General features: G+C 37.3%; 6 protein-coding genes across 10 annotated transcripts; 5 read left to right on the forward strand and 1 right to left on the reverse strand.

The window, feature by feature from the left end:
* Nucleotides 1-1,705: 1,705 nt before the first annotated feature.
* On the forward strand, nucleotides 1,706-22,861 carry slc1a3a (solute carrier family 1 member 3a). The gene is made up of 10 exons (XM_079870421.1): nucleotides 1,706-1,890; nucleotides 3,057-3,314; nucleotides 5,439-5,576; nucleotides 12,840-13,044; nucleotides 13,134-13,176; nucleotides 13,273-13,535; nucleotides 15,188-15,421; nucleotides 17,188-17,382; nucleotides 18,104-18,238; nucleotides 21,912-22,861. The coding sequence occupies exons 2-10, from the start codon at nucleotides 3,134-3,136 to the stop codon at nucleotides 22,120-22,122; spliced, it is 1,605 nt and encodes a 534-aa protein (XP_079726547.1). The 5' UTR covers nucleotides 1,706-1,890; nucleotides 3,057-3,133; the 3' UTR covers nucleotides 22,123-22,861.
* Nucleotides 22,862-25,726: 2,865 nt separating this feature from the next.
* On the forward strand, nucleotides 25,727-73,513 carry nipbla (NIPBL cohesin loading factor a). Of its 2 annotated transcripts, none has more exons than XM_079872449.1 (45): nucleotides 25,727-26,068; nucleotides 27,936-28,085; nucleotides 35,435-35,600; nucleotides 37,290-37,426; nucleotides 38,959-39,070; nucleotides 40,111-40,265; nucleotides 40,375-40,430; nucleotides 40,690-41,068; nucleotides 44,131-44,871; nucleotides 47,593-47,757; nucleotides 48,911-49,078; nucleotides 50,914-50,985; nucleotides 51,080-51,169; nucleotides 51,270-51,370; nucleotides 52,452-52,538; nucleotides 52,656-52,887; nucleotides 53,634-53,785; nucleotides 53,902-53,982; nucleotides 54,399-54,499; nucleotides 54,596-54,722; nucleotides 54,827-54,909; nucleotides 55,010-55,142; nucleotides 55,903-56,046; nucleotides 56,159-56,245; nucleotides 56,706-56,923; nucleotides 57,012-57,114; nucleotides 57,439-57,537; nucleotides 57,640-57,786; nucleotides 59,205-59,339; nucleotides 59,448-59,546; nucleotides 60,211-60,264; nucleotides 60,348-60,456; nucleotides 61,260-61,390; nucleotides 61,576-61,716; nucleotides 62,118-62,366; nucleotides 62,672-62,762; nucleotides 63,252-63,425; nucleotides 64,261-64,451; nucleotides 65,376-65,483; nucleotides 65,733-65,933; nucleotides 66,044-66,190; nucleotides 68,287-68,693; nucleotides 68,800-68,974; nucleotides 70,659-70,838; nucleotides 72,441-73,513. In XM_079872449.1, the coding sequence occupies exons 2-45, from the start codon at nucleotides 28,022-28,024 to the stop codon at nucleotides 72,807-72,809; spliced, it is 7,161 nt and encodes a 2,386-aa protein (XP_079728575.1). In that variant the 5' UTR covers nucleotides 25,727-26,068; nucleotides 27,936-28,021; the 3' UTR covers nucleotides 72,810-73,513. The 2 variants fall into 2 exon arrangements, with proteins under 2 accessions (XP_079728575.1, XP_079728576.1); XM_079872450.1 differs by lacking the exon at nucleotides 25,727-26,068 and adding an exon at nucleotides 26,220-26,751.
* Nucleotides 73,514-80,794: 7,281 nt separating this feature from the next.
* On the reverse strand, nucleotides 80,795-88,843 carry gdnfb (glial cell derived neurotrophic factor b). The gene is made up of 3 exons (XM_079872515.1): nucleotides 88,543-88,843; nucleotides 87,520-87,726; nucleotides 80,795-81,493 (listed from the first exon to the last, which is right to left on the reverse strand). The coding sequence occupies exons 2-3, from the start codon at nucleotides 87,698-87,700 to the stop codon at nucleotides 81,072-81,074; spliced, it is 603 nt and encodes a 200-aa protein (XP_079728641.1). The 5' UTR covers nucleotides 87,701-87,726; nucleotides 88,543-88,843; the 3' UTR covers nucleotides 80,795-81,071.
* Nucleotides 88,844-91,330: 2,487 nt separating this feature from the next.
* egflam (EGF-like, fibronectin type III and laminin G domains) lies at nucleotides 91,331-120,093 on the forward strand. Of its 3 annotated transcripts, XM_079872465.1 has the most exons (25): nucleotides 91,331-91,879; nucleotides 96,483-96,592; nucleotides 97,831-97,917; nucleotides 98,404-98,430; nucleotides 98,522-98,639; nucleotides 98,735-98,870; nucleotides 101,028-101,194; nucleotides 102,457-102,569; nucleotides 104,180-104,246; nucleotides 104,335-104,579; nucleotides 109,016-109,116; nucleotides 109,203-109,303; nucleotides 109,815-109,959; nucleotides 110,323-110,512; nucleotides 111,136-111,261; nucleotides 113,202-113,445; nucleotides 113,569-113,680; nucleotides 114,538-114,654; nucleotides 115,865-116,045; nucleotides 116,910-116,933; nucleotides 117,069-117,147; nucleotides 117,231-117,374; nucleotides 117,485-117,568; nucleotides 117,723-117,826; nucleotides 118,887-120,093. In XM_079872465.1, the coding sequence occupies exons 10-25, from the start codon at nucleotides 104,426-104,428 to the stop codon at nucleotides 119,036-119,038; spliced, it is 2,058 nt and encodes a 685-aa protein (XP_079728591.1). In that variant the 5' UTR covers nucleotides 91,331-91,879; nucleotides 96,483-96,592; nucleotides 97,831-97,917; nucleotides 98,404-98,430; nucleotides 98,522-98,639; nucleotides 98,735-98,870; nucleotides 101,028-101,194; nucleotides 102,457-102,569; nucleotides 104,180-104,246; nucleotides 104,335-104,425; the 3' UTR covers nucleotides 119,039-120,093. The 3 variants fall into 3 exon arrangements, with proteins under 3 accessions (XP_079728591.1, XP_079728589.1, XP_079728590.1); XM_079872463.1 differs by having other exon boundaries at nucleotides 104,180-104,579; XM_079872464.1 differs by lacking the exon at nucleotides 116,910-116,933 and having other exon boundaries at nucleotides 104,180-104,579.
* Nucleotides 120,094-120,801: 708 nt separating this feature from the next.
* On the forward strand, nucleotides 120,802-121,859 carry LOC307159161 (uncharacterized protein; the record flags this gene model as incomplete). Its single annotated transcript, XM_079872373.1, has 2 exons — nucleotides 120,802-121,514; nucleotides 121,768-121,859. The coding sequence occupies 2 exons, from the start codon at nucleotides 120,802-120,804 to the stop codon at nucleotides 121,787-121,789; spliced, it is 735 nt and encodes a 244-aa protein (XP_079728499.1). The 3' UTR covers nucleotides 121,790-121,859.
* A 3,784-nt stretch (nucleotides 121,860-125,643) lies between these two features.
* opn4xb (opsin 4xb) lies at nucleotides 125,644-138,047 on the forward strand. 2 transcript variants are annotated; one of them, XM_079872662.1, is made up of 10 exons: nucleotides 125,644-125,890; nucleotides 126,084-126,224; nucleotides 130,516-130,649; nucleotides 130,947-131,150; nucleotides 132,005-132,176; nucleotides 132,257-132,412; nucleotides 134,859-134,966; nucleotides 135,883-136,045; nucleotides 136,239-136,355; nucleotides 136,484-138,047. In XM_079872662.1, the coding sequence occupies exons 2-10, from the start codon at nucleotides 126,088-126,090 to the stop codon at nucleotides 136,838-136,840; spliced, it is 1,548 nt and encodes a 515-aa protein (XP_079728788.1). In that variant the 5' UTR covers nucleotides 125,644-125,890; nucleotides 126,084-126,087; the 3' UTR covers nucleotides 136,841-138,047. The 2 variants fall into 2 exon arrangements, with proteins under 2 accessions (XP_079728788.1, XP_079728787.1); XM_079872661.1 differs by lacking the exon at nucleotides 125,644-125,890 and having other exon boundaries at nucleotides 125,931-126,224.
* The last annotated feature ends 425 nt before the right edge of the window (nucleotides 138,048-138,472 follow it).

The raw sequence follows: 138,472 nt of genomic DNA on the forward strand, positions 1-138,472 counted from the left end.
TTGTAACTGGGTGTGTTTAGTATGGAAGCTTGTTTCCGCCACAAAATAAAACATTTTAAAAGATAATTGCAACTTTTTATCTCACAATTGCGAGATATAAAGTCAGAATTGCGTGAAATAAAGTCGCAATTGCGTGTTATAAAGTCAAAATTGCGAGATATAAAGTCAGAATTCGGACTTTTTTTCTCGCAATTGCGACTTTATATCACGCAATTCTGACTTTATAACACATAATTGCGAGTTTATATCTCGCAATTCTGACATCTTTTCTCACAATTGTGAGATATAAAATCCAATTCTAAGGGAAAAAAAGACAGACTTTTAAAAAAAATTTTTTTTTTTACCTCAGAATAGTTTATATCACACAATTCTGACTTTATTACATGCAATTGCGACTTTATATCATGCAATTCTGACTTTATATCTCCCAATTGCGACTTTATTTCTCAGAATTGCGACTTTATATCTCGCAATTGCGACTTTATTTCTCAGAATTGCGACTTTATATCTCGCAATTGCTACTTTATATCTCAGAATTGCGACTTTATTTCTCAGAATTGCGACTTTATTTCTCAGAATTGCGACTTTATTTCTCAGAATTGCGACTTTATATCTCGCAATTGCGACTTTATTTCTCAGAATTGCGACTTTATATCTCGCAATTGCGACTTTATTTCTCAGAATTGCGACTTTATATCTCACAATTCTGACTTCATATCTCGCAATTCTGAGAAAAAAAGTCACAATTCTGACTTGATATATCGTAATTGTGAGAAAAAAAGTCAGAATTGTGAGATAAAAAGTCGCAATTATTGTTATTTATTTATTATTTAGTGGCGGAAACAAGCTTCCATAGTTTAGGCATAAAGTCATAATTTAAAAAAATAAAAAAATATAGATAATAAATTCCATATCTCTGTTACTTTGTGGAGAAGAGAAGATGAGTATCCTTTAACTGAACAGATCTGCTCACACTTACATGTTCTGTTAAACTAAAAAGAAAGCATGATTGTTAGAAAATGATTGTTAAAATTGATAATTTATAGACATTTTAAAGAAATTTTTACCTGTTGAGAGTATGTTGACAGTGGCTTTGTTTACAGATTTGAAAAACAAAAAGGTGGGAATAAAGAACCCTAAACTCTAAAGAACCATTTCAGCATATAAAGGGTTCTTCAGGACGATACTAAATAGAACCGTTACAACGTGTAAAGAACCTTTAAAGAACCATCTTATTTTAGAGTGTACCCCTAAGTCACTCCTACATTTTTTTTTGAAGTATGGAGTAAAATGGGATGTGAGTGTGACCAGCATTTTAACATCGACTTCAACGACAGTTTTGACTAGACCCAACATGAACTCCACAAGTTCATACAAAACCTGATGATCATGTTTTTAGATCAGCATATTAAACCTGATCAGCATGATATGAGATAATCCAAAAAGCATCTTGAGCAAGAACATCTCTTTTTGCTTTTGCTTTTTTCGAATAACCTCCTTTAGTGGAGAAACTATCACATTTTGAAATTAGTCCAACAAGTATTTTCCACTTAATTTGACTTCTGAGTCTGAGTGGTCTTTGATGCCAGCTGCATGTGGAAACAAACACACACATGCTTTTCCCTCCATCTCTTCATCTAGTGGCCTTTCCAAAGACCCTCCCACAACTGAGCTGGCAGTTCCTCCTCTTCAACAGGCTCCGCCCCTTCTCATCTTCCCTCCACTCTGTTATTGGTTCTCCCCTGTCCTTCTCACTCACACCCTCCATGCTTGCAGTTCTTTTCTTCCAAACTCTTGCACTTCTCTTTCTAAGTACACACTTCTCTCCAGTCTCTCAGCATAGAGGATCTTCGTCACAGGGAGGGTTGGACTGAATCCCTTTATTTTGATGTGAGTATGCGTTCTGTTATTATTCTGAATGAGGGTGTGGGTTTTCTCAGACCATGTGAGCGTGTGTGAAGTGTGTGAAAGGGGGAGCAGCAGCAGTGTTTGGTCTGGCTGTATTCCTAGCACACGTGGAAAGATTGCTGCAGTTCTCGGTATCAAGGATCAGTTGCTCATTTTGAGTGCAGATGCATGGCTGCGTTTCAGAGACATCATTCAGAATCATTTATTGACTGACAAACTAAACCGACATTGTTGTAGTGTGACAGTGTGCATGCAAATGGTAAAACAAGCTAAAGTCCTAATCCAAAAGTTAAAAACTAACAACAAATTTAGATTAGATTTAGGGTTTTAGTTTTAGACAAGCATCACTAACAAACCACTAACCCTAATTATTATAATTTGGCATGTACCTGTAACTCTTTTTTTCACTGTTGATACCTTAAATCTTGTGGTCCCAGCAAGAAATTTTGCGTTTAAAATACGTCTAATAGCCGTCCAAACAAAGCCCTGCATGACGTCTAGTCTGAAACAAGGCAAAATTTGGGCTGTCAGTGAAAATGTTATAGACGGTTAAACCATAGCCCAAGAATAGACTAGTTATCAATTAGATAACATGTCAAAGAAATGAAATCACTTGTAATCACTGTTGACTTTGCTTACATGATGGAATATCATACAACTTGCCAGTTATTTTAGCAAAAATAACCAAATTCAAGGTTATTTTGTCTAGAAATGGGTTACTCATAGCCGGACTATATCGGGTCTACAGTTAACCTAGACGGTGAAATGACGGCTATTGTTTGCTGGGGTCTGTTTAGGAGAAGAGTGCTATTACGTTTCTTAGAGATCTTTCACGATCTTTTAATTTTGTTTGATCTGTAACAATGTAATGAACCCCTCACAACATCAAAGCATTGCGGCGGCGATTATTGTACGTGCAAGTGCCACTCACGTTTTCTTCGTAAAACAATAGTTACTTACCTCTATTATCATTATTACAGTAGTCAACATTTAAAATGGATCAAAACCTTTCATCAAAGTTATACATGAGTTTTAAACAATACTCGTTCTTGATGAACTTTTTTTTTTTATCCACTTCAAATGTTGACTAATGTATTACGATGATGGATATTGCATTAATGATGTTACCTATATGTTGTCCTCCGCAGTTACTGCCCACGGCGGAGTGTTTCTTGTCAAACGTTCAGCGGTGTCTGGTGTGTCCGGTGTGGCGCCCCCTCCAGGCATGACTCAGAGTAACGGGGAGACGCGTCTGCAGCGCAGCAGAGTCCAGCAGCTGCGGGACGGCATCAATGAGCGCTCGCTGCGGGCCCGCAACTCCGTGCAGAACATCACCACCAATGACGTCAAAGGCTTCTTCATGCGGAATGCCTTCGTCATCCTCACGGTCGTGGCCGTCATCGTTGGTGAGATGATGTTTGGTCTTGTGATCAGTTGTGCCTCCTACTCTGAAAGGGATCTTAAAATACAATATCATAATTGAATAAATAAATAAATAAAAATGCAATTAAAGTCCCCCTGTAGTCAATGATTTTATCCCTTAAAACTAATTTTTCATCACCAGAATTACATATTAAAACGTTCTTTATGTCTTAAAATAGCTTGAAAGTAACTCTACACCCTTGCCTCATTTAGTATACGCGGTTCTATGAATATGCAAATGAGCCCCGCCTCCACTCACTCACACCAGCTCAGAGATCCACTCGTTCACGATCACACGTTGATCTGATTGGTTACAAGGTAGTTTGTGACGTCAGAAACACCAGCGATTTCAAAGCGTGTTTTTGAGACTGTCTTTGGTTCACTGCAGTTTTAAGGAGAAAATAAGCAATGGTGTCGACTTATGAATTTGCACATTGTTTGTCTTAAAGCATATTAAAAACACCACATAGACATATAAACCATTAAAAACTTGATTTTCACCACAGGGGGACTTTAAATCTAAAAGTAAATATTTAATATAATGTGGGGTAACATACAATATCATAATTTAATTAAATAAATAAATAAATGAAAATTCTAAATATTAAGTATGAAAGTAAAAAGAAATTTTTTTTTACAGAAAATATGCCTCTGTAGGTTTTGAAAATTACACTATAGGTGGAATAAACAAATCTGTTAATCAGCCAATCAGGGACTGCTATTAATAATCTCAAAATGGCGTGATATTTGCTGATTAATTAAAAAACATAGCTTAATATTTCAGGGAACATATAATGTAATTCAGGAATATTTATCAAAAGTATTATGTTATTTCATCATATATTCGACATTTTATATGTTATATTTTATATCTTCATCTTATATATTCGATTTTCGTAAACCTATATTTTTTAGTATTCTTACACATTTGATGTCATAACAGAACACTGAACCTCACCCATGTCATGATAGTAAAATAATAATATAAAAGAATACTATTAAAGACGACATAAACAGTTTTTTTCCCTATTGTGACATATCCGAGTGAAATGGCTTCTCAAACAAGAACAAATGTAGGGCAAGACTTGGTAGCCTGGGAAAACCCAGACAACTTCCGGCAAATTCAGATTTGCTCGAGAAGTACTCTGGCAAAGAGCTCATTCAAGCCCATTTCCATGGCCTAGAAATCACGGCACCAATCAGAAACGTTGAGGCGGGCTTTACACAATGACGATCGCTCTGATTGGTTTTAGGTCTATCCAATTGCGCCCAGAGGCATTTGAGCGACGTCCGTTCAACTTTTAAATGCATTATTATATTCAAATTGCAAACACATGAGGACAGTCTCCATGAAAGACCCACTGGCAGATGAACGTGCTACTACATTTCTCTCCGAAACGGTAGGAAATTAAATTAGAGATTTAATAGAGGATTTTAACTGTGACACGATGATTGACAGGGCAGTTTAAGTGACAGGATGCACGCGACAGATCCGTCCGATAAAGACGGCGAAGTAGTATGTCCCAAAGCTTGCCTACTTTTTTGTTACTACTGAGAATGGTCTGGTTTTAACCAGGCTAAAGACTTGGTATTGTCCATGTGGAATTTGATTGGATGGTGTGGTTTGCTATTGGTGGATCTCATGTGAGTGACAGGTTGCCCCGCCCTCATGCCAGTAAACGCATCATCAGAGAAGAGAAGAGATGACGCTGCAAGAGGGAGAGGAAGATATTTTGATTAAAGATTATGAGGCACGTGAATTAAAAAAAAAAAAAAGTGCATTGATACTATTCCATAAAAAATAAGAATTGTCCATTTTGGTTTCATGGTGACTTTAAAGAATTCCAATAAGGAACACTTAAATGGAATTTCTATCATAATTTGGAACCAATATGATCCAACTGGATAAACTGAAAATCTATTTTTGTTGGATCCCATTAGGATTGGTTCCAAATTGGAATATAAAGCAGTGGAATAGTGCAACACACTCTATTTCACAATTTATTTTATTCTCTCTCAGTATATTAAACACTCCAGCTTAAACGTTTATGTAATTTCTTTTTTTTTTTTACAGACCCATTAAAGCTGCATGTTTGTTTCTCTCACAGGAACAATTCTGGGATTTGGATTGCGGCCGTATAAAATGTCATATCGAGAGGTGAAGTACTTCTCCTTTCCCGGAGAGCTGCTGATGAGAATGCTGCAGATGCTGGTGCTCCCCCTGCTGGTGTCCAGTTTAATTACAGGTACGGTTCCACTGCGGCGCCACCAGGCACTGACCAGACACGGGCAACTCTGCCAGCTAAACCCAGAACAACATGAGCCTGAGATAAGCACATTATGCAGGGGAAGGGGACAGGCCGAATGTGATCTGGTCAAGCTCAGAGGGGCGACACATTGATTTGTTATGTCTCACCCTTTGTTATGTCACTCGGGGAGCTGAAGCTATTCAATCTGTTTCTGCAGTTATAAATGTATTTGTAAATCGATTGTATAGTCTGCAAAACTGTATATGCTTATGAAAATAATAGTTTAAGAAGGATTCAGTTTAGTTTTGAAGATCTTCAAAAAGGCTGATCCAACTTCTACACTGCTAAAAATAATGACATTATTTAGTATTTTTGGCTTGTTTTGTTTTGTGTCCATTACAAATATCTAAAAATTCTTAAAGGTTAACCTCGTGAAGGTTAAATCAACATACATTTATAAAGATAAACTCACTTAATTATGAAGATTTAGGCCTGGTTTCACAGACAGGGCTTAGATTAAGCCAGGATTAGGTCTTAGTTCAATTAGGACATCCAAGTAGCTTTTATAAACATGTCTTAAAAAACAACATTACTGCTGTGCATCTTGAGACAAAACAATGGCACTGATATATTTTAAGATATGTCTGTGCAAGTTTCTTTCAGTTAAAACAGCTCAAACATGCATTTTCTGGGACTAAACCGCCTTGTCTTTTAAACCGGGGTTTAGTATCTTAGTCGTTTCGCTTCTTTTGATTTAAGAATGTTTCGAAATTTGCACTGGAAAACAAGGCAAAAGTATAACATTTTTGTTTTGTTTAAAAATAAAGTAGACACCTAAGGAAGGTTTACATTTGTTCTCTGAGGGGTTCGACCAGTTAAGAAACATGGGGGCAGGTGAGAGCGTTTGTAAGGTCAGTGCTTTGATGGTCTATTTCCAAACAGACTTGAAGTCAAGGGTCAAAGTGACCATGCAGAGAAACGAACAAAAGCTTCTTTCAGTCACCTCTCTCACACACACACTATTTCTCTGTGTATAAATAACATTTGCAGCCTTCTAAATAAAGCCGCAAACTCTTTCTAGACAGATTGATGGCTGCTATGCAGCATTTAAGAATGACTATGGGACTAACACAACTAATAAAGAAGACAATACTTTGTTTTATTCATTTTTTAAAGTTAAATAGCTGCTTTAATTCTGTGAGCCATTCACAAGCCATTTCACATACTTAATCTGACCTATTTCAGTGTGAAATGTGGTATTTAAAATAGAAAATATTTGGCAGGACTTGATTTTATCCATAGAAAATTGATTGGATTGAGAAAAGTGGATGTTACATACCAGAATGGAGTCGGATGGCTGGAGCGGACGGGTTAAAAAGGGAAAGATATTCATTATGTCAAAGACCTGAAATGTGTATTAATAGCTTATTTTAATTTCACATTGATATTCTGCAATGGATTTGATAGCATCTGGCTTTAAAGTGCTTCTCAGATGTATGCTGTTTGTTTCTCTCTTGCTTTAACTTGCACAGTCACAAGGCTGAACATCAATGACACAGTAGAGGCCCATTTAGATCAAATGATAAGTACATAACACATACACACACCCATGTGGTGCGTCGAAGCTTGTCGGGTCAGCCAAATCTGTAAAAGCCAAAACAATGACTTTTCAATGGCTGACCAGCCTTACATTTACTAAGAATAACGCCCAAATGTAAATACTCTGTGATTTAAAATGCTGTATAATGTCACTAAAATCAGGCTAGAGAGAAAGAGAGCAGTTTTATTGCTGTATAAAAACCTGAGGGAATGAACTAGAAAAACAAGATCTTTGCATTTTCTGAAGAAGCTTTATTTTACAGTAATGAAAACCTAATCGCATCTAACATAAAAGTTTGTTTATATCATATATGTGTGTACATACACACACAGACACGCATATACAATTGGAATCTAAATTATTCATCCCCATTGCAAAACAGGTTTATTGGCAAAATTTACAGACTTTCAGCTGTTTGCAGTGAACAAATCAAACAAAAGTAATTGAAATAGCTCATGTTTCAATTGGTTCCCCCAATGAGGGTTCAGCTGCACAGTGAGGTGCGTTCTAAACGCATACGGTTTCCATGCCAGAACTCCAAGATGTACACAACCACTGACTCAAAAGTATAAGAAAAGGGCTCAAAATCATATAAATAGGTGACAGAATTTTGGGATTCTGTTCTGTGTAGCGATGAAACAAAACTGGAACCTTTCGGCCCTATGGATCAGCGGTATGTTTCGAGGGAATAGAAGAAGTCATGGAAGATTCTACAGTGGCTATCACAGTCACCTGACTTGAACCCCATCGAAAATCTCTGGTGGGATTTGAAGAAGGCGGTTGCTTCACGCAAACCCAAGAATAATACTGAACTGGAGGCCATTGCTCATGAGGAATGGGCTAAGATTCCTCAGAAACGCCGCCAGAAGCTGGTGTCTGGTTATACATCTTGTTTGCAGCAGCCCAGCTAACAAAAAGTCGTCTATTTGACGTTGAATAGACGTAAATCTTCAACATCTAATTACGACTTTTCAACGTTGAAAACAGGTCTATGTTCAACGTCTTGATGGAATATGTAAAACTCTTTAAATTTATTTGAGATAATAATGAACATGGTTTGTTTGTTTTTCTCCGTTATTTTAGCATGTATAACAGACTTATCCTGTCTTAGATTATCAGTTGAAAACATGTGGTATCTTAGAGGATCAGTTAAAAACACATAGTCAAACAGTCCGGCCGAAACTACTTAGTTGAAATCACGTCATAAACCAGTCCAAGGCGGACCGACTTATTTTCAACCATATTTCAACGTTGAAAGACGGTAATTGTTTACTGGAAAGTCATAACAGCAAATGGGTGTTCTACTAAGTACTAAAGATGCTTGTCATGAAGGGGTTGAATAATTTCCAGACTGCAGAAGTCATTAAAAGTTGCGTTTTCAGTTGAATTTGGGGTTTTGAGTCTGTACATTTTGCCAATAAACCTGATTTACAATGGGGGTTGAATATTTCGATTACAACTGTATATATGTATATAAATATTATAATGTATATACACGTGCATATACAGTATTATAAAAACTAACTAACTAAATGCATATTTTTCTTTATGAAAACTATCATTTCTTTTTCTTTTTTTTTTGCAGTTAAATGTGACCTGTACATATTTTCACAATTCATCCTCTGTGAATGTTAAGTGTGCTGCTACATGTACAGAATGTGGTTGCTAGGTGGTTGCTAGTCCACCCTCGAGTCTGTGATAATTTTGGTCTTAAGTGGTGCGTTCACACCATGTCATAATTACCATAATTATGAGATCTCAACTTGTAAAAAGGGTAACTTGTAAGCTGGGAATTTTCTGAGACTGATGAAATGCATATAAAGAGCGAGGCGTGCTTGATGTTAAAAAGAGTTATAAGCACAATATATCCTGAAAAGGTGCTCGTGCTGACTGGCACACCGCCAAAGTGCGCGCACAGAAAGCTGCCTCTTTTAGAAGGCGATCACGAATTTGGGACATGCTTGATGTTGAAAATTGTTATTAAGCACAATAAGCAGTAATAAAAAGCTCAATGCGGTGCTCTCGCTGACTGACACACACTATAAGGGTGTGTACAGAAAGACTAGTCTCAGCATGCGAATTCATGTCTTATTGCGCTTGAATGGTCGAATACACACGCAATTATGTCAAAATGCCTATCGTGTGGAGTATTCATGTAAACACAGCCGGTTATGTCTCAAGTGAAAGTGAACGGTTGGGTGTAAACTGGATGTGTATCAGTATAATGGATCCATGCGTTTGGTCTTAAAGTGACAGCAGCCTAATAAACCTGCTGCTCTCTGTCATTAATGTGAATCAAACAAAAGAGAAAATAACTTACTGCTCTTGACTGAACTTTTTTAGCTTTAATAAGAATGCATTTATATTTAATTCATGCAGTGAAGACTGCAATGTTTTATTTTTACATTTGATTAAAACATTTCTGTACTAATTCTAACTGCATGCTAAATAAATCTAGCCTGACTACGTCAGACTTTGTACTTCCGCTCAATTTCAGTTCGCTTCTGTACTCAGTCTGAGATAGCGACCGTTTTCCACGTTTTCCTCTGGCCTGAAAACAGCCGGCCAATCAACGAACAGAGGGTGGGCTGAGGGCCGTGACGTAGACGCTTATTGTGCCGTGGATGCGTAGATTTACTTCACATAATCTGCAAAAGTCATTCACAGCCATGTTCACTCCGGTATTTCGCTCGATGGTTTTGTTTTCACATCATACATGTGTTTACAGTGGAAGTTAGATGCGGCTGAGCCTGCGCATAACACACGCCATAACCAAACGTTATGTGATTGGCTTACGGGTAACCAATGATTTTAAACTTCAGACAAGCGCCCCCCCCCCCCCCCCCCGCGAGAAAGAAAACTCTTTTCAATTATGCCATGCCAGACTCTGTCTACGAAGCAAAGCGAAGTAGCAGAGTTTGGTATTACCAGGCTAAAATAAATCTACTGTACCTGAAAAACTTAAAGGAATAGTTCACCCAAAAATTCTGTCAGTAATTACTCACCCTCATGTTGTTCCAACCCCGTAAGACTTTTGTTCATCTTCAGAACAAGATATTTTTGATGAAATCTGAGAGCTGGCTCACTCCTTCATAGGCTGCTAGGTAATAGATATCTGCCATCCCAGAAAAGTTAGTAAAGACATCGTTAAAATAGTCCAAGTGACTACAGTGGCTCAACCTTAAGTTTATCAAGCGACGAGAATACTTTTTGTGCACAAACCCCCCCAAAATAACGACTTTATTCAACTATTAATTTTTTTTCATGTGGGCCTCTTACGTGAGTTCACGAGACGCATGCGCGAGAACTGAGAAGATGACGCAGATGGGTCTCGATGTAGTGTTTAAAATGGTTCTAAACTGTGCATTTCCTGATGTCCGAATCGTGAGAAACCAACGAGAAAACGTAAAAGTGCCTTACCAATGCCACAAAATGAATGGCTTGCCTTTCACACTTTCCCATCAAATGATTGTGAGCGTCATCTTCTCAGTTCTCGCGCATGCGTCGTGGCGCTCTCTGAATGAAATTGCCTAGCAGCCTATGAGGGAGTGAGCCAGCTCTCAGATTTCATCAAAAATATCTTAATTGTGTCTTAGGGGGTTGGAACAACATGAGGGTGAGTAATTACTGACAGAATTTAAATTTTTGGGTGAACTAACCCTTTAAATTTGTCTAATTCAGATTTTTGGTATATTGTATTTGTCCTATTTTGTCTTTTTTTCCCCCCTTATATTTAATAACAGAAATGGGATAAAATAACTCAAATGTGTATATCGTTGTCATGGTATAAAATTTCTCATATCGTGAAATTAGAATTTGGTCATATTGCCCAAACCCTTAACAATTGCTTGGAAATATAAATATTTGATTAAACAGCTACTTGGTGGAACAGACAGATTTAGTTTATCAGCAAAAATCTGCCCGTCCGCAGATGGCCATGAAGAGTGTGCTCTCATTAGATGAGAATTTCTTTGTGAGGGGTCACACACAATTCGTCTTTGAAGACTGTGTGTGTGTGTATGTGAGGTAATTACTTTGCAGTATAGAAGAATAAGACTTTATAAGACTCTTGCAGGGGAAGTCATCATTACCATGGAGACGAGAACTAATGAGAGCAGCAGGAAGAGAACATGACCTGTGCAGAAGGTTCCCAGGCCACTGTGTCTGCGGGTGCTGGGGTGGAAGCTGAGGGGCTTTATGGGCTTTATGGGCTCAGGGGCAGTGAGATCACTAGGAACACACACACATACACACACCATACCACAATAATGGAAGACATACATAGTTCAATACAATGGCTGTTTCAGTCCTATAGAGAGAAATGTTAAATGGCAGTTGTGGTCAGTGACCTTCAGGAAATATACTGTTTTACTGCTATAGAATGTATTGTTGTTGAGCATCAATGTAAAGAATTCTTTCTTTCTTTCTTTCTTTCTTTCTTTCTTTCTTTCTTTCTTTCTTTCTTTCTTTCTTTCTTTCTTTCTTTCTTTCTTTCTTTCTTTCTTTCTTTCCTTCCATCCATCCATCCATCCATCCATCCATCCATCCATGCATCCATCCACCCAGCCATCCTTCCTTCCTATCTATCTATCTTCCTATGTATCCATCCATCCATACATCCATCCATCCTTCCTATCCATCCATCCATCCATCCATCCATCCATCCATCCATCCATCCTTCCTTCCTTCCTTCCTTCCTTCCTTTCTATCTATCTATCTTCCTATCCATCCATCCATCCATCCATCCACCCAGCCATCCTTCCTTCCTATCTATCTATCTTCCTATCCATCCATCCTTCCCATCCATCCATCCATCCATCCATCCATCCATCCATCCATCCATCCATCCTTCCTTCCTATCTTCCATCCATCCATCCATCCATCCATCCATCCATCCATCCATCCATCCATCCATCCATCCATCCATCCATCCATCCATCCATCCATCCATCCATCCATCCATCCATCCATCCATCCATCCATCCATCCATCCATCCATCCATCCATCCTTTCTTTCTTTCTTTCTTGTTCCCCCAGAAACAGTTCCTCCTGAACCAAAACACAAGCTTATGCTGAGTTCACTTCCTGTCGTAACCGTAATTACGAGATGGCAACCCTTGACGTTTCTGACCCGAGCTGTTCCTCGGATTTATGCTTTTCTATGTCAACACTATCAGCGCTGAAATGAATCTGCAGCAATCAGGTGGTTCAATGAAGAGCTCTTTAAGTGGTTTACGTTCATTATTATTGTAATGTTATGAGCTTTGAGTAGTGAGGTAGTTTAACGCCGTCTCTCATGGTGCTTTGCAGACTCTGCTGTGTGCGTTCATATGTTTTGAAGGAGGCGTGGCTTTGGAGACGCTCTGAAGGGAGGGTGGGATCTTATGCTTTCAAAGCTAGCTTGCTATTGCTAGCCACTCCGAAATTGCTTACCCTGCCTTTAAATTAGCTTTGTTAAATTGTCCTTCTTTACAAACCTTTTATTCAACAACTATGGACTCGTGTGGGGTGTAAAGGAAAATCACCCAACAAATATCCAACATACATGTTTCTTCTTAATATTAAGGTCACTACATAATTCCTATTGTTACATCTGTCAGCTGCGGGACCCTTATCATGTGAACTAACTCATATTGCGGTCTGACGTCACCTGTGTGCAGGTATGGCCGCTCTGGACAGCCGAGCGTCAGGGAAGATGGGTGTGAGAGCTGTAGTTTACTACACCACCACCACTATCATCGCTGTATTCATTGGGATCGTCATGGTGCTCATTATCCACCCAGGAAAAGGCTCTAGAGACGAATTCACCAAACACGAGAAAATAGAGCAAGTCAGTCCAGCAGACGCCTTCCTCGATCTAATCAGGTATAGTGAAGATCGTTTTTAATTTAATTTTATAATGTCTGTTTTTTTCTTTCTTTTTAACTGTATATTTTTTCTTTTTTTTTTAACAGAAACATGTTTCCTCCTAATTTAGTGCAAGCTTGTACACAACAGGTACGTGTTTAATGCACGTTTTCAAATCTAGTTCCCCATAAGATGGTGAACAAAACCAAGTAGGCTAACTGTTTCTATTCTCTCTACCTTCCACAGTTTAAAACGCAAAATGCCAAGCGAGTGGTCACACTTACAATTCTGGTGAACGACAGTTTGAATAACGGCTCGCAGGACGTCAAACATGAGGAGGTGATACCAGTGCTGGGAACGGTTAATGGAGTCAATGCACTCGGACTCGTGGTCTTCTCCATGTCCTTTGGCCTCATCATTGGGGGCATGAAGGAGCAGGGAAAACCTCTGCGGGATTTCTTTGACTGTCTGAATGAGGCCATCATGAGACTGGTTGCTATTATCATGTGGTGAGTGATTTAGAGTGGGAATGTTTTCAGCTTTGAGCAAATTAATTGACATATTTATTTACGTATTAAATAAACTGTGGTTTTCCTCATTAAAGAAAACCACTGCCTATGAAACTGTTAAACCATGTCATGACCTGCCAGGAATGTGGGTTTTTTTTCAAGCAGACTTACTGGAACATTAGCAAATGAAACAGAATTTGTTGGAAAAAGTTAAATATTGACACTCATATAATAATGAACTACTTTGCTAAGACACCAAAAGAATTCCATCTTTTCAGTCATTTATCAGTTGCAAAGTGTGTTAAAAATCTAAATAAATTGTGTGTGTTTGTGTCTGTGTGTGTGTGTGTGTGTGTGTGTATATATATATATATATATATATATATATATATATATATATATATATATATATACAGTACCAGTCAAAAGTTTGGAAACATTACTATTTTTAATGTTTTTGAAAGAAGTCTCTTATGCTCATCAAGCCTGCAGTTAAAAAACAAAAACCAAAAAAAACCCCAGTAATATTATGAATATATTATTACAATTTAAAATAATGGTTCTCTTTTTTAATATACTTTCAAATGTAATTTATTTTTGTGATGCAAAGCTCAATTTTCATCAGCAAGTACTCCAGTCTTTGGTGTCTTATGATCCTTCAGAAATCATTCTAATATGCTGATTTATGATCAATGTTGGAAACAGTTGTGCTGCTTAATATTTTTTTTATAACCTGAGATACTTTTTTCAGGATTATTTGATGAATAAAAAGTTCAAAAGAACTGTATTTATTTAGAATAGAAATCTTTTGTAACAATATACACTACCGTTCAAAAGTTTGGGAACAATAACTATTTTTTTTTAAAGAAATTAGTACTTTAATTCAACAAGGATGCGTTAAATTGATAAAAGGTGATGGTAACGATTTATATTGTTAGAAATGTTTTTATTTTGAATAAATGCTGTTTTTATGAATAAATGCTGTTAACGTTTTACTCATCAATGAATCCTGAAAAAAGTATTCCAAAAAAATATATTAAACAGCACAACTGTTTCCATCATTGATAATAACTGAGCATCAAATCAGCATATTAGAATGATTTCTGAAGGATCATAAGACACCAAAGACTGGAGTACTTGCTGATGAAAATTCAGCTTTGCATCACAAAAATAAATTGCATTTTAAAATATATTAAAAAAGCGAAACATTATTTTAAATTGTAATAATATTTCATAATATTACTGTTTTTTTTTTTTTTTTTTGTTTTTTTTAAACTGCAGGCTTGATGAGCATAAGAGACTTCTTTCAAAAACATTAAAAATAGTAATGTTTCCAAACTTTTGACTGGTACTGTATATATATTATGTATACATAGACATGTATGTCAACATTTGAATTTGAGTCTGTTAACATGCTGAGAAAAAAAAGCTCAATAATTTAGCACAGACCAAGTTATAAACCAGGGTGCTTTTGCAGTTCATTTTAGTATGAATTTGTTCCGTATTTGTGCCACATAATTATCACTCCGTTTTGTATGAATATTTCCTGGTTCCCGGTTCATTTCATATCGACATTGTGCTTGAAATATGATATGCGATTCAGTAAGGAAGTCAATAATCTGAACGATTCACTCTCTGTTTTCACACCTCAGGTACGCTCCACTGGGCATATTGTTCCTGATTGCTGGAAAGATAGTTGAGATGGATGATATATCAGAAATGGGAGGCCAGTTGGGAATGTACACGGTGACAGTCATCATCGGCCTATCGATACATGCTTTCATTGTACTGCCCTTGCTCTACTTCCTTGTGACGCGTAAAAATCCATTTGTGTTCATCGCTGGACTTCTGCAAGCCCTTGTCACTGCTCTCGGTACCTCTTCCAGGTGAGCTTTTACACCCATAATAATCAGAATAAACTTTTTTTTGAGCATCTATTCATTAACTTGAACCATAAGAGTTTAAAATTGTTGTTGTACTGTATTGGTGTGTACTGTACTATACTGTACTATATTACTAGGGGTGTAACAATATATCGTGTCACAATATATCGCAATACAAAAGTGCATCGATATGTATTGTGGATAGTGACAATATGTAGCCTATTGTGTGTAGTTCACACAAAATGGAAATTTCTGTGTGAGTAAAAAATGTAAGTTTACTGAGTTTTAGTGTCAGTACTACATTAAGTAAGGAATAATTGACAACTAGTTGACACATTCTCTGACTGTTTTCATAGCAGCATATTTTAAACACCGACACAGACTGAACGCGCTGAACACGCGTTTGGGCATGATCAGTCATCAAATTACATTCATAACCGGCCTTAAAGTGTGTCCTCGGCTCGGCTTTATGCAGTTATTAGAGAGAGATGTTGCAATAATGAGACAGAAAAGCATGTGCGTCAATATTATTATTTATTTATTAATTCAATTCGTTTTAATTAATTCGTTCATTCTTTTTTATATTATTGACAGATGACAGTAGACTAGCCAAATAAATGAAAAAAAAGCCTTTTAACAAGTAAGGCCTATCAATAATTATTTATTTGTTATATTATCTGCAATAAAAATCCGTGCTGCAGGACTGTCCATTTATTTAGCCTATATTCAGTTTAATTTTCTATTGATTATAGATAGGAATATACTTTATTTATTAAAATTAAACTGCATGTTTCCATTGATTGTGAAGCTAGACATTGAAAATTGCAGATCAAGCGCATGCGGCTAAATGCTTTTTCTTGTTATGAATTGTATCCTATTTTTCGTTATTACAGTTAACTACGCGAAGTGATATGGAACTGTAATGCGGTCAAGACCTGCCTGGAACTACTTTAGCTGTGCGTTTCCCTGAAAATAATGCACACCTTAGAACGTTCGTCAACCAATCAGATTCAAGCATTCAACGGCCCTGTAGTATAAACTACTATATAATGTTGAATTGAATGTATAATAATGGAATGGGGGAATATCTGTGGGTCCTGATAATGCCAAATGTCTTGTTACCAGTAAAAAGTGGCCTGCGTTATTTTAAATACATCTTGTCAGTGAAATAGCGCAAGCATATTCGCCTAAAATAATTGTGTATTTTCAGCTTCAGACTCATCAATATTTTTATTATGGTGTCTCTATTTTTTTGTGCATTGGGTTATGAGCACCAAGTCCAAGCCTATTCATTTCCACCCCCAATTTAATACCAAATTTAACATTTTAATAAAGAGTAAATTTTTTGTTAACCTTTTACCATATGTCTTGGAGTATTGCAATAATAATAATCGTATCGTGAGTTCAGTATCGTGATATGTATCGAATCGTGACATGAGGGTATCGTTAAACCCCTATATATTACTGTACTATATTTTTGATTCACTAAAAATATATAAGAGGTGTTTGTTGTTTAGGTGTGCAGTCCTCGAGGACTTGTCATTCTTGTAATTATGTCCTGTACACTGTGTTTTCTTTGCATCACATTCAATACAGACTGCAAACTCACATTCATTAGTAAAATATGATTTATTTTGCCGTAGCGATCCAGCTTGCGTCGAAATTGCGCAACATTTTCCTTTCGTGTTCCATGGAATAGTGTTATTATGGGCTTGGAACATCATGATGAGTAAAAGACAGAATTTCAAATCTGCCGTGTCTCTCCGTAGCTCTGCCACTCTGCCCATCACCTTTAAGTGTCTAGAGGAAAATAACCATGTGGATAAACGTGTAACCCGTTTTGTGCTGCCCGTGGGAGCCACCATAAACATGGACGGCACAGCTCTGTACGAGGCTCTGGCTGCCATCTTCATCGCACAGGTCAATAACATGGAGATGAACTTTGGAGAGATCCTAACCATAAGGTACAGATGGGAAACATATATATATATATAAACTTTTTTTATGACAGTGTACAACATTTATTCAGTTAAGGCAAGATACCACAGGTGAATTAAGTAAATTTTGTAATCACCATACTTCCCCAGTTAATTAATCACATTAAATTGGTAAATTGATTTAATACATGTTTGAAATGTTATGTTTGAATATGCAAATATGCTATTTTTAATATCTAATTTAAACAATTTCCAGAACAGAAATATGAACATTGGAATTGGATGTAGGTTCAAAATTCTTGTTTCATTTTGTTGACATATTAGAGTAAAAGGATATATATAAATCAGAAATACTATCAACAGAAAAATAAAAAAAATCACTGTTTTTAGAAATAAAATGTTATATAAAAAAAAAACTTCTGTAAAAAAAAAAACAAACACCTTCAGAATATAGATAAAACTGGAGTGTGGCGTATGTAAGTGCTCTGAAATAGAGATTTCTTACTAAAAGAGAGCATGAGAGAAAACAGCCTTTAAATATATTTATTTTAATTGAAATCTACAAATGCAAATAGATGAAGTGCAATAAAAAACACTTATAATTTCTTATAATTTCAAAATTGGCCAGTGCATGAAAAGGTTTTTACCTGCATTATCTTGCCTTAAATGTTGTTAATTTCTCACACCATTCAGTATTTTATCGAAGTGAAAATGATATTAGAATGCATGCTTTGTGTAATTTTTACAGCATCACAGCAACAGCAGCCAGTATTGGTGCAGCTGGAATCCCTCAGGCTGGCCTGGTTACCATGGTGATAGTGCTGACCTCTGTGGGACTGCCCACTGATGACATCACTCTAATTATCGCTGTTGACTGGTTCCTGTGAGTACTGCGTTTTATGACGAATGTTTAAAGTATTTTTGTGTGTGAGATCATCCCTCATAAGACTCAATAAATGTATGGCTTACTTCAAGTTTTGCACATTAAACTGGGATAGGAGGGGTGTTTGAACAACTACAGCTTTAACAAACACAGGGTTACCGGCCGCTGGAAGAATTTTCAGATTCATATTCATTTGTATAGCGCTTTTCACAATACACAGGAAATCATGTTGATGTTTATAATCTCCTTGCCTTATAGTTGCATTTAGCATATTAAAGCTGGGCGATAATATAGTTTACATTTTAAGACGATACATGCAATCAAGTAGTTGAGATATGCATTATATAGTATATATATCACCCTGTGTGAGTATACTGTATGTATGCGCATAAAGTTGGACATACTTACTGTATATACAACTTTGGATAAAGAGCTGCATGATAATATAGTTAAATTTTGCAATGAAAATAAAAAAAATCATGCAGTTGAGATTTGCTACAGTTTATAGTGCATATATCACTTTATGTGAGTGTACTGTATGTATGCAAGGCAAGTTTATTTATATAGCACATTTCATACACTATGGCAATTCAAAGTGCTTTACAGAAAGGAATTAAAATAATCCCAAAATAAAAGCAAGGAAAATTTAAAACAGTTATAAAAGAAATTAAAAGAGATATATGGTATAGTTTTAAAATGAATTAAAAGAGTAAAAAGATGATACATAGATAAACTTCTCATCTGGCAAAACAGCGGTTTATCATATTTTTACTCTGAGATTTTCCCATGGTGATTACACTGTGTCTGTGGTGTTCTTTCGGCACGCCTAAGAAATCTATTGGACGTCTCCGATGGACCCGATTTTCCCCTAAAATCGGACAGGAGGAGCTCTAGGACTGACTCACAGGGTTTTTTTATGCGGAAAAAGTTGGATATCCAACTTTATATAGATACAGAGTTGTGCAATAATATTTTGCAATGATATAAACAGTCAAGCAACTGATATTTGCTATATAGTATATATTGCTTTACATTTTTACTTTTTTTTTTACATTTTACTCGAAGTAATAAAAAAAAAAAAAGTCAGCATTCATAATCCAAAATTCACTCATCAAAAGCTGTGGGAAATCTAAACAGGAGAATTTCAGTTTGTGATGTTTTGAAGACATCTAAACGCTATATTATCATCCAGCTCTAATCTGCTAAATGTGATTTTACACCTGTTTACACCTGATATTAAGAAGCGTTTTGGACGATCGGATCACAAGTGGCCGACATTTAACACAGCTGTAAATGGGTCTAAAACGTTCTGAGCTTGTCCACTTTTGACCTCTTCCAGAGGTAGTCGAAAACACATTCGACCAGATTGCTTTCATAGTGTAAACGCTCATGTGGTCGAGTGTGTTCAAACAGACACGTCTACTCTCCGTCTACTGAACTAATGAGTAACATTATGATAAGAGCTCTAGCCAGACGGGATTTAAACTGTCGGCTGAAGACACAAGTTTGGTTTGAAGATGAAAAACATACCAAGCTCAATGTTCTCTCACCATTCCTGATTTCTAACACACACTTACAGCGTTCGGCTGGTCTTGTGGCTGTCAGAGCAAAAATGAAACCTAATGATCTCCATGTGTTTTTCCGTCGTCTCTTGTCGCTTTCATATGTAAATTGCTTGAGTTTATTTCGTCCATTAGATCGAAAGATCTGAAAAAGTCCATACATTTACCCACCCACAGACCCTCCCCCCGAAGAAATCAGGACAGAAGTGTTTGAAAGTGGACAAAAGAGACGGATTAAAACACCAGGGGTCTCATTTATAAAGCGAGCGTACGCACAAAACGGGGCTGGAAACGTACGTACGCCAGTTCCCACGCAAAGGTTGTGATCTATAAAAAACAAACTTGACGGGAGAATGTGCGCACCTTTAAGCAAACTTTGAGCCGTGCGTACGCACATTCTGGAGACAAAGGGAATTGGCGACACCGATGGTGAGCTGGAGTTGTGTCTTTTTGGTCACTTTTAGACAGAAAATCTAAAGAAAATTAAACATATACAGAAAGATAATAGATATATAATTTCACTCACCAAGCCTGTCACTTGAAGCAAATATCCATCCCTTCTTAAATGTCCGCGCCCGCGAGCGCGTTGGGCCGTTTAGTGAAACTGATGCAAATAACAGTTTAAATAAATAAAATAATGATTTAAACTATGTTTTACTTCTGATATAAACATTTAGATTAAATATGCCATTCAAATTAATGGAGTTAAGCACTTAAACATGAAATCATTACTGAGAAGTTACAACATTTTTATATTCAAATTCAGTCAATAGAAATATTTGTTGTGGATGCGGTGTTTTTGAACACTTTTCCTCTGGCATGCTGTGTTTTAATGTTTTAACCACAGAGATATTTGCGTATCATGATAATACCAGATTGTCTGAGAAAATAGTTTCGTGCAAATAATGCCCAAGGCCTATCTGTTTCCATTAAAAATATAAATCAATTAAAAATACAATTCGGCCAGTGGAAAAGGTTGAGAAAAACTTTCTCTGAAATATATTTTACACTATTTGATGTATGTATTCAAAAACAAGGCAAGGATAGGCAACTACTTGATTTTTATTAATGTAATGTGTCTTGTACCGTTAAACGTTATCACGTGGATGAATAATCATATGCAAATGATATGCAGATGAGGATATGCATAGTAAAACTAGGCGTTGTAAGCTCCATATATGGTTATTTCGGGGAGGAGACGCATGTACGCACAATCTTCCGCTGACTGGGATTTATAAAGTGAATTCTGCGCAGGTTCTGGCGTACGAACGGTTTTATAAATCTGAATATTTTTTTGCGTACGCCATTTTTGGCTTTAGGGCGCACGTACACTTTTAGTAAGGTTCCTACGCACAGTTTTATAAATGAGACCCCAGGTGTGAACGGGAATGTCTTCCTCGTCTACTTTGATCTACCAAAACGCATCTTAATACCAGGTGTAAACAGGGCCTAAGGCATGAAGATATTAAGATATAATAAACATTAACATTTTGATTTTCTGTAAAGCTGCTTTGAAACAATGTGCATTGTGAAAAGCGTTATACAAATTGACTTGACATCTGAAGACATGCTTTGATGTACTATTCCTACACACAGACCCAGGCAGGAATTCAGAGCTGGACAGGAAGCAAGATATTCCATCTTTCCAATTCCATAACCCATAATCAAATTGTACATGTCCATGCAACATCTGCTTCAGATGAGTTTTAGGACCCATTGAACAATACGCCCGTAGATCCGATAGCATGTTCTTGAGACCTTTATTCCCACCGCATTCACAGCAGTCACTGAATTCAAGTCCAGTCAGAGACCTTTTCTTCAGATTATGTGCTTGTTAAAGCAGCACACAGAACAGAAGAGGCATTGTGAGGAACGTTCATGCTAGGAAAGATGGGTCAGCAAAAACACCACACAAGATGGAGGAACTGTTTTTCTTAAGCGGAGGCCTCACGAGGCCCAACAAAGGCTCAAGTGACATTAGGCGATCCAGATGTGTAAACCAGAGAATGAATCCCCATTGACAAGAGGAGATGACTTTGATAAGATGTTCTGGTGTATGTGGGTCAAACACAACTTGATTCCACCATGTTTGTTTTCCTCTGCCATTTCAGAGATCGGCTGCGCACCACCACTAATGTTTTGGGCGACTCCATCGGTGCAGGCATAGTGGAGCACCTGTCCCGTCACGAGCTGCGCTCTGCCGATGCCGAGATCGGAAACTCCGTCGTGGAGGAGAACGAGACCAAGAAATCCTATCAGCTCATCTCTCAGGAGAGTGAGTCTGAGAATGCCAAGATCCCTGACAGCGAGACCAAAATGTAACCGCTTGTTTCCTGAGGAGTTTTATCCACGGAAAACCGGAGTTTTTGTACAAACACTAGTAACTTAGTCAGACTCTAGTCTGATATTCATCTCAAGTCTTTTTATATGCTTGTCAGAGACATCCAAATCTGTTGAGGACCATTGCACAAGCAGAGATGGACATGTGTGGTCCACAACGGTCCTCTTTGAACTGTTTTATTGTAGAGTAAACTGATTAGATTGGTAAAAATCTGATTTCATCAGATGTATTTTTACTAGTTTTCTAGATTCAGGTTTGTAAATTCAAGAGAAACTGAATGTAATTATGGAAGCAAGCTTTTGCTTCTACTTGGGCTGGAAAAAATAAAAGCAATGAATTACATCCATTTGGTTTGCAACTGTGCGAGTAATGCTAAAAAAGAAAGTGAAACATTTTTAAACTGGTTATGAAACACACTGAATGTTTTGGCAGCTTAAGTTGGAAAGTGAGGCAGTGAGTCCAGAAGCAACGGTAAAGTACAATGTTTTTATGTTACACGATTTCAGCGATCTTCATCTGTGGAGTCACTCAGACCGTGCACGGATTGTTTTTGGAAAAACTTTACATTCAACTGATGTAATCATCTTATTTCAAGGCTTTTATAGATGACTCTCAGTTTGTACAAAATAAAGAAATCTATGAATAAAGAAAAGAGCATTTTGGCCTTAACTGCTCTCATTGCATGTGTTCTTCCCAGGACGGGCCATTAACAGGTCAATGATTCTTTTGTCTCTTGTATATTTTGTTACACATATTTTGCAATGACAGGAAAGTTGTTCAGAATTACATTTATTACCTGCTGACAACGGCTCATCCTTGACATCTCTCAATCCCTCACTATTCTAGGTAACACTTTATTTTACAGTGTCCTTGTTACATATGTTACATGTAATTACCATAGTAATAACAGTAAATTATGCATAACTACATGTAACTAACCCTCAACTAAACACAAATCCTACCCTAACCCTATAGTAAGTACATGTAGTTAATTAATATTACTCAGTACTTAAATATATAATTACACTGTAACAATGACACCTTTAAATAAAGTGTAACCCTATTCTACTATACTTGTACTTATCAAGTACATGGTGTCACTGTCTTAGAAAGAATGTGTGATATGATCTATGTGCATATCAAGACCTTGTTGACACAATTTGATCATGTCCTTCTTGACCTGCACCAGAAGTTTATTATTATGATTTTTATTTTTTACATGTGGTGAGTATATTTTTACATGCTTTACTGAGAACATATTATCGCTCTTAAAAATAAAGGTTCATTATTGGCATTGATGGTTCCACAAAGAACCTTTAACATTCATGGAACCTTTCCATTCCACAAAATGTTCTTTATAGTGGAAAAAACTTTCTTTAGATTGTTAAAATGAAGATTGTCTTTTCACAGAGAGATTCTCTGGGGAACCAAAAATAGTCTAGTGACACAAAATCTTTTGAGATTGAGCAAACAGTGGCCCCAAAATGTATTTGGACACTTTTGCCTCACTAAACAATGTATGAATGTCACTGCATATATAACAAAATATCAAGACAAAGAAGGTTTATTCATATACACATTTTGTAAAAAAGGTAAGGTAAACATAGTAAGGAAAGAGATAAAAAAAAACCCCAATTGTTTATTATAAAGTGTTTATGTATGCATTTTGCACATGCTTTAATCCTAAGCAAAATCTTTTTTTTCACTTTTTTTTTCTAGTTTATGCATTCCCTGGAAATTTTTTTTTTTTATTTTATTTTATTTGTTCTGCACGGATATCACATGGATACAGTACAAGGAGGGGAACGAAACCCAGTTGGGTTTATACAGAGTTCCACTCCACTTGCATGAATAAACAAAAAAGGCACGCAGACAAATAAGTTGAATAATAAAAAGAGGGGAAAAACATATTTTCAGAAGCATGATTATCCTAATGGAAGTAACTTAAAGTTACAGATGTTGAAGGGTAAAAGTAAAGGAGGAACAAAAGTAAAGAGCAGCATATGAGGGTCAGTAAAACTATAGTATACTGCAGGGAACTATAATAAAAAGCTGTCGTTGTAATATCAAAAGGTCTTTCAACTGTTTTTTAAAGACAAGCAGAGAATACATGGATCTTAGGGACAAACTTAATTCACTCCATAGTTGAGGACCCCTAAAGCTGAGGTCAGCTTTATGACCTGAAGTTCTAGAGAACGGTAAGACAAGATTTATTTAGAAGAAATCGAACCCATGCCATTGGCATTGCTAGAGCTGCAGGAATACCTAAAAAGAAAATGACAGAAAAATAAACAAAAAATAAACAAATTCCAAATGGTTAAAAGGGAAAGACAAAGTAAGCATACAATAATATAAACTGAATTAAATGAATGCAATCAGAAGAACAATGCTTTCTTTGAAAAAATGCACAGGTGAACAGGTTTTCATTCTGGACTTACCGTTGGGATACACATGGCATTTAATGGCTATTGGAAGCCATTATATTATAGCTAAACATATTTCCTATACCTACACAGAATTATTTCACTTCAAACGAGCAATAAATCCAAAGAATGTAGTTAATAAACTACAGGTGTGATCGCTAGCTTTAATCGTTATACTAAGTCGCCATCCAGTGGTGAAAAGTGAAACTACAGAAAGGCTCAAAGGTCAATGATAAACCCCAAAAGTGTACAACACTGAAGACTGCTAACGGTTCAGCCAGTTAATCCATCAGCTGCTGAAATATATATTGTAGTTTATTTTTTATTTGTCAAACATCATTTACAAATTTAGACAGTAGCTGGGCTTTCATAGATAAAGAAACAGTACCTCAATAATAATAATAATAAAATCTCTTAAGCACTCTCACTTTCTATTAGTTTCTTAAAAGAAATACCAATAATATCATAAAAAGAATCATAAAACACTTTCCAGATGGACCAAAATTATGTGAAGTTTGATTTTCATAAACTAGGTAATCTTACAATCTAGGACTTCCTCCTGTATGTGTGTGTGTGTGTGTGTGTGTGTGTGTGTGTGTGTATATATATATATATATATATATATATATATATATATATATATATGTATATATATATGTATGTATATATATATGTATATATATATGTATATATATATATATATATATGTATATGTATATATATATATATATATATATATATATATATATATATATATATGTATGTATATATATATATATATATATATATATATATATATATATATATATATATATATATATATATATATATAAACAAAATAGAAGATAGATTAAGAGAGATAAGAAATAATATTAATATACTTCACATTTATATGTATATTTAATGTGTGTGTGTGTGTATATATTAGTATGATGTATAGTATGCTGTGAATTAATTATAAAGTGTATTGTAAATAACACTATTAATATGCCCTGATTTGGATGTAAAATAATTTTAAAAATAATTAGAAAAAAAAAATCTTCAATTATTTGTGCTCCTTGTTGTCTGTGTTTTAGCGCCTAATTGAAACCGTCAACGGCACATCTGTGTCTGCGGGAAAACAATCACGTTATTAGTATTTCCGGTCATTCCCTCTGACTGACGACAAAGCATCAGTTGTGGGGCTTTTTGTTGCCAAACAAAGACGTAAGAAAATGTGTTTTACGAACATTTACGCGATTAGTTAATAAGGAGCTGAATGAAACTGTGCTCCGTGATGAAATGTTTTTAAAGTGTGATCAGAGACAGCCTGACCTCCCCCACCCCAGATAAAGATAGAGTTGACTTGTTGTTAGCAGGCTCGGCTAAACAAACCCGCTAGCCCGCGCTGATCTTTTTATAGCAGAGAGGGGGAGCCAGAGACTTACAACAGACCGACAACCAAGCTCTCATCCCAACAACAGTCCCCTTATTTTTTTCTTCTTTGAAGTTACCCCAAGCTAAGGTAAATATGAAACCCTCTCAGAATTTCTGCTAAGTCCGTATTCGCGTTCCCTAACCACATTTAGACACATTTCCATTTGGGTTTTTTTCGACGGAACGGCTCTGTCGTTCTCCTCCGGCGCGCCCCCGTGGCGGGAAGCGCGTGACCCGGCGTCGCGCTCGTGCGTAGAGTCCGAGGCTTCTGGGGAGCTCGCGGAGGCCTCGCGACACACAAACACGGGCGAGTGTTTTTGTGTGGAAACTCAAACGGATCATATACAAATACCCCTCGCGCATTGTGATGAACGAAAGCGTTTCGTCGTGCGACGTACAGCGTTAGGAAAGAATGGAGGAAAGCAAAAAGTATTTTTATTGTTCGCGAAGGGAGACAGAAAGATGTGCGTAGCCGAACTAGCTTTCGCGAGTGTTTAGCTTAGCAAAGGCTATCGTTTGTTAAGACTAAATGGCTACACTTTTGACAGAAAATTGTATATAAAATAACTGAATTTGTTATTTAAATGAGTAAGTACACAATCGGCTCGGGTTTATATAAAAAAATCCACCTATCAGAACAGAGCAATGCTAACTAACGTTAGCGAGCATCTGCAAGGAATCTATTAAGTCGCGAGCTAACGCTTTGCTAATAGTCAAAATCATCTCTAATCATCTCTCATTTACCCACGAACGGCTTGAATGCTTGTTATGGTAAATATTAACAATCTCTGGTGTTCATAACTTCGCTATGTTCGTCATGTTTTGAGTCATTACGGCTGAATAAACGTCAGTGAAATGCTTTGAGGATGAATGGTTCCTCTCTCCAACAATCGACTTGTCAACACTGTGTTTTTGGTCATTTTGTGTCTCCCTGTTTGTACAGATGTGATGCTTCACTCCATTGCAATTGCAGCCACATCCTATAATAGCATCTCGCATCAACGATTGAGAGAATAATATATAAATTAGGCACTTAATTGCATTCAGAACTTAAGCAAGCTGAAAGTCGTTTTCCACTTGTTTTCGGTGAGAAATATAAATATGCAATGGCTTTAGACGTTGAAATCGTTTCTGATTGTGCAGTTTTATTTTCTAGCGTCAAGAGGTTTGATTATGAAATGATGCATTATGTGCTTATCGCTGGCGAGTTGTTGTCATGAAACCTGCATGCAAGCGATCGGAATGGATTCATGAATATAAATAAGTGAAGTATTGGCATTTAAAGGGACAGTGCAACAGAAATGCCCTTTTGCATTTGTAGTCTGCCCGTCGGAGATCAGCTCTGGATTGTTTACCTTCCCAATACAGTTTCACATGCAAATGATTCATGAATATTAATGCACTCTAAATAGCCCGGATGCGGAAATGCATTCTTGGGATACTGTCTCTTTTGATAACATGGAAGAGGATTTTATGATTGTTATATGTATTTAAACACACACACACATCTTGTTGTCTTCTGAGCAGTGATGTGGTATATTGTTTTGCTTAAGTGCAAGATGTGTTTTTGTTAAATTATGTGAGATCTGCTTCTTAGCATCTCCTCTTTTGTGCTTACTATGTGCTGTCAATCTCCCAGCTGTCATTGGTCCCCTAGGGAGACAGGGTTGGGCTTGCATATCTAATTGAGGGGTGTGTCCTCGGTCATCCTCTGTCAGTCCAGAGTGGGTGTGTCCGTCCGTCAGGCTGTCTGCACTGTTTGTAGATGTTATCTGTCTCACATAATGTTCCTCTACATGGCCGTTAGTGTACAAAGAAATCAATGCACCTGTTACAGACAGTAAGTCTGAGTGGACTGATTCTGCCAGGAAGCATAGTGTCTGTTTTGAAATGAGTGTATCATTTGTGCTGCTTTATTCAAGTCAGTGAGACTCAAACCCTCTTTCTTTTTGTAGGACTGAGTGAGATGTGAGGGATGGTCAGCGTATAAATATCTCTGTGGAACTCTGTGTGCATAAGACTTCTGTGCCCAGCCGTCAGTATGAATGGGGACATGCCACATGTGCCCATCACAACCCTTGCTGGGATCGCTGGTCTCACTGACTGTAAGTACATGCATCACACTACTCATACTTCACTGGCCAATGGAGCGCAACGGTAACCACCCATATTTACATCGGATTTGGCTCTAGAATTATTTTTCCCATTCATTGATTTGTAAAGATTTTACAAAAATTCTACAATGTGTAGAAGCCATGAGCCAAGTTGCAAGATGAACATCACAACATTGCAATATTTTGCTTTAAAACACAAATAACTGTGGACTTAAATAATTGTATGTGTGAGTGAACAATTCATCCCATGAGGCATTGCAAATGAAGTAATTGGGAAATAAAAATGGTCAAATATAAAACTATTGATTTATTTTTTTTAGACTTACCAGTGAATACACATTTAAGGTTTTTTTTTTTTTTTTGCTATTAGGGCTGCTCATAATTAACTGGTTAGCCGACAAATAATTTTTACTGATTAATACTGTTGGTTAAATGGTTTAAAAACATTTGCTGTGTGGTTAAACAATACGCTACACATATCAAATTAAGCTTTTGAGAAAAAACCCCAGACAACTTGTGTATAAGTCACATTTTATTATTACATTAATGTAATAAAGGCCTAAATAAAACAGAACGTTTACAAACATTATAAACTCTATAAACAAGCTATAGGCTATTTTTTGATTTCCCCTCACTCCACAATAAATCATTTTAGGGTTCGCATTTTGCGACCTTTTTTCCTGCCGGTGCGACGACATTTTGTTAGAGGTCGCACTGGTGCCGCCACCATGTTGCCCAACTGATAAGAGCTGCGTTTGTGTTGCGTATGAGAAACATCAAACGGCAAATAAAACGAAAGTGAAATGAAACCACGCTACTGATTTGACGCAAAATGGTGGTTTCGTTTCACTTTTATTATTCGTTTATTATCTCGGAGCAATACTAGACATGGCAGCTCCAGCTCAGTACAGGTACTCGCTGGCCAAAAGCTGGGAGATGCGGTGTAGCAACGCTAACTGTAACCATGGTATTGTGGCAGAAAAAGTCTAATGTTTTTACATAATGGGGTTCGTACCCCCCAAGGGTTCGTACAACCTTTTAAGAGTGAAATTCAAGAGCTTTCAAGTGCTTCACAATTTTTCCAGCACTTAAAAGCTCTAAATATTATCCAATTTTAATGTTATTTTTAATTTGATAATTGGTAAAAGTAAAAGTTTAAATATGTAGAAAAACTAAAACTTCATGGCAAACAAACACTTTTATTTCAAAAAAGACATGAAATTACCACTATAACAAGTATATGGCGGCAGAGGAGCACTTATTGACTTATATGCTATTTCCGCTAATATATGGAAAAAAGTCTTTCTCTTGAAAAACTTGTCTTTTGTGTAATTCAGTCACAATTTGAAGAAAAGTAAAGAATGCTCCTTTTATAATCACTGAAGCTGTCTGTCAGTTCAGTATGATACTATAAAAGAGCAATGGTACATTTAATCAGAGTAGAATATTTAAATGTTCCCTGTAAAAATGAGGTTTTGGCATGTTGTAAATAACAAGGTAATTTTATCCAGTGTTGGGCTCACGTAGCCTACCTCTCTCATTCGGCACAAATCCAAATGTTTCTATGTTTGCAATGTATTTGGATGCTGAACTATTATTTATGTAAACTAGGCTTTGTACTTTACTTGCGTTCCAATATCCGCATAAAACATCATCCTTCACGTGTGCAGAAATGTGCTTGGTATAACACCACAGTGAGGCGGGGGTCACGCTCAACAGCACAGATTGTACTATGGACTATTTAAGTTGAGAAGTGTAACTCTATATGTTTGGTTTGACTGTTTTTTTATTCTGATAATGAACAGGCTGCAATGTCAAGTTTGCAAGAGCTGATATGTTGTGTGTGCGTGAGGCGTCTGCGCGAATTTTTCGACATAAAAGCAGAAAAACCTGTTTACACTTTCATTTGTGTACACTCACAATAAAAAACAACAACATTGTGCTTTTGTAAAATAAAGAAAACAAACAGGATGCGATTTCTGCCGTCTCGGTTTCCTTGTTTGTGGACACGTCACAAAAGTAAACCGAAATTCACCATATAGGCTAATACTTTTGTTTTGTTAATCTGTTATTTACTTAAGTGAAAATATTATGCGTATTTAGGACTTTATCCTTATAGATGATTTGATTAGTTTTTCTCCGTTTACAGAAGCGCTGCAGGTGCGCGTGTTTTGTTCATGCTTCTATTTGCGCATGTAAAACTAAACCCTTGGAAAATTTTGTTATTTTTATTGGGTCACAGACACTTATCCATTCTAATTTAACTCAAACTTCTTGGTTAATGAGCGCTTAACGCATTTCAGTTGTCGGTTAGGGAAAAAAAAAAACGAAGTGATCATCCCTCATATAACTCCAAATCCAAAAAAGTTAGGACATTTTGAAAAATGCAATAAAATCGAGAATCTGTGATTCTCTTTCAAATGCATTTTACTGACAAAAGTACAATTTTTTTTTTTCACTGAACAACACTGAAGCAAATTTTGATTATGACGGCTGCAACACTACTAAAAAGTTGGGAGAGAGGCATGTTGGGTGACACATGACCTTTCCTTTCAATTAGACTTTTTTTATAGTTATAGTTTTTTACTGGAATTGAGGATACTAACTGTTGCAGTTTTCAGGATTTTTTGCCCAATCTCGCCTGATACAAGACAGCTGCTCAACAGTCTGTGGTTGTTGTTGTTTGATTCTTTTCATTATAGGCCATACATTTTCATTAGGAGACAAATCTGGACTGCATGCAGACCAGTCAAGCACATCCACTCTATGGTACAGTGTCTACAAAACCACTCTGTTGTAGCACATGCTGAATGAGGCCTGGCATTGTCTTGCTTCACAGTAAAGATGTCATCTTGATGCCATTAAATGTCTCTATACAATCCCAATATTTGCCTCCACGTCAGAGGTACCTTCACGCACATGCAAGTCACCCATGCCGTTTTCACTGATGCATCCCCATACCATTACAGATGTTTGCTTTTGTACTATACCTGTCACTGATGAAAGTCTGGATTTTTTACATTATTAAATTTACATTGAGTTCTCAGTCCCAAAGACGAAAGGGATGGTCCTTGGACTCATCTGACTGCAGCACACATTTCCACTGCCTTTTAGAGCATCTGAGATGAGCTCGAGCCCAGAGAACTCAGTGGCATCTCTGCATTGAACAGATGTATAGCTTTCTCCTTGCGTAACAGAGATTCTGCACAGTTAGCTGTGTCACAGACTGTGTTGTGTGACTGTGAACTGGCAGTGGTTTTCCAAAGCACTCCCATGTGGCTGTGTTTAAAGTCCAACTGAAATCAAAATTGACCCTATTTACTTTGTTAGCGCATATTACTAGTCTTGTGGTGAACAATTAATCCGTGCAAGTAAATATAAAAAAAAATCTAAATCAAAATCTGAAAAGTTACTTCCGGTCTGGAATGGCGTCTTTTTCTGATGACGTAGGTTTGACGGCTTGGGTTGAAAACGCTTAACCACTCCCCTCAAACCGTTAGTCTGCTATGAGCAAGAGATTGAGAGGAGGAGCGCTAAGTAAAACCCTGCCCTCTGTTCAATATTCCGTTTCACTTGGAAATACGTCATAACACTGGAGAAAAGTCGTTTGCAACTTCCGGTTCACAGGGACTTTAAAGGGGTGGTATAATGCCCTTTTCACAAGATGTAATATGATGTCCCCAGAGTGTGTGTGTGTGAAGTTTTAGCTCAAAATACCCCACAAATATTTTTATATAGCATGTTAAAGTTGTCACTTTTTGAGGGTGACAAAAATGCAAATGAGCTGGCCCTTTAAATGCAAATGAGCTGCTGCTCGCCCCAGAGGTCGGGGTTTCAAGAGCTTGTGTGTTAGCAGCTCCGATTACCTCACACGGACACACACTAAAATGACAGAAACTGTTCTGCCTTTTATGTTTAAACGGAGTCAGACAAAGATGGAGAGACTCAAGAAGTGAAATCACGTAGAATGCAACCGGACGTCTCTGAATGGTTAGTTGATGAATTTATGTTGCTGATGTGGAGTTAAATATCTTCAATTAGCATATTCTGTCATGATAATCTATAAATCGCTCGTATAGGAACTGTTGTGAGATGCACACAGAGTGACTTTCTATTGCATGTGAAGAGACTTAAGCAGACTCACAAATGTGCTCGACTACAACAACTCTGCCTCTTCTCAACATCGACTGCGTGTTCCCAGGGGGCGGGGCTTATGTAAATTTTAGGGTTGGTGATGTCACTAACCCATGAGGAATGTGGTGTAGTCTCTACCAGCCGTTTGTTGTAGTCCTTAAACGATTTCTTTAAAAGCAAATATCTCCCTTTGCTTTGAACTTTGAGCATTGTAACTTTGCAGATGTTGTTTATGCTCAAACAGAAACATTACACACTAACTAAAGTTAGAAAAGTCAAATCATAATCAACCACCCCTTTAACACAATGGTTTCTCATGCAGGGCCATCTGAGGGCTCAAAGGTCATGCACATTCAACAGAGTTTTCCTGCCTTGCCGTACATGTACTGAGATTTCTCTGGATTCCCTGAATCTTTTCAAAATATTATGTTGGTGAAAGGTGAAAGACCTAACAAATTTTTTTTTTTTTTGCAATCTAGCTTTGAGAAATGTGATTTTTGAATTGTTTTACAATTCTCATGATATTTGGCACAAAGTTATGAGCTGTAACCCATCTTTGCTTGCAAAAACTGAGCTGCTCCTTTTACACTCAATCACAATACCCTCACCTATTACCAATTCAACTGTGGACGGTTTCAAAAGCGCTTAACTTGGATACTCTATAAGCTTTCACTTTTATTTAGCCTCTGTCCCAAATATTTTGTAGTGTGTAGCAGCCATCAAAATTTTGGTTAGTGAAAAAAATGTCATATCTTTTCTTTGTACTTTTGTCAGTTAAATAAAGTTGAAAGAGAATTAACAAATCACAGATTCTTGATTTTATTGCATTTTTCAAAATGTCCAGACCCAACTTTTCTGGATTTGGGGTGATATATATGTATATGTGTGTGTGTGTGTATGTATGTATGTATGTATGTGTGTGTGTGTGTGTGTGTGTATGTGTCTATGTATGTGTGTATATGTAGTTAAGTAAATTAAATTAGACATTTCATTTGTGGATTCTGAGGAAGCATTTACTATTGCATGCTTGAGTTTATGATGGGTCTGTCTTGTACAGTTTGTACATTATCGTTAAATCAGTTTCTGTGGAGAGAATGAAAGGAATTTTTACTTCCAATATTGTACTCTTGCGTTCTATTGCTAGATTATGAAGAGAATGTGCATGCAAGTTTATTGGAGGTCATAAGGATGGTTTCCTATTAAAAAAAAAAAAAAAAAAAAAAGTTAATGTTCTCATTGGGTATGATAAAGCAATCTAGTTTTTTACAGTTGCCAAACATTACTGTTGTATTGGACTGGTGTGTGGTCAGGTGTTTGTGTATTTTCTGTTTAAAACAGGTTTTTTACAATTTATAATTAAGCAATGAGAGACTCAAATGCTTTGTTTTTATAAAGCTGTTACATCAACAAAAAATAAAATAAATTGCACTACCAATTTAAAAGGGTAAGATGATAATTTATTTTAAATAATACTTTTTTAGAAGAAATCTCTTGTAATCACCGAAACTGCATCATGTCTGCAGTCTTCAGTGTCACATGATCCCTCAGAAAGTATGTTGATTTGCTGCTAAAGAAACATTTCTTTTTATCAATGTTGAAAACAGATGTACTGCTTTAATATTTTTATTTAAACCATGATACATTTTTTCATGATTCTTTGATGAATAGAAAGTTCAAAACAGCATTTGAAATAAAAAATAGTTTGTAACATTATTAAACTAAATTTAAATCTTCATTTAATTATTATTTTGACCAAATACATTATCATTCTTCCACTATAAGATACAATTACTGATATATAAACAATAACATTATTCTTTGGGTGCCATGTAATGATATCCAAAGTAACAGGTGTTTTGCACATGGTTACTGCATTGTGTTATTTATACTTGTATACTTTATTGTTATAACATTTTGCTCATACTTTCCACACCTTTTTAAAGGCTCATTTATATTCTTGTATTTGTTGTATTTTAAATTGATATGTTATATTAATAACTATATATATATTTTGTGTAATTAAATGTTACTTTGGTCCTGTTTAATATAGATTCATTTATTTCTTCTGGTTTCAGAGTTAAATACAATGAGGAGAAATAATATTTTTTAATTATTGTTATTATTATTTCACCCTAATGCTAAAACTATGTAAGACAATTACTTCATAAATAAAATATAATTTAAAAAATAATTAAATATGTTATATTATATATATATATATATATATATATATATATATATATATATATATATATATATATATATATATATATATATATATATATATATATATATATATATATATATATATATATATATATAAATGTTAAATATAATTTAACATAAATCATTACTATTTGTCACCCTTTACATCTGTCTATGGGTTTTGCAAATATTTAACCAATGAGAAGTATTAAAAAGAGCTTGTGACCAAATCTTTTAACTTGCCATTGCCTCCTCAAACTCTGTTAAACTTCATAACTCTGCCCCATTTCTTTTGTGAATGAAGTTTGGAGCGTCGCTGCGTTAAATAAATAACTGGTTCTCTGAATAAGTCCAGTGTTTTCTTAAAGTTCTTTAAGTATTAAGAAATACTTGATATATAAAGGGTAATCTTTTATGTATTTGAGGAGCGGAGAAGAGCGTCTTGCATTTGCCATTGAGTCACAGCCAAATGTGCGTAGCGCTTCATTATAATGTGAGATTTTGGCCAAATGACAGAGAAAAACAGAAAATAAACGAGCGCCCACATAGCTACAATAATCTTCATAACCTTTAAGCTGATGAAAATGTGATGTGATGAACTGACTCCCTCAGATGCAGCCGTTCTAATGAAGAAAAACACTACATTCACTGGACAAAAACGTACTAACTTCATTTGAGCTTGATTTTGGAAAAGCGGTAATAACACGCGGAAGTATATGATCACATATAAAGCCACAATATCAAATTTGACGACAGTGTATAATTGTTTTTCCCCATTTCCTTAAAAGTAGTGGTTTTGGTCATACTGTGGGAGGGGTGTGGGGGGCCCAAAATTTGCTTTTGCATATTTCACAATATGAGGTAAATCTGTAAAAGGGATGTTTTACATTGGGTCCTTCAGAACATCTCTGACTGCACTTTAGGTGCCTGTTAGATTTCTACCCTGCGAGCCCTTGTAATAAAGAATACATGGCCTTATTGCACTCTGTTTGTTTGTACAGTGTTGAACCAGCTGCCCCTGCCCTCCCCTTTACCGGGCACCACCACTAAGAGTCTGCTGTACAGCGGGCGTGTAGCTGAGGAAGTGGGGCGTCTGATGGGCTGCAGAGATGAAACTCTGGTTTCTCAGCTTGCCAGTGGCCTCAGCCAGGTCTCCTCGGAGCACATGTGAGTTTCTGCTTACATTTACCCTGTACATAAACCACACACCTGCATGCCTCCTCTGTCTCTTTCTGTCTAAAGGCCTGGGTATGCTTAATTTTCTGCGTTCCGCTCCGTATCACACAAGGTCATGTCCGCACAGCTTTCAAAGTTTACCCAGCAGCGGATGAATGCGGATGTTCGAAACACATTAGAGGGCAGCACTGAGTCGTATCATGTACAGGACATTCGCTCGAAAGGATAGAAGAAGAAAAGTAGTGGATCCGCCATTGCATTCAAAGTTTAGAACAAGAACCAAAACAGAAACAATGGAGAAGGATAGGTTGCTTTGTTTACTGTTTTGCATCTCTCTTTACGCACTCTGACTTGTGCAGTACATCATAACTCTGTGTATTGCCACCTAGTGGACTCAACATTCACCGTCCGCGTGGTCTGCAGACCCTCCTGATGAAGAAAATTCCGTCACATGGACAGTGCGCGGCTCGTCACAAAACGCGGACAGCCGAAGTACACTTTGGGATTAACTCTCTGCACTTGCAGGTCTATCAGTACATGGGCCCTATGAAATCCTATTTATTTTCCTCAGTTTAAAGTTTTCTGGATTCTATTTGATGGTTTAATTAAATTTAATTAGTAATCAAAAAGGATGTCTAATCAGTTGAATTTATAAAACTTTAATAATTAATATAATAACAATTAAATAAATGAATATTTCTGGATTCTGTTCTTAAATTAATCAGAAAAGGTGTTCATCAAATGAATGCATTCAACTAATAGTTTAATTAATCTTTTAAAATGTAATCAAATAAAATTCTAGAAAGTTCTGCACAACAGGTTTACTGTTTACTTTAAAAGTAATGCTTTACAATATTGCATTACTCCCTTTAAAAAGTAATTAATTGCATTACTTAGTTACTTTTTATAGAAAGTAATGCATTGTTACATTTGCGTTACTTTTTCTCACCTGGGTTGGGCTTGCTTGTTTGTTTTTTAATAACAAAATAAAGTTCTATTTTTGCCAAATGTAAAGGCCCTTTCACACCAAAAGTAAAATGAATAAGCCTCAAGTGGAAGTTGAAATTCATGTCTGTATGTTTAATAAAGTGAGATTAAATACATAAAGTACATTATCATATTTTATTATTGCAGGTTTGTGTAATATTGAGTTTGATTTCAGTTTTCCTTTTCTTTTTGAGGAATACTGAATCTGTTTTTGTGCCAGGGATGCATTCTCACATTCAGTCTAGAGCTACAATAGCTATCATATTTACACAGCACAATTTCTCTGCACTTAAAGCCCTTGCACACTGAGTGCGAAATTCGCGTCCGAAATTTTCGCACGTTAAAAAATAAATACAACCTCACGTTGTCAATCACACTTGCACACTGCCTCCGAAACTTTCGTCCGTCAAAAAAAAAATCGGATCGGGTTCGATTTTCTGCGTTTTTCGCATCAGTAACAAGCATTTGAATGGTGTTTTGACAGTTTAGAGCCACAGAATGACGGATACGAAAAAACGCATGCGAAAATTTCGGATTCAGTGTGCAAGGACCTTTACTCCTGATTTAGAAAAGCTGTCAGTCCAATGCCTTACCTAACTAGTTAGTTGAAAAAAGTCAAATTACCCCCAACACTGGCCCTATGTACTCTGTCAGTGGTTTGTGAGTGTGTCAAATCTGATATGATTTCCACAGAGAGCTGAAGGATAACCTGGGCAGTGATGATTTGGAGGGAGATGTTCCAGTTCTGCTGCAGCTTTTGCTGTCCAGAAACCCCACCATCTTCAGGAATAAGACTGCACCCAGCACTCCCCAGTATCCAGCCCAGGCGGGTAAGCACACAGGGAGACCGATATTACTACAAGGTTTACAGATTGCACTTGCAATCAGTTCAACCTGAAGAAATAACAGTTTTATGTTCAATACTGTACTTTTTGCTTTTGTAACAATGCTAGCTGATTGGTTGCCAGTTTGCTGTCAGGTGCATGTGGTGGAAATTCACCTGTAAGATGAAGTCAGGTCTCTCTTACAGAGTATTTAATTAGCACAAACATACATATTCATTACTCATTGAACAAAGACTGTTGCAATTGGTTGGATAAGTTAATGGATCTACTTGAGTCGTCCTCTCTACATCTTAATATAAATATCATTACTCCCACCAAAGCATGTAATGATATGTGTGTCTGCCTACAGAATAGACATATTATGCCTCCCTTTCCTCTCCCAAAAAGATGGTTACAATTAGGGCTACTGAAAGAGGCGTTGTGTTTTATTTGACCTTGTGATGTTCCTTTATACTAAGAAAATAACATTTTTGAAAACCGAATGAATTATTTCTCTGTAACATAACCATTAGTTCATACACACATGCGTGTTAAAACAATCAGTATATAAAATCAAGCTTTATGTTAATATAAAAAGCATATAAATAAATGTTTCCACATCCAATGTACTTGCCACTGCTCCATTCTTCACTACACTACACCTGCATTACATTGATCGCATCACAAAACAATCCATGCTGATATGTGTCAGAATATGTTGTGTACGAAAGCTATAATATGTTTGCAAACTTATCTATTTTAAAAACATACTGTTTTATGTTCTGTGGCTTCATTGCGATGACTTAATGGGTGCTTCTCAATATCCCTCCTCATTTCCTCGCTCCTCCATCCTCCATCCTATGACCCGGAAACCGATCGAGCTCAGCCATCCCGAAGGACATCTCAATTCTCTAATTGTACCGTGAGGAACGAGGAGTGAGGAAGCTTCCAGAGGAGTTATGAGCGAGGATACACGGGTGTTTCCTTTGCGGAAGTGTTTTATCGACTAAATGTGACGCATGCATAAATTCTCCTCCCCCTTCACATCGGTCACAATCATTTTAATTTATACTTTACCTTTGCAGTTTAAATAAACCACACATCTCACATTTCAACAGGGTATCTTGCTTTACTATTATTTATTATGAATTTCTTAAATAACCAAACTAAAACAACATAAGGGCAGATCCTTTGAGCGCTGCTGATGACGCTGTGAAGTGATGCTTGAGTGATCAAGTATTCCAATGTATAAATAAGCTTTCCTTCGATTCCTCCGTCCTCCTTTTCTTTCCTTGCAGCCTTCCCTCGCATCCTACAGGGGGTGGAGCTGAGACGCGAGGAAAGGAAACGAGGACGCAAAAATAAGAATTGAGAAGCACCCATTGACTGATTGATGTCATTCTTTCCTATTTTAGCAGCAAAAAAAAAAGCTAGCCATATTTAAACTTTTAGTAAACATCTCGATTTGTGTCGTTAGAGTTGCTTTCCTGCTTGTTGTTTCTCATCCAGACCAATTTTCACGTTCTTGTTTTTCACAGGTATAAGTCAGCAGTCAATGGCACCGCCGTATAAAATCACGCATGGCTCCATGCAGGAAAGCCCATCCTCTGCCAATTACCAGCAGGCCTCTATGTCCCACAGCCCCTCTGGGTGAGCCTTGCTTTCTGATTCAATTTTCATCTGGAGGACTAATTTGTGCTTCTATTTGTGTCACGTCCAGTTGCTTTTCGTTGTACAAAACTAACCAACAGCCGCTGTTGTTTATGATTATAGCCAGCATGTTATAAAATAACAATGTTACAGTGTTTAATGTGTAATTGATTTTACATTTAGCTGTTATGTTGTATTTAATTAATGTTCAACAGGTTACATTTTTGTAGAATATGCTTTAACTTGATAATTGTCATTTTCTTCAACCATTTAATTAATATAACACCTAAAATGTGTTGCTTGTAAAAAGCAGCTGTTTAACAGCTAAAAGGGGCCTCTTTTGCAGTGTAGTTGAACATAAACATAACATAAGGTCATTAAACATTGCGTTAAAGCAGGGTTCACCAATCTCGGTCCTGGAGGGCCGCTGTCCTGCAGAGTTTAGCTCCAACCAGCTCCAACACACCTGTTTGAAAGTTTCTAGTATGCCTAGTGAGACCTTGATTAGCTGGTTCAGGTGTGTTTAATTGGGGTTGGAGCTAAACTCTGCAGGACATCGGCCCTCCAGGACCGAGATTGGTGAACCCTGCGTTAAAGCCACTGTTTTCATCTACACAGTGCACAACCAGAGGCAGAACATTTCAGCCTCCTATTTTTCATTTTTCAAAGTGTTTGCTTTAGCCAATTGAAGGCACAGCACATGTATCGCCTCTGCTTGTTTTGAGGCAGGAAAAACCCTGATTTAGGTATTTAATTTACCTATAATAACTATTATTAATATTATTATTATATTACATTTTAATTTGTAATCACAATTTTTTTTATCTGAGTAAAATCCCAATCAGATTTTATTTTTATAAAAAAATATCAGCAGCTTGGTAATGATACATTTCATTTGGCTACCCTTTCATTTTCTTTCTTGTTATGAGGAAAAATTGTTTAAAATAAATAATTGATGCTAATAATTTAACAATTCAGTGTTGGCGATAAGTTTTAGTTGTCTCTTTGTTGACACTGTCCTCTCCTGTTCCTTATGATAGGCGTTTTGTGGCTGGGCAGTCTAGTTCTGGTGGACGGTTTCTGCCTCAGCAGGGCAGCCCAGTGCCCAGCCCATATGCCCCCCAGAGCCCTGCTACTGGCTACAGACAGTACCCACACCCTCCAGCCTACAGTCAACACCAGCACCTACAGCAAGGTCTGCACAAACGCACACACATAGGCAGCCTTATACAGCAGCTCTTCCATGCATTGAGATCTTTCTCAGTTTTCTGGCTTATTTAGACATCATTCTGTTTTTCCCCCAGGTTCAGTAGCAAGCCCGATGATTCCAGGAGGCATGAGAAATGTTCAAGAGAATAAGGTAGAAGTTCTAGGGCTGTCATGGTTATGAAATTTGGCAAGAAATAATTGTGATTATGATAATTAATGATCAGTTTTACATTTTTGATGATTATTTGTCTGTTTTAGGGCTTTGACTTTAAGATGAATAATTGTCTTACTTTTTTGTGGGAATTTATTACATGTCAGAAATGACTGGGATTAACTAAATCCTTTGGTGGTCACGTGCAGTATAAGATAAGTAACTCCTCCTGATTGTGTTTTTCTCTGTAAACTGTTAGGATCAGATAAGGACGGGTTTCACGTCTCACATACTGCAGTCATCTCCACCTTACACCCCTCCATGTGATGGAGCTCAAGACATGCATCTGGGCTCCCCGGATAAGCAGCGCGGTCTGAAGCCTAATGAGGGAGAGCGTGACACCGCCGATAAGGCTGCGGTGTATGATATTGTGGGCTCACCGGGAAAAGACACACTAACTCACACTAAGCTGATCCTGAGGCAGTCACGGGCGAGGCCAGTGGAGGTGGAGCTTGGGGGAATGTACCCGGGCTCAGACCCAGAAGGAGAACTTGTGGAGGCTCTTGCCGCAATAGAAAGGATGGAAAGTGAAGCGGCCATGGAAACGGACCGTAGCGCTAAAGAGGTGCAGGACAAAGGTATGATGCAGGATCATTAATCATTATTAAACTAATATTTGTGCTGATATAGGAATCTTGAAAAATGGCAAGAACAATTGTTCAGGCTGAACAAACTGTTTAGCAATACACTATTGTTCACATCTTTGAAATAAGTGCTCTCCAAGGCTGCATTTGTTTGATCAAAAACACTGTAAAAACAGTAATATTCTGAAATATTATTACATTACAACTATCTTTAGTTTGCTATTTGAATCAGTGCTGTCAATCATTTAAAAGAAATGAACTAATCACATTTTTCTGTAATTAATCATGATTTATCGCACCTAACATTAAACTTAACATTAAATTGAATATATTTTTATATTGTAATACTTTCACATTGAATCTCAAAAATAATGTAGAAACAACATAATGTGTATATTTTAAATAGTTTCTTAATGGCATCTTTTTACTAAGCACTATGAATGAAAGCAATTATCAATAGTTTTCTACCACCCTTTTTTTATGCGCATTTTGAAGTATCACATCTGAAACGATTCTGCGGATAATGGGAGATGGAAACAGATTTGCAGAATATATTCTGACGTAGCGAACATTAAACTTGGGATGCACCGATACCATTTTTTCAGATCCGATCCGATACCAAAAATTCTGAGTATCGACCGATCCGATACCAGCACAGTTTTTTTTTTTTTTTAAATCAAGTAGAATTTCTATAACTCTGTATTGAACTGATACTCACTCTTTTGTGTGTTAAACACAATCTACTAAATACAGACAATTTCATTATAAAGAAACACAACAAATCAAAAAAAATATCATAATCTATGACAAAAATGCTATTATAAACTAGATTAGTGGATAATTCAGCAGTAAAAGTTACTCTAGAAAAATCACGAGTGCACAATAAGTGTATAAAATCTGAACATTTTGTGAAAAAAGCTTGTAGATATTCGAATACATTCCAATACATTGCTTGATATTTGATACCCGTTCGAATTAGATTTTTCTCAAAAGTGACAGCCCTATAGGTTACCAATACCACCGTCATCTGCTCGATCAACTTGATGGAAACCTAATTCGCTTTTGTTTTTATTTTTTATTTTTTTGCGAACTTTGAAAAGATTTGCTTCATGTTTGTATGGAAACCCAGCTAATGATACCAGTACTGATACTGATGTCTCTGTTAAATGAGAGAGGTAGGCTATGTGAGCCCAAACCTGGTTTCAGTTTCATTTTAAAGGGGTGGTATAATGCCCCTTTTTATAATATGATAAAATAAGTCTCTGATATCCCCAGAGTGTATGTTAACTTTTAGCTCAAAATACCCCACAGATAATTTTTTACAGCAGGTTAAAATTGTCCCTTTTTGAGGGTCAGTAAAAACGTGTCGTTTTGTGTGTGTCCCTTTAAATGCAAATGAGCCGCTGCTTGCTGCACAGAGGGCGAAGCTTCAAGAGCTTGTGTGTGTTAGCAGCTCTGATTACCTCATGCAGACAAGCACTAAAATGCCAGAAACTGTTCTGCCTTCTATATTTAAACTGGAGTCGGACAATGATGGAGAGACTCAAGAAGAAGTGACAACATGTAGAATGCAACAGGACATTTCTGCATGGTTAGTTGATGAATTTATGTTGCTGATGTGGAGTTAACTCTCTTCAAGTCTTTGATTAGCATATTCTGTCATGATAATCTATAAAACCGCTTGTTTGGTAACTGTTGTAAGATGCCTACAGAGTGACATGCTATTGCATTTGTGTTATGTACTGTATTGCATGTGAAATGATGGATACGACAGCTTGAGCACTCACAAATGTGCTCTACTACAACAACTCTTCCTCTTATTAACATGGACTGCGTGTTCCCGGGGGTGGGGTTTATGTAAATTTTAGGGTTATTGGTGTCACTAACCCATGAGTAATGTCGTTTAGTCCCTACCAGCCGTTTGTTGGCTGTCTGGGCGGCAGTCTGGGCGGCAGTGGCTCAGTGGTTCATGTAGGTTGTCTACAAACCGGAAGGTTGGTGGTTCAATCCCCGGTTCCACCTGACCAAGTGTCGAGGTGTCCATGAGCAAGACACCTAACCCCAGCTGCTCCCGACGAGCTGGATGCCGCCTTGCATGGCTGACACCGCCGTCGGTGTATGAATGTGTGAGTGAATGGGTGAATGTGAGGCAATGTAAAGCGCTTTGGTGGCCATAGGTCTGTGAAAGCGCTATATAAATGCAGTCCATTTACCATTTACCATTTGTTTTAGTCCTTAAGAAACGATTTCTTTAAAAGCAAATATCTCCCTTTGCTTTGAACTTTGAGCGTTGTAACTTTGCAGATGTTGTTTATGCTCAAACAGCAACATTACACACTAACTAAAGTTAGAAAAGTGAAATCATAATCAACCACCCCTTTAAATTTAATTTTGGCTTGATGTTTATATAGCTACTTATTTTTCATTCTTGTTCTGTTCTGAATACAGTTCAATTTAAAGGATTTATTGTGGAGTGAGGTGAACTAAAATAGCCTTGCTATGTTTATATTATAATATTTGTAAACCTTTCGCTTTATTTAATGGTATTTTACATTATTTTTGAATGTAATAATTAAATGTGACATACTTTTTTGTTTTCTTCTCTCTCAAAAACGCTATTTTATATGGGTAGCTTATTTTTAATGTTTTAAAATAGCTTAAATTACTTTAAAAATGACTTTTTAAACCATTTAACTGATAGTATTAATCGGTCAAAATTCTTAATGTCGGTTAACCAGTCAATTATGAGCATCCTTAAACTGTCACTCCTGATCAATTTAATGTGTCCTTGCTGAATAAAAGTATTCTTTTATTTAAACAAACAACAACTTTGCAATGATAGAACAACTGCAAAGGTGCACAAATACAAAATCGAAAGAAAGAAAGAAAGAAGAAATTGCAAAAATAAAAGGGCTTTGCTGTATTTTGACCCCCAGATTTTCATAATAAAAATAACCATCACAGTAAATCATCGTTATTAATGGAGAATTTGGGGGTAAACTATGACCTGGACACGTGAGATTCAATGTCCCATTTATGTCTCTTTCTCTCTGTAGATAAGCCTTTGAAGAAGCGAGACTTTAAACAGGACTCCCACCCACAGGAACCTGGCGCAGCTGGCACAGCTGGTTCAGGCTCTGGGGCTCCAGGTGGGGGAGGAGGGGCTAACGCAGGGCACAGGCTGGCCCCTCAAGAGGCCAGTGCTGCGGGCACCAGCGCCAGCCGCCCGGGCCTGCAAGTGAGTTTGGAGCAAGCGGGAAGAGTGGAGGATGCCTGCATGGGCATGCCTATCCCTGCCAGCGAGGCTCAGCGCTGGCCTCAGGAGCCGCAGGAGGGCGTCACCCCAAAGCCCGTCAAACACAAGCACGACCACGCTCCAGAACACCGGCATCGCCATGATGACAAGCAGCCTGATACCCCGCGGCAGAAACACAGACCTGAAGGTCGGCACGCTGACGTCAGCACGCAGCGAGCCGCTCAGTCGGGGAGTAAACCGGTCGAACTTCCTCCATACATGCTGGGTGAAAACACCAGTTCGGGAGCGCTTAAGAACTTCACCATTCCCAAAATCAGAAAAGGGGGAGATCACGGCGGCGGAGATCTTCCAGAAGGCTGGAAGCAGCCGTGTGTGCGGCTGGAGAGACTAGAACCAGAGATGGACGTGAAGAAGAGCGTCAAGCCCGTGGTCGTTCTGCAGAAACTCTCCATAGATGAAGTGCAGAGGCTCATGAGAGAGAGAGACTCACGTGGCTCCAAGTCCGGCAAGAACAGACTCTCCTCTGGGAGATCTGGGAAAGGTAGGGGAACTCCTTTTATATTTGTCTCATTCACCTTCCAGTTTGAATGACGGTTTCCCACATGGTTTTTCCTTTTGAATTGGACAAACAGCCAGGCAAGGAGAAATATTAATTGGCTACTTGTGTGAGGGCAGTTATGCACAATGTTTCTTGGGTTTTCCAGCTGGTAAGAGCTGAACCATTACCGCTCTGTTTTGTTTGAAATGGCTCTTGTTAAGTGGATGTCACCGAATAGTGTCTCAGTTATATAGCCAGACTTTGTTGTGTGATGGGTTAGAAATACAGAATACATAAAGGAAAAACTGTAATTGTTGTACTATTAAATAAATGGTTGTATTTAGTTAATTATGTAGATTTCTAAAAGTAATACTAAATAATTTGTAAAAGCTGATGTTTTTGATTGTTATTGAATTGCTGTTGGTAAGATTGTCATGATCAGTGTTATTTTAGTGTTTTTTAGTATTTTGAATTAGCTTTTATTTTATATTTTCTGTTTTCGTTTTAGTAATTTTGTACTTTTGTCAATTTAGTTTTTATTTCTATTAGGGCTGTCAATGTTAAGGCATGCAATTAATTCAAAATCCTTAACGCTTTAAAATAATTGAACAGAAATAAATGAATGAAGCATGCAAAATTGCATCATTAACTTAATTTACGTCACGCACTTATATGATCAAGTAGTCGGGAGTTTATCAAACTGAGCATATACGATGGCTCAAGCACCTGTAACCCTGGTTGGTGGAAATTTCTATTTTAACCCTTTAACTTCTATGTTTGTGATCCGATCATTTTAAGCCGCTTAAAGGTCCCGTTATATGCCCCTTTTCACAAGATGTAAAATAAGTCTCTGATGTCCCCAGAGTGTGTATGTGAAGTTTGAGCTCAAAATACCCAACAGATAATTTTTTACAGCATGTTTAAATTGACATTTTTTGGGGCTCAGAAAAATGAGCTGTTTCAGTGTGTGCCCTTTAAATGCAAATAAGCTGCTGCTGCACGACACAGGGGGCGGAGCTTCATGAGCTCGCGCTCAGTCTGTCAGGAAAAATTCATCTCACGGAATGGTGATAATATCAGAAACTCTCAGTAACAGTGTTCATTTCGAGTCGGACAATAATGCCTACAGAGTCAGAGTGCTGTATAGAGAAGAAACAGGTATGGTTTAGTATTATAACGTATTTGTCATCTGCTTGTAGGCTATGTATCCATTATTTATTAATAGCCTACAAGTCTGCTGTCTGAATGATGATCAAACATATAGGCTACTGATGAGTTTAATAAAGTTTATTGTACATCACACAAAAGATGAAGCGTCAGTTTTACTTCAGAAAATCACCGTAAGAGCTGAGTAAACACAGTAGCCTAAGTTATAAGAAGTGCGCAAGTAGCCAGTAGAGTTGAGGGAGCATTCCTGTGGGCGGAGGTTAGTCAAGAAACGGTTCTAGTGACATCATTAAAGAAGGAAGTAGAGGGATGTAGTCCAAACGGGCCGTTCGATGTAGTCGACTTCTGTTAAATAAAATATCTCGCTTGGCATTGAACTTTGAGCTTTATAATTTTACAGATATTATTTATGCTCTAACAGCAACATTACACACTAACTAAAGTTTGAAACATGGGATCACGCAGAACGGGACCTTTAACTCCGGGAAAGTTTTCAGTCCAATTATCCAGTAAGTGAATGCATTCAAACAATCAGTCCATAACAGCGCTAATGTAAAGAAAACCAGGCTTATTTATATCAGAGATGGCAGAGAGAACAGTGACTCGAATTATTGAATTATTCCTCCAATGTCTGTTTAGCTTTAAAACACAAGCTCTGACATATCCTGTGATTGTCTCTGAAGAGCGCGAGGCCTCACGCATCGGACTGTGTAAAATACAGACTGAAAGGATCGTAAAAACATCCCACCGCTGTATGGCCAGATGTGACACAAGCTACGTTTCTCGGCTGGATAAATCAAACAGCTTCTAGCTTGTAAAGTTTTGATGGATGAGATTTGTATTCAAGGTAAAGACAATTGCAGTGATGTACAGGAGTCGTACAGTAAGCATGTGCGATTATAACGTCTGTTATTATTGATTTGCAAAACAAGCCATGTATTTGCGCTCTCGATGCACTGATATGGCATTTGTATTCTTGCAGACACATTTCAGTTCTTTCAGTACATTGTTACCACAAACATTTTATCTGTCATGACCCGTGTATGTTGCTGTGTTTAGCAATTCTGAATGGATTTGTTGTGTGTACTGTAGTATATTATACAGTCAGGTCAAGGCAGTTGGCTTAGTTTTTTTATTTTTATTTTTTATCTCCATGTGGTTCTGCTCAGTATCACAACTTGCCATGTCTAAAATGTAAACAAGCTCTTTGCTGTTGCACTGTACACATACTGTACACTGAATTCTGTAAAGTTTTGTTCTGTTATGTTTTTTTCCCACGTGTGCTTTGGTGTGCATAAATTTATGAATTAGATGAACTCATGTCATTTGGTGATTAGGTGTCCTTTTGGAGTCTCCAAGTGTCCTATTTTAGAAAGACACCAAAATGTAACATGAAAAAAGCTTTTAGAAAATAGTTTTGTGAGAATTGTCCTTCAATCTGAGAGTTTACCGTACTTTGCTGGATAGAGCAAATTATGACAAAATAAACGTGTTAAACAAGATAAATTATGTATGCTTAATGTCAGTGTAAGTTGAATTGCAAGTCTTTGTGCACAGGTGGAATAGACCCTTCTGTGCTGAAGGATCTTCCTCCTGAGCTGCTGGCAGAGATCGAGTCCACCATGCCCTTGTGTGAGAGGGTGAAGATGAACAAGCGCAAACGCAGCACTGTTAACGAGAAGCCTAAGTATGCAGAGGACAGCTCAGAGGACGAGGATTTCGGTGAGTAACGCTGCTTTCCACCACTGGTCCAATGATCAATGATCACTGTCAACTCCCGCACAAAGAGGAATACCAAATCAAGATAGTTGACATACTGAACATTCTCTTAACTAAGTTAATGAGGTGCATCCTGAGATGCTTTTTGATCCATACTGATAGTTCACATGCATGCTGGACTCTTGTTGACTGAATTTCCTTCACTATCTATCTCCAGTTCAAAATAAAATGAATAACACATTCTACAGAGCCACTAAAAGGACATGGATAGTCTTGCTGCAGTAGTCTGTTACACACGGATTTCGGCCGTACACCGATTACATTACTTGTCCATCACGGCACTGTCGTTTAACTTTTTTATAGAATTAAAAAGCATTCGTTCAGTTATACAACGGACGCTGAATGTGTCTGTTTTATACAGCACAAGCTGCAGAGTCAGATTTCACTTATCACGTGAGGAGAGCAAGGAGAGATGCGCGACAGATCCTGAGCATCATTGACAAATATATTATCTTGTAAAATATGTGGTCAGTACTGCCACTCCTTATACACAGAGAGCGTGTGATCGAGAATTAGAGAACGCATTTAAAAGAGATTTCAATGCTCCTCATTTTAATAGCGGCCCCCTGATGCCAGCAAATAATAGAAAATATCATTAACTATGTAATGGTGAGAGAATGAAAAGTTTTGTGCGTCTCATTTTTTTCAATCAGGAAAAAGGGAGCGACCTTTAACGCGTGGCAACAATTTAAAATTGCAATTTAAATTTAAATTACCTGCATGTCCCTTTAGGTGCTCTGTAGAATGCATTATTCATGATCCATTCCTATCTGAATAAAGTATTCGGCTTTGTGCACATCCCTATGTAATAATTTTCACCCATTTAAGCAAACTGATGCCTCATTATTGCACTGGATTTTATTAAATTAATATAATTTAATTATTTTAAATTAAGCAATTTCCTAGTGAAATGTTTTTTAAAAGCACATAAAAATGTGATGGACTTAAATATTATTTTCTTGTAAAAGGTACTCCAATATTTTTGTTTTATTTACAACTTCAAAAAATAATTTTTTACAGTGTGGATGGAAATTCAAAACAATCAGTCAATTGTTCAGTCAAGTCAAAAAAATTCTGCCACTGTTTTCTGCCCCAGCATCTCGTAAACGTCAGAAGAAGGAGCGCGATAGAGCGTGGGAGTTTGAGGATCGAGACCGGAGGAGTTCAGGAGAACATCGAAGAGGAAATTTCGACGCACGCAGAGGCTCAGGCAGCCGATACGATGAATCTGATGAAGATTCTCCTCCTCCCAGCCTTAGCGATGGTTAGCAGAAAACAATCCAGTCTCCATTAGATTTTATTAATGCTTTTATTTGCATGTTATTTCCATTATAAACACTACCGTTCAAAAGTTTGAGGTTGGTAAGATTTAAAAAAAAAATTTTTTTGACACTTCTCTTATGCTCACCAAGACTGCATGTATTTGATCAAAAATTGCAATATTGTGAAAATAATACAATGTCAAATAATTGTTTTTTATTTGAATATATTTTAAAATGTAATTTATTCCTGTGTTCAAAGCTGAATGTTCAGCATCATTACTCCAATCTTCAGTGTCACATGATCATTGAGAAATCATTCTTAAATGCTGATTTGCTGCTCAACATTTGTTATAACCAATGTTGAAAACAGTTGCAGACCTGCCAACCTGTACGCATTTTGCGTAGCGGATACGCATTTTGACTTCAAAGTATGCTGGTACGATTTGTTATAGTCTAAACTACGCAAAAACCTGGTGACGCTTCTGCACGCGCAGTCCTCAAATCAAGCAACAGCAAAAGAAGAAGAGTTCGACCAATCATAGCGCTGGATTCATTCCCCAAATAGCAAGCGGGGATGATTGACAGATGCGTAAGGCCTATCATTAAAAAGAGACTGAAAATCGACACCAATAAAGAATCCCGCTCGATCCGCCTTCCACTCCCGCGGCCCGCAGTCTGGCTGATTTCATGAGCGAGGACAGCAGGCTACAGTAGTCACTGTACATCTGACTCCTGAAGGTAAACGGGCTGGGCTGGGCTCGATATGGAAAGTTGAAATATTGTAGCCTAATCGGATTCGATGATCACACGGATCGCATGGATTATCTTAAAATACTCCGTTCTTCATGGTCACTCAGAAAAAGAGGAAGACATCATTCAGCCACGCAAATAATAAAATGCTCAAGAAATGCTGAACAATAAATCTTAATAAACTTGAAATCGCTATGGCTTCGTGATTATGAAAGTGATGTGATTTGTGCATTACGGATAAGGGCGAGTCTGAAGAAACAGGCGTTTATTAATTAATTCTCAGTGCTAAGAAACGTAGCCTTCATGTGTAACGTTATTGTGTTAATAATAACTAAAGTACCTAATTATGTTACATATTTATTTTGTATGAAAACTAGCGCGTTAGTTATGGATTAAAAAGTAGGCTACCGTTGTATCAGTGCTGCGCGAGCTCTTTCACAAACACGGACGCGCGCACAGAGAGAAGATAATTGTAAAATTAAATTTGACGGGCTAAGTTTAAATTTTGTTCTTGCTTGTTTTTGTTTTTTGTTTTTTCTGTCAAAATGCCAGAAAGCATTTTGTATTATCCATCCTTGTTTTTACGTTTTAAACGAACGAACGTTTTACTGTTAACAGCCCTTATTGGACTCCTGTCTAATCATTGTCACACATTTTATGCAATGCAATATAATGCATGTGTCGTCGTCGTCCACCCCCCCCCCCCCCCCCTGTCGTCGTAGTAGTAAGCCCCCCCCCCCCCCCCACGCAAAAAAATAATATCAAGGTTGGCAGGTATGCAGTTGTGCTGCTTAATATTTTTGTGGAAACTGAAATTTTATTTCAGAGTTCTTTGAACAGAACTTTCAAAGAAAAGAACAGCATTTATTTAAAATGAAACACTTTAATAACTTTGTACGTATCTTTTTTTATGTACAAAGAATATTTACTGAAAAACAATTCAGTCTCCATTAGAATTTAATAATGAATTAAAAGCTATGCTCCAAAAAATGAGGGAAGCTACAGCGTCGTCATATTATTTGAGATTGTTCTGAAATGTGCTGAAATGGTCCATTAGTGGTTGATTTGTCTATTTTTATTCTTTCAGTTGCAAGACGTTTAAAGACAAAAGAGAAGCAGAAGAAGAGGAAAGCATATGAGCCGAAGCTAACACCTGAAGGTAACCCGTGCACCCTTTCATCATTGCACTGAATTTTCCCTGTCAGAATGAAGCTCATTAAATCCCTCTTGAATTTTTTCCCATTCTCTCCCAGAAATGATGGACTCGTCCACTTTTAAGAGGTTCTCGTTGAGTATTGACAACATCTTTGAGAATCTTGAGGATGTGGACTTTACTGCTCAGGGTAGGGGCAATATATCTGTGTTTTGTTGTTGTAGAGTCTGAACTAAAACTCTTTCAGTTTTAGAGTAAGGTAATCTCTTGATGTGTTTGTGTGTTCTCAGATGATGATGAGATCCCTCAGGAGCTGTTGTTGGGGAAACAGCAGCTAAATGAATTGGGCAGTGAATCTGCTAAGATAAAAGCCATGGGCATCACCTGCAGGGTAAGAGATGCATCACCTCTTTTATGCGGTAATAAAAACCCAATGAAATTTTACTTGTGGGGTTTAGGCTAGCCCATGTCTATGGGCAATCTATATAGTAGTGTATCTATAAAGGCCATCTATATGATAGTGCACTAAAATTTTAAAAACATTTAGTTTACAGTCTGTCTCTTGGGAAAATGGACCAAAAATATTGATGTCTTGTTTTAAGTGGAATAGTTTTGTAGAATGAGAATGTCCCTTCCCCAAAACGGACAAGCCTTTTATAGGGTCTTTTAAAGGTGTTTTATTCTGCTCTTTAGTTGCATTATATTCAGTGGTGGTAACACTTTATAAATGATGAACTAACTATTTACTCATGCTTAACTAATGATTCATAGCATGCAGTTATTATAAAGCATTAATAGTAATTAATAAGCACTTTAAAATTACAGCTATAAATGCTTTATTCTTGATTTATAAGCATATTTATAATGTTTAATAATTGCATTTTCATACTTTATTAATGATCATTTTATAATTTCTAAATTATGTATTACATTTACAAACCAGTTATTAAGGAGTTGTCAGTGGTTCATAAGATCATTTAGAAAGTGCAAGTAAATGATTAATACACTATTTAAATGTACATTTATACATCTTATTATTTAGACATGTAATAGGTACTAAATTAATAAATGCTTTATTAACATGTATTCCTACTGTAATTCATGATTAATTCAGGTATTTATAAAACATTTAGTAGTTGTCAGTTAGCTATTTTTGTGAGCTCATCTAAAGTGAGGACTATTTATGCCTCAAAGCTTTTACAAAGGAGATTTAAAGGCTCAGTTATTTTCTAAACAGAAAAATGAAACAAACACAACACAGAGTGATACAGAACTGTATTTTATGACCATTTTCCATCTTCTCTCTCAACCAAATCTTGTGAAGACTAAATATTGTGTAGGATATATTTATTTAGTACACTGAAATATGCTAAATGCTAAAAAAGCAAGACATTTCCTGTGGTTTGTAACATGTCAACTTGTAAGCTGTATACCTCATATTCTATTGTTTTTTTTTTCCCTCTAATGCCCAGATTCCTTCTGATAAACTGGTGAAACTGTTGAACATCCTGGAGAAGAACATTCTGGATGGAGCCAGTCTTTCTACACTCATGAACCTTGTAAACAGCACTTTGTTCCTTTATTCATATTTGTCTCTTGGGTGACACTTTCATACTTTAATTGAAGCCTTTACGTTTAATCCACTGCTCACTCTTGTCTCCTCTGCTCTTCATCAGGATAATGAGGGAGAGGACGAGGAGCGTCTTTGGCGGGATCTCATTATGGAGCGTGTGACCAAATCAGCGGATGCGTGTCTGACAGCACTGAATATCATGACATCATCTCACATGCCCAAAGCCGTGTACATTGAGGATGTGATCGAGAGAGTTCTGCAGTACACTAAGTTCCACCTGCAGAACACTCTTTACCCGCAGTATGATCCAGTCTACAGAGTCAACCCTAAAGGAGGTGAGACACTTAACTTCTGCTGGAGGCCTGTTCACACCAAGTCTGATGTCTAAATGGTACTATTCGCCTGAATGAATTGTTTGAAAAATGTATAAAAAAAATTACCAAAGTCCTTTTTTAGGGAAAGTCTGTTCACTCGGCAGCCATATTTGCAACACCTTTGAGCATCCAAGACCTATGTACTTGATTGGGGGAAAAAAACGCTTGCTGAACTCAAAATTAAATAACATATTTCAAATCAGCAACAAAATCTGACATGAACTGTCCTATAAATATTTGTATTAATGCTCAAATAGCGTTAAAGTTTTTCAGGCTAGCCCAGCCAGTGCACATCATAAGCGCACGTCTCAGAACAATGACTTTTTCTATAGCAACCGGAGCTTGGGCAGCTGCAGTGACACAATGACCTTATCAATCAGTGATTGGCTTTTTTATTTAGAAGGCGGGACTTATTTCGCCATATTGCGCTTTGCACTTTCTCCTATTCATAAATATTATGAGTGCACCGTCTTTATAAGTCTTTGGTGGTACCCTCCAAGTAAAATAAAAGACAGTATGTTGCATTAATTGTTTGACATCTTAATTCTAAAATATAATCGCAAATAAAATGTAAAAAGATCATCCAAGATATCTTCCATTGGTATTTACTGCTATTGTTGTAATAAATCAAATTATATTTGTGTTTGTATTTGTAAATGAACTACTAAATGTCATCTTCATGCGGTATGAACGCTGTGTGGTTTCAGGTTCCTTGCTCAGCTCCAGAGCAAAGCGAGCCAAGTGTTCCACCGCCAAGCAGAGAGTCATTGTCATGCTCTATAACAAAGTGTGTGATGTGGTTAGCAACATCTCAGAGCTGCTGGAAATTCAGCTAATGACTGATACAACAATATTGCAGGTAGGACAACTGATCGGTGACGTGTACTTGTGTATACTCTCTAAATTCTTGTCATTTATTACATATTACATGTTGCATCACTCTATGATTTTGATAGTGTTTTTGTTCTTCTGCAGGTTTCTTCAATGGGCATCACTCCTTTCTTTGTGGAGAATGTCAGTGAGCTGCAGCTCTGTGCCATAAAGCTGGTGACGGCGGTATGTTTTCTTAGATTAGCAGCAAAACACTGTGCATTCGGTCTATCCATTACATTTCTCAACATTTAAGAAAATTGGGAGTAAATATTGCTTACCAGCCATGATGATTTAATTACAATATATTTCATTATTATGATATCGAATTTGTTTAGCCTACTTTTACCTGTTGAGACATGCCTTCACAAGCAACCATTAAAGCTATGTTTGTGATGTTTGCAAACTTGTTCGTCTAGGTGACACTAGTGTCACAGAAACTACATACTTCACTTTCAACAACTGTATTATTTACTCATTCAAGGCCAGTATGTTTGCATTGTAAATTGATTCCTACTTTGTTCACACTTCTCAGGTTTTTTTGTATCTTTATCTCAAATCCTGACACTAATCGAGGCATTTTGTTTCTCTCTGTGGCTCAGGTCTTCTCTCGTTACGAGAAGCACAGACAGTTAATTTTAGAGGAGATTTTTACCTCTTTGGCCAGACTGCCCACCAGCAAACGCAGTCTCAGGAACTTCAGGTACTGATATGACCCCTTCTATTTGTATTGCAGCTCTCCCTAAACTGATCTGTGATAAACAAGCATTTCCTGCATGTCGATTCTGTCTGTGTTTAGGTTGAACAGTAGTGATGCAGAGGGTGAGCCCATATTCATTCAGATGGTTAGTGCTCTGGTCCTGCAACTAATTCAGTGCGTGGTCCATCTGCCCTCTGACAAAGACTCTGAAGACGATCACAGGAAGGTACTCACCCAACACCTCTTAAACTAGTCTTGCAATTTTACTAACACCATAATCTCTGGTGTAGATTACAGGCTGTTAACAATATGGATTAATCCATTTTTCAGGTTGATGATGATGTGTTTATCACCAACTCATATGAAACAGCCAGACGGACGGCTCAGAACTTCCTCACTGTATTCCTCAAGAAGTCAGAACATCCATTCGATTATCTATTTTTGCTTTGAGAAATGCTTGTATGTGGTTCTTTGCAGTACTCAACGTGTGTTTCTGTTGTAACTACATCTCAGGTGTGGCAGTAAACAGGGTGAGGAAGACTACAGGCCGCTGTTTGAGAACTTTGTGCAGGACCTGCTGTCTACTGTCAACAAACCCGAGTGGCCCGCCTCTGAATTACTGCTGAGCCTTCTGGGTAGATTACTGGTAAGAACAGATCATAGCCAATCACTTTGTCTGTAACGGAGCTCTAACTTCCCCATCCATGCTAAACATGAAATGAATGAGTATTTATGAACCCTAAGGAGTTTATGATGGCGCTTTGCGTGATTTATGAGATTGTCATACCAATTATAGTAGAACAAGTAAAAAAAAAATGTAATAATAATGGATTTTTACAATTTAATGTTATGTTTTATATTTATACAATATTATAAATATAATAATATTATTTATTAAAATAAATATATATTTAACATCCCCGTCTTTGCTAAACATGATACTGCATGCATATTTATGAACTTGTAGGAGTTTATGATGGAGCTTTGTGTGATTTGTGAGATTGTCATACCAATTATAGTAGAACAAGTAAAAAAAAAAATAATAATAATAATAATGGAATTTTACAATTTAATTTTATGTTTTATATTTATAAAATATTATAAATACTATTTATTAAAATAAATTATATATATTTAACTTCCCCATCTTTGCTAAACATGAAACTGCATGCATATTTATGAACTTTATGATGGAGCTTTGGATGATTTGTGAGATTGTCATACCAAATATAGTTAAAGTAAATAGTTACAAAATAAATGTAAAATTATTTGTGAAGTTTGTAGCATTTATCTGACAAACATAATTTGAGGAATGTTAGAAAATACCACATCAGTGCTTTCAGTGAAACATATACAAAGGTTCTTTCTCTTTCAGTGACCCTTGACCCTTCATAATCTGTCCCTAGGTGCACCAATTCAGTAACAAGCAGACAGAGATGGCACTGCGAGTGGCATCACTGGATTATCTGGGTACCGTAGCAGCCAGATTGAGGAAAGATTCAGTCACCAGCAGGATGGACCAAAAAGCCATCGACTGCATCGTCAGAGAGGTATACACACCTTACTTCAAAATACACATGCTGGTGCTTGTAAACTACATCTAATAAACATTGTACTTTACACTGTTTTTTTAAATTAAATGCTCCTTGTATGTGTCTTTAGGGCACAGAAGGAGACGAGACTCAGCGGCTGCAGAAAGCTCTGCTGGGTTATATGGATGAGAACGCAGAAACAGACCCTGCCCTCGCTGTGAGTTCAACTAAGATGTTTTTCATTCCCAGTGATATGTGTAGAGTTGTGTTCAGCCGATATGAGTTTTTCTATGGTCAGGTGTCAACATCTAGCAAGGTTGCCTGTGGTTAATATAATGCATGACTGTTTTTTGTGTTTTTCCAATAGTGATTTTTCCTAGTGTAGCTTCTGCTTAAATGTTTATAAGTAAAATTTGGTAGATGTAAAATAATTTTTGCTAAGTTTAAGAGAATTCATTTGTTTGGTTTCATATATAATAATAATATTTATTATTATTGTGAATTATTATTAATAGTTGTAATAAGAGACATGCACAAAATTAGCATCTTACTAGTGAATAGTTTGTATCTAGTTTGTATAGTAAATTATCTACTGTTTGGTACATGCATTTTGTATGCCTTTTTCTCTACCCATAATCCTCCATGTCAGCATTCCTTAATCCAATTTTGTATTGCAGTTTGCACGCAAATTTTACATCGCTCAGTGGTTCAGAGACTGCACTACAGAGGCTGAGAAGGCCATGAGGAGTCAGAATCAAAAGGAGGACGACTCGGAGGGGACGCATCACGCCAAAGAGCTCCAGGCTACCGGAGACATCATGCAGCGTGCCGAAACCCGCAAGAAATTCCTTCACTCTGTCATTAAATCAACTCCCAATCAATTTACTACTCTCAGGTATTTACCATACATGAATTTGTGCTTCAGTTATGTTGCCCATCCTGTCTTGATCAAGACAGTATTAATGAAAATAAACTTTTGACAGGATGAATTCAGACAATGTGGACTATGAGGACTCCTGCCTTATCGTACGCTATCTGGCCTCTACCAGACCCTTCTCTCAGAGCTTTGACATCTACCTGACACAGGTGAGAAGATGGGTCTAAAATGTAGACGTAATCAGTTTCCACCTGGCGTTAATGTGCCTCTTGTGATAAAGAGCAAAAGGTTAAAAATAACTTTTTTGTAAAGTATTTTTAAGTTAATTTGTCTGTGTTGGAAACAACTTTCAACCCAATCTCTTTAATCTCTTTGAAAGAGGGATAAACATCTTTGAGTGGTGACTTGGCCTATTTGCTAAAACGATTCTTACTTCCCAGCACTACTGTGTGTGTGTGTGTGGAGCAGATTAAATGCATGCAAATGGTTATGCATAGAGTGCATTTTCATTTTTGTATTGTCTTTATTTCTAGATTCTGAGAGTTTTAGGGGAGAGTGCCATAGCTGTCAGGACCAAAGCCATGAAGTGTCTCTCTGAGGTTGTGGCAGTTGACCCCAGTATACTGGCCAGGGTAAGGAATGCAACTCAATTAAAACTGGCAACACAAAACTATAGGTAATTCTGTCAGAGTTGACTGTTCATATCTTTTAATTGGTATGTTTGTCTTGTGTAGTCTGATATGCAGCGCGGTGTTCATGGGCGGTTGATGGATAACTCCACCAGTGTGAGGGAAGCAGCGGTTGAGCTGCTGGGACGGTTTGTGTTGAGTCGACCTCAGCTGACAGAGCAGTACTACGACATGCTCATCGAGAGGATATTGGTATGATTTTAAGACCCTACCTGTCTGATAGTTAAAGCAAGTACAATGTAAAGGTTTGGTATGATATTGCTATGATTTTAAGACCCTACCTGTCTGCAGAACAATGTAAAGGTTTGGACCACTTTTCATATGAAACAGTATATGTAAATGTCTGTGTATACACCAAAAAAAAAAAAAAAAAAAAAAATTATATATATATATATATCTATATATAAAGAAATCGCTTTTTAAGGACTACAACAAAGGGCTGGTAGGAACTACACAAGCTTCCTCCCGGGTTAGTGACATCACTTACCCTAAAATTTACATAAACCTCGCCCCTGGAAACGTGATTTATAGATTATCAAGACATAAAATGCTAATCAATGACTAGAAGATGAGTACACATAAGCTACATAAATTCATCAACGAACCATTCAGAAATGTCCTTTTGCTTCTACATGTTGTCATTTCTTGAATCTCTCCATCATTGTCTGACTCCAGTTTGAACATAAAAGGCTAAAAGTTTTTGAAATTTTCAGTGCATGTCTGTGTGAGGTAAAATGACAAGCTGTTGAAGCTCCGCCCTCTGTGCCGGGAGCAGCAGCTCATTTGCATTTAAAGGAACAGACACAAACCGGTGCGTTTTTGCTCACCCTCAAAAAGTGACAACTTTAACATGCTATATAAAAATATCTGTGGGGTATTTTAAGCTAAAACTTCACATACACACTCTGGGGACATCAAAAAACTTATTTTACATCTTATGAAAAGGGCATTATACCAGCCCTTTAAGGATCGTGTGATTGGAGTAATGTAATTAAAATCATAAAAAAAAGTACTGACCCTAAAATGTATTTATGTGTATAAATAGTTTCTCTAATTCTTTTACTGTTTATTTTTGTTATTGTGCATGCAGCTTTTATTACCTCATATTACTTTTATTAATATAGCCAATATTTGTAATTTTAAAATCCTTTTGGCACACTGCAGGACCATTTAAAATGAACTAGTGAGGACAAAAATGTAAATAAAATTGGTTAGAATTAATAGTGACCCATTGAAGGGTCTAAGACAGGGTTCACCAATCTCGGTCCTGGAGGGCCGGTGTCCTGCAGAGTTTAGCTCCAACCCCAATTAAACACACCTGAACCAGCTAATCAAGGTCTCACTAGGCATACTAGAAACTTTCAAACAGGTGTGTTGGAGCTGGTTGGAGCTAAACTCTGCAGGGACAGCGGCCCTCCAGGACCGAGATTGGTGAACCCTGATCTAAGATATGCACTTTCCCTTTATACATTCATGTACATTGTAGCCTAAACCCTTGATGTTAAAAATATGTACTATTGTGTCTGGGGCACATTCTGGGGTTCTGCTATTTTGGTCATTGTACATGTATTCTGTGAGATATTTAAAGTGTTTGTCTGCGGTCTCTTCAGGACACTGGTATCAGCGTGAGGAAAAGGGTGATCAAGATTCTGAGAGACATTTGTTTAGAGCAGCCCAGCTTCAATAAGATCACCGAGATGTGCGTGAAGATGATCCGCAGGGTCAATGACGAGGAGGGCATCAAGGTGCAGTCATGTTCTCTGCTTTGTTTTGCATGAAAACCACTGTGCTGAACTTTGTTGTGATAGGTTTGTCCTGTTAGTTTGAGCTGAACTATCTTTTCCTCCCTGCAGAAACTAGTGAACGAGACATTCCAGAAGCTGTGGTTTACACCCACAGCCAGCCATGACAAAGAGACAATGAATAGGAAGATTCTCAACATCACTGATGTGGTCAGTATATCACTCTTAGGCTTTTTTTCACACTTTATATAAAATATATATATACGTGTTTGTTTGTTTATTTGTATATTTATATATTTGTTTGGTCTGACTTCAAGTTCGATTCCATCTCTGCCCCTGCAGGTGTCTTTTTTTACACTTACACATATAATTTGGGTCTAAATCACAGTATGTTTGCATCATCAAAAAATGTGTGAGAACCCCCGGCAGCTGTTTGTCCTTGTAGCTTAGTAACACTGGAGAAGGCATGTTTTTATCTCTTTGGCTTTACTACCAATTACCAAAACATAAGACGTTCTAGTGGTGCTTCAATCTGTCTGGAACAGATGCTTTGCTAGATATGCAGAAAATGTGAGCTGCTCTCTGAAGGCAATTTCTCCAGAGACATCAGCAACAAGGAAATGCAATTGCTGCTCTTTTTGCAGGGCAACAGTCTCGCTTTACTGATTCGTTCATAGGATTTGTACCCTAACCCTTGTTTTCAAGTGGACTCGAGTTTGGTGCACACTGAAATTAATAAAGCAGCTTTCACTCAAATCGATCAGATCAATGTCAAACGGACTTGTGTCTGAACCAAAAGCTCTAGTGTGAAAATGGCTTTCCTTTGAAATAGTGCTTTATCCTGAAACTGATCTTATTCTTTTCTTTGCCTCAGGTCGCTGCCTGTAAGGACACTGGCTATGACTGGTTTGAGCAGCTCCTGCAGAACGTAAGTGTTTTTGTTTTTCCATCTGCCCGCCTCTAGTTTGGAGGCCTGTAGCGCTTCAATTTTCTGTGTTTTGTTTTCTCTAGCTTTTAAAGTCAGAGGAGGATTCTTCCTATAAACCAGCCAGGAAGGCCTGTGTGCAGTTAGTGGACAATCTTGTGGAGCACATCCTCAAACATGAAGAGGCACTTGCAGGTACGCACATACTACTGTACTTGGGAAATCTGATTCAGTTCATTAACCTGTAAAGCCTGACGTATTAAATAATAGTCATGAAAATATATTTTTATGCCTCATATAGTATGATATAATGGGAATATGAAGCTTATACTCAAGGATGAAAAAACATCAGCTTTATTTAGAGTCCCTAGTCTAAGCAAAAATATGTAATTTGATGCTGTTGCTGATATTTATATGGCCAAAAAGTACATTGAAATTTTTGTTTTCTCCTCAAAGCTCTGTAGTTTTACTACTAAAAGGCCTTTTACTTGCTAAAAAAGTATAATCAATCAAATGACAGAAGGCATAGTAGATTGTGTGCAACAGATTTTTCAGTAAAGTTTTGATCATGCTGATAATTTAAAAGCCTTAAATTTGTGTAATCAAGTAATACAGTAGGCTTCATAGGGTTAATGTCAATTAGTTGATTCAAAAGCAATGTATATTTTGATTTTAAACTACTCACAAGTGTTTCTAGAAATCTTTACGTGTTGCTTTTTTGTAGTTTTTATTTATTTTCAATAGGGTGTTTGTTGTTGCATTTAATGTAATTTTTGTTTAAATAATACATTATTGAATAAATAGTTAATACACTAATGTAATGCAATGCACCTGAATTCACAATCAGTTGATCAGTCTGTCATGATCTGTCAAGTCATTAGAAAGAACTTGCCCTACAGTTTGTTTGTGATCTTGAACTTGTTCTTGCTAGTTGAATAATGAGTGTAATTTTTCCCCAAAATAAATAATTTTGCTCTTGTGATGTTGTCTGTGTGCAGAGCATAAGAGTTTGAACTCGATGAGGTTGGTCGCATGCATCACCACGCTGTATCTGTTCAGTAAGATCAGAGCGCAGTTGATGGTCAAGCACGCCATGACTATGCAGCCCTACCTCACCACCAAGTGCAGTGTAAGTGCTCACTTCCTCTCTGCAAGCGGCAACTGCTAAGCACCACTTTCTACAGTTCAATATTTAAGGTCGTTCTGCCATCTAGTGGCCGTATATTCCTAGTGATATTGTGCCAAGGTACACGTGTCAGAAGGTTTTCATTTATGTGTTTATGCATAATGCATTTGTTCTTGTCATTTTCACAGTCTCAGAGTGACTTCATGGTGATTTGTAATGTTGCGAAGATCCTGGAGCTGGTAATTCCTTTGATGGATCACCCCAGTGAGAACTTCTTGACCACCATTGAAGAAGACCTGATGAAGCTCATCTTAAAATATGGCATGACCGTAAGTGATGTACACTCACCAACTTGTAAATGTAAATCACATAACTGAATTAACATTTGAGGTACTTAAAAAAAAAAAGAAAAAAAAAAGAATCATTACAGTCTTATGTGTACCTTTTTAAAGCATAACTCTAACAAAAAGACCCTAGGTTGCATTTTGGCGAATCTACCCGAGGCAAACTTTCGTTTAAAAGCATAATTAGGATGGAAACGCCACTTTTAAGTTTGACCGTATTTTCGTTTTCAGTCAAATTGCCTTTTGAATGGGAGTGCTAGGGGCATGACTATGGCTGTCTGTTCATTTGATGACATATAGTTGCAAATATTCTCTTGCATCATATTTCTACACATACCACTAAGTTCTATCTCTCTTTGTTTTTTTTTTGTTTTGTTTTTGCACAGGTTGTCCAGTACTGTGTGAGCTGTTTGGGTGCAATAGTGAATAAAGTGACTCATAATTATAAATTTGTATGGGCCTGTTTTAACCGCTATTATGGGGCTCTGACTAAGCTAAAGTTACAGCATCAGGAGGGTACGAACAACATGGCACTGGCTGCCACCAAAGCAGCCCTGCTCAGATCTCTCTTCACTGTGGGAGCTCTCTGCAGACACTTTGACTTCGACTACGAGCAGTTCAAGGGCACCACTAAGGTATCGCAACCTTTCACCAGACGTAACTATACATGATTATACACGTGTTGTAGTTTACATGCAGCTGTAGCCATGTAGTTGTTTGCTCTTTAACTTTAGCTCATTAGCAACACAACAATTTTCACTTTAAACTACACTCTAAAAATAAAACGTGCATTCTAAGATAAAAATAAAAACATTAATAATATTTGCATTATTATATTTAGCTTTTTAAAAAAAGCTAAATATAATAACCCAAGATCGCTTGTTTCGAACGGTCAGTTACTTCTGTTATTAATCCTGGAATCTTGCACTGTTATTGACAGGTTGTGATAAAGGAGAAGGTTTTGGAATTGTTACTGTACTTCACTAATCATGAGGATGAGGAAGTCAGATGCAAAGCCATCATTGGGTTGGGTAAGATGACTCATTCAGTGTTTTTGGTTGTCATTTTAGTAATTATTTTGAATTTATTTCAGTTGTCATTTTAATTAAATTAATTTTGTTGCGTGTTTTTGACATTTTTATATTTTAAAATGTAATGACTTGACGTTCAGTTCACTTAACGGCCACTAGTGTTGCTAATAACAAGAGTTTCTGAATTCTACATAATATAGCCCCTTTGATTTTAGTTAACAGTAACAACACAACACAATAGTTTACTTTTTCAGCTTTTTGTTGCAGAACCAGTTTTTGTCAGAATCATCTTATGTATTTCATCATAGCAATGTTTTAATTACTGAATGATACATAAACCTTTTAACCTTTCTCTCTCTCTCTCTCTCTCTCTCTCTCTCTCTCTCTCTCTCTCTCTCTCTCTCTCTCTCTCTCTCTCTCTCTCTCTCTCCCTCTCCCTCTCCCTCCCTATCTCTCTCTCTCTCTTTCTCTCTCTCTTGCATTCTGCAGGTTTTCTTTTCATCATGCACCCGAGTCAGATGTTCGTTCCAGAAGTGAAGTCTCTGTATAACGGGCTCCTGTCTGATAAGCGGTGCTCCATCACACTCAAGATCCAGGTGTTGAAGAACCTCCAGATGTATCTCCAAGAGGAGGACTCTCGGATGCAAGAGGCAGACAGAGAGTGTAAGTGATCATTCATAGGGCAGTGCTGTGGCTCAACATTTGCCAGTATGATTTTGAGGTTAACAGCATAACTAGATCCCTTTTCAGTTAGTAAACATTGTGAGTTTTTTTTGTGTGCGAAGCTTAGGTGGAGGCAAAAAGATTGCCCTGGCCGCTTCACTAATGCTAGTTAGCAAGTTTTGTTAGCTTTTTTTTTTAATTCTTTTTTTTAACATTGACTGGAGAAAATTCGAAATACGATTTCATCTCAGTATGTAAGGTCTCAGTATGTAAGGTCTATGTAAAATCTTTAGATGCCTATAACTATTTGCTGAATGGTCACGTACAAGACGTGTGGTATGATCCGAAGTTCTGCCTAGCCAGCGCCAAGGCCAGAAGATGAAAATGTAAAGAATGACATTACAGTGCAATTTTAAAGAAATAAAAATTCCAGTTACAGCAAATTAATTTTTAACTTTCTTACCAGGTTCTTCAAAAAGTCTAGTCACAATCAATCACAACAATGTATATACAATCACAGATGATTCACAAATAATCACAATAGATTAGAAAACATTATGCGCTAAAATTTCAAATTGGAGCCTGTAGTCCGTCGATTCTGGCATCCAACAACACAACAAGATGACATTTTAAGCTCCTTATTTGACCGAATCTGTGCTGGTTTGTATTGGCTGCCTCCAGTTTCTCTTTGTATTGTCTCCAGCTAACGCTGTGACGTCGATGCAAAAAGGGTCTATACAAATTTGGACTAAACTAGGAACTCGAATTGATAAACTTCATAATGCTCTATAAAACTCCACCCTTAAAGAAAGCTTGTGTTTTTATTTTTTTTCAGGGCAGAAAATGTCAAAACAGGAAGATCTGAAAGAGATGGGGGACATCTCCTCTGGTATGAGCAGTTCCATCATGCAGCTTTATTTGAAGCAGGTGCTGGAGTCTTTCTTCCACACGCAGTCCAGTGTACGACACTTCGCCCTCAATGTCATTGCTCTGACCCTCAGCCAGGGACTCATACACCCCGTACAGGTACACACACCCTCATACAGCAATACAGACATTATAAACCCAGCATTAATGTCATTACTTGTCCTGCACAGAATTTTAACTTCTATGCATCCCAGCCCTTTGCATGTTGTTTTAACTTTATACATATTAATAAGATGCATTGGTTAAATGTGCAGTAGGTCTGTGAAATAAACTACCAATCAAGGATTTTTTTTAATGCTCACCAAGGCTCATTTAAAAACAGTAATATTGTGAAAATTTTCAATTTAAAACAAGTTTTCTATTTGAATATATTTTAAAATGTAATTTATTCCTGAAGCTGAATTTCAGCATAATTACTCCAGTCTTCAGTGTCACATGATCCTTGAGAAATCATTCTAGTATGCTGATTTGCTGCTCAGACATTTCGTGTTATCATCAATGTTGAAAACAGCTGTGCTGCTTAGTATTTTTGTGGAAACCCTGATGCATTTTTTTTTTCAGGATTCTTTGATAAACAAAGTTCAAAAGAACAGCATTATGAATGGCTTAACTATCAATTTTGATAATTGTTTTAAATCTTGCCATTTGCAATTGTGTTATTTGCAATTTCATGCAATTTAATATTTGAGTTTGCTATGTAAGAGTTTGAATTTTTTTCACAAAAAAAAAAATCTTACTGACCCCAAACATTTGACCGGTAATGTATGTAAATGTTTTTCCATAAATCCATTTGACTGATTTGGTCATTCTTTCAGCGACGATTAAGAGTGCAATGTTCTATTTAACACATTAAAAATCCATTCCACAGATTTGTTTCACCACAATCCATACAGGAAATGTAAAAAAGAAAAAGAAAAAAAGGTGTAGGTTGGGTGTGGGCCTGCTCATCACTGTCACAACCTTGGCTGTAGAACGTGCAACTAACATGGACTTGTTACTTTTCCTTCCTCCTTCCAATCACAGTGTGTGCCATATCTGATCGCCATGGGGACGGACCCAGAGCCCACCATGAGGAACAAAGCGGACCAGCAGCTGGTGGAGATTGATAAGAAGTACACTGGATTTATCCATGTGAGCATCAATCTGCACACCTTGACACGTGTCATATTCATAAACTGGATTCCAGATCACTATTCACCAATTAATCAAGTACATCGGAAGAATGTACCATGGGATACCACAATATACTGTGAAGCATCTAGGTTAAACCAACCTGTAATGGTTTTATTGTATCTTGTGTAGTAGTATAATTAAATTATATATATATGTGATAGAATTAGATGAATGTATAGCTGGTTTATTTATTTATTTTATCTACAGATGAAAGCTGTAGCAGGGATGAAGATGTCGTACCAAGTGCAGCAGGCCATCTGGGCTTCATCAGGATCTGTGATCCGTGGTTTCCGTCAGGACGAGTCCAATTCTGCTCAGTGTTCCCACCTCTACAGCATGGTCCGTGCAAACAGACAACACCGGCGAGCGTTCCTCATCGCTCTGCTCAATCTCTTCGACGACAGCTCGGTTAGCAGTCTTTGTGTGTCTGTCTCTCCCTGTCGTTGGCTCTTTGTTGTGATGTTGAGACTGACCTTTTCCATCTGTCTCTCTCTCTCTCTCTCTCTCTGTCCGAGCAGAAGATGGAAGTGAGCATGCTGTTGTTCGTCGCTGATAATCTGGCCTACTTCCCCTATCAGAGTCAGGAGGAGCCGCTGTTCATCATGCATCATATAGACATCACCCTGTCTGTATCAGGCAGCAACCTGCTGCAGACATTTAAGGAGGTAAACGTGCCCAAGTGCTTGTGTCTAACAGTTTGTGCAGCACATTTCAGCACTGATTGTTTTGTGAGCCTGTGTCAGTGTGTAATCCAGCTCTATGAAGAAGCTGTATTGAAGGTTGATGCAGTGCAAACTCACAGCCTCGGTGTGAACGTAGCAAAACGCTGTTGCTTAGAAGACATTTTCGTAGAAGTCTTATTGGCACAGCATCAAAAAATGGCCCATTTAATTTTAAAGGTCAGAAAGTGGAAAATAGTCCTGAAAAATGTAATTATGATTGTGTAAAAAAATTATGTAAACAAACAAATAAGCTGTACAATATACAATATGCTTCCTTTAGGAAGCGTCGTGACGTAGAACGAACGTATTGTTTTGTTTTGCTCTGCTCTCTGGCTGCGCTGTCATGTTCGTTCTACGTCACAACGCTACGTCCTACGTCATATGCCAGCATCCATCTCTGTGAACGCGCGTCGACCTCTACCGGAAGCCAGTTATTTTCGTTTATAAAGTTTTAAATATGTATATTTTTACGACAAAACCACACGGATTACCCTCAGAAGGCCTTCGTTTATCCCCCTGGAGCCGGATGGATTACTTTTGTGAAGGATGCATGCACATTTTGGGACTTGAAGGAGGTGAACCCCATAACTTCACACTATAACCACTGAAAGATCTAAGACATTTTCTAAAATAACTGAAAATGTGTTCGTCTGAAACATTTTTGACATATACATCTCGAACTGCTTGAGGGTGAGTAAATCATGGGTTAAATATCATTTTTGGCTGAACTATCCCTTTAAGTCCCCTTATAATCAGTGATTATTTTTTTATTTTTTTCATATTTATATGGATGTCAGTACTTTCCAACGTAAAGTATGATTTCAGACTGAAGCACAACACTGTTCATTTACACGCAAGCAGCTCATGATCCGGTGTTTTCAGTGTCTCGGAGCTGCTCAGTTCAGAGTAAAGCCCCGTTCACTTTACCAGCATCATGCAAAGTGACATGATCCCATTAATTTCAATGGAGAGCTGGAGAATTTCTGGCGACATGAGCTTCAGTGACAGTAAGGATATCGGCGTGTCCACGACGCGACAAAATTGAGATATGTTTAACTTTATGCAAATTAACTGACATTTAGGAACGAAAGCCAGTGAAGTGCACGTGATCCATCACTACATCCTGTAGTGGAGTGTCAGTGGCAATATAGAGAAGTTAATTTTAGTCACCAAGTTCCCTATAATTTATGATGTCTCATACGATACATGCATGTCATGCTGACTCCAAGCCTGAATGGTTTCGTGAACCCAAATAGTTCTGCTTACGCTTTCAATGCAGTTAAATAGCTGTGATGGCTAAGAGCACTCGCAGTTTCTCGTTCATCTTTAATATTAAGCATTTTGTTTTCTGATTCCATTTATATTTAGTCTTTTGTCTAAAAAAAAAAACAATTAGTTGTTTACAACATGGCATATTCATGAAGGTTAGTAGGCAACCAGTAGTGGGAACGCCCACTAGCGACCTCACCGCCAGCCACTGGCAACATGCAGCGACAAAGATTTAAAGCTGAAAGTCTGCTTCACACAAGCTCATCTCCGCTTCTGCTCTGAGTTTGGATCACTTATAATGTGCATTTTAAAACGCAATGTTTGAAAGCAAAGAAATCAAGACAGCCATAAAACTATTCATATTTTTATTTTACTGTTATAAATTATAATTATTTTTACAGTACATTAGTATTATTGCAATGATAGTATTTATTTGATTTATTTTTTATAATTTAAATGATTTTGAACCATTATTATTATTATTATTTTTATTTTTTTGTTTTATGAAAAAGTTATCAAATTGAAAAAAAAATATTTAAAATAAAAAAAAAAAAAAAAAAAATCCATAGCTCATAACATGCTTGTATAATGTCCGTCAAGGTTTTTGCTCCAAAAATAATTTAGTTTTACATGATAATTTTTCACTTTCTGTCTTAGAAATAAAAAAAGAGGTTGTTACTGTTATTACTAGCTTTAACACATTGGTTATGACACACTTTCACATATTTGAATAATGTATGTGATATCTAAACGGGCTGTTTTTGTACCAGTCTCTCATTAAGGTCCCAGGCAGGAAGAGCAGGAAAAGGAGACGACGACGGCGACGACATCAGCAGCCGCAGCCACAGCCACAGCCACAGCAGCAGCAGAACGGTGCGGAGGAGGAAAGGGGAGAGCAGAACGAGGAGAGAGAAAGGAACAGCGGAGATGAAGATTTTGACGGTGATGATTATGAGGAGGATGAGGAGGGGCAGCGAGTTAGGAAGCCTAAGCCCATGGAGGTTACCAAGCAGTCAGAGTCAGATTCTGAGTCTGACCTCGAGGATGCTGATGCTGTCATGGAGCGTCTTCCTGATGACGCATCTCCTCTCCTGGACTTCGCTAGAGCTTCACAGGGCATACTGCTACTGCTAGTGCTCAAACAACACCTTAAGAACCTCTACGGCTTCTCGGACAGGTAGCAAAACACCCATCATGCACCTCAACAACTCCCAAAAATAGTGATTGCTATGTGTTTTATATATATATATATACTGTATTTATTCTGCTCTCTTCCAATGCAGCAAAATTCAGAAGTACTCTCCCTCAGAGTCGGCCAAGGTGTACGATAAAGCCGTCAACAGGAAGTCTTCGGTCATCTTCAGCCCACGGCAGACCATTGATTTCCTCCACCGCGATGAGGTTCATGACGAGCTGACCTACGAGCTGAAGAGGAAGATCGTCAAACAGTACCTCGATGTGAGCATACTTATTTTCTTTCAGGGGAAAAAAAAAAAAGTGTATATATTCTATTTATATCGCTATTAATATTATTTAACATGATTTGTTTTTAATAAAAAATATCATAATATTTACCACTGATAGTAACATTTCAAGGAGGCTACGGGATGACTTAAAAAATATATTATAATATTATTAATAAAATAATAATAATAGGTATTATCATCATCATCATTATTATTATTATTATTATTACAATATTAAAATAATCAAACTTAATTGAAATGCTAAAAAACACTTGAGTTGAAATTGAGTTTTTCACCCCTTGTTTTCTCCTAAATAATTGTTTAAAAAAATGTCTGGTATCACTAAAAAAAAAAATCTAGTTATAATGTTATATATAATATGTATATTGATAGTAATTAGGGATGCACCGATCCACATTTTTTCACTTCCGATCCGATCCCGATACCTGAATTTGGATATCGGCCGATACCGATACTATTCCGATACCAGAGCTGTGTTTGCTTTAATATTATCATTATTGTTTATTTTATATGACAGGAAATCCTGTTAATAGGAAAAATCCCATTCTGAAAACAAATGCAACTGTAAGGGTTTCAAATTGATTGTCATGTCAATATTTATTACATTTCCAAAATGTCAAATACTTGAGTCTTGAAATATAAGAAAAGTGCAAGTGTAAACATCTTACACGCACACACTGTCTAAGGGTGATCCTCGCTCCGATGCGGTAACTCTCTCTCGATGAATGCTCGATCAACATCAGCATCTTGCAAACAGACAAGCGGATTTTGCCTCAGACGCGCGTCAATTTTGCTTCAAACTTTTACTTTTTACACGCGTCAATTTTTCTCTGGACGCGCGAATGGATTCAAAATATTCAAGCGTCCGGTAGACGTGGTAGACGCGAATTTGACGCGCTATTCGCGTTTGGCGTGAACGCACAGTAACGTGGTGCTTTTTTAAATCTTTGATTGCGTTCGTTGTGTTGTACGACGCGAGGGAGCTTCAAAGAGCTCTGAATTACGGCTTTGCAAACATTGCATTTTACTGTCTTGCTCTGCGGTGTTTAACGTTACAGTGTGAAGTATTTCCACACAGCGGACGTTGTTGGCTAGCCGCAAACTGCGGAATGGATTTCTTGAGCGGGGGCGTGTCTCATAACTCTGTGTCTCATTGAGCCGTGCCTCCGTTCAGGAAATCCATTCCGCAGTTTGCAGCCAGCTAGCAGACTAGCCGGCGGGAATCACTTTTGGAGTCATTTCAGCAGACAACGTTAAAGCGCAGACATGACTCGTGGATATCGGATATCTCCGCAGGTTGGATCGGGAAAATCCGATACGTGAATTACGCTGGTATCGGTCCCGATACCGATACTGGATCGGATCGGCCCCATCCCTAATAGTAATATAATTGTCTTATATATGTTTTTTATTAATAATTATAATTATTTTCACACTGTCAAAGAGGCTGCTGGATTACTTAAAACTTAAACTTTTGCAATCACAAAATGAATAATGGTTAATTTAATATATATAATAAAATATTTAAAAACATGCAGCTTTGGTCACCAGAAATGTTAGAGAATATATATATATATATAGTGTTGTAGAATGGGGACCTTCAAGTCGATGTTCAGAATTGCTGATTTATATTGCATGCTCTGCTTGATTCTCAGTTTAAGTTGCTAATGGAGCACCTGGACCCTGATGAAGAGGACGAGGAGGGAGAGAACAGTGCAAACGTGAGGAATAAAGCCATCACCTCACTACTGGGGGGAGCAGCCACAAGCCCCCGAAACCACCACACACTCGACTCAGAGGATGAAGAGAGTGACGGAGAGGAGAGGACACCAGGGGTAAGAGAACACAAAAACAGTCTTTTTGACTATCACACTAGTCTGATTCTCTTGGCAGCTTATTCTGGCCTAGTACCACATCCTTAGACGGGAAGAAACTGTCTGACTGAAACAAGATCATTGCTCATGTTTTGTTTTTGTGTCTTTCGTCACCTTTATTTATATAGCACTTTGTGCCATACAGATTGTTTCAAAGCAGCTTCACAGTGATTAACAAGAAAATAATAGTGTTAATGTTGCCATGTTCTTCAGTTATGAAAATACAATTTCAGTGGTAAAGCAGCTCTAAAAAGACAGTAGTGTAATTATTCAACTCAATTTGGTTCAATGTTGAGTCTGCTGATTTAGTTCGATAGCAAAGTTCATCAGTTATGAAACAAACTTCTACAAATACAGGAATAATGTATATAACTATAAAGCAGTTCTTAAGCTGAATAATGACACTATTATTCTCTAAAGTCATATGATTCAGTTCAGTAATGGTGCAGTTTGTCAATTATGAACAAGCTGAATTTAGCTATAAACATCTCTAGAGAAGGCGATAGTGTTATTTAGCTCAAGTCAGTTCAGTGTTGATTTAATTCAGTTCAATAACAGTGTTGATGTTGCAGAGTTCATCAATTATCAAATGAACTCAGTTCATCTTTAAAGCAGTTGTACAGAACACAATAGTGTCATTATTCAGCTCACTTCAGTTCACTGTTGATTCAATTCAGTTCAGTAATAGTGCAACGTTCATCAATTGTGAAACTAATTTAATTCGGCTATAAAGCAGCTCTACAGAAGAAAATATTGTCATTATTCAGCTCAATTCAGTTCAAGTTTGTGTCAGTGCAGTCACATCAATGATACAGTATTATTATATATCCGAAATCGTCCCCTAAACCCTCAATCACTGTTTCCAATGTTAGTCCACTAATACAGTTCACTTGAAGGACTAAATGAAAAAAAGCAAGTGAATTCAGACAGCCGTTGAGCGTACATCGTCTGTACACTCGTTATTGCGATGCGATGTGGGATTGATTGAATGAGTGCACTCAATAATGTCCACTATGGTTTTAGACACCACTACAAATTAGGGCTGGGACAATATATCGATTCATCCTGAATCAAGAAATTTTCAATTTTTCCAAATGCTTCGCGATTCTCTCTCGAATCGATTCTGAGTTTCGTTTTTTAACAGCAGATGCCACTGCGTGCTTTAGAAACCGTGTGCTTGTGAATCATTCATAAAGTTCGAAAAGGTTGAAGCGAATTACAAGGGTGTTTGCAGTCGGCTGTTTACATTAATCTCCCGTCATAAAAGCATTCTGAGGTGCAAGTACATTCTCAGACTCAGCCGAACGCACTAGCCCTCTTCTTCGTGAGCAATTGAGCGTGCGGTTAAAAACTAGCCTAGAGCGCCTTCTGCTGTTAAAAACTAAGCTCAGAATCAATTCGCGATGCGTTCGGAAAAAATTGGAATAGATCCAAGAATCGCGATGCATCGATATATTGTCCCAGCCCTATTACAAATGACTGTCCTCTCAAATAATGCCCTATTCGAGGGTATAGGGGATGATTTCGGATTCAGCCTAAGAGTCTTTTAACCCCTCTTCACAGGCGTCTCGACGCGGGAGGCGCACGGGAGACTCTGCGGACCTGCTGTTGGCGAACATGAACGAGTCCGTCAGCGCGCTGGATATCATCGCCATCCACTGCCCCAAATACCGAGACCGGCCGCAGATCGCACGCGTGATCCAGAGGAACAGCGACGGTTACAACATCCACTGGATGGCAGGCTCTTACTCCAGCTCTTGGGCTGAAGCCAAGCGCCGCGACGGACGCAAGCTGGTGCCTTGGGTCGACACCATCAGAGAGACCGACATCATCTATAAAAAAATTACACTCACCAGTGGCAACAAGCTCAACCACAAAGTGGCGCAGACTCTACGTTCACTCTACGCTGCCAAGGACAGGAACTCCAGCTAATAATACGTAAACATGCACACGCACTCACATACCTCCCATCTCAGATTCTCTCAGCCTAATGCAACAGCCAAACACATCTCCCGGGTCAGCCAAACATGAACACACAAAACACGAGCGGCTATTCTACACTACAGACTCTTTCTCTCTCTCTGATGCACTCTGGGTCTGGTGGTGACATTTTGCCCTCTGCGCCAGGGTGCATCGTCGTATCGCAGGAATAAAATGTTTGGAGAAACATTGTATGGGTGCTCCTTCGCTGTTGTGCAGCAGATTTCTGGTTGTTTGATTTCTACTCCCAGTGTATCATAGTTTAACATAAAAATATTGTTTATATCTATAAAAGAAATTTAAATATATACTGAATGTTGAAAGAATTAGTTTGTTGATGTTTTTACTTTAATTCTTTCTTTTTTTTCTCATTTTCTTTTCGAATTTCTTAGCGTTAAGCAGCTTTCTATAGCTTAGCTCCTCCTTTACTGGCTGATGATAATTCTCTCTGTTGAGCTGTTTGTCCATTTTGTACGATAGCACCGTGTGGCTGTAATTTATTGTGTATAGCATGCAGTGTCTGTGAGGAGGGCTGTGTCGAAGGAGATTTGCGATAACAGGTCGCCCTGCTCAGCATAAAGGGACTCACATGCCTCTGATGGAACAAATACTGCAATAAATTTTCTACTTCTCTTACTTGCAAGACTCATCCTGTCCGTTTGCGAATCACTTGTCTTTTAATATTTTAGCATTTTTTGCCATGCACGCTTTTTTATTTTTATTGACAGGTATAGTGAAGAGAGGACAGAGCATTATGCGGGGACGACGCGTCCAGTGTGTTGGACAACTTATGCACAGCTCTTGTAAAGGTGCCCCAAGTAATGTTTTCTATTACAGAATTCAATAAGAAATGAGCACTTTTTATGGTCACACTTTATTTTAATGTGTTTGTGTACGGATAACGAGTAATATTAGATAACAGCGTGTTATTACTATAGGTTTACACTGAGACAACAGCATTGGAGGAGAAAGACTCAAATAGTATTTTCTTGTAAAGCACTCCAATAATCTGTTTTAGTGTTGCTTGTAATTATGCATAATATTACTATAGTTAATACATGTAGCAAGGGCACATAAAAATGAAGTGTTACCCTTTTTACTTTTTTATTTATCAATTTAATTGAATATTGGAGCACGCTCAGGACCAAACCACATCTGCGCTCAAGAATGGTACTTTTAATATGTATACAACCGTGCACTTGCAAGATGTTTTATTTCTCTTAATGTGGTTGTTCAGTCATTTTGCTAAACATTTAATAATGATAAATGATGAATGAAATGAATGAAACTTGAACTAACTTTTTCCAGGCTATGCCATCCTTCAGTTGTGGTATCGTCTCATATTCTAAGTGATCCAGAGCTGGTGGGGTCAGCGGAGAGACTAATGTAGGTTGTTTAGGATAGGAGATACGTAGTTATTCAAATTGCAAATTTTATGCATAGAAAACCCAATTACCTACTTTATTTTTTAATTTAACTGTGTCATTGATGGACCCTAAGTGTAATATCAGACACCGTTTTTAACACTAAAGCCTACTGTATCTTATTTGCACATTTCCAAGGTCTCTAAATGATCAACATGATCAAAACTTGGCTGGAAAAACCTGTTGAACACCATGTACTACATGCCTTCTGTCGTCTGATTGATTTAGGCCTTTTAGTATAATTGTAAAAACGTCCCCCTTCAGGTTGTGGTTCATATGTCTTTTTACTGTGAAATCTTTACAGATTTTTATAAAGTAAACATAAGAATAACTTGGTTATAAGTAATATTTCAACTTAGGTTTTCTTGATTAACATTTACATTGCTTGATATTAAAATGTGAGTCAAATATGATTCATCAGGTTTTTAAGGAACATTTATCTTAACCATTGTACTGCATTGCATTATACACTGCCCAGCCAAAAAAACTTTAAATCTTTGTTTGGATTTAAATATGCAAATGTTAAGAGTCTATGACTGGATCATTATTGCTGTGATTATGATGTTTCTATCATGTTATAAATTGATGGAGTGTGTAGCTTTTCATTTCTTAAACAACCATGTGATGTAGGAAGACACATCGTGGCCATATTCCAGGATTACAATGTCAAGATTCATCCGGCTCACATTGTGAAAGAATGGTTGTGAGGGAGCATGAAGAATCATTTTCACACATGAATCGGCTCCTCTGAGTCCAGAGCTTAAATTCATTGAAAGTGTTTGGGATGTGCTGGAGGAGACTTTACAGAGTGCTGGACTCTTGCATCGTCAATACAAGATCTTGAGCAAAAACTGATGCACCTCTTGATGGAAATAAAAGTTGTGATGTTATTTCCAACAAGATGTGCATAAATTTGTCAAGTGTAGGAATTCCCTGAATCTTCCATGTTTTCTATGACTGTGAAAAGCCTGAATACTGCATTCTACAGGATTACTTTTATTCTTTCAAATGTGGCTTGGTTTGTTTATGTCCTCTTGTACAGGAAAGCTTCTGCTTCTGTACGGCTCCAGTTTTTATTCCTGTAGTTTAAACAGTAGAGCATACATGTGTTCGATTCTGTGGGAATGCATGAACTGAAAAAATATGGACCTTAAAAGGCAATAAATTCATGTGCCAAATGTGTAAATGTAAATATATGCTACGTTTTAGGATCCAAAATATCTGGCCTCATGTGACTTTAGAAGTCAGAAATGTTGCTCTGTTAAACATTAAGCTTGCTTTAAAAAAAATGAAACCATTCCTATGAGCCAGAACATAAGCACCAGCCTAATATGCTGTTGGTCCTCCGTGTGCTGCCAAAACAGTGCCGATCCTTCGAGATCCGTAGGTTGTGAGGTGAAGCCACCGTGGATTGAACTTATTGGTCCAGCACACCCCACGGATGCTCAACTGGATTGAGATCTGGAGATTTTGGAGGCCAGATCAACACCTTTAACTCTTAATGATGTTCCTCAAACCATTCCTGAACAATGTGTGCAGGGAACATTATCCTGCTGAAAGAGGCCACTTCCATCAGGGAACACTATTGTCATGAAGGGTGTACCTGGTCTGCCATGTTTAGGTCGGTGGCACGTGTCAAATTTACGTCCACATGAATGGCCAGACACAGGGTTTTCCCAGCAGAACATTGTCCAGAGCATCACGTTTTCTCCCACAGTGATTCTGGTGCCATCACTTCCCCAGGTAAACGACGCACATGATATAAAAGACAACGGGACTCATCGATCTTCTTCCACTGCTCCAAGGTCCAGTTCCAACACTCTCGTGCCCATTGTAGGCGCTTTCAACGGTTGACAGGAGTCATAGGCACTCTGATTGGTCTGTGGCTACACAGCAGTGTGTTGTGACCACAGTCTATGGTTGTGACACATTCCTCCCGTAACCATTATTCAAATTTTGTGTGTAGACCTTCTGTTGGCTCAGACCAAACGGGATAGTCTTCGTTGCCCTTGTGCTTTGAAGAGCCTTGTGTCGCAGGTTTGTGGTTTTTCCCTCTTTGGACACTGTTGGTAAATTCTCACCACTGCTGACCGGGAGTAACACACAAGCCTTGTCGTTTAAGAGATTCTCTAAACCAGTCGCCTTGCCATATCAATCTGGCCCTTGTCAAAGTCGCTCAGATCTTTATTCCTGCCCATTTCTCCTGCATCCAACATTGATTACGAGAACTGATTGTTTGCTTACCATCTAATCTACCCAGACCTTCAAGGGGTGGTATAATGCTCTTTTCACAAGATGTAAAATAAGTCTCTGATGTCCCCAGAGTGTGTATGTGAAGTTTTAGCTCAAAATACCCCACAGATATTTGTATATAGCATGTTAAAATTGTCACTTTTTGAAGGTGAGCAAAAACGCACCGTTTTTGTGTCTGACCCTTTTAAAAGCAAATGAGTTGCTGCTTCCGGCACAGTGGGCGGAGCTTCAACAGCTTGTGTCCTGAACGTTTCAAAAACTTTTAGCCTTTGTTTTATGTTCAAACTGGAGTCAGACAAAGATGGAGAGACTCAAGAAGTGACAACATGTAGACAACATTTCTGAATGGTTAGTTGATGAATTTATGTATCTGATGTGTAGATATCTTCTAGTCCTTGATTGGCATATTCTGTCATGATAATCTATGAATCGCATTCCGGGGGCGGGGTTTATGTAAATTCTAGGGTTGGTAATGTCACTAACCCGGGAGGAATGTGGTGTAGTCTCTACCATATCTCCCTTTGCTTTGAACTTTCAGCATTGTGACTTTGCAGATTACACACTACTTAAAGTTAAAAAAGTGAAATCATAATCAACCACCCCTTTAATATATGGCCTTATTAGGATGATCAACGATATTCACTTCACCTGTGACTGGTCATATATCATTTTATAGGTGTTTGATTAGGGTTGGAGATGAACTGTGCAGGACAGTCGATCGGCAGGAGCAGGATTAGGCACCCCTGGTCTATACCAAATCAAAGAAACTTTTAAAATTAGCCATGTTTAAATAACTTGACCCCTGTGAAATCTCGTTAGACCAAAAAAAGTTTTTATACAAGAACATATGTAACATCATGGAAGCAAAACTTAATCTGAGTTCTTTGTTGTCATTATTTTTTAGTTATTGCTGTAGAAAGTCACATTGCTTTACCTGTCAGCAGGTGCTGGAAACAGGACAACAGGTGTTTGCTGCAATGGAAACATGCGTCATTCTGGGAGAAGAATACATGTTATGACTGGCTACAGCCTGCATGATGGAGAGAATATGTGATTTAAACCGATGAAAGAAACAGATAAGTGCCCAGATAAGTAAACATGTATTTAACTATACATGTTTACAGGTAAATGTGAGTGTATGACAAGTGGGCCTGTCGTAGTAATGTCCCAATGCTGGTGTACATGCTATACTTTCCCATCAATGAAGAAACCCATGGTCTGCTTACCTGTTGTCTCACTTCCCTGTATTGCATATTAAATTAATCATCGAGTGAGGAGTAAATGTGTTTAAATGAATTGGGAATACCCTCGACATCTCTCTCGATACCTTAAACAGACACAAAGAGATGTATTATTACTGCTCATGATGGCAAGTCTTCTGTTAACACACACAATGCACTGTAATGAGACTGCTGGATCACTTGAGTTGAATTCTGCGGCCGCTCTTTTAGATATTGACTTGTGAGCTTGAAATGCGGCTGCTCTATAATTACAGATGAGGAAAAGGAGAGGCTGGAGCGTCGAGTCTGGCTGCAGTTTTGAGCTTGAAGCTGAACAGAAAGAAAAAGGGTAAGAGATGTTTTCACACCACATACAGGCAGCGAGATGAGACTGCACGGACTAGCTACTTCAGTGGCTTTGGCATTTCAGAAAGTCCAACCAGATAAATCAAAAAATTTGACTCAAAGTAATAAAGTATAGTTCTTTCAGTATTACTTTTAGACTATTTGCATTCGTTTTCAGAATAAGTACATTTTTAAACTTGGAATGTTAAAAATGTATCTATATGTGACCCTGAACTTTTTTTAATTGAGATGTATACATCACATGGAAGCTGAATAAATAAGCTTTTCATTGATGTATGGGTTGTTAGGATAGGACAATATTTGGCCGAGATACAACTATTTGAAAATCTGGAATCTGAGGGTGCAAAAAAATCGAAACATTGAGAAAATCACCTTTAAAGTTGTTCATTTATGTTCGCGATTGTGCTGCATTCACTCACAAAAATAAATGTTTTATATATTTACGGTGGGAAATTTACTAAATATCTTCATGGAACATGATCTGTACTTAATATCCTAATGATTTTTGGCATAAAAGAAAAATCAATAATTTTGGCCCATACAATGTATTGTTGGCTATTGCCACAAATATACCCGTACGACTTGTGACTGGTTTTGTGATCCAGGATCATATTGTGAATAATACAACGGTTAGTTCCAGTCCTGGATTCTGATTGGTCAATAGCTGTGTGGTTTCTCACGATAAAGCACGACGACTACGACAGCATCACCCAAAGGTTCTGTGTATCACTGCGCAAAACCATTAGCAACATGTTATTTTATTTTTTTCTTGTTTGAATAAATTAAAAACACATTTCTAAAGTACATTTTGATTTACTAAGTTGGCATGTCAGTAGATGAGGTGTGATGAAAAGGGTTGCAGCATTGATTTTAAACAAATCACCAAGACGAAACTTGACGCACGTAAAAAAAAAAAAAGCAATTTTTTTTGTTTCATCTGACCTGTCTCGTTTGAAGTTCCAGTAGTGTAAGTTACTTTTCAAACGTTCTATGGACAGATGAAACAAAAAAGAGCCTTTTGGCAGCAAACATTATGGGTTTGGTTCATACAGGGAAAAAAGTACCCGTTGTGTGAAATGAAATACTCTGCTGTATCTTTAATGCTGTGGGCCTGGACATCGGGGCATCATGGATTCGATCAAACACCAACAGATAAAAATCAAAACCTGACAACCTCTGCTAGAAATCTTATAATGGGCCATGTTTGGATCTTCCAACAGGACAGTGATCCAAAAACAAACATCAAAACATAAATGGCAATGGCCATCCCAGTCCCAGACCTGAACCCTATAGAAAATGAGTGGGCTGAACTGAAGAGAAGCAGTGCCAACATGGATCTGGAGAGATTCTGTATGGATGAATGATCTCCGATCTCTTGTCAGGTGTTCTCCAAACTCATCAGGCGTTATAGGAGAAGACTCAGAGCTGTTATCTTGGGAAAAGGAGATTGTAAAAAGTATTTAATAAAAGGGGGCAAATAATTGTTCCCAATGTTTTTTGAAGAAAAACATTTATTTCATAAAGTGACCCCCCCCCCACTTTCAATTCTTTTACTCAAAATAAAAGGTTAGATTTGTGCATTAAAAAAAAAAAAAAAATATATATATATATATATATATATATCAAAAGGATTAACAATGCATATTTATTTTTTACAGCCATCTTTGATCATATTTACCAAGGGGGGCAAATAATTCTGCCCAGCGCTGTATATCCAGCCTCCCTCCCTCCGTCTAGTGCTCACATTACAGATTTACAGCAGCTAATGACTAATGACTGATGTTACTCTTGACCTGGACCTGTGTTTGTCATGTTGAGGTAATGGCATTAACAAGGTTGTTTCTTGTTGGCGAGTGTATTAATGATGTCCTGTGTGGTGTGTGATGACAGGGTGAGTGCGGTGGCCGAAACGTGAACTCTGAATTGGAGATCGGGTCACGAGTCACGAACACGCTCCATATCTCTGGTTTCAGTCTCTTTCTTAGTCATTTCCATCATCACTCTATTTTTACATCTTTCTTCCACAAACCCAAGCTCTTCATTAAGTCAAGGGGTAATCAGTCTTACTTTTCGGTATTAAATTAGACCAATCTATGTTTTTATGTCACTGACTCAAACTTTTGAACAGTCTTAAAGAAAAAACATTGATGACTAACTTGTAAGACTAAGTCTTAGCAGTTTATGCAACCGGCCCCAAGTCTGACTGAAAATAAAGGTGAGACGTAAAGATGAGTACTTTTTTGGGGGGTATTTTTTTATTAAACAGAATTAATAACAATGAAAAAATAACTAGGGGAAAAACATATAAATAGGTATTTAAATATATAAATAGGGTTTAATGAATTATCAAATAATTCAGTTGGGTTCTGTTTTTAACATTGAACATACAGGTGAAACTCGAAAAATTAGAATATCGTGCAAAAGTTTTAGTTTTGATGATTATGGCTTACAGCTTATGAAAACCCCAAATTCAAAATCTCAGAAAATTAGATTACATGAAATCAATTTAAAAAAAAGAATTTTAAATACAGAAATGTCAGCCCTCTGAAAAGTATAATCATGCATGTATATAGTTGTATATACTAAATATATTAGTTTCACCTTTTTAATTTGAATGACTGAAATCAATGAACTTTTGCACGATATTCAAATTTTTCAAGTTTCACCTGTAATCAGAGAAAATTCAAATTCTCCACATTAGTGGAGGTTAAAGGTCAAAAAGACAACATAAGAACTTTTAAAACACGCAGCACACAAAATGTCTCATTTAAAAACCCTGTTGAGGAGACCATGTTGTATGTGTATTATAACCATCCTGCAACACCATTCTTGAAGTTCCCTATCCTGTATCTCCCTCATGATTCCCTCAACCAAGTCATACTCACACATGTGATAACCTGAAATTGCTTCTATTGATTTTCCTGTCTTGTGTCATCGTCTCCGACAGCTGCTTAGACACAGCCACATCTCCGTGCCGAGTGCCTCTCCATGGTGTGGTATATCAGGTTGTCGTCCAGAAAGGACAGGTCGTCGTCGTATTGGACGGGTCGACAGCAGGCGGTGGGAGGGGAGCTGCGCAGAAGCTTTTTATCTCCGCCGGCGAGGCTGGTGAGGATCTTGTCGTAGTTCGTGAGTGAGTTTACACACACGCCGCTGCAGTAGCTGAACATCATCTCCTCCTGACTCCGGTAGCCCAAGCCCAGATCTGACACTTTCAGCTGGACTTGTCTCAGTGCACATGCTCTTTCTTTTCCTCTCTCTCTCTCGTCACGACTCGGCCTCTTTCTGTCCATCTTGTTACGGAGGAAGCCTCTCCGTTTCAGAGATCTCTTGAATCTGTGGATGAAGGCTGAGTCGGGAGTGGGCAAGCTGTCTGAGGACAGAGGAAAGAGATGTTCCCACAGTTACACTACAGATACATCTGAGCAGTCTGAACCTGAACAAGGAAGTTTTACGTGGACAGATTACGCTCTTTGTGTATATGCATGCTTTGAAAGGGTCACATCATGAAAATCATGTCGTTTAAATGCCCCCCCCCCCCAAGTACAAATTTTGGAAAACCACACCGATATTGTCTCCCTGTAAACTACAAAAATGCGAATTTGTGAAAACGGGGACGTACGTGTTCAGTCAATAGCATAGACAGTAAAAGAAATGGACACAGCGACCCCATAGACTTCAATGGAGAAAAGTGAAGTCAATTAGAAGCACTCACTTCCTGATGGCTGAGCGTACTGTGCAGACTCAAACTGAGCTTGACGACGTAGATGTGACGTGAGCAACCCGTCTGTCTTCTAGTAGCTGTGCCAAGAGAAATCTGAATCATTCCCTTCCGAAACTTGCAGAGACGGAGAGTGTGAGTAGGAGGTGTCCCATGAGCTAGGAGCAGGAGAAACTTTTGCTAAGTATTCTGATTAATAATTCTGTCATTTTGCCTCCACGTCCCCCCGATTGCGTGCGAGCTTCTCCTCCTGTCCATACGGTAATCTCTCTACTGTGCGACAGAGAGTCGCGTGGTTATGACGCAATCGTTAGCCTATTTTTACAAAAACTGCTTCTACGGGGCCATAACGTAAGATACAAGGTAATGGAGCCTTTTTATACATTTTCGTGTTTCTTTAGAAATAAATAATGGACAAATGGAGTCTTTAAACGCCTCAGATGTAAAGTTATTCGCTGTCAAAGTGACGCCAAAATGAATGGGAGTCAATGGAATGCTAACAGCAGGTGGGGGTCTGCTAATCAATGGCGGCGCCCGGGGAAGCTTCAATGTTTTCTGAAAGATTACCCCCTTGGTCAATAGGCACGTAGTGTTTCTTTACAAAGTGACATCGCCATCTAGTGGCCTGACAGCAGAATACAGCGTTTTTAGTCGTTTTTGCAGATCCATGTGAACGATGATCCTTTTGACCATGTTGTCATCTGTACATGAAAGAAGCACTAGTGACTGATGCTAGAGACTGCGAATGTCTTCAGCGTTCTTGTTAGCGCGCCCGCCTACCATGCTGGAGGCGCCGGTTCGAATCCCGCTCAGGGGTGCGTTTCCTGAAAGCATTGTCAGCCAACAATGGTCACAAGTTCCGTCAATATCAGCATAGTTCAACAAGTCGGTGTTTCCCGAAACCATTGTTCCAACAAACATTCACAAGAAGCATCGCAAAGTTGCTCTCGACAGCTCTCGACCTGAGGTTAGAAGCAGAGTTTGTTTGCATGACATGTGGACTCAATAAATCCTTATCTTGAGAAAAACAAGCAAACATGACATTCAGTACAATCAGTATCTTTTATTTCTAATACATAATGTAATTTACGTCTTTTAGTTTGTCAAGAGATTTAAAGCACCGTTTTTGAAGAGTGCGCTTGTGCGAACATGCTCTAGTAAGAACGAGCCTATGATTGAATCTGAGAGTAAAGCAAAATAGCTGAGAAAAATGAGAAATAGGGTGTTTCTCAAAACCAAGAATGCAAAGAACGGACTTGTGTTCGTGGGGAGAACGCTCTTGCTAGTTGTTCTTGGAAGAATGAACTCACAAGGTGACGAGCACACAGAACGCTGCTGACAGTTTGAGACGATGTGTTCTTGCTGGTATAATACCCCCGCACAGACGCCGTCTGCAGTACCCAAACATAACGAGAATTATTGACGATAACAGCCAGGCTTTATCGCCCAAGCCTACCCTCAGCTCAAGGGATTACTCTACAACTGTACACTACAATGTAATGTATATTCATAACAATAAAGCAACGCCTGTCTCCTTTCATTCTGCTTCTGTTGTTTGTTTGTGTACATCACTAGCCAACGGCGGGAAAAAAACGCAGGCTATTGTTTGTCGTAACTTAACACTTGCAGGCGCTTATGGAGATTCTCACTTCCGCACATTTTCGATTCGCCATAAATTTTCGTAAAAATGCCAATATTTGAAATCTACACAGTTGATTTCTCGCATCAAATGTTCTCAGAAGTGAATTTAGTGATGAAATAGCGTACGAAATTGTAGAAAAACGACTTACTGTATTGACCTGCCTTCCTCGAATGCCGAAATGAATGCTGGGATATTTCTGCCGTCAAGTTCACACAAGTTACCAACCGATGCATCCTCGGTAAAATGGGCGTGTCAAGAACACTTCCGGGATTTTTAACCGTTCTTGCCAAAATGCAAACTTGTGTATTGGGACAGTACTTGGGCCACAAAAGATGACGTTTCACAATAACACAAGTACAGACAAGAACACAGATTGAGAAAGGCCCATAGTCCTCAGATGTCATGTCTGTAATTTATAGCAAAACATCTAGCATTAATTTGATCTCAAACAGATTCATTAAGAGAAGTTATTACTCCAACACCTGCGTGACATCATTAACCAACGTGGTTAAACGACCAATTTGAAACAATGCGGTTTCCGGAAACATCTAGTCGTGATTATCTAGTTGATTTCTTCACGATGAATTGCACTATGGTAGTTAAGCAGCGAGTTACGTCGGTGTCAGGGAAACGCAGCACAGAGCGTGTTGAGTAGGACCGGTTACATTGGTGCCATGACCCGGATGGGAGTGACGTTTAGGCGGGTGATTGAAATAAGGGGCTTTCGCACTGGAGGAACCTTTTCATAGTTCCTAGAACTATTGATGGAAGTTCCCTGATTTTGGCGTGTTCGAACCGCAGAAACTAGGAACGATTTTAGTTCTAGGAACTCCTTTTAGAGGAACTAATTTAGCTCCTACTTCAGAGTAGGGTCTAAACCATAGACTGTAAAAAAATATGGACGTAGTGTCCGTGACGTCACCCGTAGGTTTCTGAAGACTGTTTTTGAAGCCTAAAGTGGGCGTGGCCAACCGTCGCCATCTTGGCAGCGCGTCACTCCCGGATAAACGAAAATGGGTGAAAAACCCTAATGTGACGGCTAACAGACAGCAGACAAACGGCTAATGATGACTAATGACCACAGCAGCGGGAATCCACCTGTCACTCAAAAGTGGACACCCTTAATTATGCAGAAATTTTAGGCTTAATATAATTCAAACGGATGAGTTATAAAAAAATCCACCCCCCTCACAGGTTTCATGAAGGGCAAAATTAGCTATTGATACTTTGCAGTCACGTGACTACCACGGATACCTGGCGGGCAACAAACGGGTATTTTCAACGAAGAGTCCTGTAGTTCCAGGACTTTCTAGTAGCTATCAAGTCTGTTAGCGAGCTAGCTGCATAACTATGGACTAGGATTAACTCCAAGGTAGCTAAATTGTGTAAAGCTGACAAGTTTTTTTAAGATAATCGAGCAGTAATAATTCCTCCGTAAATAATCTAGCTCTACTGTTGGGTCATCTCTGGTTCTCATTGAAAATCATAGATATCGCAAACCTCAAAACAACGTATCACACACTTCTGTTATTGTTAACAAAAGACGACAGCTGTTACTGTGCGTTCACACCGCCACCGGCGAGAGCGTCAAAGTGCTCGGAAATCATTCATTTTCAATGAATTTTGCCGCTCTCGCCGGCGGCGGTGTGAACGTACAGTTAGCCTAGCTTAGACTCATAACCAGGGTTGGGGAGTAACGGAATACATGTAACGGCGTTATGTAATCAGGATACAAAAATCCAGTAACTGTAATCCGTTACAGTTACGTCAAAAAACGTAGTAATCAGATTATAGTTACATTTTGAAAAAAGGGGGAATACTTTCAGGATTACAATGGTTTCATTTAAAACTATATAAATAATTATTTTGGCATAATAACACATATTAAGCGCTGCTTGATTATACAGTAGTTCCTGGTTCTGTTGCCAGTAATGACTCACGTGTGCCACGCGCTGGTGCATGTGCAAATAACAGCTGTCTACAATCTCCTCAGATGCAGATTGAATTACAGCTGCTAAACGACGCTGCCTACGGGTAAAATCGCTTTTAATTCATGGAAATTCCGCTGCTATTTTGTAGAAATTCGGAGGGTAGCTTTTTTAGTACCCAAAATGTCCTTTCTTAATATTTTCTCACGTAACGGGATGTTCGCTGTCTAGGTAACATAGGGGAACTCCCACTGCCAACGCCACAAGTTCAGTCAGGCAAATTAAGAAAGATCACGGCTTTAGTCAACATGTAGGCCTATTTTAAAATAAACTAATATGTAGATTGTGTAAAAAAAATTAAATGTGTTTTTATTTTTTAGTTAAAAAATTGTTAAAAATAAAAGAAAATAATCTGTAATACCATACATTAGCCACTAGATGTCTGTATAGCCCTTTACATAAATATATATTCAGGCCTGTGTTAATGTGTTAAGGCCAAATTCTTAATAAATAAAAGTTTTTTTTTTTGTTTTTTTTTTACTTTATTTATATACGTGACCTTGAAGTAATCCAAAAGTAATCAGTTACATTACTTTCATATTATAGTACTTGGATTACGTTACTGAATACTTTTTTTATGAAGTAATTTGTAACTGTAACGGAATACATTTTTAAAGTAACCCTCCCAAGCCTGCTCATAACACAAACAGCTGACTCGCCGAACCAGCTGGTGAATACTGGTGGTGTTGATTGACAAAACTACAGTATTAAAGACACGATTAATTACATGATCATACACCCATTGTATTCAAACAAATGTTGAAATTACCTTTGATGGTAATTTGCACAGACATGTGTATACTGTGAAGGTTGCATATCTCATCTGCGGTTAGTGCATCCGATTGCACAACAACTATCTGGCATGTCGTTTACACCTCAAAACACCAACTTTTGTATAGTAAAACTGGCGACCCTTGATTAGTTTACTGGGTTTCGTTGCTGGAGAATGACGTTCTTGCCCGCCAGCCAGTACTTGTGACGTCACGTGCAAAGTATCAATATATAGACCAAAGCCACTTTTTGCTCCAGGCTGTAAACGTGTTTTTTTCTGCTGTAAAGTTGGGCATTTTAACATGGGGGAGATGCAGATTTGACTCACTTCTGAAGCCAGCCTCAAGTGGCCAGTCGATGAATTGCAGTTTAATTCACTTCCGTGTTGGTTTCAAGAGAGAGACAGGGAGGTTGCCACTTGGTCTAAACCAGCACTATAGGAACTATCCGTGACGTTAGTGTTCGCTGATTGGCCGAACGCACGGGAAACACCAGCACCCATCATTTTAAAAAAAGGTAAACACACCGATTACAGCCTATTTATTTACTCCAGAAACTAACTCTACGAACATGGAAACCAGAGATAGATGGACCTCTTAACCTTTTACGCTGAGGAGAAAATCCAACGCAACTTTGAGTGGACCAAGCCAAACATGATTATGTATTTCTGCTCAGCAACCACACGGCATACGCTAATAACTTTTCATTACTGTCTACTTTCTATGTACAACAGTTCTATCTAATAACGTATTAGACAGAACGTAAACTAGATGCATGTAAAACTAAATCTGTTTTTGCTGGAGAAACCCTTGGTTAGGGGACCTTGAGAACAAAAAGGACTGGTAATAATAAATGATATGACCCTTTTGAAGTGCACTGCACTTTGTGTTTTGACAGTATGTAAAGACGGTAGTGTTTTGATGTGCTTTGTGAAACGGTACCCCCCATTTACAACCATGAGAGTGCGAGTAGAGCGATCAAAGAGCCATAACGTGATATAGTTTGCATTATTCTGACAGCTTTTAGCAACAATACTTGCTTTTGTCCACAGGCACCAGATAAAATACAGGTTTTCTAAACGGAGATGAGTTGTAAGCTGATAGAACTGGAGTAGTGTGTGTCTAGTGTCCCGCCCAGGTACAATGGGTCACCTGAAACTTCTTTACTCAACCACCACAACAGTATCAGGTGTGTCCTGAAACGCGCTTTATCACACCTGTGTGTATTCGTGTGACTGTTATTTATTTAATAATAAGAATCAAGTAGCTTGTCCTGACCTGAGTGACTTCTTGGCTGCGGATGTTTGATCGTTCGAGCATCAGGCAGATTTTGGTTTGCTTTTCTCAGCAGGTCCAGTCTTTGAGATTCGGCTCTTTTGGGGTTTTGTAGAAGCAGCGGGACAGACGACACGCCGCTCAGCATCAGTGCACACGCCAGCATCACAGCCCAGATCTTCATCTTCCTCTCTCCTCAGCTCAGAGAGCCTGTGTCGGGCAGCACAAACACACATTACACACACGAAGTTCAGTCAGACCGTTTTATTACAGTAAACTGCAGCCTTTATTGAATTATATTACTATCACATTTATATCTCATACTTTTAGACAGCCCAGCTTTGTACCTTTTTTTGGAAAAAATGATTGAAAACGTTAAATTAAAATATCAGTTAAGACAGATATATTGCTTTTTTGCAGTTGTTTTTATTGATTTACTTAATTTCTCTGTCAAGCAAGTTTGAGCTACTGCGAAAAAGGCACTTAGGAATTACATTTCATATAGGCTAATAATTATAATAATTAGTATTATTATTATTTAACTGATAGTATAATGTTATTGTTATTATTATATTAACCAAAAAACACTTCTTTAAAAAAAACACAACTAGCCACTATATGAAAAAGGGCACTTTGTATATTAAATTTCTTATAATCAATGATGACAAAAATAATCATAAATATAGAACTTAATATGTTGTTGTTATTATTATTATTACTAAGCAAATTATATCCACAACTAGCCAATAGCTACTAAAAAAAGCACTTTCTAAATGAACTTTGACAATTTATTTTAATAAAACATTATTATTGTTATTAGGGCCTAATATTTGATATAGCCCCAAAACAATTAACATTAAGTTAATTGCATTTAACTTAACATTTAACTTAATTTAACACCATTAGTAGTAGAATAAATAGTAGTATATAGCCCCAAATACAGGTTAAAAACTAAAAAAAGGGGGGAAAAAAGTGATCAGTGATGCTTTTAAAAACATTGAAAAAGATGTATGATTATACACTCACCTGAGTTCAGCTCTGTGTATCCTGCCATCAGCACTGATGATCACAGAGCCAAAGGTGCTTTCCGAAAACATTTATAAAATAAAAACAGCGCATATTATATTTCCTTTCAGCGGACTCTCGTGTTCTTCTGCTGTCAGGGATCATCGCTGACCAACTACATCAGCCTCTTCCTGACGGCGGTTCAACATATGATCCGAAATATATTAGTGTTGCTATACATCCGCTTCAATAATCAGATTATGGTTTTTAATTGTATTGATTATTGAATTGATCAGGTCCAGTTCGTTCCCGCGCCAGCTGTGACGACGTGCAGTGCGCGTGAACAGTTCGCGCGCTCAGTCAAAACACGCTGAGTGACATCATGGACAAAGCAAACCGCCTCCTGTCCTGGATATTATTAAACGTGCTGGAAAGATCGCTAAAGATTAATATGCAGTCACTCTATTATGAAATGTATGCTGCCTTCACGTGCTATCGGAATTATCGTAAATAATAGTTCCCTTGGTTAAATATATATATATATATATATATATATATATATTTTTTTTTTTAATTATCTCGTAATCACGACTTCAGAAGTGGGAAGTAGGAAATGTCTTATTATATGAATTATTTTATTATTTATATTCAAGTGATCTATTGTCTCGTTTCACAAGAATTCCGTGCTGAAGGGATAAAATACAATACCTCTATCCACAATAAAGTAACTTACCTGCTATAATTTGTTTGACAAAAAATAACCTGTTGATAAATGGATTTCCACTTCCAGTTTGAGATCAGCGCTCATATACATGACACACGCTCCCTCTACCGGTCTATAGTCAACAGTGCAGTGTATTTATAAATGTACAGATTTCCAAATCTGGATTACTAGTGCTCTAAATGGGATCACATATCACAACATGAAAAGATCAACATGTAGGCAAGTGTTTTTATTTGAAGAGAAAGAAAATAGCAAAAATGGAAAGAAAATCACTTTCATTTTTCAATTCCTTTAAACAGTCAGACTCCTACGGGGCCCCTAAAAGGACATGGTGACAGAGAGAGAAAAACATTTGTGAGAGAATGCAAAAACATTGAAAGATAATTGTTCCTCCCATCTCCGTAGCTCCTCATCTGACCCACAAATAAAAAACAAAAACAAATATATAAGCAAAAAGGGATGCACTATATGAAACTACTTTTTTCACTGTCTCTGATCATTGTAATTAAAATACAGTGTTAAAAACTGTTAAAGTTAAATATTTTAATTTTGTCTAATATTGGCAGGGGATTATTTTATGGGGACAAAATCTTTTATTTTTTAATGTAGCCTACTGTACGGAAGGACAATAGATAGCCGTATGTGTACCTTATCTACTTTATCACTGTAATGATTAAACAAAAATTAAGTTCAAAATATCAATAAATATGCTATATATTCTAACATTATTATTTTACCAATTTTAAAGTTTCATTAGATTTTTTGTACCCGGAATCCACCCTGAATTCACCCTTCTGCTGGGATCAGGATAATCCTGCTTATTTTGGATCAAAGTTATCACAATCCTATAGGCTACTGAAAAGTTTTGAACAACACATAGGCTACTGAAGGTTTGATCTAGATCAAAACCAAGACATGAAACCAAAAACCTAAACGTGATCTAATCCGATTTCAGAATCTTTTTCTTTTTAACCATATTCAAGATTTATCCAATCCGATCGCCTGTTATTATTGCTATTTTTTCTGTTTTCTCCTATCTCGGCCATTAAGGCATTGCCTACTGCATATGATGTAGTGTGTTTCTGTCAGATTGTGAAGATTTTTTCATTTCATATATACATATATATTAACTGGAATCATTATAGGCCTAATTGTAATTAAGTACAATTGGAAATGTATCGGACAAAAAAATAGTGATATTCAACAATAAAAAGAATATTCAACAATAAACTGTTGATAAACGGATGTCTTAGAATCAGCACTTTAGCATGTGACTCCCTCTTCCGGTCAATAGTCTGAAGTGCAGCACTTGTACATTACAGGTAGCCTATTGCATAAGCCTTCTTATCACCTGCTGTTGTAAACCGTAAGAAGACACACTTTAAGCAAACTTTTTTTTTTTCACTGATTAAATATAACGTTGTATAATGTAATATATGCAACATTATAACAATATAATATGTATGTATATATATATATATATATATATATATATATATATATATTATGTGATGAAGCAGTCTTAAAGGTGTGTGTGTGTGTGTGTGTGTGTGTGTGTGTGTGTGTGTGTGGACTAAATTAAAATGTCAGTAATCACAGTGAATGTTGTCTAATCAGGCTGGTTAATCATCAAACTCAATTCAGATCTCCTTTGATTTTAGCAGGGAAAACAATGTAGATGATTGACATAAACATCCAATTCTATAAAATAAATGATTGCTTTGAATCTGACAGCTATGAATTCCTCTATTTCCGGTAGAGCAAGAGATTCCTCATATCCTCAAGGAGGACGAAGAGAAGAGAAAACATGGACAGGACTCAGGAGTCAGGACAACTGTGGGAAAAGAGTCTATCTATCTATCTATCTATCTATCTATCTATCTATCTATCTATCTATCTGTCTATCTGTCTACCTGTCTATCTGTCTGTCTGTCTGTCTAATTTAGTTTTAACTTGTGGTTTTAATACCCACCATAAAGTTGATCTAATGTCCACTCATCCCCGTTCATCTGCACCTTTACCGCTGAAACTTTCCCTCCATCATCCTTCAGTGTGTGTGTGTTGTATCGACCAGTCTCCGTGTTGCTATATTGGTCAGAGGTACTGAAGCGAGCTCAAGTCTCCATCTGTGTAGATTAGACCATTATCCTCTTAACTCCGAGTGTCCCAGCCTTCTCTCCTTCTCTCAAACACACTCTGGAATAAGAAGAAACTTTGCGTCTGGCTGTGATTCACGGACTCTCGTCGGGTGTGTGTGTGTCGTGGCGCTCCGTGGATGTAGAAGTTGTTCAGAGTTGATCGCGCGCGTCGGGTCTCCTGAGGGCCCGCACACGAGGAGTGTGTGTGTGTGTGTGTGTGTGTGTGATCTCCAGCAGACATTAATCGCATCAGACCGGCTTCAGCGTGCATACAAAGTCCTGCAACAGGCTACACCGAACATTCAGCGCTTTTTATTCTCTACAGGAGTTTAGAATGAGGAACGACAGCATTTGAAGCTCAAATTGACGATCACATTTCCAAAATCATAAAGGATTGAGAAAATGCGCCTCCAGAAGAGAGTGATGCTGCTTCTTGCATTGGTGTGGATGTGGAATATCGCTCTTTGCGCAAGAAAGTCTAGTGCACGGAAGTCAGGTGAGTGTCATTTTCATTACTGCTGTTCTTTTGTTCAAATTTAGCCATATTTTTTTTAATGATGATTATTTGATTATGCAATATACTGACCCCAACAAATAGGCTATTTGGACACACACACACACATGTCTGATGTCATTGCTTTAATACAGTAGGCTATCTTCACTAACTTTTTTCCCTTTTTACGCAAGGTCTTTAAATCAGCTGGTGTTATGTTGAGTTTCGGTTAATGTATGAAGTCAGTTCTTCTCAAGTTCATCTTCATTTTGAACTCTTTCTACTTTTTTCCATCAGACCTGTCTTCTTTATAATAAATGACACCATTTTGTTAACTAATGACAAGACATTCACACATTTTTAAGAATGCATCAGGTATCTGGATACTTTTTTGAGCTTCTTTATGTCCCATAATCACACAGGACAAACTTTTCGGCTATTCCGTTGGATAGATGTACAGGTGATTTGTCACAGAGACATCTGAGGTCGCAGTCATACAGCAGGGTCAGCGCTGTATATGGGACTTCCATATGCCCTCCGGACGATCTCATGCCCAATGCCCATAGCCAACAATTTAGAGTAATGAAAACCATCAGTCATTTCAGATAAACAAGCCCTCTGATAACTGACACTTCAGATGAAATGCTTCAAATTGGTGCTTGTCCCTTTGGTACCCTTGGGTATATGGAGATGCTTAACCTTAATGCGCTTTTTAGTGGTATAGCCAAGAAACTGGAAGCGATATTTAATTTGGTGGTCTTGATTTATTAAAAGACTAACTAATTCAATACAGCCACGTATAGACAAGTTTGGTCTGTTTCGTTTCAGACCTTGAGGTTCCACCCTATGACAGATTGAAAGTGTAGAAGTGAACTATTAGAAGTTGTTCTGGGCAAATGTAATTTTCTTATAAGTTTGATTGCATCATCTGTTGAAAACGATCTTTGCCTGGAGCCTTTTCGCTTTGCTTTGTATTGACTCAAAGTTGGTAATGAAAATTAGACATTTTTGGTCACAGAGGAAGGTTTTCTTACGTCACACAAACTTAAACATCAATTCCAATTTTGTTACTCCGTTTTCTGTTGCCTAAAAATCCATTCCTTAATGATATCTACATCTTTCTGGGTTGCTCTCGAATTAAGGATCCCGTTAAATCAATCAAGTATTGTGGCTTGTAAGTTCATGTCTGCAGCTTTGGGTCCATCTATACTGCTAAAAGTTACAAAATTATTATTTTTTTCTTTTCTTAGTACCTGCTGCTTCTGACTAGCAATTGCAAGTTATAAATCATGGGCTGTGTTCAGAATAGCATGCTGACACACTAATCACACTATTCTGCAGTAAATAGTATGTACTGTATTCAAATGCTCTGGTATGCATAAAATACCGGATGAGCTTCTGCATTTTCCATAATGTGCATTAACAAAGCATGTCGCACGAAATACCATATCCCACAATGCAACGCTCTTGACTTGACCTTTCATTATTTTGCGTGGTGTATGAAACAGAAGTAATTGGAGCTGGGATTATATCTCTTTTTGACTCCTCATTTGATCGGACTCCAAATGTTAAGACATTTTTACACAAAATTGTAATAAAAATACAAAGTAACTTTATTTCAAAAGTGCAAAGTAACATACGACTTTTTGAAATGTTTGAAAAATCACTGCCTATTTCTATATGATATCAGGTAACACTTTACAATAAGGTCCTATTAAAGGAGAACTCCGGTCAATTTTAACATTGAGCTCATTGTTTTGTAAATTTGGAGTGCTGTCAATACAGAGAACAACGACAAAAATCGGTGTTGCCTACACCGTGTTATCCTCTTTTTAAAATTTGCACCCTGTTGACTTCAATGGGGCAAGTTTTAAACCTGCTTTTAGCCTCTTAACATCCTTGATGTGTCATTACAAGTGCACAGGTCATGTGAGTGATTCCTTCAGATTGAACGCGGGTCAATCTGACTGCAGTAGATGTGAAAGATATGAATAAAAATGATATTTATTTAGCCAGCGCTCATACCTGTATTTACATCCCGTTTTCGGTCAAAGTCCATAGTAATCGATTGTCGAGTTCACGCGCATTGTTTTAGTACCTATGATCATGCGCGTGAACTCGGCAATCGATTACTATGGACTTTGACCAAAAACAGGATGTAAATACAGGTATGAGCGCTGGCTAAATAAATATCATTTTTATTCATATCTTTCACATCTACTGCAGTCAGATTGACCCGCGTTCACTCCGAAGGAATCACTCACATGACCTGTGCACTTGTAATGACACATCAAGGATGTTAAGAGGCTAAAAGCAGGTTTAAAACTTGCCCCATTGAAGTCAACAGGGTGCAAATTTTAAAAAGAGGATAACACGGTGTAGGCAACACCGATTTTTGTCGTTGTTCTCTGTATTGACAGCACTCCAAATGTACAAAAAAATGAGCTCAATGTTAAAATTGACCGGAGTTCTCCTTTAATGTTTGATAAATATGTTGCTCATTGTTAGTTAATACATTGTTACAGTGCTTATTCATCTTTGTTATCATTAGTTAATAAAAAATAAAACTGTTCATTGTTAGTTCATGTTAGCTCAGGCCCATTAAATAATATTAACAGATGCAACTTTTGTCTTTTTGTACTAGTTGACATTATCTAGAATTAATAAATGCTTTAGAAGGATTTTTGTTGTTAGTTCATGTTAACTAATGTAAATGTTAACAAATTAACCTTATTATAACGTGTTTTCAGATATTGTATTAAGTTTCATGGGAAAATTTCACTATGCGAGATCCTTCCTAAATTGCTTTCCATGGCTCTGTGTATTTGAGATCGTTATTCACTACATTCACAGTGCATTATGTTTTAATTTTGCACTGTGCTCTGGTAACATGCTTTGTTTCTATGTTTTTAGATTAGTCTCGGTTCAGATTGGTTTCTTTTCAGAAGGCAGTGTTTTAATTGCGCCACAAACACCTGCAAATCATAACAGATATATCAGAGCCAAGATCACATGCAACGTGCATCAAAGAGCGTATTAGTCAGACTCAAATGACTCGATTTCTCTAATGACTACAAACCTTTTAAGTGAAATGTCTTGATGTGTGTTTATTTTGAGGGAACGCAATATCTTGTTAATGATCTGAAAGGAGAAAGTGATGCGTTTGGAATAAATAATGCGTTTCTGTGAGACTACTGCAGGCAAGAGTTGATGATGGGATCACGGGATACACTGAAAAACATCTGGTGTAGAAACAATTTTGGTAACACTTTACTTAAAACCTTTATGTATGAGGCATTATAAAGGTATTCATAAAATACATTATAATGCATTGCATCTTTTCATAAATAATTGTAGCCAAAGTTACAATGCATTATAATTTTTGCAGATTCCTTGTTACATCTGACATGGGTTGTTTGTCATGTTTTAATGTGTTATAATGTATTATAACTGTTTTTCATGAGAACACACATTGCATTATAAGGTGCATTACAATACTTTTTATAATGTGTTATATATGAAGGCTTTAAGTAAAGTGTAACCACAATTTGCATGCAGAAATGCTAGTAGGTCTAAATGTCTCTATTAATTACAAAGAAACAGCAAGTAAAATTACGTTGAACTACACATCAAATTTTAGAAAAACTGTAATAGTAAACCTGTAAAAGTAGAAAAACATGGGAATACTTTACAATACGGTTTATTTATTTATTATGAGACTATTGTAAAGTGTTACCAAAAGCATAGTATTTTCTTGTAAAATTTGGAAAAATCACGTTTACAGTGTAGAAACAATAAATGCAATATTCCTAATATTTGTGTTGGTAGGTGAACACAAAAGAAGATATTTTGAAGAATGTCAGTAACCAAACAGTAGATGGACCCCATTAACTTCCATAGTATGCCATAGGATATTTCACTAGCCATCTTTGTGGTTTGATTGTGGTGTTGTCTTCCTGTCACGGGTAGCAGCGACACACACACACACACACACACACACACACACACACACACACACACACACACTCATTCTTTTACATCTATCTTTGAGGATATTCATTGACACAAAGCAATCTCTAGCCGCTTACCCTAACCTTACCCATCACAACTAAGTGCCTAACCCGAACCCTGACCCTAAACCGACCCTTAACCTCATTATAACCTTATCCCTAAACCAAGTCTTGACGCTCAAACAGGCCTTTAAAGGCTCTCAGAAAGTGAGGACCGGCCAAAATGTCCTCACTTTAATCTTTGTCCTCACTCCAATGGTCTAAAACTCAAACTGGTCCTCACAAAGATAGTTGTACAAGTACACACACACACACACACAACTGTGCATCAGCGCTGTAGACATCAAACTTTTTACTCTGAGTGAGACATTTAGCAATGACCTTATCCACAGGCATCATCTGTAATGCATCTAAAAACGGCCTGTTTTATATTCTTCTGTTTTCCTTTTTTTCTTGTTACAACCTTTCAACACCACTGAATGAGTTACATTAACTAATTATTAGCTGTTTCTGCAAGATCTTTAATGTGGATATGAACTGATGAATGATAAGGTATGTTGTGTTATATTTGTGATGTGATCTGTGGTTCCTCTCAGAGAGGTTGAGTCCACCGCTGGACATCCAGCTGGAGACGGTGAACTGCACTGCATTCAGTGTGCGGTGGAAGATGCCCCGCAGACACGTCAGCACTATCACTGGATACAAGGTACAAACCCGTCCAGCGTAAACTGGAAAACTGCAGATTCAAGAACATATCACTTGTTCATCATATGTCAGTGTTAAAGGATAGTTCACCTAAAAATGGAAATTCTGTCATTTAACTCACCCTCATGTCATTCCAAACCCGTAAGACTTTCGTTCATCTTCGAAAATCAAATGATGATCTTTTTGATGAAATCTGAGAGATTTCTGTCCCTCCATTGACAGCTACGCAACAGACACTTTGATGCTTCAAAAAGTTCATAGAGATTGTGAAATTAATCCATATGAACTGAGTGGTTTAGTCAAAATTTTCTGGAGACTCTATCGCTTTATATGTGATGAACAGATTTGATTTAGACTTTTATTCACATATTTTATTCATTCACACACGAAGAGCTTTGGGATATACTCGTCATAATTTGTGTTTTAGTTATGTGCATTTAAACTTGTCTCAGTTCAAATCCTCCACATTCAATTTAATTGAATATTCTACCGTATCGGAGAGAAATGCTGTAGCATGTTGATCTTGCTTTCCATAATGATGCATTTAAAATTTAATGACCAAACGTGTCTTTATAAAAGTTCACAATGTTTTTTCAGATGAAATATAATGTGGATAACATTGAATAAATATATTTTCGTCAGTTTAGATACTGATTATTAATCAATCAATCCTCTCAACCTTTAACGCTTATTATTCATGTTTGTGGTTCTAATCGAATCCTCGTCTAACGCAATGGGTTGTGGGCAATGCTAGAGTGTGAACGGATCTGCACTCCGGATTCTAACCGGAAACCAAGATCATCCGGGTATCTTTGGGATACTCATTTCGGATAGTATGCGAATTGGGACACAGCTATTTTTATGGATTTCATTTTTAGTTTTAATTAAATATAATATTCCCGGCTGGTATTTGAATGGTTCTTGAGTAAACAACTTTGTGAAGGCGGGACCAAAGCCATCATATTGAGTGTTATGATTTCTCTGTTTGAGTCTCTGTTAACTTATGTTAATGTTGTTATGGTTGCTTACAAGTAAAGTAAGTAAGTAAAAAAGCTTATGGGATAAAGACTAGCTAAAACACTCAGGTCTGGTATCAGGTATTACAAGCCCTAATGAAAACTCTCTTATTCTTCATATTTCTACACTGGTGCTGAATAGATGTCACTACAGGAATGATTTAAGAGCAATGGGTTCCAGATTAGAATATTCATGTAAATATTAAATTATTCTGTTGCCCAGGTGTTTTACACGGAGATGAGGAATAATCGTCCGACCAGCAATGCTGTTGTGCTGGAAGTCCCGCTGAGTTTAGAAATGCTCACAACTGTATGTACAACCTCTTTATTATTTGGTATAATACTACTACTAATAAAAATAACAATACATTATTATATAATTACATTTTATTTATGGTTATGATACATTTATGTATACATTTACCTAAGTGTATATTGTATATAGGTATTTGATGCATTATAAACAACATTTGTAAATAATTACAACTATATATATATATATATATATATATAACTATATATATAACTATATATAGTTATATATATATATATATATATAAACATGTTTATAGTTATTTTTTAATTATATATAACATACACTCATATATTTATATATAACATTTAATTATAATTAAGATGTATAAATTGCATTTTATTTATGATCATTTTTAAAACATTTATGATAATAAAAATTTTTTTTTTTATAATAAATTCTGAATGATCAGATAGTAATTGTGAGGCTTCAGTTTACCACAGTTGAAGTGAACAATTTGACTTGATGAATTTTGTCTTACAGGGTCAGTTTGATGGTCAAGCGAGCTTTGTGAGTAGATGTTCAATATCTGATTCTCTGTTAATGCCATATGGTGCTGTTGTGCATGGCAAGCTGTTCCCGTGTGTGTGTGTTCTGTTAGGATGTGGTGATCGGGAAGCTGAAGGTGGCCACGCAGTACCGTGTCAGTGTGGGTGCGTACGGCTGGGCAGGGGAGGGCAGACCCAGCATGCCCCGGGACATCAGCACTGGCTCTCACGGTGAGCAGACTAATCACTAAACATGCATTTTGATCAGCGTGAATTTACCTAACAGAATGAATCAACTTTCATTATATTTTTCTCTTAAATTGTAGAAAAGTGCATGCCTCCGACACCTCCTACCCAGCCTAAAGTGGTCGCCGTGTCGGACACAGAACTGGCCCTGTCATGGCAACATGGAGAAAGTGAAGGAAGTGCACCTGTGCTATACTTCCTGGTGGCTTATATCAGGTGATGGATGGATGGATGGATGGATGGATGGATGGATGGATGGATGGATGGATGGACAGACAGACAGACGGCCGGTGCAGATAGATAGATAGATAGATAGATAGACATAGAGATGGATGGATGGATGGATGGATGGATGGATGGATGGATGGATGGATGGATGGATGGATGGATGGATGGATGGATGGATGGATGGATAGACGCAGATATGGATGGATGGATGGACGGACTGGCGGTGCAGATAGAAACAGAAAAGAAACAGAAAAGCTCAAGATTTGTACAATAGCAGCTTTTTTATGTGAAAAACATTTTCAGTCGACTTCACAGACAAAATAAAATTCTATTAATCTTCATTCATCTTCTTTCAAAGAATGCATTCCCCGAAAGTCTTCTGTGCATCTATTAAAACTAGACTGACTGATGTTTCTGCGTGTGATCTTTACCCTGTCCAGATGACTCATGCAACTAATGCATTTCTGTGGTCGTTACTGTTCTAGAACACAACTAACCCATTCAGGCCAGTTCAACACACAGTCTGCATGACCACACACACATCAAACTCTGAACCGCGGGACACAACAGCCTGCTCTAATGTGTGTATGAGTTCCTGAGAACTGACCGACCGATTCTTTATTATTACAATTCAGAAAAATAAATAAGTCATAAAAACAGTTCCGATCATTGACGTCCATAGTAGGAAAAAATATACTATGGAAGTTAATGGCTATCGTCATCTGTTTGATTACCGACATTCTTCAAAATATCTTCTTTTGTGTTCAACAGAAGAAAGAAACTCATACGGGTTTGGAACAACTTCAGTAAATGATGATAGAATTTTCATGTTTGTGTGAACCATCCCTTTAAAGGCATTCATCAACTTCATGAGGTGCATCCTTGGATGCTTCTTTAAAAGAAATCATAAACTTGTGATGCAGCAGAAGTACCTTAAATGTATACTGATTTATATTTATTATTATTAATATAAGTATAATTATTCTAATTAATATCAGAAAACATTATATATACACATTTAACTTTTTTATCACTTTTTTTCTTAAATGAAAATAACATTCATACATTTATTGACATGATTCATATTTATTCTTATTTATATTATATTTATGAACAAATTTCAAGCATTTTAACATAAACCATTATATACTATTTGTATATAATACAAATTAACATAAGCTTTCAACATGGAATATAAGCTTTTGAATGGCATACATCCATAGTGATCCATTTAACAGTGTGTCAGTGTGTGCTGCTTTTTAAGAAGGTGTAAAATTTGTTAAACCTTTAAAAACGTTTCTCTGTTCTGTTCCATTGCACTCTGTACACCTGTTTCATACTGCAAGGACATGTGTTAATTTTTTTTGTGTAGTAGATTGATGCATTATATGTACAGATTATTTTTAAGATCATGAAAAAAAACTGCATTACTAAATATATTCAGTGGAGCGTGTCCAGGCGTCCACATATGTGCATTTGGGTTTGAAATCGGCATGTTTTTGATACTCATTGATAATTATGCAGCATGATTCAATAGAACAGTGGCCTCCAGCAGATTAGGAGAGACCCCCCACCAGAGACTGTCTGATTCTCAGATTAACAACCTTTCACATAATCTGGGTAATATAGCAGAAGTGGAAGTTGTCATGGTTTGATATAGTGCTTCTATAAACTTCTATAGTGGTGCACGGAAACTACAACAAATGTCATTTTTGCTTTCCCATTTATCTCAATAGCAATCAGATGACAATCCACCATAGATTTCTATGACGTTCCAAATAGGAAAAAGCATTGAGAGATTGATTACATTGTTCAGAAGAGAGAAAGATGTCAAATTTGCCTCAGCCATCATATTAGAAACACATACGCAGCAACGTTAACCAGTTTTCTGTAATTTAATGCCAAGGTAAGAAAGTATAGTATTATAAAAGTACTTTTTTTTTTTTTTTTTTTTAAAGGTAGATTTACAATGTTAATTACTGTGGAAATGCCTCATCACAGTATTTGAAAAAGGGTCCCAATCCACGTCCTTGCAAAACCCTAGCATCATCATTACGAATTTTGCACAAGCAACTTTCACAGTTTCGTCAGAAAATCAGGGCAATGGTTTGGTAATGTGTGTGTGTGTGTGTGTGTGTGTTTCAGACCGGAGATGGACACTGAGTGGACGTACATCAGAGAGCCAGTAGAGCCGAACTCTATGGTGCTCAAGGGTCTGATCCCTGACACGGAGTACCAGTTTGTCATCAGAGCCGTAAACGCACATGGGATCAGTCCTCCCAGTGCCATTAATAACCCCGTGCGCACACTCGGTAAGTTACAGCGCTCAACATGACCGTAAGGTTGCTGGTGCGCACCGTAGCCATTGTGCCCTTGATTTGTCTTTTAATATGTGTACAGTGGATAAAAGGGTCTAAATGACTACTTATGTGTGGTTTGCATAATACATAGTGTACGAGTTTGGATGCTCCTCACAGATTTAAGCAGTTTTTTTTTGTGTGTGTGCATGCTGGCTGGAAAGACCAGACTAATTAAATTAAGCATCTTAAAGCTTGCTCATTTTGGGGAAGACCCTCCTCAATGTCACACAAACACACTTGGAGGAGGCTTACAGCTACAGTAGTTACCCGCCCCCAACCCTCCAGCAGACGGATTAAGAGCATAGACCCCCCCACACACATTTAGAGTCCAATCACATCAGATCACAGCAACTCATTCAGCTACACAGTTTCAAGAGAGCATTGCCATAGTTCGGTTGGCGTCGTATTCCAACCAATTGGATTCACTCAAAAACAACTGGATTAAGAGCACCTCACATGTAACTTTTAGGGTTGTGCGCCAGAACTGAATTGGGCATGCCTTTTAACTCTTTCCCTTTTCCTTCATCTCCATTCACGTTCATATGTAAATTGCGCGAGCTTATTTAATCCATTAGATTGAAAGATCTGAGAAAACCCATTTACCCACCCATAGACTCTCCCCTCGAAGAAATCAGGACAGAAGTGTTTGAAAGTGGACAAAAGAGATGGATTAAAACACCAGGTGTAAACAGGAATGTGTTTCTCTCATCTTCTTCTGATCCGATCGACCAAGACGCATCTTAATACCAAGTGTAAACAGGGCCGTTGATATCCCTCTCCCCTTTTTTCAGTGGAAGTCTATGGGGTGGTTACTCATGTGCTGTAACTGGTTGCCAGATATGATGTCCCAAAGTTCTGTCCAATGTTAAGTCTGTGGGATTTTCTGCCTGATTTTTCACCCGTTGTGTAAAAGTCATAGCACACCTCCGCAATAAGGGACACAACACCTCATTCATGGGTCTACGGCAAATGTGGCAAGACAAGTTACGCACTGAAGTTTTTACAGAATCTTTTATGATAATAAGCAAGTGAGATAGTAATAGTTATGCTTCGTGAGCCCAACTAACAAATCAGAATTGTGTGCAACATGAACAAGCCTTAGAAACCTTCTGTTTCTGAAAGTCAGATGAGTTCTGTGCATGAAATCATGATGATTTTTTCCCCTGCTAACTGTATTTATGACAGAAGTTTACGATCCCCTGCTTTAAAAACAGGTTCAATGGATGTAGGCAGTGGAGACTCTGACGTCTACATCTCAAACTCTGAGAGGAAAGATGAGGACGGGTTTGAAATCGATGACTCAGATTATGACGTCTTCGTTGAGGAGGTGAGCGATCTTTTGTGATTTTAATGGGGTCAATTTACATTGATATCTTGACATGTTAGAGGTCACTGTACAATAAAAACATCACGCAACAATTCAAATTCCGTCCTTCGGATGAGACGTTAAACCGAGGTCCTGACTCTCTGTGGTCATTAAAAATCCCAGAAACCAAAGTCCCAAGATGACTCGTTTCAGATTTCGTCACATTATGTCACATTATACCTCATTATACCTACTTCTACATCATTGCGTCTTTGGCCCCGCCCACTGGCACATTCGTTAGATGAGAAGGAGAGAAGAGAGGATCAGGATCACTGGACTAAAAATAACATTACCTTCCAAAGGATCCTAATGCTAGGAATGGGGGAATGTCTCAGTAGAGCATTATTCATTTGTTCTGTACATTTCACTGTGGATTCTTTGGGTAAATCAGTCACAATTTCGGCGCAGGCTATGCAAACAGACTTTTACTGTAAGATATGGACCTGTCAGTAATGACACAACATGTAAGTAGCTGTGTTAATTCTAATGCCTGATCTGTGACCAGTGATTTCTGATATATAATGATTCATGTACAGTCAGACGTTCTTTGTCTCAAAATCGTTTATTGCTGTTTATGCATTAGTAAATCAAGCCAGTGACTAAACTGTCAGCTTCACATTGTTTCTCTTAGTAGCATGAAAATAATGTTATTTAAATTGTGATTAAGTTATATAGGCCTACATGAAGCAATCATAGAACGCTCTCTTTATAATTGCTGGAGCTGTCAATCACAGCGCGAGTTTATCAGTGACTGAGTTCTAGACTCTCGCCAAAACTCCCGTTATAATCAAAGACGCTGTCTACACTGCACAATGAATCTCTTATTTACATCATGTTTGCACTGTTAGTTATGATGAAAGCATTTGTGAGAGTGCAATAATCGACGAGATCACTGCATTTATATGCTAAACAGATATTCGAGAGCGTTTCACGTGTAATACTTATTTCATATGCAAATATGTTAGCCAATCACAGCGGTGGGCGTTCACACTGAAGTCTCCCAACAGACACGCCCCTTCAATGAGGGTTAGGGTAGAAAATAGCTTTTTATTTCTAAATTATGACCTTTTTTGATATTAAAATCATACTAACATAAGTGCAACTCAGGAAACATTATAAAATAATTAGGGCTGTCAAACGATTAATCGCGATTAATCGCATCCAAAATAAAAGTTTGTGTTTACATAATATATGTGTGTGTATGGAGTATAATTATTTTCTATATATAAATACACATACATGCATATATATTTAAGAAAAATGTGTTATTTATATATAAAATAATTATATATAATATAAATTATATATAATATAAATATATATACACAGTATATACATGCAAATATTTCTTAAATATATACATGCATGTGTGTTTATTTATATATAGAAAATAATTATACACCATACACACACATATATTATGTAAAAACAAACTTTTATTTTGGATGCGATTAATCGCGATTCTATAAATACAATAAATACAACTGTATACACAATAGATACACAACATCTTGTCACTCAGAATGCGCTGTTATTAATCTTTCTGGCATTCATCTATCTGTTTTTTGCAGATTAAGTTTCCTAACAGTAAGAAAAGTGGCAGGCGGTCTCAGCTACGCTCCCGCGTCGGGACACCCGGTAACGGAAATGTTATTTTTAGGATGCGTACACCTGCTTCCCAAAATATCACATCAACAACAACTATAACCATGACAACGGTCGCTAGCTCCGCCCCCAGGACAACCACCACACCCATTATACTGACAGGCGCCGGTCCTACTACGCCTTCTCCTGCGGTGCCATCTCCCAGTCCGTCAATGACACCGTGGAAAGGGGAAAGAGCCCGGGTCTACGACGTGTCATGTGACGAGACGGTCTGCCCTCCTGACAGCTTCTGCATCAATGATTACGATACCGGCGGCTCTCGATGTCACTGCAACCTCGGTCGCCAGGGGGACCTCTGCTCAGAAGGTTAGTTAGTTCTGTCTGTTTCAGAGTGAATATGTTCAGTACATATTTGATGATTTAGTTTTATTAGATTACTAATACGATTTCACTGTGGACGGGGCTTCACAACACAAAAATTGAGCTGTAAGGGATTTTACCGTTTTGCTAACTTCCACCAGACTTGATGAAAATTTGTCATCATTTACTCACCCTCAAAACAGAAAAATCCAATTCAAAATATTTTAAAAGAAACTATAATAGTATATAAGTGATACTAAAATAACAGCTGTAACAATTTAGTCCCTGTTTTGGAACATGGGGTTAAAAAGTGAATTAAGCATATCTTTAAATTCTAATTAAATTCCAGAATTTGAATTGAGGTAGAAAACAGGATGCAGATTTGCAATTTGATATTGAATGTAAAGAAGAAGAATTGAATATTAAAATTTCAAAGATATTCAAAGAAATGTATATGCATGTAATGTGTGCAGTGCCACCTATAGAAATTAGCATGTAGTTATATATATGCATATATACAGTATATATATATATATATATATATATATATATATATATATATATATACAAAAGACTTCAGATGCAAAAGTCTCTAAATCCATCTAACGTTTTTCTTTAATATTAACATTTTTATCAGTCTCCTACGTATAGGTTTCTACCTAAGTACCGACATTTTTGAATGGGCCGAGGCTGGGATTTAGTGAGTTTGAAGTGAAAGTATTTGATGAACATATACTATGTGCGGAGAGCTTTCACTCAATATTATTATCTAATTTTTGACATGGGTGGCTTTTAGAGGGTTTTGCATCGGAGGTGTTTATATATATATATATATATATATATATATATATATATATATATATATATATATACAGTGCTATGCATAAGTTTAGACACCCATGCTAAAGTTGACTAAAAAGAGGAATAAAAAATCATCTTTTGGAAATTGAACTTAATGCCTTAATTAAAAAAATTAGGAAAAATCCAACCTTTAAGGACACCAATTTTCTTTGTGAATGAATAATGTATCGTAAATAAATAAATGTTCTTCCTTAAAATACAGGGTGCATAAGTTTGGACACCCCTATGTTAAATTCCCATAGAGGCAGGCAGATTTTTATTTTTAAAGGCCAGTTACTTCATGGATCCAGGATACTATGCATCCTGATAAAGTTCCCTTGGCCTCTGGAATTAAAATAGCCCCACATCATCACATAGCCTTCACCATACCTAGAGATTGGCATTTGTGTCCTTAAAGGTTGGATTTTTCATAATTTTTTTAATTAAGGCATTAAGTTCAATTTCCAAAAGATGATTTTTTTATTCCTCTTTTTAGTCAACTTTAGCATGGGTGTCTAAACTTATGCATAGCACTGTATACTATATATATATATATATATATATATATATATATATATATATATATATATATCATCATCATATTTATCATCATATTTATCATCATATTTATTAGTTAACTTTTGTCGACCAGGCTGGAACAGCGTTATTTTAGTATTTATATACAACTCTTGTATTATTAATATTTTGAATAGCAGTTTTTCATTTTCATTTTAGTTTAAGGTTTAGTCATTTAGTTTGGGCTTTTGTCATTTTCAATATTATTATTTTTGGTGAAATATTTCTATTTAGCCTTAATTTGTTTTGTTTTGTTGTAGTAACCCTCATCTTGTTCCAAAACAGTTTGTTTCTTTATTCAGTGTAATATAAAAGAAGATATTTTGAGATTTTTTTTTTTTTTGAAGTCAATGGGCTCCAATATTGTTTAGTTTCCAATGTTCTTCAAAATATCTTGACTTTTGAAAGTCAAACAGGTTTAGAATGACTTTAGGGTGAGTAAATGATGACAGAGTTTTCATTTTTGGGTGAACTATCCCTTTAAATAGTATTATTGAATTAGACCACGTCCTCTCACCAACACCCTGCCCTCTAAGGACATGTCTGCAAACCTAAACATGCAGACAGAGGGTGCTTCTCATTTCTTATTTGCACATCCTCGTTTCCTTTCTTCTCTTTCCTCGCGCCTTAGCTTGCGAGGGAAGGATACACCTGTGTATCCCCGCTCATGACTCCTCAGGAAGCTTCCTCGTTCCTCATGGTGCAATCAGAGAATTGAGAAGTCCTTCAAGATGGCTGAGTACAATTGGTTTCGGGGTCACAGGCTAGAGCTTGCAGGAGTGAGGAAACGAGGAGGCATCAATTTGAGTATTGAGAAGCAGCCAGTGTTTTGCTGACTGGCTAAAAAAGTGTGAACTGTGTCCAGTGTTGCCAAGTCTGCAGTTTCTCTGTGGAATTGGGCTACTTTTACACTGTTGCTGCAGGGTTTTTTTTTTTTAGTCCGTGGGTTGAAGCAACACCCAAACTAACCAACACATTTCTCCAAAAGTTTGATTAAATAAGATCTAAAGCCTTAGAAATCTACTAAACGCTCTCTCAGATGCTTGAATAATTTCTCTTTTCCTTTTTCATTTGATTGTTTCCTCCTTCTGTCTCTCTCTTGTCTTCTCTGAGGTCTGTTGGTGTGTAATCTTTGAGAATGGCGGTTTGCATGTGCTGTTGTATATTCCCCTGGGATTTCTCTTTCTGTCTAACCTTTTCAGAGCGAGCTCAATAACATTTTTAAAACAAGTCGACTCCACAGACTAGATATTGCTTCATTGTTCTAAATCTCTCACAGTATTGCATACCAGTTTCAATATGTTTAATTGCAATATATACGAGTTTTGCTGAAAATTGCCATTTCTTGAAACCTCACTATTCTAGGAGCTGAACTAATTTTGAGTGTCAAAAGTAACATCATCTTGGGTAATAAAAGCCTAGCAGACGTATATATATATATATACTGTATATATATATATAACACATATTCCTTCAGCCTCTAGGGGGAGCGCTTATGCTTTCCATTAGTTCCAAACTTACACTATGGAGCCCTGACATGACATGTGGACAAAAAAATATGTATATCGTGGTCACCAATTAACAATTCGTTTCCTTGACTTATTAATATGTCAGCACATTTTACTAATTTGTTCTCTATAGTTTTAAGTGAATCGTGGCCACATTGTAATAATTTGTTCTAGTTTTAGTTATATCAAAATGAGGAAACGAATTAGTTCAACTTGGTCACCATTTACTAAAATGAGGGAAAGAATTAATAAGTCATGGGAACAAATTCTTCATATATTAATATATATATGAAGCCTATGCAAAAGCCTCTGAATGCCATCTGAAATTTTCTTATAGAATGATCATTTTTATCAAGCTCGTATATTTAAATTCAATAATTTCACTTAAATGGCAATGAAGATTACCTATTCATTGTCATTTAAGTGAAATTACTGAACTTAAATATACAAGCTTGATAATAATGATCATTCTAGAAGAAAATTTCAGATGGCATTTAGAGGCTTTTGCATCTGAACTCTTCATATATGAAGATTTTATATATATGTGTGTGATTGCTATTGAGTCTTGATTGTGAAGTACAACAAAATGCCCTTAACAGCGCATACACATGCTGTTAAGGGCATTGTGTTGTACTTCTGTTGTGGTCTGTCTCTCTTTTAGTCCATATTCCTAGTGGAGAAAGATGGTCGATTTTAAATATTTATATCTGGTAAAAGTGTATTTTCTGACCCTTTATTTGTAGCACTAGAAAAAGTTTGGCTGGAGTCGGTATTTATTTTTTTCTTTGAAAGAAATGAATATTTTTTTTCAGCAAGGGTACATTTAGTTGATCAAAAGTAAAGACGTACAATTTTACAAAAGACATTTCAAATAATTGCTGTTCTTTTGAACTTTCTATTCATCAAAGAATAATGAAAAAAAAAAAGGATTTGTGCACAAAAACAGTTTCCACAAAAACATTAAGCAGCATGACAGGTTTCAACATTGCTAATAATCAGAAATGTTTCTTGAGCATCAAATCATCATATTAGAATGATTTCTGAAGGATCATGTGACACTGAAGACTGGAGTAATGATGCTGAAAATTCAACTTTGATCACAGGAATAAATTACATTTTACAATATACTTAAATACAAAACAGTCATCTAAATTTGAATAATATTTCACAATATTACCAACCCCAAACTTTTGAACAGTAGTTTAGATGACCTTCAGTTTTGGTTTATTAGTGTTTGTGCAGGGTCATGTTGTAGCTCTGTGAATGTGACTGTACATCAACATGGCAGTAATGAACTATGGGATTTGTGCCCAAGAGATGAAACACTCTGTAATCCCAACTCCGTCACAGAAGATGATACCGGGCCAGAAAGCTTCTCCAAATGGACTGAAAGAAATCATTTTCCATGACCTTCAGTCACAGTGTTTGGCTCTATGGACTCCCAAGTAATATAACATGAGGGTGTGTTTATGCAAAAAGATTTCAAAACTAATGTAACCACATGTCTGTGTTCTGCAGGTCTGATGGTAAATTTCCCGAAGTTCTATGGCTATTCTCACATGACGTTTGAACCCCTTAAAAACTCGTACCAGAGCTTCCAGATCAGTCTGGAGTTTAAGGTATAATCACACACAAAGGCAGACTTTGAAGCGTTTGAGAGGTTTATGAGACCGGACTCTTATGAATCACTGCTTTGACCTCTCAGGCAGAGGCTGAGGATGGACTGCTGTTGTATTGTGGAGAGAATGAACACGGTCGAGGAGATTTCACCTCTCTGGCCCTCGTACGGCGGAAACTACACTACAGGTATCTCCAATTTAATCTGAGTCTTAATTATGGTTCTTGCAAACACTTTAATCTCCACAATTTTTCTGATGTTACTTTTCAGTTCATGCAGATTTCACCCAAGCTTTGTTTTGTACCTATTTTTCACCCTAGATGTGCTCTGTATTTGAAATAACTGTACTTCATACTTTAAAAAAGTAAGATTATACTTTGAAAAGACCTTATTAACTATTGCAATACATACATTCACACTCATATTAATATTTGCATACTGGATTGTGATTGTTTGTTTGTTGTTCTGACACTATTTGCTTATATTGAATCATGATTGTTCTTTCCACTTATATCTATTCATCTATTAATATTAAGCTAAAACACACATTTTTTCATTGTTTTACATAAAATATTTTTTTGCTTCCTTGCAAGTGCAAATTACACTTCTGCTATTGAGTCTTGATTCATTTCTTAATTTTTTTAATTCTCTGAATTTACATTGATTATTAGTAATTGATCTTGACTATCGTGTGCGCAGGTTTAACTGCGGTACGGGGGCGGCGCAGATCGTGAGTGACAGCTCCATTGTGATTGGTCGGTGGCACACTGTCACAATATTTAGAGACGGCATGAATGGCTGGCTACGATTAGATAACGACACACCAGTATCAGGCCGTTCTCAGGTACGCATGCCTTAATACACAAACACAGCATACTGTGATATTCACACGTACACAGTTGGTTTTGTGTCATACACTGCATTGACCATTCAGCATCCAGGGCCTGGTTGCTAATCTTACAAGTTAGACATAAAAAAATAAGACTGTTCATAACCTTTTAAAAAATCAGTTACATAAAAACGTAGACTGGCCTAATTTTAAAGCCAAAAAGTAAGACTGGTTGCCCCTTGACTAACTGCTAGTGGGTCATACAAGACCTTAAGATGCTGTCTTAACATAAAGGCTGTGTTTATGCAACTGGCCCCAGGACTATAACATGTATCTAACAACCTCTTTTCTTTGTCTCTCTCTCTCTCTCTCTCTCAGGGTCAGTACACTAAAATAACATTCCGCACGCCTTTGTTTTTGGGTGGAGCTCCGAATGGCTATTGGCTGGTGAGGGCGGTGGGGACCAATCGTGGGTTTCAGGGCTGCATGCAGAGTCTGACGGTCAACAGCAAAGCCACTGACATCCGACCCTGGCCTAAAGGAAATGCACTGAGCGGAGCAGACATTGGTTAGTTCGAGAATAACTATAAGTTTCTTCTTTTTCTCAAATGTTTTGTTTAAAGTATGCTTGTCTATTTTTCTTTGGAATAAATATCACTTGCTTTGCTATTTTGAGTTGATGAAAATCTATCAATTAAATCATAAATGTAAAATTAAAATGCATAATTTTAAAAATAATAGCAATCAAAATAAAACACTTAATATTTTATTTGTTTACCTGCTTAAAATCTCATGAGGTACAAGTAAATATTTTACACTAACATTCGAAAGTTTGTGGTCTGTAAGATAAAAATAATAATAATATGTTTATTCAGCAAGGATGCATTAAATTAATCAAAAGTGACAAGAATGCATCACTGGAATAAATTACATTTTAAAATATATATAAAATTATTTTAAATTGTAATAATATTTCACTACAATAATGCTTTTACTGTATTTTTGATCAAATAAACACACCCTTGCTGAGACTTTTATTATTATTAAAATTATAAAAAATGACTGACCCCAAACTAATCTGTAGTGTAGTGATCTAATGCAATGATATATAGACATGTTTAAATGTCCACATACTTTTAGGGATCACTGTATGTGTGTTCAAAGCATCTTCCTCTCTTCTGTGTGTTTCAGGCGAGTGCAGCAACAGTGTGTGTGAGAAGGTCACCTGTGCTAATGGAGGAATCTGCTTTGCCAACCGAGCGGATGGCTTCATCTGCCTGTGCCCTCTGGGCTATAAGGGCTTCCTCTGTGAGGAGAGTGAGTCACCCTCACACACACACACACACACACACACACACACACACACACACACACACACACACACACACACACACACACACACTCTCACACACACACACACACACACACACACACACACACACACACACACACACACACACACACACACACACACACACACACACACACACACACACACACACACACACACACACACACACACACTTGCTTTGTGGCAGAAACAAGCACCACTCACATTTATAATTTCTGTATACTAAGTCAAGTCAAGTGGTTTTTAATGTCTCTTCCCTCCTGTGTGATGGGGAATCCTTGTGAAAAAAAGAGTACTTATTACGGAAATAATATATTTTTGAAAGAATATACTTAAATGCGAACCTAATGTTATAGTATTGGACACTTAATTGCATGTTATTTATAATTAAATTAAAATGTATTATAGCTTAAATTTATATTAAATGCAGTTATCTAAACTTCAGAGTGGATTTTTGACTCGCTTAAGTACATCTTTATATGTAATTTCATAATTACTTCTGTTGTCTTTGAAATAAGGTTAGTGGTCTGCCAAATGTACTGACAAGCATTTATGGTAACTAAAATATAATAATGTAATTTCTATTGAAACATGTATGTCATGCATTTAGATATATTTGCAATTTAGTACATTTAAAATATATATGAAGAGTTCAGATGCAAAAGCCTCTTAGTGCCATCTTAAATTTTCTTCTTGAATGATCATTTTTAACAAGCTTGTATATTTAAGTTCAGTAATTTCACTTAAATAGCAATGAAAATGACCTATTAATTGTCATTAAAGTGAAACTACTGAACTTAATTATACGAGCTTGATAAAAATGATCATTCTAGAAGAAAATTTCAGATGGCTTTTGCATCTGAACTCTTCATATACTTTAAATGTAATATCAAAAAACACTAAAGTTAAAAATATAATCAAGTATGCTTTAATATGTTAGTCATCACATCAAAATAAGTGTACTTTAAAGCACGACTAAAGATTAAAACATAATGATTTAAAACGTAAGTGCTCTTTTTAGGTTAAGAAATACTTAACCTGAAAATCTGGTTATCACAATTTTTATTTTTTTTTCAAAAAACATGCTTTTAGGATTTATAGTGCACATTCAATACAACTAACCACACTTTTTTTTTCACAAGAGAAGAAATGAAAACACCACAGAGTGCAAAACCATAAAGATATATGACATACAGTGACATACTGTACAGTTCACATTCAGGAACCATGACAAATGTACTAGCAATAATAATAAATACAATTGTAACTGCACAGAATGATAAACTTATTTACATAGACAATAAATACAGATAAATCTGCATATTAACAAATGAGGAAGAAGTAATTGCACAATTACAATTTCAGATTTCAAAATGAATTTTGCAATATTATAAATATCGTTTATCAGAAATGTCAGATCATAAATATCAAGTGCAAATGCCATTTTTATCCACCAACTGCGACCAATGTCGGAAATCACATACTCTCTTGAGTAGGTACTTATTTTGAATAAGTAATTACTTCACGACCGCTAAAAAAGGATGTTTTATAGTATGATGGTGTATAGTATGAATGTAATCTGGACGTACTACATTCGCCATGCTGTCATTATCATGTGACCCAGTTACGTCACTTCACTGCCATTCACAAATCCTCTCCCGTGGCCTCATGGGATAGTAAATGTCCATCTTATACACACTTCAGAATCTCGCTGAAAGTAGTAGGTCATCCGGGTACTTTTTGTCTACTCTTTTATGAGTACTGTGAATTCAGACATACTACTTTTGTCACATACTGTTTTTCACCTACTATATAGTATGGAAGTATGCGATTTTGGATGCAACCACTGACCTATTTTTTACAGTCTATGCCACTGACCTGACTTCATATTTCTCAATGGTTCCAGGTTTCCTGTTGTCTCTACCCCAGTTTAACGAGAGCATGTTCTCGTACGCCAGCGCCCCCTGGCCTCAGCCCTCCCACAACTACCTGTCCTTCATGGAGTTTGAGGTGACCTTCCAGCCGACCAATCCCGACGGCACGCTCCTCTACACGGATGATGCCGCCAGCCGGGATTTCCTGTCAGTCAGTCTGGTGGGCGGATATGTGGAGTTTCGCTTCGACTGCGGCTCGGGAGTCAGTGTCATCAGGTTGAGTATACAGTGGAAATGCTAAACATTTGAGTCTCTTTTCCGTTTTAGTAGATGTTTGTGAATCCACAGGTGTCAAATATTGTGTAGGACCAGAAACTATATTTTTGCTTCTGTTGACAGGAGTGAAGAGGCCGTCACTTTGGATGTGTGGCATGAGTTGCGTGTGTCTCGAACAGCAAAAAATGGCATTCTGCAGGTAGACAACCAGAGGCCGGTGGAAGGCATGGCCGAGGTGAAGAGATTTTTATATAATTTTTAATCATATACACTAGCATTTAAAAGTTTGGTGTTGGTAGGTTTAAATTTTTTTGGATACAAGTCTCTTTTGTTACCAAAGCAGCATTTATTTGATCAAAAATACAGTAACACTGTACAGTAATATTGTGAAATATGATCACAATTTGAAATAACTGTTTTCTACTGTAATATATTTTTAAAATATAATTTATTCTGTGATCAAAGCTGAATTTTCAGCATCATTACTCCAGTCTTCAGTGTCACATGATCCTTCAGAAATCATTCTAATATGAAGATTTGCTGCTCAAGAAACATTTCTGATTATTAGCAATGTTGAAAACAGTTGTGCTGTGGGTGATATTTTTTTTATATACTGTATATTTTGATATTTTTAAATATATTTTTTGGAAACTGTTATAAAAAGAAAAATCCACAGGATTCTTTGATGAATAGAAAGTTCAAAAGAACAGCATTTATTTGAAATATAAATCTTTTGTAATATGTCACTTTTGATCAATTGAACGTGCCCTTGCTCTAATTTAAAAACAATCTTACTTAACTTTTTGTTGGTGTATTTAGATTTAAAATGAATATATGCATATACCTTTACACATTTAGTTCCAATATACACATTTCGAACTGGACTACATTTTTGTATATTATTTTATTTATTGCTTTAATGACAGACTGAAAACCTTTTAACACTTTTCATGTTGTGTGGGCTATTGTGCATCAGATAATGACAACAAAATCTATTCTGTCAGAAATAAATGTATAATACAAGGGATCTGAATGCTTTCTTAGGTCGTTTTGTATTGTAATAATAATCTTTCTCTCTCTTCTCTTTCTCAGGGTGCATTTACACAGATAAAGTGTAGTTCTCCTCTTTATATTGGAGGAGTTCCTAATTATGATATTACTAAGACGAGCGCTGGCGTCCTGAGACCCTTCAGTGGAACGGTTCAGAAGGTACTAGTTTAGACGGTAGATAACTGGTTAAAGATACTACAAACACCCAAAGCCCCCTGACAACCACATAACAACGTTAACAAATAATCATGATTTCTAAGTAGCTTAAAGGAACACGCCGACTTTTTGGGACTTTAGCGTATCCCCCAGAGTTAGATAAGTCCATACATACCCTTTTCATCTCCGCGCGTGCCGTAACTCTGTCTGACGCACCCACTGCTAGCCTAGCTTAGCACAAAGACTGGAGGTAAATGGCTCCAGCTAGCATACTGCTCCCAATAAGTGACAAAATGACGCCACCATTTTCCTATTTACATGTTGTGATTTGTATAGTCACAGCGTGTTCAAATAACAAGGTCACATAAGACACAGCCATCTTCTAACCGGATACAGTCTTTATTACCTCCAGTCTTTGTGCTAAGCTAGGCTAGCGGTGGGTGCGTCAGACAGAGTTACGGCACGCACGGAGATGAGAAGGGTATGTATGGACTTATCTAACTCTGGGGGATACGGTGAATAAGCTAAAGACCCAAAAAGTCGGCATGTTCCTTTAAATTCAACTGCAGTTAATTCAATATGAGACCGAAGATGTGTAGTTAGTGTTCAATGCTGCAATTAAAATTTAGGCTGCATGAATTTAGGCTTTTATTCACATATAAACATTCATCAACTCACACATCAGTTGTGGTAAACGGCAGCTCAAGCATGTTTGTTTGACGTGTGACAACCAATGAGGTTCATTCTCGTGTTACGCATCATGTTTGAGTTTCAGCAAGAACCAATGAGGTTTGTTTCTTGTACGTCAAGCAAGTACTGTTAAGCGTCTTTTCATGGTCGCTGATCAATGTTTACATGTGAACAAAAGCCTAAATTCAATCTGTTCATCATATAAAGTGATCGAGTCTCTTCAGAGAATTTGGACTAAACCGCTCAATTCATATGGATTAGTTTTATGATCTCTTTATGAACTTTTTGAAGCGTCAAAAGTGGTAGTTGTCAATTGAGGGACAGAAAGCTCTCAGATTTCATCAAGAAAATCTTCATTTGTGTTCTGAAGATGAACGAAAGTCTTACGGGTTTGGAATGAGTAAATGATGACAGAATTTTCATTTTTAGGGCAACTAACCCTTTAATCCTATGGTGTGTGTGATCATGTGCAGATTTCATCTTAAAATGGTAAAATAATTTTCAGTCTTTCCTCCTGACCCAGATCTCTCTGAATGACCGCAGTATAGAGCTGAATCCAGGTCAGGCTTTTGGGGTGAACGTGTTGAACGCAGCTCACCCATGTGTGGAGAACCCGTGTGCTAATGGGGGAACATGCAGACCCAAGTGGGACGGATACGACTGTGACTGTGCGCTTGGGTATGATGGGAAACACTGTCAGAAAGGTGAGAAAACACACACACACACACACACACACACACACACACACACTCTAAAGCATACTGTATATGCTCCTATAATGGCTTATTATTTCATCAGGCTTTTTTAAATACAAAATGAGATTAAAGACTACTTACCATTGCATACTCCATACTCAGGGTTCCCACGGGTCCTTGAAATCCTTGAAAGTTTGTGAATCTGAAAAAAAAAAAATTCAAGGCCCTGGAAAGTTTTTGAAAATAAACACACATAGATACAGCTCCTTGAAAGTGCTTGAACTTATTTTGTGCAAAAAGTTTTCTGGAAAAAATTCCATATTATTCCCTATGGTCCGCTCATGTGTTATTTCACCAACACTTTGTGGTCTATGCACACTAGCTTGCTTGATTTACGTTAGTTACACGCATTTATGCGTTACGTTTAGTGTTTCCCGAGTGAGAACTTTCAACAACTTTGTGTTGAACGTTGCCATGATGTTCACACGCTCACAAAACTACAATGGTACCTCAGCGTTTGTTGTTGGACACAACAAATGTGTCCCCACATTAAGTCCTTGAATTTGAGGGTACTGGACCTGGAAAGTCCTTGAAAGGTCCTTGAATTTGAAGTTAACCAAGGTGTGGGAACCCTGCATACTATTTCACATTATATTATTAGTACAGGTTTGACATTAAACTCAGCTTGAAGGCAGATCTCCAAGAGAAGGATTGAGCACTAACTGAACCCTTTCCTTCTGTAGTATACAGACTGTATTTTGCGTTTGGCTTTAGACTGAGACGTTGCTTTGATATTCTTTGCAGACTTCTTCCATAATACTTCAAACCCTTTCTTAAGCTTCTTTTATTCTGTTTTGTGCTCTCACTGTGCAGAATGTGGGAATTATTGCTTAAACAGTAAGTGCTTGCTTATGGCAGAATGTCTCTCATTTGTTTGCTGAGTAACAAGAATGGCTTTAGTGAATTCATGATGTGTGCTGCCATCTAGTGGACGTTAAATAACTCTGCACTCTTTTACTTTTGTTGTATCAGCTGTCACTGAATCAATAGAGATCCCTCAGTTCACTGGACGGAGCTATCTGACATATGACAACAGAGATATCCTCAAAAGGTTTTTTGCTTTCACATTATATTCTCAGTATGAAGGTTCTGTGCATTGCATGCATCCTAATATAATGTTGCGTGTCTCTGCAGGATATCAGGTTCCAGAACAAACATGTTCATGCGTTTTAAGAGCACGTCCAAAGACGGTCTTTTACTATGGCGGGGGGAGAGTCCAATGAGAGCCAACAGTGACTACCTGTCTCTCGGCCTTCAAGACGGAGCGCTCATTTTCAGGTATAAAGACATGTCCGCTCGCGTCTGCATGTTACATTCATGCATTTTTGCAGACAATTTATAATAGAGGATCAAAAGCATCACCCTAACATCTCTTATTCTCCTTACAGTTATAATCTTGGTAGTGGAGCCGCCACTGTGGTCATTAATGGCACATTTAGTGATGGGAAATGGCACAGAGTGAAGGCTGTCAGGTCAGACATGTGCCACACTGCATCAAATCATTATTCAGCATGTCTTTCTTTATAGACTGTCATATGTAGAAGAATTTGAGGGAATTTGCACCATTTAAAAGGGCTGTAGCTTTACAGAGCTTTACCAAGCCTTCATGTTTGTCTCTGTTTGAAGGGATGGCCAGTCTGGTAAACTAACTGTCGATGATTACGGAGCTAAAACGGGCAGATCTCCGGGTAAGATGAGACAGCTGAACATCAACGGTGACCTTTACATTGGTAAGAAGCAACACAAGCTAATTGTAATGATAAAGATGAAAAAAGTCAGCGTGAAAAGGAAGTTGTGGTGGTCTTCTCTTCCCTATTGTGAATTATATCTGAGTGAAAGGGATTCTCAAACAAGAAAAGATGTAGGGCGGGACTTGATATTGTCATGGGGAATGGATTGGATGGTTGTGGTTTGCTATTGGTGGATCTCATGTGAGTGACAGGTTGCTCCACCCACACGCCAGTAAACACATCATCAGAGAAGGGAGGAAGGGGAAGATGTTTTGATTAAAGATTATAAGGGGAAAAAGAGTAAAAAACTAGTGATGAGCACAGATAAATCATTTATAATAAATACTGCAATATTCCATAAAATACAAGTTTTCCATTTTTACCTTGTATTTTAGTTTTAAATACGAGTTTTCTATTTTTATTCCAATTTGGTGATTATGCTGATAATAATGACAATAGATGTTCATGTAATATTGTGGATAAAATAAAAAAATGTAATTACACTACCGGACAAATAAATTATATTGAAAGAAATTAATAATTTTATTCAGAAAGGATGCGTTAAATTAATCAAAAGTGACAGTACAGACAGTTATAATGTTATAATGTCAAATAAATGCTGTTCTTTTGAACTTTCTAAAGAATCCTGCAAAACTGTATCAAGATTTCCACAAAAGTTTAAAGCAGCACAAAAATGTTCAACACTGTTAATAATCATAAATGTTTCTTGAGTATCAAATCATCAAATTAGAATGATTTCTGAAGGATCATGTGACACTGAAGACTGGAGTAATGATGCTGAAAATTCAGCTTTGCATCACTGAAATAAAATCTTCAAATATATTCGAATAGAAAAGACTTCTTTTAAATTGTAATAATATTTCATAGTTTTACTGTATTTTAATCAAATAAATTAAGCTTTGGTGAGCAATAAGAGACTCTTTCAAAAACATAATAATAAAAAATCTTCTGAACAGCAGTGTGTGTGTGGGTATTTGTCTAGTTCTGGTGCTGATTTTGATTTCAAGCTTGATTTGAAAGTTTGGCTCTGTCTCTCCAGGTGGGATGAAGGAGATTGCGTTGCACACTAACAGGCAGTACATGCGAGGTTTAGTGGGATGCATTTCTCATTTCACTCTCGCCACGGACTACCATCTGTCTCTGGTGGACGATGCAGCTGACGGCAAGAACATCAACACCTGCACCAACTGAACACCTCAAACACACCAGCTACAGATCAGCGACCAAGAACAACATACTTATGAATATCAGGAACAGCAGCTCACAAATATCACTGACTCAGCTGGGAAGATCATCAATAAGCTATAAGATAATTAAAGACCCAAACATTACCCTCCATCTGATGAAGATAAAGATGAAAGTGTTTTCTGAATTCTCCGTTATACACCAACTCCTGCAATAACAGTCAGAGTTGGAGTTTTTGTTTAGCTTCAGCACTTTCACTGAATTAACTGAAGGTTTTCAAGCATGTCGTTGAATCATGGTAAATGTTATCTTATTCCATAAGTGAGCATGCAGATGTTTGAAGACAGGGCGAGCTCAGAGGTTATTTATTCCTTATGCAAAATTTGCTGCATATTATTACATACTTTTTCTTTTTCAAATCTACAACTCTCCTGTTATGGCTCTAATGAATCAGCAACCTATTCCTGTTCAAACCTAGTCAGGTGTATTTACATTGTTCCCTTCAAGAGCAATGGTTGGGGCAACTGTATTTTTGTTTATTGTTTGTTTGTTTTTTATCATTAATTTTGTATCAGTATTTAGACTGCTGAATTAATAGATGAAGATTCATTCTGATGAATAGAGCTTTCGAAGAGTCAGTCATAGAGTAGTATGTCTCTCTCTCTTCTGAGGTAAAATCTTTGCACTGTGAGTTTTTAGGCTGCTAGTGGTGGAAGGACAAAGTGATGTGATTTGTCTTTTGTATCAGAGGCTCTGCCTCTCTTTTCCTTCTAGCTACAAACTTTTATGAATCCCAAAGACTCTTTAGTAGCTACTGTAGCTGTTTATTTTTTACTGTAGCTCTTTATTAAGTTAATGGATGTCTGCAAAAAAAAAATGCATCTCTTAATTTTTTCTGCCTTGATGTTTAAAAAGCCTATCATTTTGCCATCAAAAATGTGACTTACTGATTTTATTCATAAAATAAAAAGAATGTCAGACACTTAATTTTACGTGGGTGTATCTTTACATTTATTGTAAAGTCAATTAGCAGATGCTTGTATTAAAGAGTTATTGAAGCCAAACTATGCATCTTTTCTAAACAAAATCTGAACAGTAGATAGTATTTAAAACTACATATAGCCTGCCCTACTGTTTTAATTTTGTATGTTAAAAATAATATATAGTTATAAGAATAATCCCCTGGTTTCATAGACAAGGCTTAAATCTAGTCCCAGAGTAAAATGCATGTTTGAGCTGTTTTAACTGAAAGCAGTATCTTAAAATATGTTACTGCTATTATTTTGTCTCAAGATGTACACCAGTAATGTTTTTTCTAAGGCTAGTCGTTTATAAAAGCTACTTAAATGTCCTAATTGAATAATCCTGGCTTAATCTAAGCCCTGAAGAGACCCTTTTTGAGAGTTGATAGATGATCAAAAGTGTATGCCAGAAAAGTTCAATATAAGGAGAAATGTTTAAAAAGATTGCACAATAATTTCATGTTTAACGTACTCGGTTACTATCGTAACCTCGGTTCCCTGAGAGTTAGGGGACGAGTATTGCGTCCGCAGTGTGGAAACTCCTTTTCCTTAAAATTCTGAAGCCTAAATATAACGTATTTTCAGACATTCTCTGGTATTTTGCAATTGCAGCTGCACAGCTAGCACAGTGAGTGTCTGGCTCACTCATTGGCTGTGCTGCGGCAACTGCACATCCAATGGCGCGGGCGCCTCTGAAGTGTGCGCCAATGAGCTAGCATCACGCCAAAACACGTCTCTGACGCGGAGATGCAGCGGATCCTCACGAAGGCCGTCGCGGACCACGGGCTCGAGTGGTCCTCGCTCGAGGAGCCTCCTCGAAGTCGGTTGGACGGCTGGTTCCTGCTGGGGCACCAGCAGGCCCCTCGTCATAGACCCGCACCGTTCTTCCCTGAGGTACATGAAGAACTGTCTAAAACATGGCGCGCTCCCTACTCTGCACTCACAGGATCTTCAGTTTCCGCAAAGCTCTCCTCCGTGGACGGCGGGGCGGAAAAGGGCTACGAGTCTTTGCCGCCCCTCGAAGACGCTGTGGCCGCTCATCTCTGCCCGAACACCGCTGCTAGTTGGAGAACTAACGTTAGAGCGGCGCACCCTGTGAAGCCGTGCCGCACTTCAGCTCTCGCTGGACGCGCCTTCGCCGCCTCCGGTCAAGCTGCTTCGACCCTGCACACTATGGCAGTGTTGCAGGTCTACCAGGCCAATCTCCTCCAATCCATGGATGAGGCTGGCCCGGAACCCGAGTCCTTCCGCGACCTACGGAGCGCCACGGACTTAGCTTTGCGTCCTACCAAGGCTACTGCGCAAGCTATCGGGAGGAGCATGGCTAACCTGGTCGTGCTCGAGCACCACCTTCGGCTAACACTGACCGAGATCAAGGACGCGGATAGAACAGTGTTCCTCGACGCCCCTGTCTCCAGTTCCGGCCTCTTCGGCCCGGCGGTGAAGGGCTTTTCTGAAAGGTACACTGACTGAGGCACAGATGTTTAACAGGATATTTCAATTTTTCAAGTGAGAATGTGTTTACGTTAATTAATTAAAACTAAATCCATAAAATGATTACATGATGGGAACCCTTAAAAGGTTCTATATGAAGCGCCTGAAAGAACCCTACAACCTTTTCTTAAGAGTGAGATGACCATGACACACCTGTTCTTTGATATTCAATGTTTATGCCTAAAAACACCCCTTTCTTCTTTTTTTTTTTCTGCCCAGGTTGACACATTTCTCCACATGAAGCTGACGTTTAAGTCGAACAAGGGATCAGCAAGTAATCAAAGCTATTCATTCCAGATGAAAAAAATACATGACCATTCATCTTGGCCTGAAATAGAAGTAATCCCAAGACAACAAAAGATTAAGTTCACATGTATCACATGACCCTGATAGCAAAGTTTAAAGCCGTGGAAAATTACACATTATCTCATTTCACTGGGGAATAGATTGCCAGCCATGTGGACTCAGAGAATTTTATGATTACAGAGAAGTCATGAATCATGTCTAATGCCAAAATAATGCTTTCCAAGAAAATCTGTCCATCCCTGAAGACATAAAAGATAAAAAAAAATGTGATTTAATTGCAAATTAACTACAGGAATGACAACAGAATTTGAGGGAAAGCCTATTTTCTGTATGCAGTGATCAGATTTTTTTAAAACAATGTTTTGATTTTCGATTTATCACTTTCCTCTATTTGCTTTCAGTTTCATTGGTTGAAGGAAATTGAAGTTTCCTTCGAGGAGGAAAAAAATTGGATGAGTAAATTACCCATATAACAAAAATTAAACAACGCAAATATTACAAAGTGTGACATTAAAAAGTGCATAAATCACTTGTTTTTCTAAAGTACCACTGTTCAGCATCAACACCCGCAGGGAAAGTTACAGCGGGAGTTCGCGTCTCTCTTGCCTCCCCTGAGCCCATTGAGTTTTAACAGACCCCCTAAAGCGTGTGTTGGGTTTGATGGGGGGGTAATTGAGAATGAATGGGGGAAAGTCACGTGAGAGGAGCCATGGTGGGATATGATTGGTAAATCCCGCCTCTTGTTTTTGTGCGCGTTCACGAATTGGTCTGAGTGAGCAAAATGATGGCATTAATGGGGAGACGAATTAAAAAGTAAGTAAATAACTTGGGCACTTATATATCACTGCTTTATGTCATGCCAAAATCAATTTTGAAATGGCCTGAAAACATGATGAATGAGGTTTTTTCTTTCTTCAGCTTGGTGAAATTAAAATTGCATTGTTTGTTTACCGAGCTTGATGACTGATGAAAATAGGTAGCCTAAAGAACAGCTGAACATCAGTTCATTAATCAAATGTATTGTTTAAATTGTTACTGCAGTTAGTTAGTGTTTTGGAGTAAAATGTAAAAACGCTTAAAAGCACTAACTTGATTAGATTTATACTAGTATAGTTAATGAATACAAAATACTATTGTATTTGGTTTCTCTTTTTTTGTTGTTGATTTAATGTAATGTTTATTTAACCAGGAAAATGTGACAACATTTTGGGACATGATTTACATTTGATCTGTGAGGCTTCCTCATTTTAAAACACCACTGCATGCCACTGGTTAAAAATCACATTTCAACCTAACATTCATAGTGTTTAAATGATGTAATGTTATTGTTGGTCCCTGTTCGTGCACCATTAATCCATCCTTCAAAACATTCTCTTGATTAAACGGACATTTAATTTCATATCAGCCACATTTAAGATCATTGTTACATTAAAGCACAATGCTACAGAAGGATGATTTAAGACAGGCTAAAGAGGCTTACTCGTGCCACTGTTCTATAGAAACGTCAGATTGCTTTTGTCCATAACTCTGGATTCGGGATCCCTAAAGCTCGTCCACTGCATCCCAATTCGCCTGCTTATACTATGCCAGAAGAGTAGGCAATTTGGGACATCCTACTACTCATAATTGCATCTTTAACGGATCGCTTGGTTACATGCATCTGGTCAATGTTGAAACTGCCCTGTAAATCCTCTTGTCACCGTTTAAATCCTTTGCATTCAATTTGTTGTTTTCTGCTAAAGATTTTAGCAATGTTGACGGTAACCATTGACTTTCAATGTTTTTTTTTTCCAACTATTGACGTCCGTCAACGGTTTAATTACTAACAGTCTTCAAAATTTCTTTTGTGCTCAACATCATTTTTGGGTGAACTATCCCTTTAAAAAAGTAGGCTATGTTTTACATGTGTGTAATCTTACAGTCGTCATGTTGTCGTGACCTACAGCTTCAGTTGCATTCGCCATTCACAACTCCGCTCCTTTGATGAATAGAAAGTTTAAGACAGCATTTATTTGAAATGGAAATCTTTTGCAACATTCTCTTTACTGTCACTTTTGTTCAATTTAATGCATCCTTGCTGATTTAAAGTATACATTTATTTTAAAAACCGTTTGAAAGGTAGTGTACATTCATGTGTTTATCAAGAAAGTTTATTTCTAAGAGCGTGTTATGATCCCGCAGACCTCATCCTTTCCCATCTTTCCCTCAGATTACTTAGAAGCTCTTATGTTCCAGGTTAGTTGGATTGATTCCTTGATCTATAATATAATCTCAGTCGTGTTGCTGTGAGCATGGTTGTCATATAGGCTGAATTAGAGTAATGCTGTTATTGTCAGTGAGATTTTAGCTGTAGGATTATGGATGGAGATATAATCCCACATCTTTCAATCCCATAGCATGCCGTTGACTGCCGTGGAGAGAACAGAAGTGATGCCTGGATTACGGTGTTAAAGAGATGGATGAGCAGAACATGCAGACAAACACACAAAGTCTCTTAGGACTAACCATTAAGCTTTTTTATTTGCTGGTTTTTGTTGTTTTCTGCTAAAGTTTTTAGCAATGTTGATGGTAACCATTGACTTTCAATGTTTTTGTTTTTTCCTACTTTTTGATGTCAATGTGTGCCGTCAACTGTTTGATTACTAACAGTCTTCAAAATATCATCTTTTGTGCTCAACATCATTTTTGGGTGAACTATCCCTTTAAAAAAGTAGGCTATGTTCTACATGTGTGTAATATAAATGTAATCTTACAGTCATGTTGTCGTGACCTACAGCTTCAGCAGCATTCACCATTCACAACTCCGCTCCTGTGGCCTCATGGGATAGCATTGTGTTCATTGGATGCACATTTCAGAATCTCATCAGACATAGAGGTCATCTGGTGACTTTTTTGCCTATATACCGTTTTATGAATACTATGAATTTGGACTTACTATTCTTTTCACATACTTAATTTTTTTTTTCTTTTTTTCCCCCCTCATAGGGAAGTAAGACGTTTCAGATGCAGACATACTCTTACCTCATGTTGGAACATACTTCATTAGTGTTTGATAAATAAGTTGAAATCACTAATAAGTTTAAGTTCTGGTAAAATTTATGTCTACTGTCCACGAGGACAATGAATTTACCCAATGTGATTGTTACTGAGTGTGAAAAAAAAAAAAGATTTAAAATATTTTTGCATTTTCAGATATTGACGAAAGACAGAATCCTATTCAGAAATAGACTGTGGATTGCAGGGTTGTCATCGTTAAAACTAAAACTATTAAAAATCATTTTCGGTAATTGAAATAAAGCTGAAATAAAATATTGATATTAGATGAAGAACTTGAACTAAAAACTTAATTAGAACAACACTTGTTGTTCACGTGTTGTTCAACTAACTGAAATGTTGAAATCGAAAATTGCTACATGTAAAACTAAAATAAAAACATTTTAAAGCTAAATAGAAACATGAAAATAATAATAAAAATGCACAAAATTACTAAAATGAAATTTATGTATATGTATGTCAAAAGAACTAATTCAAAACATTGATGGTACATTAGCAATACTAAAAAAGAAACACTGGTGGATTGTAATGGTATGGCTGTGATCAGGCCGCTCTGTCCCACAGGTTTGACCTCAGGAAAGGCTCCTGGTGTTTTTTTTAAGCTCAGCATCATGAATCCCTGCAGCTGTTCATGTTCAAGCCTTCATTCACACTCTCATGCTGAATCTCCTTCTGTCGCTCACCCTCTGACCTGTTTAAAAAAGACTCCACATCCATTTCAGACCTGATGAACACAGACAGAAAGCACTATAATCTATCTGACACATGCTCTCATTTCATCTCATCTTTCGTCTTACTTCTTTTAGTCTCGGGTGGCTTGTGTCTTCTCTCCTTCGAAAGAGAAGAGAATGTGATGTTCTCTTCTGTTGAAAAAATAATGTGCTGCTGGTGTGTGTGAGATTGCCATGAAGACACAGGCAAGGGTGGGACAGATGATGGAGAGAGGGGTGTGTCATGTGACATGACCAAGCTGCTCCGACAAGTAGGTCGCTGTGTTGTCCGTCTGTGTTGCTGTTACTGATAGTGTAACTAAAGTGTCTTAGTCTGAGCATGACAGACAGAGAAGTAGTGATGCTGGAAACAGAAGACGGAGACCATGACTGAGTCTACACTCACGCTTGCTTTGTTGAAGTGTTGTTCTTCACTTTTAGTTGGTGTATCTTGGTTTTGTTTAGTTTGATGATGGAGCCCCAACGGCAGATATACAAAAGACTGGACATCCCGGATCATGTGCATTACATCATCGCCTTCCTCGTCCTCATCATCGGCACTTTGGGAGTCACGGGCAACGCTTTGGTCATGTTCGCCTTTTACAGGTACGAGCCTTTTACAGGTACGAGCGCTGAGGTGTGAACTGAAGAACTCAAGCAAATGTCATCGAGTTCATCTCAGAAAGTTTGGGGTTTTATGTTTGGTAACACTTTGATACATTTAATTAATTATCAAACATTATTAAATGATTTACTCTCACTGGGTTGATTCATACACTTTTATTTATATTTGAGTAGTTGATGCTTAGGTGTGTATGTAAGAGAATGGTTCCGTGAATCGTTTTTTTAAATATATATAATTTTAAACTACTACAAATTCAATAGTACATTTTAAATAGTCCTAGTCTTGTAAAATGTAAATATATTATTATGAAGTCATTAAAGCTGCATGCATAATAATTATAAAAGAATTAGCAAAATGCTTTATCAAATGTTTGCTAACACTTTACACTAATGTTTCAATTGTTAACATTAGTTAACTAAATTAGCAAACATGAACTAACTATAAACAAAACATTTAAAGCATTATCTTAGCTCGTGTTAATCTGAACATACATTATCTCAAAGGTCAAAAGTTGTGTCTGTTAACATTAATAAATGCACTGTGTACCCATGAAAATGTGTATTAACTAGCATTATCAAATGTTAATAAATGCTTTAAAATATATATTGCTCATTGTTTTCCAATAGGACCTTACTGTAAAGTGTCACTGATATGTTTTAGGAGGAGTAGATAGCTTATATGTCACAATGTAAACGTTCAAAAACTATTTAATGTCACTTACCCATTAATATGTGGATGTTCATTAAATATTGATCTGGTAAGCATTGTGTAATATTTTTAATGGTATACTGTATTCACATAAATATATTATATATCAATATATAAATATATATGTAATTACATTAAATTTAAATGATATAATAATATTAATAGCATAAGTATTACTGCTACAGTTATGTTTAGGTCAGATTATTGTGTTTTCCCTGTGCCCCTGTTGCTGGAGTTCTAGTTCTTTGTTTGTTTTCATGGTTGTTAATTAGTTCTACACTTGTTCTGTTTTCTGTTGATTGCTCTCTTGTATATTTAAGCCTTTAGTTAAGTCTGTTCCAGGTTCTGTATAGTTTATGTGAATGTGTTATTGCTATATCTTTCTCCTAGTATTTTTTCTTTGTTTAATAATTATTTTTGATTCATCTTTGTTCATGCGTTTCTAACACATTACAGAATTTCGAACCTAGATTTAACATGTTGCAGCGTTTTTTCCAATTTTTTAAATTTTTTTTATGGACTTGCTGGCCATCCAACTGCTCTGCCTTGAAAAGAAGGAGCAAAATCTAGAGGACCACACCAAGGACTTCTTAGATCTGGTGTGCCTTAAGCCGGGGACACACGTAATGACTGTAAGGCCGATTATGAATGTAATTTGATACTTATGACTGATCATGCCCAAACTCATGTCAGCGCTATATGTAACAAAGACTGAGCCAATCATCACCCCGGAGCCCGAGCCTAACGGATTGTCTGACCAGGTTGAATGAGCCGGCTACACCATCCGTCACTGTGGGTGTCCTCGTGGAGTTCGAGGGCACGGAGTAGAGCCACGCCCACATTCCCATTGGCCTTTGTTAACTATTATGAGGGAATGGAAGAGGATATTTCCCTGTCTCCCATCCTAGTTAGTCCCGCCCACCTCCAAGTCTCCTGTGTCTCCAAGGATCCCGCCCAGCCTCCCTCTCCCACCTCCTCTGTCCATACCAGCCAGATTCATCTTCCACACCTCCGCTGGTTCCCTTCAGTCCCTCTGTCCCTGTTCTGACTCCACTCTTCTGTGTGAATGTGCGTCGGGTCTTCTGGTCTCCAGCTCCGTCTTGTCAAGAGGATCCTCTGGCTTCGCCTCCAGCTGCCGAGTCCGTCGTCCTGTTGGCTTCACCTTGGCTCCGCCCTCACTCGGCTCCACCTGGGACCATCGTCCTTATGGCTTCACCGACCTCCCTTGTCCCTCCAGTACAGATTTCCTGACCTTCAGGTGTGCTTCGTCCCTCCACCCCTTCAGCATCTTTGGGCTCTGCCTTCCCTCCGGCTCTGCCTCAGTCCTCTGGCACCCTGGCTCCATCTCGGATGCTCGTCGCTGCAGCTCTGCCTTGGTCTCCAGATCCATAGTGTCGCGTGGTCTTATTGGCTTTTCTTCTCCGCCTGGGTCTCCACCTCCATCGGCTCCAAATCCGTCGGTCGTCCCCCTGGGTCCGCTGGCCAAGTCGCCTCCATGGCTCCTCCCTCCTTCGACTCCGCTTTGGGCCTTTGTCCTGGCTGTGGTCTGGGTCCCCGTCTGGCTCCTTCTGCTCGACTCTCCTCCCTGGATCTTCCCTCTCCCTTCTGTTACTGTTTAATTCTTTCAGTTGTGTTTTAGTTTGGTTTTCTGTGTCCATTTGCCTGAGCTCTAGTTCTTTGTTTGTTTCAATGGTTGTTAATTAGTTCCATACCTGTTCTGTTTTCCGTTGATTGCTCCCTTGTGTTTTTAAGTCTTTAGTTCAGTCTGCTCCAGGTTCTATATTGTTTGTGTTTTCTCTATATTTAATAATAAGTATTTTGGATTCATCTTTGTTCGTGCATTTCTAACACGTTGCAATTACATACATTAAAATAATATGAACTTTTTCCCGCCATTGACGAAAATTTCTGTCATTTGTGAGACAATGCTGACGGAACTTGATGGAATTTTACGGCTTTCCGTGTTTTCACTGTTATACGGTAGGGAGCGCTATCATGCATCTTCTGAAAGAGTACTGAATATCTAGATCAAAACACATGCGACAAAGATGCAGAAACAATCAATGTTATATGTAATCATATGTAAAATAATGCGATCATCAACATTAAATAACATATAAATCAAAACTGTGCAGGCATTAGGGGTGTTGATGGTTCGATCTACTGCATCTATGTTTTGATCCTCGTTCTGAATCTGATCCAGATGTAGTCTTGAACAAAAACGTGATTTTCTCAGCTTTTTGCTCAAATTGTTGCTTTTTTATTAAACTTACCCACATTCAAGTGTTGATAAAAAAAAAAGAATGCATGAATCTAGAATCAATTTTTTTAAAGCAGAGGGTATGTTCAGATATTCATACAACAAAATATTCTGGGGGACATGAAATTTTTGTGAAAATGGTCAAAAACGCTGGCGTTGGCCAGCAGGGAAAGTTAAATAACAATTAATAAAAAAGCAACCTTATGAAGATTATTTAGTGTTATTTTTTGTCACCTCATCTAGTTCTATTTTGTTGGAGTCAATTTTTCTTTAATTTTTAGTTTAGTTTATTTTTTGTCCACTTATGGTGCAATATCTAAATGGATTTGTTTTCCGTGAGATAACATTGTAAAATAAAATGTATTAAAAATTAAATCTTAAAGTGATATAGTGACAGTTTACCTGCCTGTTTTCAACAGATAATCTCTCATCTGCTGGATAATGCACCAAATCTCGAATATGTTATTGACTTACATTGTTTTCGTGAATTGGGTCAGTGCGGTAAAACTAGCAGGCAGTGAAATGCTAGTAAAAAGCTTTTTCTTTTTTACCATCCCCACTTGCTCAGATTAAAGTTACGTATATAAAACACCCTGCAGGTCACTGGACAGCCCTAATCCTCATTTTCCATAATTCTTTTTTCCTTTGTGTTCAAAATAGGCCAAATGTGCTAGAAATTAGGAATATTGCGATTGAGGTATAAATAACACGTTTGATGCATTTCCATAAATGGATGCAATTATTGCAATCATGGGCTTCTGTAGAGTGGAAGGAAATTGACTGCTATTCCAGGAATTCTGGGAATACTGAGAATCATTGATGGACAGAACTGCAATGGGGGCATTTGGTCTGTTCGATCCAAATAACTCATTTTCCTCTCACCTTAATTTGATGCATTTACAATGAAAGGTTTTGTTTTACTTGATTATTGAACAATCCTTAACAATAACCAACAAGTTAACAAAGATTAGTAGGGATATAATCAGTCCAAGTGTACAAAAAAATGTTTTACATCATGTATTTGCATTTAAATTCAATTTAAAGGATAGTCCACCCAAAAAGAAAATTCTGTCATCATTTATTCACTCTCATGTCATTCCAAACCTCAATGACTTTATTTTTTTCTTGTGTGGAACACAAAAGAAGATATTTTGAAGTTCAGGTTCCCATTGACTTCCACTGTATTCTTTGTCCATATTAGGTAGAAGCAACACATAATATTAATTGTTCATAAACTGTTTTAATCTGTTTTAACAATAGTAAAATTTAACTTGATTTTAATGTTTTTTTTTGTGTGTGTGCAGTAATAAAAAGTTGCGGAGCCTGCCAAATTATTTCATAATGAACCTGGCGGTGAGTGATTTCCTCATGGCCATCACACAATCTCCAATGTTCTTCTTCAACTGCCTGTATAAGGAGTGGATGTTTGGAGAACTTGGTAACACTTTTTAGTTTTTTTTTTTTTGCATTGCATTGCACTATAACACTTTATTTTCAATTAAACTTGTAAAAACGTTGTGTCTAAGAAATCATGCTGGTTATCATCAGGCTTTGTTCAAGTTCCGTTCGAGAGCTGCTGTGCACTCAACGAAATACTAAGACAATTCAAATTCAAGCTTTTCACCTAAATGTATGATATTTTGAAGGCTTATAAATTCTGTAAATCACAGTATTGACTTTATGTAAGAAACTATATATTGCATATTATGCATGTATTCCCTCTATTTGCCCTTAGGATGTAAAATATATGCATTTTGTGGCGCACTGTTTGGCATCACCTCGATGATAAACCTGTTGGCCATCTCTATCGATCGCTACCTGGTCATCACCAAACCACTGCAGGCCATCCAGTGGAACTCCAAACGCAGAACCTCTCTGGCCATCCTGTGCATCTGGCTCTACTCTCTGGCCTGGAGTCTGGCACCTCTGATTGGCTGGAGTAAGATTTACATGTTCTATTAAATCTATATAAACTAATGCTTTCCTGTAGCTCAAACGGTAGAGCGCTGGCGCTTGCAACGCCAAAGTCATTGGTTCGATTCCCAGGGAAAGCTACCCTGGAAATCCAGAGTTCTCGCGAGAGCACAAGTTGAATTTGCTCAGCCAGTTTACTCTGGCGTCGAGTAATGATGCTCATTAAATATGCCCTTGTATCCGAGCTGCACCAATCACATCGGGTTATCTGATATAGGCGGGCCAGAGGCGAGCTAAACAGATGACGACAGCGCTGTGACGTCGAAGTCATTAGTAAACATTGCAAGATGGCTATGGATGAACACCAGTTGTTTGAAACGGCTTTGGCCGCTACAATGAATGAGTTAGACTTGGCTTTTTATCTAAAAGAGGAACAGAAGACGGCGCTCGAATCGCTCCTTTGCAAGAAGGACATTTTTGCCGACCGGATCCGGCAAGAGTCTAATCTACCAGTTAACTCCGCTGGTAGCTAAGCGTATGGGGCTTGTTGTGATTGGTCGTAGTGTTATCAAATTGCGTGCAGTGAGTTTTTCAAATGCATGCCTGGTGCCGCCCCTCGAGCTGGCCGAGTTTCATTAGTCGACGCCAGACCATTAATCTTTCAGATTTAGGTCTGGATTTCCAGGCTAAGGGAAAGCAAGAACTGATAAGAATGCAAATGTACCTTGAAATGCAATTTAAGTCGCTTTGGATAAAAGCATCTGCCAAATGCATAAATGTAAATGTGACCTAAAGTAGGTCTATAATAAAGAAAATCGAGGTATATAAGGCTGGTAAGTCATTTTAAGTGTCTGTTAAAAGCATGCATTGCTCTTGCAGGTTCCTACATCCCTGAAGGTCTGATGACATCATGCACGTGGGATTACGTCTCGCCGTCCCCCGCCAACAGGAGTTACACCATGATGCTGTGCTGTTTTGTCTTCTTCATCCCCCTGGCCATCATTCTCTTCTGTTACCTGTTCATGTTCCTCGCCGTACGACAGGCCTGCAGGTCTGAGCCCCTCACTGGCGTCTTGAGTTTGAAGAGTGATCATTGATAAACGTTCATTACTGTATTATGTGTGTGTTTAGAGATCTGGAAAGGCTGAGCTCTAGAAAGTCCACCTTTGTGAAGCAGCAGTCCATGAGGAGCGAATGGAAACTGGCTAAAATAGCGGCTGTGGTCATAGTGGTTTTCGTTTTGTCCTGGGCTCCCTACGCGTGCATCACCCTCATCGCCTGGGCGGGGTGAGTCCTGAGTATGCACACATTTTCAGAAATGTGTATTCATACATGTTGTGTTCCCCATAAGCTTGGGCATCATCACTAAATATATTGCTTATACTTAGGATTAGTTTATTAAGCAAGCTCGTAACCCTATAATGATACTCTATCGTTCAAAAGTTTGGGGTCAGTAAGATTTAATACTTTTATTTAGCAAGGATGCATTCAATGTATCAAAAGGCACAGTAAAGACATGTTAAATGTTATAAAGGATTTCTTACGATGTAAAGGTTATAACGTTTTTTTTTTTTTAAATAATGCTGTTCTTTTATTTTCATCCCAAAATCATGAAAAAAATGTATTACAGTTTCCACAAAAATATGAAGCAGCACAACTGTTTTCAACATTGCTAATAATAATAATAATTGTTTCTTGAGCAGCAAATCTTTACTCTCTAAAAAAATGTATTGACAATAATAAATAAAATTTATTATTAAAAAATAAATAAATACATATTGTGTGTAATAATAAATAAATATTGTGTGTAATTTAAATAGAAATTCTGTGTTAATGTTAATTTCTGTTTTAATAAATAATAAACAAGACTAATAGATGATTAACAGATATTAATTGGTTCCAGGGCCACCGCTCAATTTAATTTATTTGAGTATTCAACTTAAATAAATTGTGTTTATGCTACAAATTAAGTTCCTCTAGTCTAACTCGATGTAATTTTTTTTTGTTGAACACAATTCCATTAGAAGTTACTGTTTAATAACTCCAAAAGATTGATGCAAACAGTTGTGTTAATTTTTTGTTTGTTGTTGAGCCAAAACATTTGATTTTAACAGGTAGACTGATTTCTGAAGGATCACGTGACACTGAAGACTGCAGTAATGATGCTGAAAATTCAGATTTGATCACAGGAGTAAATTACATTATAAAATATATTCACATTATTTTAAAATAGTTATTTTAAATTGCAATAAAATTTCACAATATTACTTTTTATTTTATTTTATTTTTATTAAGTAAATACAGCATTGGTGAGCAAAAGATACTTCTTTTAAAAGCATTGCAAATTCTCACCGACCCCTAAACTTTACATAAAATTTCATGGCTGCATGCGTCAAGCTTAAACATCAGTAATAATGTCACATGCAACCATAAAAGTATGACCTTGTACTGAAGCTATGGCCATGTGATAGGAGCCGAACAACTGCTTACTTGTGTGAGCCCTTTTTTTTGTTGTTATCTGTTCTGTAGGCATGACATGGTCTTTCCTCTGCGATTAAAAGATACATTTGCTTGAGAAATAATTCTGAAATACAGTTTTTGCCCTAAATTTGAAAGTTAATTGTACCTAACACATCTTATGTGTTGTGTTTGCAATGTAATATTGGGTAAAATGTGGGTAGTGTCTGTAATTGGGTCACAATTTCTGTATAACCACATACTTTAAAGTACTAAAGTCCAAAACAAAAACAAACATTTAACATTGGACACACGTTGACCTTAGCAGATATTGTCAACTGATATGTGGTTAGAGAAACTGATATTGATTTGAAGAAAATACCTTTTTTGTTCAGAATTAATAGAGGTTTTAGCTCTGTTAAGTGTTGATGATACCGTTTAATTGTTTAAAGTCACCATTATTGGTATTTGGGATCAATTTGAATATTGGATATTTTAGAGGACTTTTAGTGCTTTAAATCGATTAATCACGATTAATCGCATCTAACATAAATGTTTTTCTTTATATAATATACAGTATGTGTGTATGTATATATATATATATATATATATATATGTGTGTGTGTGTGTGTGTGTGTGTGTGTATGTGCATGACTGTGTGTGTATATACAGTATACACACACACACACATACAGTATAATCACATAGATTAATCGCATCTAACATACATTTTTTTGTAATATACTGTATATACTGTATTTATGTGTGTGTGTATACTGTATGTGCATACACAGACATGCACATACACACACACACACATACATACAGTATATATATATACAGTATACTACAAAACATTTTTTTAGATGCGATTAATCTCGAATCTCGATAAAGTATTTAAAAAATGCATTGATGCAATTAAACTTCTGACTCAAGACCAGCTACTGAGATATAAACCTCAATATATGATGCATTGAAACAGTTTACTGGATGCTACATTTGCTGTAATCTTTATACTGTATTTCAGAAGTGTTACAGTGTCTGTAATCTGCAAATCCCCTGATTACTGTTTATCTGGCACTTTTCGATGTACATTTGTCTCATAAGTGTGTGTAGCTCTATAGTATCTGTTAAGCTCAGCACAGCTGTGAGAAGTAGGAAGTGATTATAAAACATTGTAATCTCTGTTTCTGTCTGCAGCGCTGCACTGCTGTCCTCTACACTTTCTGAATGACCTACATGTTCAAAAGTAACTCGTTTTTCCTCGGTTTCTCAGGCATGCGAACATCCTCACGCCCTACTCTAAAACACTGCCGGCGGTCATCGCCAAGTCATCCGCCATCTACAACCCTTTCATATATGCCATCGTTCACACCAAATACAGGTAAATGAATCATCAGTGAAACAAATACACAATCACAAAAAAAACTGAAAACTAAAAACTGATTTAAACCTTTTTTTTATGCATGCATTTATTTAAAAAAAAAAAGATTTTGTTATATATATATATATATATATATATATATATATATATATATATATATATATATATATATATATTCTTTTATCCCTATTATAAATGGTCTATTTAAAGGGATATTTCACCGCTGGAAAGATGAATGTGTATTTAAATTGGGTCATTTATGTAGTAGAAATGTGAAATTATTTTAGAAGTTGGTGTCTTCTAGACTGAGAAAAGCCAGAAAATGTATGTTTGGCTCATGTGGATGAGAGACAACAACTCCCAGAATGCACTTGCTTCGCTGCCCTACGAGGACACTCCCAAGCCACGCCTACCGGTTACAGAGGGCAGTATCGGAAGAAATGATACAGCTAGGCTACTAGACGACTTGAAACTGAAAAGACGCTGTTTTATCGTGAGATCCCCCTATGGGCGGGTTGAAGACATGCGGGACGAGCTCCTCCTACTGGCTGGAGTCTCTCGCCTCTGGACAAAAGAGCCTCTGGTGACGCTAAATGACGATTTTTGCATCTTCTGAGGCTTTTTTCCAGACACACAATACAGAAATCTCTCGTCTCAGGGGGACATGAGGGAGGGAAGCACGATTATTCCAAAATATTACCGGGTTTCTACTAATACAAAGCCTAATGCTAATCGGTGAAGTATCCCTTTAAGTGAAATCTGGAGTAAAGATTACGAAAATTCAGCTTTGCATCAGGAATAAATGTAATTTTAAAATATATTCAAAAAGAAAACAGTTATTTTAGATAGATAGATAGATAGATAGATAGATAGATAGATAGATAGATCCACATCCTCATGATGATTCTCTCTGCAGAGCCACATTAGCTGAGAAGGTTCCTGGTTTGTCCTGTCTGTCTCGCTCTCAGAAGGACTGTCTCTCCTCCTCCATCACTAGCGAAGCCTCCAGTGTCAGCAGACAGTCATCTGTGTCCAGGAACAAACTCCACACGACCACCGCCAAAGACTCCTGTAGAAAGGTTCATCTGTAGACTTGTTTTCATAAGACTCACATGAGACTCATATCAGTGGCCTATAGACCGTTGAAATCACATGACCAGCTGAATACTTCTCACTAATAATCTCACGAATATTCTGCTGGTTTATTCTCACTTGTTGAAGCTTCATTATGAATCTATATTTTAGGGTGTGTGTTTATGTGTGAGATTGCAGGTAATGGGAGAAGTGGAGCTGGACCTGATGGAGAACAGGTCGAACGTGTCTAAAGTGTCATTCAGAGGCTTTTCTAGAAAGCGGATCCTCAAATGCTCTTCACTGCTGATCGAGAAGGTGAGGTTTAATTCACTGACTTGCACTGAAACATTATTTACAGGTAGAGATCAAAATGAATGTATAGGAAGGGGCGTGTCCATATAACTCAACCAATCACCATGCGTGTGTGTGTGTGTGTTCTGTAGCCTCCGGTTCCGATGAGAGGGTCGCTCAGTCTATGTGAGGGCGATCTCGTCTCCGGTTCCTTTGCCATGGCGAGCGCACCGATGGATATTTGCTCTAAAAAGAGCAGGAGTGCTGAAATTACCTCTGACCTTCAATTTAACCCTAAGAACGACTCCGTGACCCACAGCTCCTCGGACACTCCCACAGTCATCATTAGTCCAGCCTCGGAGAGCAACATCAGAAAAGATACCGTTGGAGAAGAAAAGTCTGGATCTCAGGACTCAAGAAGCTTAATGTTCAACCTCACAAACATAAACTGTCAAACGGCAGAGTTGATGGAAAACATAATTTTGAATGTTAACTGTCCTGAAAAATAAATCTATATTCACTACATAAAAAATGAATTCAGTGACCAATTTGTTTAATCAGCTTTTATCTAAAGCAACATACAAATGACAATCAAAGTAATATTTAGCTGTGTCCAACTTTTTTGTATATATTTACAAATGCAAAAGTGTAAAATACATTTTGTATTATGTAGTCTTTACTGTATTACATTGGCCATTGGACACCCTACTCTCTAGATATTGATATTTAATTATAATATTTATATCATGCTTAATTTGTTGGGAGAAAAAACATATTTTTTGAGAGTTTTAATCTTAACTATTAATGAAAATTGTCTAATATTCTAGAGATCTTCGTGTTCATTGTCCATCCAGCAGAGGACGCTCCAGTTTCTGTCCTCACTCACATCGGCTCATATCACATTTCGACCTGTACAAATGATTCACAGTATAACTTTAATACAGAACTGATTAACTTTAAGTAAATAGCGTAAGTATTGTCTCATTCTCAAGTACCTTAATATCAGCAACATTAAACTGCGCTTCAAAGAGATTTAACCTTATTTAGATCACATTGATTTCTAAACGGTCCACCCTTGTCTCTGTTGATTTATGAGTGCATTAGCCCAGAGCATAAAATAAACTCCAATCACTCAGACTGCTCTGTCTACATTTAGCTGTTAGGAAAATTAGAGGATAGTTTGAGCCAGAGTACATTATTGATCCCCATTCTTTGTAGAGATGCTAATAATGGCTTCTTTATGCACTGCCGTTGGTCTGTGTTTACTCTACGTCCTATTTAGCCCCCATTAACATCAATGTGGATGCTTTTAGACTGTCTATATGGGGTTTTCATCCTTCGTCTAACATATCAGATTGTCCAAACTTAGCCTCTAGTCTTTCCAAAAAGCTGTCGTACAGGGCCTGTGTGTTTAGGTAGAGGACTGTTGTCTCTCTGTGTAAGGAAAGGTTTTTTCCGTGTCATCATGATATACTTACTCGAGTGATTCAATATGGCAGTCTCAGTTTTTCTCACACCTATACATTCTCTATATCAATGCATTTTATTTATTAGTTTTTAAATCTGAGGCCACAGCTCTGTGTGCTTTTAAAACAACACTGTTAAACTATTTCTGTCAGGTAACCTAAAATGTGCTTCATGGAAGCATATAAATACACTGTTTTAAAAAAAAGTCAGAAACATTATGTAATAAGACTGAATAAATCTGACTACATTATGTTATTTTGTTAATTTATTATGTTATTATTTATTTTATTATGTAATTATTTATTTTATTTTATTTTATTCTATTTTAATTACATTTTTTATTCATTTTTTTTAATTATTTTATTTGCACTTTGCCCGAACTTTCTATTTATAACCATACATTGAATTTGTAAGTTATCATTTGTTTATTTTATTTTTTACTTTATCAGTAGCCTACAATATATAAGAATGTAATTCAGCTACACTTTGAATTGTTTTTGTTTTATTTTATTTTAATATTGTATTTTTCATATTGTATTTTTAATTTGTGTACACTTTTGCCAGGGCATTATATTTATAATTGGTATAAACCATAAAATACATTGTTTTTAAGTTTTTTTTTTTTTTTTTTGCATCATACAAATTAAATATTTGTATAAAATGTCATTCAGCTG

The sequence above is a fragment of the Squalius cephalus genome (genome assembly GCF_949319135.1).
Source record: "Squalius cephalus genome assembly, chromosome: 5".
In the NCBI taxonomy this organism is placed as follows: Eukaryota; Metazoa; Chordata; class Actinopteri; order Cypriniformes; family Leuciscidae; genus Squalius; species Squalius cephalus.

What these genes read in the sequence shown, in the direction of transcription:
- opn4xb (XM_079872662.1), top strand. Translation starts at nt 126,088, where the DNA reads ATGATGGAGCCCCAACGGCAGATATACAAAAGACTGGACATCCCGGAT. An exon ending in CCAAAGACTCCTGTAGAAAG is followed by an intron (nt 136,046 to 136,238) that starts GTTCATCTGTAG and finishes GTGAGATTGCAG; the next exon opens with GTAATGGGAGAAGTGGAGCT. An exon ending in CTTCACTGCTGATCGAGAAG is followed by an intron (nt 136,356 to 136,483) that starts GTGAGGTTTAAT and finishes TGTGTTCTGTAG; the next exon opens with CCTCCGGTTCCGATGAGAGG.
- egflam (XM_079872463.1), top strand. Translation starts at nt 91,786, where the DNA reads ATGCGCCTCCAGAAGAGAGTGATGCTGCTTCTTGCATTGGTGTGGATG. An exon ending in GTCTAGTGCACGGAAGTCAG is followed by an intron (nt 91,880 to 96,482) that starts GTGAGTGTCATT and finishes GGTTCCTCTCAG; the next exon opens with AGAGGTTGAGTCCACCGCTG. An exon ending in CAACGGTGACCTTTACATTG is followed by an intron (nt 117,827 to 118,886) that starts GTAAGAAGCAAC and finishes CTGTCTCTCCAG; the next exon opens with GTGGGATGAAGGAGATTGCG.
- slc1a3a (XM_079870421.1), top strand. Translation starts at nt 3,134, where the DNA reads ATGACTCAGAGTAACGGGGAGACGCGTCTGCAGCGCAGCAGAGTCCAG. An exon ending in TGCAAGCTTGTACACAACAG is followed by an intron (nt 13,177 to 13,272) that starts GTACGTGTTTAA and finishes TACCTTCCACAG; the next exon opens with TTTAAAACGCAAAATGCCAA. An exon ending in CTGGTTGCTATTATCATGTG is followed by an intron (nt 13,536 to 15,187) that starts GTGAGTGATTTA and finishes TTCACACCTCAG; the next exon opens with GTACGCTCCACTGGGCATAT.
- gdnfb (XM_079872515.1), bottom strand. Translation starts at nt 87,700, where the DNA reads ATGAAGATCTGGGCTGTGATGCTGGCGTGTGCACTGATGCTGAGCGGC. An exon ending in GCAGCCAAGAAGTCACTCAG is followed by an intron (nt 81,494 to 87,519) that starts GTCAGGACAAGC and finishes CTCTGTCCTCAG; the next exon opens with ACAGCTTGCCCACTCCCGAC.
- nipbla (XM_079872449.1), top strand. Translation starts at nt 28,022, where the DNA reads ATGAATGGGGACATGCCACATGTGCCCATCACAACCCTTGCTGGGATC. An exon ending in CCATGGGCATCACCTGCAGG is followed by an intron (nt 51,371 to 52,451) that starts GTAAGAGATGCA and finishes TCTAATGCCCAG; the next exon opens with ATTCCTTCTGATAAACTGGT. An exon ending in ACCTCACCACCAAGTGCAGT is followed by an intron (nt 61,391 to 61,575) that starts GTAAGTGCTCAC and finishes TCATTTTCACAG; the next exon opens with TCTCAGAGTGACTTCATGGT.